Consider the following 139,190-nt stretch of genomic DNA (forward strand, 5'->3'; position numbering starts at 1 on the left):
TGGTTCCAAACGTATCCAAGATGGACAAAGCCTCATTACTTTCGGATGCAGTAGCCTACATCAAGGAACTAAGATCAAAAATCGATAAACTAGAGGCTCAACTCCTAGTACAATCTGAAAAATCCAAGTTGAACCCCATAAATGTTTTCGAAAACCAAACTACCAAATCCGCATTCGACAATACCATGAAACAATCCTCTACTTATTGGCCAAAGACAGTGGAAGTTGATGTGAAGATAGTAGGATCCGAAGCCATGATTCGGGTTCGAAGTCCAGATATCGATCATCCAGCTGCACGATTGATGGATGCACTTCGAGACCTAGAGCTACCAGTTCACCATGCCAGTGTATCAAACGTCAATGATCTTATGCTACAAGATGTTGTTGTCAGAGTCCCTACTGGAATATTCATAACCGACGAGATGCTTAGTACTGCAATCCTTCAGAGATGCACGTTGAATTAGGTAGCTAGCTAGGTAGCCCTGCAGTGAGATGCACTTTTTCTTTTTTTGCCTTCTTTTGTTTTTTTGTTTGATCAATGTTTCTTTCTTGTTTTATTCGTGCATTAGTTATTTAACATTTCCTATATATGTTCTACGTGTAGATAGGTTTCTATTACGACCTGCTTTTATCAGATTTCATCATTTCATTGGCTTTAAACAGCTTTGCTATATGCATGTTTCCTCACAAACACTAACATTGGGGCTTGAACAATGTGGAAACTGGCTACAATATAGAAATAATTACTAAACTTAGGAGCTAACTTGAATTTTAATTGTCGAAGTTAAGTTCCAAATAAAAATTTAACCACATAAGATAACATCAATTACACAGCCTGAAATCCAGGCCGCCATTAGACTGTGCTTGATGATGATCACTTAAATTAGTCTTATAAGTTCATATATGGTAAAAGCTTTATCCCTCAAACAATAAACCTTTTTAATAGGGAATTATAGGTTCTTTTGGAGATCGGCAGATTTAGGGTTTGAGATATATAGCATACAAGAAATAATCTCCCATTGAGTTAGTTTTGGGCTAAAACTATCAAGAAATTGCATGCTGAAGTTATTTGAGGGGATATTTCATGTGGGAATTACATAAAAATAACCAAATATCATTGAGGAACACAACTACGAAAGAAGAAGATAAACGATCTAGCTATTCTTTTTAGAGGAAATGAACAAAAAATAAAATCAAATAAACTAAAGTCAACTCTGTAATAGCCCGTTTTCAGTGAAATCGGAATAGTGATTTTGGGACCATAAATTCGAGTCTGGAAGAAAAATTATTTTGATATTATTTCATGGTTTGCATTAAAATTTAGATATCGTATGAAAATTTCATAAAGAAATTTTACCGGTTATATGTCTAATTGAATTCTAGTAGCTAAAGTTGAATTCTAGTAGCTAAAGGGATCAAGAAGCTATGGAATTCAATATTAGAATTCTAGTAGCTAAAGGGATCAAGAAGCTATGGAATTCAATATTTGAGGTCCTTATATGGCAAATAGACCATTAAGAGGAGTCAGTAGATAAGTATGATGATTCATTAATGGAAAACTAAATAAAAAAGGACAAAATTGGAAAGATGAAATAATAAAAGATGATAAACTAATTAAATATAAAAATATCATCATTTTATATCATCTTCCCCAAATAAACTTAATTGGCTCAATCAGGTGAGTATTCAAGTCTCGTTTTTAGTAATTTTCATGTTTCTAAGATCGTAATAGCTTAATCTAACTATCTCGGGGATTAATTTGTAAACTTATCAAAGTACTAGGGTTTTACCATGGACGAGTATGTATGAATTATGAAGTTTTAAGGTAGAAAATGAAAGGTTTTTGATAGATAAACAACTTTTGTAAAGAGAATTTTGATGAAATTGTGATTTAGGGACTAAATTGAAAAGATGTAAAATTCATGGAAAAATTCTAAATTTTATGAAATACATGAGCTGCTATTGTTACATGTAAAAATCAGTTAGGCTTGGAATAAGGATTAAATTGCATGAATTTCATTTTCCGAGCCTAGGGATGAAATCGTAATTAAATAAAAGTATAGGGGCAAAATGATAATTTTGTCAAAGATGTGAATTGAATTGAATTGAATATAAATTGATGTTAAATTCATTCATATAGATCCGGATAGACCAAATACGGAGTTAGAACGAGGAAAAGAGAAGGTATCAGATAAGTAGATTACAAATACACGAACAATTGTGAAGAGAAGTTTGTTTAAATAAATTGTATATTTTATATGTTTGAATTGAATGTTGTGTATGTGAATTGTGCAATTTTCATATATGAAAATCAATCACATATCCGACAAGTAGTAAGTCTTGTTTGAATAAATGAAATTCGATGGATACAGGGTTCTCGAATTGGTTGTGGTCTTGCATATGTTGCGAACACACTACAGCTCAAAAGAGCGTCCCGTTATTAGCTCTCATGAGCATCCCAATATTTGGCTCTCACGAGCTTTCCGTTATATAGTTCTTGTAAGCTTCTCAATAATAGCTCTTCAGAGCATCCCGATTGGTTGTGATCCTGCATGTGTTGCGGACACAACACAAATCTTATGAGCTTCCCGATATACAGCTCTCCAGAGCTTCCCGATTAAAGGTTCTTTCTTGAGCTTCCTCATTAATGGCTCTCCAGAGCTTCCCGATATTGGCTCGCTTGAACTTCCCGATTATGGCTCTTATAAGTTTCCCACTATATGGCTTGAAAGAGCTTCCCGTTTACATGTTTTCATGAGCATTCATGTATATGAATTGACAGATTACGGTTTTGTACACCTAGAGTGTACTACCTGTGTATCCATCGATATTTTCAATGAATCAAACGGAAATGTCCTGACATGAGAAAATATATGAGTTCAAAATGAATTAGTATCCGTATATACATGAAGTAAATGAAAATGATATATGAATACAAGAAGTGAAAATTTATGAACATGGAAACTTGGTATTGTTGAGCTCACACATGTTCCTTGACATTTATATGAATACATGTCTAACATGGTTGATGAGGATATGTGCTAGGGCTTTTGGCCATCTTGCTTGAGTATGCTTTATATGCTTACCTTAATTATGATTAAATGGTAAGTTAAATTTCATGTTATATGAACTTACAAAGCATTAAATGTTTACTCTGTTTTATAGTATTCGGAAGCTCGTAAAGGTTGGAAGTTGGTCGAAGCTACATCACACTATCCTTCGGCTAATTTCGGTATATGTAACGAACTAAATTTTGGTATAATGGCATGTATAGGTTGAATTGGGCCATTGATGGCAAATATGTGTTTTGGTTATAACTAGCCATTGGAATGGCTTGTGATAGATATGTTTTGATGTGTAAATATATGAGGCTATAACATGTTTTGTTTGGTGTGAGTTTAAATGGTTGGTAGATAGAAATCATGTAATGACCCGATAGTCACGGATGTCGAAAAGTACATTTTTGAGACTTCGTTACCGTAAATCAGACTCGTAAATATGAAGCTAGTTGTGTGGTTAATTAGGGTTTTGTTAGGTGAATTTGCATGAATTAAGAGAAGTTAGGTATAAGGACTAAATTGCATAAAGGGTGAAAGTTGAATTATAGATTAAAGAAAAATTAAAGGGACTAAATAAGTAATTATGCCATTGCTTATAAATGAGGCGGCATAAGATAGATATTTATAAAACTTAAAGTTAAAATATATATTATAATATTATAATATTATATCTTAATTATTAAGTGTATATATATTATATTATATATTATAATAAGTAAATATAATAAATAAATGAAATATAAAATAAATGAAAGAAAAGAATAGAAAAAAAGAACAAAGTATAAGGAAACAGAGAAGAAAAGAGAGAAAGAAAAGGAGAAAAATGAAGGTTTTCAATGGTTCATAGCTTAATTGGTAAGTCAATTTAGTCCATTTTCTTGTAATTTTATCTTTTAGAATCCTAGTATTAAATACTACTTAACCTATGTTGAAATTTTAGAAAATATTGAATTTTTAGATGTTATTCATTTTGAATAATTTAAGTATTTGGGATTAAATTGATAGAATTTTAAGTTAGAAATGAAAAGGATTGAATTATAAAATAAATTATAATTTTTGAGTATTAGGGACTAAATTGTAAAAATTCAAAATTTAGGTATTTGAGTGAAATTAGAGAGTTAAATTTAGTCTAAAGTGGAAATTGAATGAAAATATAGAATTAATTTTAAAGAAATAAAGTTAGTCTCGGTTTAGGGACTAAATTGGTATTTAGACAAAAGTTGAATAAAATTGAAATATTCAATGTGAAATTGTATTGTATTGATGAATTTTAATTGTACCGTAGCTAATGTTGTACCGAAACTTGAACTAAGAAAGGAAAAGATAAAGTCGAAGAAGAGTAGCTTAGAAATTCTGGTTTGTATTTCTATAATCCGAATTGAATTATTAATTGTTGTATTTTGATTTAAATGTTTATGGCAAGTAAATAAGGTAAGTGTTAGAATCTTTTATATTGAATTGAATGTATGTGAAATTGTGATTTATGCGATAATTGAGTATTGAATAATTGTGGCTTTAGAAAAGTGAATTGAAACCCTATTAATTGTATAGGGTTGAGTCGGATATAGATGGCATGCTATAGGATTGGAAGAGTTCAAGGATACTCCGACTTTGAGTCGATGAGACACTGGGTGTCAGATTATTACTTCAGATAAATTCAATGAGGTACTGGGTACCAATTTACTTCAGCATGGCCGATGAGACATTGGGTGTCAACTTATTGCTTCGAATTATCCGATGAGGCACTGGGTGCCAAACTGGTTTGTTTTGGTTGGATCTGTGTATCCGTTCGAGTCCATGTCAGGTTAATAAGGGTTATTGAATAAAATAGTGTTATGATTGATATTGAGTGGTGATTTGAAATATGGTTAGAGACACATGATTTTTGTATTTACGAATTGAATATGCATGAACAATATTGTTGTTTAAATGTTTTGTGTTCATATTGTGAAAAGCTATATGGGATAGCAAATGATAAAAATTGAATGTGTTATAAATACCTTATTTATGAATTGAATAATTGTATGACTATAGTTATTGTATGTTATATTATTTTACTTTTAAGCATTGAATTATAGAAATACCATTGAGTTTATGTAATGTTCAATTTTCAATAGTGTCAGAACAGTGATTTGAGATCACTAAATCCAATAAAAAGTTAGAAAAATTTATTAATTAATAATTATAAGTTAAGCGTGATTTTAGAAATATTTTTGAATTACTGAATTTTGTGATTTAAAAGAAATTATTAGGTAAATTGGGTTGAAAACGAGGTATCGAGACCTTGATATTACAAACTGAGCCGTAAATATTTTTATAAATATTTACGGAGTGTCATTAGGGTAGTATTAAAGTTTCGTTAAGAAATTTTAACGTTTCGATGGTTAATTAATTAAAAAGGATTAAATTGCAATAGGGATAAAAGTTTAATTAAAGATTAAAGAAAAGTTAAAAGGATCAAATAGACAATTATGCCTTTTTCTAAAGTTGAGGCGGCATAAGATAGAAAAAAAGAATAGAAACAGAATTGAAAAACGAAACAGAGAAGGAGAAAGGAGAAAGAAAAGAAAAAAAAATGAGATTTGGGGTTTTTGAGGTTCAAACTTAATTTGGTAAGTCAATTTAATCGCTTTTCTTATAATTTTTGAGTTTTTGGAATCCTAGAACAAAATACTACTTGATTTAAGTTGAAATTTTGAAAGTTAGTAAATTTTAGATGTTGTTCATGTTGAATTAATTGATGAATTAGGGGTTAAATTGATTTGTAAAATAAAACATAAGTTTTGAATTAATAGGGACTAAATTGAGAGAATTTCAAAATTAGAGATTTATGGTGAAAATATGAAATTAGTTTTGAGAATAAAAATTAGTCTCGGTTCAGGGACTAAATTGGAAATTAGGCAAATATTGAGTAAAAATTGAAATATTTAATGTGAGATTGAATGGTGTTGTATTGATGATTTTTACTTGTTTTAATTCCGTAGCAATCGTCGTACCGAAATTCTCGACTAAAAAGGGGAAAAATATAGTCGACGAGGAATATATTTACACATCTGTGCAATCATTAATTGTTGTATTTCTATAATCCGAATCTAATTATTAATTGTTGTATTTTTAATTAAATGTTATGGTAACTGATTGAGGTGAGAATTATTATTATTATTATTATTTACAATTGAAGTGGATTATCTTGATATGTGATGAAATTATATTGGTTGAATTAAAGTGGAATATATATTATGAATATATATGTGTAAATGTGAAATTGTGCAAATATGATAATTGAATTATTTTTGATATGTATAAAATTCAGCCTTAATGCCCAAGTAGATGGAATTTAGAACTACTGGGATATTAGTGGCATGCCATTAAGGAACTTTAGCGCCCTCTCTGATTATTAGCACGTTGGTGCTCTCTGATTACTAGCACGTCAATGCTCTCCGTTTAACACATCTGTGCTCTCTGTATAGCACTTTAGTGCTCTCTATTCATTAGTGCATAATAATGCACCTCTGTATTTGTTCCGTATATCCGGTGTATTCTATAAAATCTACTTTGGGCTAAGAATAAGAATATGAGATAGTAAACTGAAAATAGAACGTGAAATATGTTGTAAATACATGGAATACACGAATTATATACTCATAAATTGATTGTGGAATGGATAGTGCCATTGTTTAAATGACAAGTGAATAAATTATGGAAAGGTATTATATATAGTAAGTGATGAAAATTGAGTATTGTGTGATTTTAAATGTTCAATTGTGCTTAACATTTTATTATACATATTTTGTTGTTTTATTTTTAAATATTCAGATTATAGAAATACCACTGAGTTTTTACTCAGCATACGGTTTCGTTTTCCGTGCGCAGGTTAAATACTTAAGTTTGATCACTGATTCAGCATCCAACAACAATCCCAAACTCAAATATGGTGATGTTTATTTCTTTGTGTCGGCATGTACCTAGAGTGTCTAAATATTACTTATTTTATGGTTTGATTGTAAATGAAGTTATAAGATCTATTTTGGAGAGTTTATAATTTGGATTAAAATGATGCTTTGATGACTTGTTTTGATGATATAAAATGTTTGAGATTTCTTTCTGTTTGATCTGTAATCTCCAGTAATGCTCCGTAACCTGGTTCCGGCGAGGGATACGGGTTGGGGGTGTTACAGTTTATACTCAACGTATGGTTTGTTTTCCGTACGCAGGTTAGGTTAAAGTCAGATTGCCGATTCAACATCCATCAATGACCCCTAACTCAAAACGTGGTGATGTATATTTCTTTTTGTGTCGGCATGTACCTAGGATGTCTTATGCTTGTCATTTTGGGAAGTGAATGTAAATGATGTTATAAGATGACATTGGTTACTTATATACATGATTATATGTGTTAAGTTGAGGTTTAATATGGAATGTTTAAGTTGATGCATAAGTGACAGTGATATAGAAAAATTTGGGATGAAATTTGTATGAATTTAAAATTGGCTTAAATGGTGTTTTATATGATTGTTTTGATAATATATGTGAAGTACATATGAGGGTACATTGAGTAGGAAACTAGGATGATTGTTTTGACATGTTCTAAAGGTATTAAATCGTGTTTTAAAGTGATTGAATGATTGGTTTTTGAATTGCTTGGTGTTCAAGGTTGTAGGGAAGGGTAAACTTGATGTTTAAGGTTCATTTTGAGTCCTCACGGCCAGACACACGGGCGTGTGACTGGACCGTGTGAGACACACGGCTAACACATGGGTGTGTGTCCCCTGCACTTAGGAAAATTTTTGAAATTTTGCGAAAAATTCCTGGAGTACCCGATTTAGTCCCGATTTGTTTCTAACACATATTTTGAGCCTCGGGGGCTCATAAAAGGGACAATATGATTAAATTATGATGTGTATGCTAGATGATTATATAATGTTCATATTTGTTCTAAAAAGTCCTGTAATGCTCCGTAACCCTGTTCTAGCGACGGATAAGGGTTAGGGGGTGTTACAAATCATATTGGCATATTAATGATTAATTTGAGTTAGCATATTTGATAAAATATACATGTATGTGAATTTAATAAATTAGGTAAGTTTGTATAATTGGTTATATGAGGTATTATGTCATGCATAAGACTTGGTTTTTTGCTTGAATTAAATGTCTTGTATTGGCTTGTGAATGTATTTAAGTGTTAATGTAGGTGGAAAACAAGTTTGTGTAACACCCCTAACCCTTATCTATCGCTGGAACAGAGTGATGAAGCATTACCAGACTTTTCAGATCAAAAACAAATATCTCATATCATTTAACATACATAATAGAAACTATTCATAAATTATTCATATTGTCCCTTGTATGAGCCCTCGATGCCCAAAATACGCGTTAGAATTAAATTGAGACTAAACCGAAAACTCAGAGAATTTCTCCCAAAATTTCAAAATTTTCCTTAGCTGTAGGGGACACACGCCTGTGTGGTCAGGCTGTGTGGGCATTCAAAATAGGGGCACACGGTCGTGTCCCAGCCTGTGTCTAATTTAGTGTGCTTACTGACTTGGGTCACACGGCCAAGCCACACGCCTGTGTGCTAGGCCGTGTGTTGTGAAATTAAAGTGCAGGGGTCACACAACCAAACCACACACCCGTGTGTTAGGCCGTGTGCAAAAACCTGGGCATTCTGTTTCTCAATTTTAAAGATGTAGGGGACACACAGGCGAAACACACGCCCCTGTGTTAGGCCGTGTGTCACATACGGCTGAGACACACGCCCGTGTCTTTGCCCGTGTGGACAAAAATAGGTCATTTTAAGGCCACTTTTCTCATTCATTTTGATATCAACCTATACACAACATTTTAATACATCAATACATCCCAAACAAACAATCAACACAAGCCAAAATCATGTTTTAAGCATGACATAACATCATAAATACTCAAATACTTAAACTTACTTATTTAATCCATCTCATTAATTTATCAAAATCTACTACTAATTACATACATACAAGCATATATCATTCACAACCACATTTCAATTTATTTCACTTCCAAACCAAACCTATACATGCCATATGAATCATAATATACATTGCAAAAACTACCAGAGTGAGTTGGATAGTGTGGCTTGATGTGTTGATTCGATCTCCCGACCTCAGGTTAATCTACAATAACATTAAACAACATAAGTAAGCTTAATGAAGCTTAGTAAGTTTGATAGGTTAAACATAAATCTTACCGAACTTAATATAATAAATTAAATAGTAAATTAATCATGCACTCTCTCTGTCATACACAACATGAATCGACGAACACACTTCTTTCAAATCAATATCAATAATAAACAATAAATCTTTCAATTTCAATTACATAAGTCATTTATCAAATCTTACCGAATCGGAGAATGGCTTACGGATATGAGAACATCATTTTCAAAAGCCTGAAGGCTAAACAGAAGCACATAAGTGCTAAATAGAAACCCGTAAGGGTTGACCGGAAGCTCATAAGAACTGAACGAAAATCGATAAGGGTTAAACAGAAGCTCAAAAGAGCTGAACGGAAACCCATTAGGGTTGAACTGAAACTCATATGAGTTAAACAGAAGCTCGTGAGAGCGAAACAGAAAGTAAACATGAAATTTCGCAACAAATGCTGAACCTCGATTTACTTGGGTAATTTTTCGTTAAACCTTCCTTTGCTGATCGCCACACAACAATTGTACTCAATCATTCGTTCCATTTAAATCAGATATTCACTTCAAATTCATAATTTAACAATATTCCACTTTTCAACAATATACTAAATACATAATATCATACATCAATTCAATATAATTATTAAATTTTAACCATACGAACTTACCTATGTTAAATTGTAAGATTTGTAAAAGTTTAGGGACTATTTTGCTAATTTCTCTTTTCACGATTGTCTACGGGCTCTTGATCTAAAATATGAAATTATTTATTCATTAGCATATATTTCAGTTCCATTTCACTTCACAATTAATACCCTCAATTTTCAAAATTACACAATTACCTAACTTCTATAACTTTTTCAATTTAGTCCTTTACCAATTAGTCTATCAAATAAGCTAATTTTTCTCAAATGATAATTTCTATAAATATTCTACACTATTATATAGCCCTTGATATTCAGAATTTCTATACCAAACCCTAATATTTAACCTTTTTACAATTTGGTCCCAAAATCAATATCTATCAAAATCACTTTATAAAATCATCATACAACAAAATTAAAGCTCTAAATACATGTTAATTTGTCAAAATATTCAATACTCATCAGTGGTAACTTTCAAAATTACCAATAAAATCAAAAACTAAAGAAATGGCTAGTTGGACCTAATTGTAAAAGTCTTAAAAACACAAGAATTACAAGAAAAATGCAAGAATTAAACTTACATGGAGCTAAAATATAAAGCCAGCTTCTTAAGGGTTCTTAAATGGTGTTTTTAGGCTGAAGATTGATGAAGAATTACCTAGAAACTATTAAATCCCATTTTTAGCTATTTAATTTTATTTCATTTCCAATTTTACCCCTTAATCACCTAATTTCATTGTTTTTTTTTTCTTATGCCGCCTCAGCCTTCCCATGTGTGTCTAATTGACTTTTTTAGTCCTCCCTTATTTACCATTTAGGCTATTTAATCACTATTTCTTTGATTAGCAAGTTTTGCACCTTTTTCAATTTAGTCTTTTTTTTAATTAATTAACTATCAAAACATCAAAAATTTTCCAACGGAACTTTAATAATACCTTAATGACACTCCATAAATATTTATAAAAATATTTACGACTCGATTTACGAAATCGAAGTCTCGATACCTCGTTTTTTAATAACATATTTATATAATTAATGCAGTCAAATTTATTTGCAAAATAGCACATTAAATAAAAAAAGTTGTTATCGATTAATTTTGACAAGTATTCGACACATGTTAACCAAGAAATAAGGTTATAACTAAGGGTGATATTGTGATATATGTTAACCACAGGCATCTTTGTTTGTTTTACCGTTTAAGCTTTATTTTTAGTTAAATTACAACTCTTTCAATGATGGTATAAATTAAACTCGAGTATGGTTTAGTCACTAATTTTTATCAAAATTGGTCACATTCAAAACACTGATAAGTTCATAACGGTGATTGTTTCGAATATACTTGAAGAATGGGCTATCCCTTGCCAACCTGTATCCCTCTTTGGTTCATAATAATAAAGATTTTATATCTTTAATTAGTATTTTTTTATTTGATTTAATTGTACTAGACATCTTTAAATCATTATCTCATTCTAAATTTATCTTTCAATATTACATCCCTAAACTATCGATGTTATATTAATCATGTCCTCTCGTTATTAAAATCATTAAATGACGTGTCAAATCTTATGTAGCTAAATTTAAAATGGAAATAAATCATTATCGTATAAATAAAAACTAAAGATAAAGTAAAACTGGAAGAGAGAGAGAGAGAGAGCGAGAGAGCACGAATGACAGCTTTTGTAAAAGCTTTGAAATTTTCAAAATTAATATTTTCACAATATCCATTTTTTCTTAAAAAATTCATTTTAAATTATATCACATAAGATCTAATATGTCATTTAACAGTTAAATCAATGATCTTAGCAACAAAATAACCTAAGTGGCATAACTTCAATAGTTTTATTTAGGGACTAATTTAAAATGAGAGTCAAAATTTAGGGATGATTAGCGGAATTAACTCTTTCCATTCTATGAGAAACCTTTTCTTTTCTTTGGTCATTGTGATCGACTGCTGGTACTATTTTTTGGCTGGAAGAAAGAAATTAACGTTTTAGTTAGTAGTTTATTAAAAATAATAATTATATTTTTTTGATCAAATTTAATACTTGTTAAAAAGACTAAATTGAACTAATAAGAAAAATAATGGCCAAAATGAGAAACAAAACAAGAGATTAAGGGCTGAATTTGTGATTACGCCATCATTAAATTTAGATTGTCTTCCTGCACAATGGGCTTACGGGACCCAATTCCCAGAGTAAAAGAAAATAAAAATTGGATGGACTGACCCAATTCCCATGTGGCATCTTAATCGAACACTGTGGGGCTAGTAAAACATTCTCTCTCGCTTTTCATATTCCATTTAAGACTTAAAAAATATATTCTGTTGAGCTTAATGTTTATACAGCTGGCAATTGTTAGGTTGATATAATTCACCAACCTTAATAAGGCGTGGAGAAAAAGGCAGATTTAATTTTTAATCTACAAAATTTCTAAGTTAGCTAACATTTCTGCCAATAAACAGTTACCCATTTCAATGGTTTTTCTTCCCAAAAACTCCACTGCAGTCTCAAAGTCCTAACCAAATCAGGAAATTTTTCTTCCACCTTTCCTTAAATATCAGGTGAGAAATTTAGTAGGATGAAGTATTTGAAATCTTGTGTGTAATATCCACAAGGAAGAAGAGAAGTGACAAATTGGGCAATGATCATCAAATCTGTGTGAGGAATGAATTGGTTAAGACACACCACACCATACCATATCTCTTTATTTGCTTTACCCTCCTATGCTTCAATCTTTTAGTTTTTCACTGTCCAAATTTTATTATTTGCAATTACGGAATCATTATTTGTGTATGGCCAAATGGTTGGCTAAGGTCCCCCAAATTTCTGAAACAATGATTAATATTCCCTTGAATCTTTTTGAAAAACCATAAATTTATTGAGTTTTGGGTTATCAAAATCACCATTTTGCATGTAAGTTTATCAAGATTTAATTATATGGGTTTAAATATAATTACATGTGTTTGAGGATCAAATTGATAGAAGTTATAAATGTGGAGGGTTAAATTTATTGAATTATTTAGGATTACGATGAAATTGATATGACTTATAAATATTGAGGACTTCCATTAAGAATTTAACGAAGAGTGACCAAAATAAAACTGGTCTAATATTAATGACTAAATTGAAAATATTGATAGTTGGATGGCCAAAACAAAAATATACTAATAATTGAGTGACTAATTCTATAATTTACCCTTATGGGATAAAAATTCACCACTACATTAATAATTTGGTTGACTAAAAATGCAGAAGACTCAAGAAAAAAGTATTGAAGCTGAAACCAATCCATTAAGAGAATAGCAGGCAGAGGATGACACGAATGCGAAAAGTTGGACAGCCGACGAGTTCCCCATATATTTTGAGACACGACAGCGACCACCCCAACCATACATCTGCTTTATTTGTTCCTTTTATCCAATTTTATAAAACACCTTGTTGTTATAATAATGATATTAAAAATTCAATATTGTTAATTAAATTTTAGTTTTCACATAATAAATATAAGGAAAAAAAAGAGCCCAAAAATACAGAGACTATTAAACATATTCTTTAAAGATTTTGGATTGCATTTTAGTAAATTAATTCTTATACATTAGATGAGTGAGAAAAATAACCTTCAGTTAAATATGGTGTTTATGTATAAGGAATGATAATAGTTTTAACCCTCAATTTTTACACATTTATTCAATTTGACCCTACTCTTTTATTAATAAATAAATTTAAAAATTTAAAACTAATTAAGCTAAAAGATCGTAGCAAATTAAAATTTATTAAAAATCATAAAACCTATAAATAAAATTTTTATTGAAAAATAACAATACCGACTCAATTGATGTGAACAGGAAAAATAAAAATATTTATTATAATGATTTTCATGTCTTTCAATTAAAAATTAAATGGTTTAAACAACATTTTCAAAAGAAACTAGCATTGATCCCCGCTTTCGCTGGGGTTTAAATGGTAATATTATAATCATAAAATTAATATATTATAAATTTTAAATGGGATCCATCTCAAAATTATATACTAATTTTAATTTGATCCAATTCTAACAAATTATTAATAAAATTATTGATATAACATTATTTTATGTTTATATATTGCATACAAAAATAATTACATTTATCAAATATAAAAATAAATTGATATATTTATTTAAATATGTATGATTAAATCAAAATTAAAGGTTTATGTATACATTTGAACCTTAACAAAGTTTCATATGTATAATTGCACCAAATCAAAATCAGTATATCAAATTAGACGGTAAATCAAAATTCATATGTAATTTTTTTAAAAATTTTAAATAGTGTATAAATTTTATATTATTTTATTTAGAAAGAAATCCAAAGGATTTAATAAAAATTTTAATTGGGTATATTATTTATTTATAACAATTTAAAAAAATATATATTGGTCGGTGTTTACTAGGACACTATGTTTCATCTTATAGAACCATAGATATGGTTACAATTAATTAAGCAATTTCCACAACATGTACACACCAAACCATCTCACATTTGTCTTAAGCAATTAACATAGAACGAAAAAGGCTGCCAATCTCATGTCATCTTTACGCAAATTTCACTGATTTTTTTCTTCTTCTTTTTTTCGTGTTTTAATTTGGCCCATAAGCGAAAATAAATAAACATATAAATTCCAAACTAATTAAAAGGGCACTCTTTTAATGGCTTCTTGATGATCTATTCCAAATCTCCTCTAGTTCCCTAGCAAAGACCTTTTGTCTGCCGACAACAATGGTAATGTGGTCTTTGTTTTCGACAACCTTAACTCGAGCACGAGGGATTTTTCTTTGAACATTGAAGCTGCATTCGAGCGGGATTACTTCATCATCTTTGCCATGGAATATGTTGACATCGCACTTCATTCGGTCGCGAACAACGTCCAAGTAGCGGTCGAGTTTGGTGGAGGTGCCACAAATAATGTTGTGAAGTGTATGCCAGGCCGCGTTATGTGTGTGGCAGAAGAACCCTTCCATCAAGAATGTTCTCACCCTGAATAATAATAATAATTATTATTATTTTGATAACAAAAAGAGATGCATTAAACTTCAAGGGATATGGTAGATGAAGGTCAGTATCAAAAAGCATAGCGATAAAGGAAATTGATACTGGTGAATTTATTACTAGACATTGAAAAATTTTACGTGACTATACCAATTTTTATGATCTAAAATATCTTTCTTTTTCAAGGTTGTTCTTCTTAGACCCTTAGTTATTTTATACAAAATTATCAATAAAAAGAGAACATAATTTATATAACAATAGTTAACACAGGACCCAACTAAGTCCAATATAGAAATCTTATGTCAAGAATATAATTTATTTGGTAAAAGTGTAATACAATATAAATTTGATTGAAAAGAAAGTTATAGCTCTGTAGGAGTATTTAACAAAGGTTAATGCTTGTTTTTAGAGCCACAAGTAACACTAAACAGACAACTTGAAGTGGTTTTAAACCCAAAAACAAAAGCAGTTTCGACAAACACGCTTTTAGAAATAAGGGACAATTTTAATCTTTATAAAATATTTTATATAATATTTATATTGGGTATGTAATTACTTTCCCATTAAAATTGGTTATATTTTAATATTTAAAATATAGTTTATATATTCAATTTAATTTTATAAATAATAATAATTTATTGTTTTAAAACTTTTAAAATTATATTTCATATATTAAAATATTAACTACAAATTATAATAAATTATTTTTATATTCTTACTAAAATCTCATAATATTAACTAATTTGAACATTATTTAAATACATATTTGTTACTTTATGTCTAAAATGAACATTTTATTTCTCAATAGTAATACTAAAAATACTTTTCAAAAGAATATATATAGGTGAATATATATATTATAAGAAATCTATGGCTATATATAGGTGAATATATATATATATATATCATTCCTAAGAGAATATAAGAAATCTATGGCTATATATAGGTGAATATATATATTATAAGAAAAAATTAAATTAATTGTTCTATTATTAAATGAATCTCTGCATTATTAACAACAACAAAATAATACTAAATTTCAACTGAATTAACATTTAGAAAGATTTTTTAATTTTGATGATTGTGCCAAATTTCAACGGAAATACTTGGGGGGGGGGTACTTTCACATATATTTGAAAACAGAAAACAGAAGCCAAGGGTGGAAGTTGGACAGTCAAAGACGATAAAAAACATGAATTACCGTACGTACTTTATGGGGATAGTTGATTGTTGGTAGGGTTGACATGACTTAGACTTGAGGAGGTGTTAGGAATTATTAGGATTGACGAAATTAAAGCTTACCTGTTTCTGGTGACAAGTTTGGTAAGAAATTCCCATAGCCGGTGGTTCTTGCATATGACGAGGCAAATCGTCCGGCTGATGTGCTCGTACCAGCATGCCAATGATGTACAAAATGCCATCACCGGCCACACTCGTCGGGGCGCTAATTTTCTCATTACATATTGTGTTGCTGCTTCACCCTTTGGCACCAAAAAGTATGGCTGCCAACATTTTTCATGCATATTAATTGCCAACTCTTTTTTTTTTTTAACCTAAGATTGGTAAAAAGGGGAAAAGAAATTTACCGGTGTAAGTAGGGTTAAAGACTTGATGGAACCAGGGTGTTTTACAGCTAAAGCAAGGGCTAAGATACAGCCTAAAGAATGAGCCACAATGTGAAAAGATTTAACCTCGTATGCTTCCAGCACTGATTTTTCAATCATGCCCACATGTTCTCTTAAGGTGTAGAGTGAATCAGCTGGCTTTGGACTTCTCCCAAAACCCAAAAGATCAACCGCTAAGAACCTGTAAGTTGATTTAGCAGTGTCTGAAAAGTTGGGAAATAAAGTTTCCGTCCAAAATGCTGATGATGAAATGAAGCCATGGATGAATATCACATCTTCTCGTGCTTTATTATCTGACAAATCACAAATAATATCTTGAGAAAAAGTGAAAAAATTAATGGTAATATCATAATATGGTGAAATCATATATACCCTTTGGTCCCTGAGCCTTGACATAAAGTGTGTCTTTACTAGAAGATGTCCAAGAATTGCAAAATTTACAATCACAATCAGACCACGTAGGGATATGATGCAGTTGCCTACCGACCATCTTGCCTTGAAGCATTTCTACAATGATGGAGTTGATGGTAAATGTCGATCTCGTCGACCCTTTCTTTGTCTTGGCGGTGCCGTCTAACTTGAACTTCTTCAGCTCGTTAACGGTGAGTTTCGAGACCTCGGCCACTAACGAAGGGCGTGAATAAAGGGTATCCGATATGTCCTCCAGTTGCAACTTGCTTGAATTAAGGGAAACAATCTTGGATTCCCCTTGTTCGGAGACTAAGATCTTGCCGCTGCTAGTGATGGCCTCTTTAGCGGAGGAGCAATAACAAGGCCGCCACTCGGCTTCGATACAGAAATCGGCCACTTTGTAACCATAACATAAGATGAAATCAAGAAGGTCAAGAACAGAGAAGACAACGAAGCTCACAGCTTTATTCAAAACCCCTCCGATGAACTTTAAGACCGATCCCATTTTACACATTCCAGCCATTTTCAGAGAATCAAAAGTGTTGCAAGAACAATGTGAAGGCACTGATGGGGCTTTTGACAAGTAAAAATATTTGGGAAACAATTCAAAACTGTCTTAAAGCTGTAAACTCTTTCATCACTTCTTCTCTGTTTCACTCCTCCATCATATGCAAACTACACTGACATAAATAGGAAGCAAATGGCTGTATATATACGGGTTTTAGGTTAATCAATTTTCTGAAAATGGGTGCTGGAATACATTATACATATACAATAAAAAATAAACTAAAATAACCGTAAACACAAAACCATAGCACGACATAGTATTATCAATTTAAAATTTGATATAAATATATAATATTTTAAACACAAACCAATAATCACATGTAAGTCCACATTTTGTGTGATGAAATGGAAGCGTGTGGGAGAGCTTCTCTTAAAGGTTAATGATAGAGAAAGAGAGAAGAAAGGGTTGCCCAAATTTTGTTACAACAATTTGGCCAAGGAAGAAACTAAAAAAAAGGTGGGTGGTGGTTCAACCGAATGAAGGAAGAAATGTTACACTTCTTCTCACATTACCCTAAATTTAAAGATTTTTTTGTTTGAGTTTTAATTTGGTTGGTTTTGTCCGTAGTGCGAGAGAATATAAGTTTAAGTATGTTCAAGCGTGTTTTATCTTCTTATTTGAGAGTTGGGTTGGGATTATGGATAGTTCTAAGTAATGGTGAGCTTTTGATTGAATCAAGTGAAAAGTTTTCAACTCAATTTGAATTTTTTTTCAAATTGAGTCATCTGAAATACTATTCGAGTCGAGTTGTTAAATTTATTCGAGTTAAATTAAAATTTTCAACTTTTAGAATTAAATTAAGTTTTACTCACTCCTACTTTTAAGAATTGAATAAAAAATTATGTATTTATATATTATATATGTGTTTTTTTTGTATATAATAATGATAATAATCAAATATTGATTTCTAAAGTTAATTATTTAAACGACAATTTCGCTTTTTTACAACTTTTAAATATTGATTTATTTTCATTCCACGTTCCTTTTTGGATTTTAACTTTCAAATGTTAAATACAACTTTTAGAACTAAACGTAATCCTTTTCCTGTCTTTAAATATTAAAATTTTCTCTCGTACGTTGTTTTTCTTTCACTTTTTCAACTTTTAAATATTATCCCATGCTTTTATGCCAATTGAATCAATAAAACTTTAATTTTATTTAATTTAATAAATTTTTTTACGTATTTTAATTTTATGATGCAAATTTTATTGCCTTCATCAATTTTGTACTTGCTCTAATTTAAACTCCTAATTAAGTTGGGGATACGAGTCAACCCGACATCAACTCGGTTAAGAAAAATACTAAAACATCATTTTGTATTTAAAACATTCATCAATTCTTGAAGTCGCTTATTGAGTTGGTGTCACAAATTAACTTAACATCAACTCAGGATTGATAACAACACCAGATAAACAATTGTATTCATTTAGTATTCTTAATATGATGTATTTATGTGTTTAAATTTTATTTTATTCACAATTTAATTTATTTATTTTTCAATTTAATATCGTTCATATTTCATTTGTTGTTATTAATTAGTTTCAAACCATATGTTTCACTATTTATTATATGTTATATTTAAGCGCATATTCATATTTTAAATGTGTGATTTCCACGTAATGACAAGGCCACCTTAAATATTGTGTGATCAATTAACCCACAATAATTCAAAAAACTATTTTATAAAAGGAATAAATTGATTGCAGAAAAGATTGAATACAATTTATTTTATAAAATAAATATTTTTATATAAAATAAATTAATCTCTTTTCAACCCATTAAAATTTAAAATCCTTATTCTTTTATTTTCTTTAAACATTTTTCATTTTTCATTTAAAATTTTCTTATTCTCTTTCTAGAATTTCTACTCCATCTTTTAATACTTTTGAGTGAATCTCAATAATTTGGTAATAATTTTTTTTCGCGATTTATTAATTAATCGTTAAAAGTTAAGGTAGTGATTTTACTTGTGATAGCAAAATTGTTGATTGAATGATTTTAAAATATTAATTTTGTATTATGTTCCTAAAGTGTTAATTAGAAAATAAATTTTAGAGGGTAATTAATACAAATCTTTGAATAAATTAGGATTGAATGTCTTTATGTTCTTATATTTCTTGAATATTGATTAGAATTTTAATATTTTTGTTTGGATTATTGATATAGTGATTATTGCAAATCTTGCATTTGACTTATTATATTCTCTTGACACGAAAAACATTTGAGTGATTTTTAATTTTGTGAAACAAACTACATTTTATTTTTAATTATAGACAAAAATAGTATGCATACAATATTAATTACTTTTCATTAATGTAAAACTTTATGGTGAAGTTTTAACTTAAAAACAATTAAATTAAATTAAAGCCTTCTTTTTGTTCCTAATTATTGATTAGAATATTTAGTTTATTTTTTCCTGTTTTTAAATATTAATTTTTCGCTCTACTTTTTTTTATTTCACTTTTAGATATTATTATTTTCATACCACGGTTTTTTTTGGATTTCAACTTTCAAATATTAAATAAAAATTCTGCAACTAAACGTTTTTTTAGTGTAACAAGTACAATACAATCAAAGTAAAAATATAGGTCTGAGTAATTATAAGTATCAAATTATTACAAACAAACTGTTTAAGTAGTCATAATCCGAATCAAACTATTACATCGAAATGACTAATAACGATATAATCTAGACTAAACTCGACTAAAACCCACATATAATAATATAATTGCACATGATAAGATTCGAACATATAATTTTGCAACTAAACATATCGTTTGTATTATTTCACTCCATTTTATTTATTTCACATTTTTCAACTTTTAAATATATATATATATTTTCATACCACGTTTTTTTTTTGGATTTTAACTTTCAAATATTAAATAAAACAGTTGGTAATGACACCCCCGTATTTCTTTTATGGGAAGTAATTAAACGTATTCCTGTTCCAGTTTTTAAATATTAATTTGTCATTGTCCAAACCTCTCGTTTATTTCATGCTTTCTTCTCCACATGACTCTCATATTCCCTTTGGTAATGACACTCATCACCCTCCTCTTTAGGGCATACTAATCTTAACCTGTTTTTATTATTTTTACCCTTTTTAACCACCCCCCCCCCCAAAAAAAAAAAACTACAGTTTCCATTCTGATATATAGCAGAGCATGTAAATCACATGTCGGACAAGGTTGTAACAATGAAGATGAATCCTTCTAATAAAAAAAAAATTGCATTGTTTAGGACGGTAAGGATACATGCAAATACGATGCACGTGCAAGGATCATATTATACACCATTATTACTGACTAATTACTTAATTAACATGCCATGTTTGTCAATTTTATTTACAAAAATAGTTTTCTTTGCGGGGGGGATAGTGATTATGATGTTTGGGCAAACCGCAATGAGAGAAGACTTAATGAGCCTCTTTTGGCGGTGAGGGACTGTTTCGAAATTAACCTTTAATTTTGTTGTGTATCCGTAATGATATGGTTGATGTGTTGTCCCATATGGGCCTAAATTGATTTAATGATATTGATGCTGACTTGCAAATATAATAATAGGCGATTATACCTACAATTTGCGGCCAATTTAACAGACGACGACCTATTTGTGTGGACTACATCAAGATGTAAATGAGAAGAGGGGTGCAATTAAGAAGACCCAAAAAATGATCTTGTATAATGTGAAGGGTTTTTTCGAACTAAAAGCATTTATTAAAATGATATTTGGCAATTAATTTGCTTTTTTAGTTAGAACCAATGGACCATGTATCCATAATTCAATTCAAGATGCTTATCATGGTTTCATCATTAGTATCCTTGTCGAGTATTTGGGACGAGTGTGTGGTTAATTCAAATGGGTTGTGACAAATATTTTTGTTTACGAATTGTGGTTAAAAATTTTTTTATTAGAGTTTGTAATATACTTTTATTTGGTCTTTTTATTTATGTACTTTTTAAATTTTTAAAATTCCTAAACAATAATTGTTAAATTCATTAAACAAAGTTCTGTTATTTTCAAAATCCAATGCGCCAAATATATTACCATATATGTAATGTCATGTCAATTTATTATTTTAACATATTACTCACAAAAAATTTAGTTTATCAACTATCATTTATGTTAAGGTTGAAATTTCAAAATTCGAAAAGTATAGGGACTTAGAATGATTCAATTGGAGAAAATGAACTAAATCTGTAATTATGCGTATAGTACAATACTAATAATTCAATTTAACCAGACAAATTTAGCTGCTACTATTTGGGCCAAGACTAAAATTTTAAATTTTGAAAAGTACAGAGACTAAAATTGACCAAATAAAAGTAGAAGGACTAAATCTATAACTTTTGCAAAGCATAGAGGCTAATAGCAGAATTTAACTTTTTTAAAAAATTTATATATGAGCTAAATTCAAATAATCGAATTCATCAATTCAACAATTTATATACAATAAAAGAATTAACAAATTAAATTCACAACTACACTAAGTTTTCAATATTGAGATGAAATTCCAATAAATTAAAGTAGAAAGAATGATGAAAATTGAAATTAAAACCTAAATATTTGTATACATCGTAAAGACTAAAATACCGTGGTGGATTGAGATGAAGTATTATTCTAAATTGTGAAGTAAAAGTAACGCCATTGGTGCTTAATTTATAAGAAGAATATCTTGGATATTAGGAGCATAGGACTGATATCATCACAAAATGCCCCATTGACCAATTGATCTAGAAACAGGATAACTTGTGGAAGTGATTGAGGATGTCCCCAAATCTTATTCTTAATGCTTCTCAGTCTCACTACTCCTTTAAACGTTTCTATTTAATATATTATTAACTAGTGGCATTAGAAGGTATCATGTGGGCTAGAAATTAAAAAGTAAAGTAATATGAAGGGTTGTTTGCTTTCTACTTTTTGCCTTCTTTAATGTTTGAACCCTTCAATAAGTCATGGTTCCTTCCTCCTCTCTCCTATGTTTCCTTAACAATGGAAAATAGGTTATATGCTCAAATTAGAGAATTTGGAATAAATCGATCCTCTACTTTTATAATATCATGTTTTACTCCTAATATCATTAACTACTTTTTATGTTAAAAAAGTTGTTTTTTTTATGAAAAATCCATATAAGTATTTTAATCAGAATAATTAAACGTGCTAATGATTTGGATTAATTAATAATTTTATAAAAATAAATTAGACCAAGTTACATTAAATAAATCTCAAACTTGAGAATAATAAAGGAACCAAAACCACAATTTGACCAAAAAAGTATGTACCTTAAGTTTTCTTCAAACTTGCTTTCAATCATATGAAGGTTTTGTTTTTTCTTGGACCACAACCTAATCTGACACGACCAGTTCAAAATCTTACCTGCCCCTCAAGGAGCTTCTTCTTCAAGCAAAGATATATGTATGTGTAATAATATCAGCTGGTACAAATCATGCCAAGTAACATTGGAGGTTGAATGCAAAATGGAGAGTTTTGAGGTTATTTTAAAACCAATTTGCCTTGTAATACTAATAGTTCTGTGCTTGCATGCAATGCCAAGTTCATGTAATTTCACGTCTTTCGTGTTTGGGGATTCATTGGTAGATGCGGGAAACAACGATTATATATTCACCCTCTCCAAGGCTGATTCCCCTCCTTATGGCATCGATTTCACGCCTTCGGGTGGGCAACCTACCGGAAGATTTACCAATGGTCGAACAATAGCCGACATTGTAGGTAAATTCATTTTATCAATATTAATAATGCCATCTTCTCTATCTTTAACAAGTCTTACGAAATTCCTCCAATTTTTAACTGAAATTCGTCCTGTACAAGTTTGTTTTAGTTTGGGTCTAATTGCATATTTCTTCCCTCTACTTTAAGATAATTCCCTCTATTTTTATTTGTCAACTTGTGAGAATTCTTGAATTTTTAATTAAGTTCGTGGTATGAGTTTTACTAAGTTCATTATATTTCGAAGTTTAGTTCTGTTGAGGCCGGTCCCAGACCCTCAATGGAGGCATTATTTTTTAGTGTCTATGTTCGATTTTAATTCCAGGTTTTTGTCTCCCCACTTTGAGAAGAACCCAAAATGGTTCATGTGGTTTAGCAGGAACGTTTAATCCCAAAAAAAAGTGTTTGAGCATTTTGGCCTTAGTGGGAGTTAAACCTATACCTTTAAAAGGTCTTTGTGATCATGAGTAAGAATAATATCATATAAGGGCATGAATTTGAACCCAAGTGCTCCCATCAAACTTTGTAAAGCCCTTCGATATAGTAATTCAAATTTACTAACAACTAAACTAACTTCTCAGGTTTCATAAAATATGAAAACCAAATTATGATAATAAAAAAAAAAGAAAAAAAAAGAGAGAGATTGATTAGAGAATTATACTTGAGTCCGCTATGAAAGGCTTTGCTAAAATCAGTGGAAACACTGTGACTTTAGCTTTCTCAAGACGTTGGCTTTTATTAAAAGCATGTCAAGAGTTAGGCCTAGGATTGATATAAGACTTTAACCAAACTAGAATAGTTATTTTAATGTATACACAACGGTAAACATTAATTCGCTTTTCAAGTCTTTTATCTACATGCATTCCACTGTATGGGAATTTAATGTGTCAAAAGAACCACTGTTGAACTGTGAAAACTTCAAAAAGCCATTAATGTGAACTCAGAGCTATTTGGTAGAAGGGTTAAAAAAAAGGAATGTAGCACATGGCATGCATGCTACTATATGTATTTTCAATCCCTTTAAACTGTTGTTTTTGGATGATATATATGAATCAGGTCAATCTCTGGGAGCCAAATCGTTTCCACCACCTTACTTGGCACCAAACGCTGAAGCTCAGGCCATCCTCAGGGGAATAAATTATGCCTCTGGAGCTTCAGGAATTATGGATAAAACTGGATTTTTCTTTGTGAGTCCAATAATATATTCATTGTGTTTTTTTTTTTATAAGTAAAAAAAGAGAATTAATGTAAAGTATATGCAGATTGGAAGAATTCCACTTGGGGAACAAGTGAGTAATTTCGAACAAAATCGAATTTATATGGTGAATGCGATGGGTGAAAATTATACGAGAAAATTTTTAAGGAAGGCAATTTTTTCTCTCACAATTGGGTCTAATGATGTATTGAATTATATCCAACTATCTATACCATTTCTAAGACATGACAAGGTCTCGCCCTCAACATTCCTAGATTTCATGATCTCTAACTTGACACTTCAACTCGAGGTAATAACAATTTTTAACAATAAATATATTATTGTCACTTTTTCATATATCGAATTTGTATTGTGTAGCGATTGCATGAGATGGGAGCTAGGAAGTTTATTGTTGTTGGGGTTGGACCGCTCGGTTGCATACCATTTGTTCGAGCACTCAAGCTATTGGGGAGGGGACAATGCTCGAGTGCAGTGAATACATTGATTCAAGCCTATAATCACAGATTAAAAGAGCTTTTGAGTCGTTTAAATCAAGAGATGGGACCTGAAACCATCTTCGTGTTTGCAAACTCCTACGATGTTTTCATGGACATCATTGCTAACTATCATCAATACGGTTAGTAAGTCATAATTTTTATCATCTTGTACACAAAAACAGCGTATATTGATGTGCTGGGACATTTCTAGGCTTAGAGAACGCCAATGACCCATGTTGCGGTGGGTATTTTCCGCCATTCGTTTGCTTTAAGAGCAGCGACGCTAACACCTCAGCTTTGTGCGACGATCGATCCAAGTACGTGTTTTGGGATGCGTATCACCCCACCGAAGCTGCTAATCTTATCATTGCGAAACAATTGGTAGATGGGGATGAAAACGTTAGCTTCCCAATCAATATTCGCAAGCTTTACAACTACAATAATTCCTAGTGGCCTGCATGGTTGAGGAAAGGTTCACAATGTTGTGAAATGTATTTAATGCCAATCCCTTTGTTGAACTTTCCCAATTTGAAATTACACCATGTGCCGTAGCCAGCTATAATCAACTGTGATTCTCTTCAGTTTCAAAGGTGATTTACTAACTTTTAATGGAAATGAATTTGCAACAAGGAGCTATAGAGGCCATGGATGGGGTTCAATCTGCATGGGACGCTCTTGGTCTCGGGGTTGGGCTATTTATGGGTTCTTTAAAGCCTTTCTTGCTGTTGAATTAATTTGGGCTATCGGCCTACAAGTAAACCCAGGTTTAGAATCCAACAGTATGGGTTTTGTGTTAATGCTTTCGGGCCTACAAACCAGCCTAAAAGACATTACCACGGGTCCTTGAATTTTTAAAATTTTGAACCTAAATTATTTTTAAGAAATATAATCATCCAATCAATACATCATAATTTGAGATTCGAAATTCGAAGAAATAGGTTTTATATAACGAAAAATGTTTAGTTTCCATAATTCATGTGTCCATAATATAGTTTAGGGTAGTGAATTCTATGATATACGGTTTAAAATTGAAAAGGTTTAATATACCATTTGGTATTTAAATTTGATTTTTTTCAATATGGTACATGTGTTATTTTTCGATTCAATTTAGTACTTATATTTAAAAAAAATTATACATTTTGACACCCAAGGGTACTCATCTCTCTCACCTAACTTATTTTCCCTATGGTACCCATTGAACTTCTCCATTCATAGTCCATATTTCATTGTTTCTTACTCTCTTTTTTTGTTCTTTTCGAAAAGTTCAAGTCACCATTTCTTACAAATAAGTAAGAATGAATTTAGAAAAGAATATTATAATGCAATTCTATGTTGCTTTTCATGGATATAAAGAAGTTTTACGTCATTTTTCGTGACAAGAAATCTCAATATCTACTATTTTTGGCAAGAATATGCTCTTATGATTATTGATGTTAAGGGAAACATATTTAAGTCGAGTGATGCAGTTGAAGCCTTGAAAAGGTTTGAAAATTCAAGTGCTCTAATTCCTTCATCGTTTGTGAAAAATCTCTTTCATGTTGATGGATGTTATATAGATTCTCGAAACTCTCTCAAACATTTTGTTTTAGTTGTTGTTTATTTGATATATGGTTTTATCGTATGATTTATTATTCACGTAAAGTTTTCTGAAAATTGTAATTTATAACGAACTAATTTTTTTAAAATAATTTCATTATAAATTCTAATCATATATGTTCTTTTTAACATAATGTCTAGAATTACTCATAACCCCTTCTAACCCATAAATAGAAAGATAATACGCTTGAAAACGCTTAAACTTGCACCCTCATTTATTAGTAACAATTAAAATGACAAACCATTATACTTTATCTATGCCATCGAGGAGAGCCACAAATAAAATATTCGACACAAAGAATTGGGATGACCAACCAAACTCAACCAACTCATTGGAATATTTAAGGTTTTTTTTTTTTCCCCAGCATTAGAATATTTAAGTTTAATATATTAAAATATAAATAATCTTGATATATATATTTAAAAATTCAAAATTATTGCTCAACTTAATGGTTGAATATTTTATAGGGTAAACTATCACTCAACTATTAGTAAATTTCTGTTCTAGTCACTTAATTATGAAAAGTTATAAAACTATCACCCTAACTATTCAATTTTATCTTTTTTGTCACCAGTTAGCTAACTATGATAGATTTTAAAATTGACATAATAGCAACTTTAACCTTCAACATTTATATATTGTGACAATTTAATCTTGATTCTAAAAATCTAACCCTCAATAATTACACATTGTGTAATTTGATCTTTTTGCGTTTTGTTTTTCTTTATGACCATTTCACCTAAAAAGCTAAAAAACCAAAATTATTAGCTAAATTTGATTGAAAATATACAAAAAAAATAGAAACACCAAAAATCTTTTCTCATTCTTCTAAAATTAATCTTCAATGTCACCAAAAAAGCAAAATTGTAATAAATAAATAAATAAATTACACAATGTGTAAATGTTGAGGGTTAATTTTTTTAGAATCAATACTAAATTGACATAATTCATAAATGTTGATGGTTAAAGTTGTTATTGCGCTCATTTACAAGGTGTCACCGTTAGCTCATTGGTGACAAAAAAAATTGAATAACTGGGTGACTATTTTGTAATTTTTCATGGTTGAATAACTCAAAAAATTTACTAATAGTTGAATGACTATTGGTGCGATTTTTCTTATTATATATATGTATATGTATATGTATATTCGCGGACCAATTTGTATGTCAACATTTCAATTTCAAATTTTGGGTCTCTTTCAAGGAAAACAAAGGTTTAGTCTCCTTTTCGATAATGAATTAATATTAAGTAGCATTTGGTATAATGGAAAGTAGTCACTTTTTTTAGAATTTAATCAGTTAGAAAGTGATTCTAACATTTGGTATGTCAGGTTTTATTTACTTTCCTTATAATCTAACTTTCCTTTGGAGTTACTTTCCTATTAACATGACAATATGGTTCTCAGGATAAAATGTGAGAAAGTTACTTTCCCATAGGTAGAATTGTTCCATTTAAGTTGTGTAAGAATTGTAGGTTAGACCACCTGTGGTTTTACATTCCTATGATTTGATTATTTGTAGCTTTGCTCAGAGCAATACCTAGAACCAACTATTTTTATAATATTCCTATGGGTTAGTCTTTAACTAAGACAAAACGTGATTTCAAGTTTTTTTTTTTAATTTGTTCCAAAACAAGTTTTATATATCCATGACTTTATTTATGCTCGTTATATTTAGAAAATACATGCAATACAAATTTGAAATAATTTTGTTTTCAATTAAAATTAAAATTTAAAAATAATTTAAAATTATCAATTAGATTTTATTATTAAATATTTGTTAAGAAGAAAGTTTAATATGAAAATTAAATACATAAATATTTTATTTTATTTAATAAGGGTGAATTCAGTAAATTATAATTACTTTTCTAGTAAAGTACTTAGTGAGCCAAACATGATAATATAACTTTTCCGAGATTCTAATCAAATACCTTCAAATGTATATCAAAAGTTGTAAAATAATTTTCCCGACAATCACATTCTAGTGAATCACATTAGAATCATAACATGGGAAAGCACCAAATGATACCTAATTGTTTGAAATAAAAGAGTAAACTACATAAATGGTCACCTAACTATTAGAAAGTTTCTTGTTAGGTTACCCGACTTTAAAAAGTTACAAATGATCATTTGATTTATCGTTTTATTTTTTTTTAGTCCAAAACCGGTAAAATACTAATAGATTGTTGAGTTGATAGTTAACTTAATGACATGTATTGTAACGACCTGATAGTCAGGGGTGTCGAAAAGTATATTCCCAGGACTCCGTTTCTATAAATTGGACTCATAAATATTTTTAATAAATATTTAAAAAGTTAGTTGTGTAGTTAATTAGGTTTCGATTAAGCGAATTTACTTGAATTAAAAGCAATTAGGTATGATAACTAAATCGCATTTGAGTTAAAGGTTGAATTATAGATTAAAAATTAATTAAAGGGCCAATGTAGTAATTATACCTATACATATATAAATGTATAGTGGACGGCATATGTTATAAAAATATATTATAATATTAAGAAATCTTAATTATTAAGTAAATGTATATATGTATTATATAATAATAATAGTTAGTACAATAAAACAAAATAGGTATTAAAAGAAAGAATAAAGAAAAGAAATAGAAAGACATGCAAAATTAAGAAAGAAGAAAGAATCACGGCCTAAGGGATTCAAACTTTCAAAGTTCAATTAGTTAGTTAATTTAGTCATTTTTCTTGTAATTTTTATGTTTTTGGAATCCTGGTGTTAAGTACTACCCGACCCATGTCGAAATTTTAGCAATTATTAAGATTTTAAATGTTGCTAATGTTGAATAGTTTTAGTATTAGGGATTAAATTGATAATTTTTAAGCTAGAAATGAAAAAGGATTAAATTGTAGAATAAATTGTAAATTTTGAGTAATAGGGACTAAATTGTGAAAAAATCAAAATTTAGGGGTTTAAGTGAAAATACTGAATTAAATTTATTTTAAAGTGAATTTTGTATGAAAATATATGTAATGACCCAAAATTCACAAGTATCGGAAAAGTACATTATCGGCCTCTGTCTTAGTAAACCGAGTCAAAAAATATAATAATAATAATATTTGAAGTCATTATGAGTTTAGTTGAGTGCTTAATTAGGTATTAATTGGGTGAATTTAGTTAAATTAAGAGAAATTAGGAAATATGACTAAATTGAACTAGGGGTAAAAGTTGAATTATAGATTAATAAAAATAAAATGGATTAAAATGACAATTAAGCCATTAACAGGAAATGGGACAGTATAAGTGATAAAAATCTTAGATTTTTATGTTTTATATTATATTATATTATATTGTATTATACTATATAAATTAAATAGATGACAAATGAATGGTAAAGATGAAGACAAGTGTAATGGTAATAATTACATAGGTACACTTGTAATAAAAATAAATATATACTTAAATAGTAAGTAAAAGATTTTTTATATAATATATATTATTAATATTACTAGTTAAAATAAAAGAAATAAAGTAAAGTAAGTAAAATAAAAGACAAAGAAACAAAAGAAGAACAGAATAGGAACAGAGAAAGAGACGAAAACAGGGGAAGAAAAAGGAAAGAAAAGAAAAGGGAAATTGAGATTTTAAAGCTTCAGTTTAATTGGTAATCTAAATTTAGTCATTTTCTCTTCATTTTGATGTTTTAGAAGCTTTAAAACAAAGTTTTGTTGAAATCAAGTGGAGGTTATGGAAGTTCATAGGTTTTTGAACATGATTCATTTTGAACAAGTTGTTTAATTAGGGTTTAGTTGATAGAATTTCTAGTTAGAATAGATTAAAAGATTGATTTGTAAACTAAATTATAAATTTTACATAGTTAGGATTAAGTTATAAAAAGCCTTAAATTAGGGTTTAATTATGAATATTGAATAGTAGAGTTAAATATGGCAAGCCATTAAGTAGAAAAGAAGTATGAATTAAGTTAGAAAAATAAGTAAGCTTAGTTAGAATTAAATTAGGAATAAGTAGGAATTGAATAAATTTAATTAATATTTTTTTTTGCTGTAATTAATAGTGAAAATAATTATTATTTTCGTAGCTAACAAGGAAAACGAGGCATCGGCATCCAAAGGAAAAGAAAAGATCGTTGAGGAGTAAACGCGTATTCCGGGTTTGTATTACTATAACTTAAACTATTTACTAAATGCTGTATTGAAATATATGTGAATTGAAATAATAGATGTTTTGAATTGTTTGAGCATTTGAGATTGTTGTGGAAATGAATTCGAAATTGGAAAAGTAAAATAATACCCTATTAACTTATCGGACTAGATTGGATACAAATGGCATGCCATTGGATTTGTGATGTGATGATGAGATTTGTAGTTCGGCCGAGAAGATGATTATATTGTTATATGCTTCGGTTTATCCGAAGAGGCATTTAATGCCTTATTGGTGTGTTATGGAGGATTTAAATAATTTCGGGTGTGTTTAGGTTGGATATTCTGGTGTGTTTGGGTGGAATCCTCGTATCTGTCAGAGTCCGAGCCTTGTTAATAGGGTAAATAATTGAAATGGAAATTTAAAAATGAAATTGGTTGATTTGACACTATAGAAAAATACGAGAAAGAATGTAGGAGTTAAATTATAAATTGAATTAGTATGTAAATATATATATATATATATATATATATATATATAAATTTAAGATCTATGGAATGATATATGAATATGTATATTTAGTTTAAAGTGATTTATAAGATTATGGTCAATATTTGAAATTTTATTATTATTAAATAGTTTAATTTATAGTAATACCACTGAGTATGAAATACTCAACGTACGGTTGTTTCCGTGCGCAGGTTGTAGAAGTCAAGTACTGAACCAGCATCCAAAACCAGACCCGACTTCAGCAAATTTTGGTGATGTATATTTTCTTTTAGTAATGTGGCATGTACATAGGATGTGTATAAATGTTATAATGTTTTGAATATAAATAGTTAAAAATGTTAGTATTATAAGTCTAAGAATTTTAATGAAAGAAGTTTATCCATTCCAATTTAATTAGTACATTGATAAATTTAAATTGATATTAAGTTGATTGAGTTTGATTAGAAGGTATTTAGAATAGAAAATGAGAATATGAAATGAATTGGGTTGTTTATGTTTTGAATTTTGCAGGGGTTTTATGTAAAAATAAGCAGAAATGCTGCCGAAATTTTTATAAAAAAAATTCAATTAGTAAAATTTATATGAATGCTTGTATAATTTTAATATGTTGGTTATTTATGATATGTTTATTTGTAAATTGTTTGATATGTCCGGTAATGCCTCGTAACCCTGTGCTGGCGACGGTTTGGGGTTAGGGGGTGTTACAATATAGAATTAAATGTAAAGAATAAAAATTAGTCTCGGTTTAGGGACTAAATTGAAATTTAAGTAAATATTGAGTAAAAATTGAAATATTCAATATGAAATTGAATTGTGTTATATTGATGAATTTTAATTATTTTAATTCTGTAGCTAACGTCGTACCGGAATCCTCGACTAAAAAGGGGAAGGATAAAATCGACGTCGAATAGCTCGGAATCCACAGTTTGTATTTCTATAATCCGAACCTAGTTACTAATTGTTGTATTTTGATTTAATGCATGTGGTAAGTGGTTGAGATGAGTATTTGGCACTTTGATATTGAATTGAATTAAAGTTGATTAAATGGATTGAATTGGTATATATATTATGAATGTATTGATTATTTGAATTGAAATGAATATATATGTGTAAATGTGAAAATGTGAAAATATGATAATTGAATATGTGTAAATGTGAAAATGTGAAACTGTATCGGGCTGAGTCGGATATAAATGGCATGCCATAGGATAGGAAGAGTTTAGGGATTTCTTCGACTTCGAGTCGGTGAGGCACTAGGTACCAATTTACTTCGGTTTAATCGATGAGACAATGGGTGTCAATTTATATAGTGTTGGGCACAGTTACTACTTCAGATTTATTCGATGGGGCACTAGGTGCTAAACTGGTGTGTTGGTTGGATCCGTGTATCCGTCCGAGTCCGAGTCGTGTTAATAGGGGTAAATAAATAATAAAATTCTATAATTGATATTGAAATGACATGGTATGAGAAATGAAAGTGATATAATGAATTGAAAATGGAATGTGAAATATGTTGTAAACACATGGAATATATGAGTTATATACTCATGAATTGAATATGGAATGGATAATGCTATAGTTTAAATGAAATGTGGTTTGATATGTGAATAGCTATTTATATAGCAATTGTGTGAATTGGGACATTGTTAATCAAATGAAATATGATAGCATTTGTAAATTGAATGTACTATGAAATGATATGCTAATATGTATGAATTCAAAAGGTTGGCATATGATAGCTGTGGTCTTGGTCATTAATATGTGTTTATAATTAAATTGTGCATTTTGTATTCTCTTGTCTTTAAATGTTTGGAATATAGAAATATCACTGAGTTTTACTCAGCGTACGGTTTTGCTTTTCGTTCGCAGGTTAGGTACTTCACTTTTGATCGTTGATTCAACATCCAACAACGATCCAGAACTCAAATGTGGTGATGTTTATCTTTTGTGTCGGCATGTACCTAGGATGTCTAGTTGATAGTTATTTTGTAGATGGATTGTAAATGAGGTTATAAGTGTAATGTTGGTTTGGTATTTATGTAAACACGTGTTTGTGTTTGAAGCCATAGTATGGTATGGTGAATTGAAGCAATGCTTGATATGTGCATGTGAATTTAAGTTAATGTTTTAGGTAGATATGAGCTAGGCCAAATTGATGGGTTTTGGCATGTTTATAATTTTAATTTGAATGATGCATTGATGATATGTTTTGATGACATAACTGTGGTACCAATGAGGGTACATTAGTTAGGCACCTAGGATGATTGTTTTGGCATGTTTTGAAATGTTTGAAATGAATGATTAGATTACGATTACGTGGTAATACTCTAAAACCCTATTCCGGCGACTGATATGGGTTAGGGGTGTTAAATGTATATTTTTAACCCCTTATTTTTTCCCCATGTAATTTTCACGTCATTTTATAATTAATTAAAAAATGAAATTTAAACCCAAAACTTTAAAACTATATCGTTGGTTTCATCATATTTAATATTGTCACTTAAAAACAATACAAGTATACATTTAAAATAATATACAATAAATAATGAAATGTAACATTAAAACTAATAATAATAACACATATGTAAATGTACAAATTTAAAATAAAATAAAATAAGTTTAAATTGTGAGTAAAAGAAATTTAAATAGGTAAATACATTGATTAAGAATACTAAATGCACTCCAATTTTTATCATGATATTGTCATTTTTTTGAGTTGGTATTAAGTTGACTCATGGTACTAACTTATTTAAACACTTAGATAATAGTATATATATATATATACAAACAATGTAGATGAAGCAATTTGTGTAATAAAATTAAAATGTATAAAAACGTTAGAATAAAGCTTTAATTGAAGTAGTTAAAAATATCGTGAATCTTTGGTGACATGTGTTTAAATATCAATATTTGCATTCGTTTTGCTTAAAAAAATAAAATTACCCTCATAATAATATAACTTATTTAAACTATCTAAAGTTATTTTAGTAATTTTTATTGATTTGGTGTTGAGTTAACCCGTGATATTTCATTATTAGAATGAATTCATATAATTTATGTAAAATAAAATTATAATCTATTGGTGTAATCATAACTCAATATCTACCTACTTATTAAATTCCTAAAAAGTCTTTATTTTAACAAAGAAAAAATATAAATTTAAAAATACTTTTATCTTTTGTATTACATGTAGAAAAATACATGCTTACAACTTTACAACCATAATAATATTTAAAATTAATTATTAATAATTATTTTCACCCAGTATACTTTAATATATTTATTAATTTAAAACTCCCAAAACAAATAAAAAGAGTACGTATTTATCGTTAAATATACTCATTCAAATATTTAGAGTAAATTTCATTATTAAGCACTAAATTAGGAATAAGTTTTCGTTTTAGTCACTTAACTAAAAAAAGTTACAATTTGGTCATTGAACTATTTAAAAGTTTTTATTCAAGTCATTGGGCTATTAAAATCGATGTTATATGGCGTTCACTATTCACATTGTATGCATCAATCGAAAGTTTTCTTTCCATTTCTCATCTGTAGTTCATTATTCATGAAACAACTTTGGACATCACGAATCTACGAACCAAATTTTTTTTTTAAAAAATTCTCCAATCTTCGACACTGACCGTTAGATCAACTTGGATCTAAGGTATGTTCTTCTACTTATTGATGAATATTGATCCACTGTATCGATTGTCGAGTTGTTCCTTAGAGTTCACTTGTGGAAATTTAACAGCCTAATTATTTAGATAAAAACTTTTGAATAGTTTAGTGAATTGAATGAAAACTTTCGAATAGTTCAAAACTAAATTATAACTTTTTTAGTTAAATGACCAAAACAAAAATTTACCAATAATTTAGTGACTAATAGTGCAATTTACCCAAATATTTATTGAGAGTAAGGTAAAATGAAGGTGAAGATAAAAACAAAAACCCACCAATGCCCCAGCCGGAAGAACAAATAATAGATCTAGAGGCACCGACAAATTCCCAATTCTCCGATGGCGATGTCTCTCTATTTTGTTCTTCTTCTTTTCATGTCTTTTCTTGTTTCTTTTGGTTCTGCTGAGATCCGATTCACGGAGATCCGATCCGATGGCCGCCCCATAATTCCCTTCGACAAGTTCGGTTTCACCCACACAGGCCGTCTTGAGCTCAACGTCTCTCAGGTCGAGCTATCAGACTCGAACCGAAATCTTGACTTGTCTAAAGTCGGATTCTTCCTCTGCACACTCGACGCATGGATGCGCGTGCTCCAGCAACTCGAAGATGAGGAGGTCGCCTGCGTTCTCGATTCCGATCTCATTAAACTCGTCTCCAATTTTAAATCTCTCAACGGGCAATCCAGCTTCAACTTCCTTTATGAAGAAAAGGATGCCGATCAGTACACTCTCGTCTTCGCTAACTGCCTTAATCAAGTTAAAGTATCGATGAAAGTCCGATCAGCGATGTACAATCTCGACGGCAAGAAAAATCGCAGGGATTATCTCTCGGCGGGCGAAACGGTTCTCCCTAGGGTTTACTTCCTTTTGTCCCTCGTTTACTTCACTCTCGCTGGGGTTTGGATTTACGTGCTTTACAAAAAACGACTCACCGTTTTCGGAATCCATATCTTTATGCTTGCCGTGGTTATTTTGAAAGCGTTTAACCTGGTATGCGAAGCAGAGGATAAGTCTTATATTAAGCGCACAGGGAGTGCTCACGGTTGGGATGTATTGTTTTACATATTCAGTTTCTTGAAAGGGATAACGCTTTTCACGCTGATCGTTTTGATTGGTACTGGGTGGTCGTTTTTGAAGCCTTACTTGCAGGACAAGGAGAAGAAGGTTTTGATGATTGTGATTCCACTTCAAGTCGTTGCTAACATTGCCCAAGTTGTTATCGATGAAACTGGGCCTTTCAGTCAGGATTGGAACACATGGAAGCAAGTATTTTTGCTTGTTGATGTTATTTGTTGTTGCGCAGTGTTGTTCCCGATTGTTTGGTCTATTAAGAACTTGCGCGAGGCAGCTAAGACAGATGGGAAAGCCGCCGTGAATTTGATGAAGTTGACTCTGTTTAGGCAGTACTACATCGTAGTGATTTGTTATATTTACTTTACCCGTGTTGTGGTTTATGCCTTGGAGACGATTACTTCTTATAAGTATCTTTGGACCAGTGTAGTGGCTGGGGAGTTGGCCACACTTGCATTTTATGTGTTTACAGGGTTTAAATTCAAGCCAGAGGCTCATAACCCATACTTTGTGATCGATGATGAGGAGGAAGAAGCTGCAGCAGAGCAGCTGAAGCTTGAAGATGAGTTTGAATTGTGATAGTATTCATTGAGGAAAAGAAATGGAGAATGATTGAAGAAGGTTCAGGTTGTCAAACTGGGGCAATTGAGGTAGAAGCCTTATCATCTTAATGGGTACCATCGAAAAAAAAAAATTGTGATATTTGATGCTTGTTAGTACTTATTGTGCCCTTTTGATCTACTTTACCTTTTTTTTTATAAGTTGTTAGGATACTTAAACTTTGATGCTTGTTGTGAATTTAATAGCATATGTAACTACAAATACAAAACTTATGCCTTACTTTTTGTTAAATTCCTTGTTTCCTCATTCTGGGAATATGTTGTGAAACATTGTCATTTATATGTATCTAAAAGTTCTATTGTGCATGCATTTGCAGAGAACCAATAAGCATATGCTCATTTAACAAAGAGTAGTTGCTGTACTACTCCCCGGAATATATGTAGTGGTACATTTGTTTTAGGGCCTTTTATTACATATTTGAAGTGCCTGTAATATGTCAGACGTGGTTCTTCTGATATCTAGTCATAGCTCGACTGCTTTAATGAATCTGAGCTAGCTATCTACTGAATCTGAATTCCACGTTTTAACATTGCAATTTGCGTGTAGCTACTTGAAAACATTGATCCGTTTTAACGATGCTTATTTTCCAGCACTTTTCAGGCTGCAAGCCTTTTGTTAAAATCCGAATGGATATCTTTCGTCCAATTTGTGGCAATGCTGTTAAATCTAAGTTCTTTTCTTCTGTGAATATTTAGTTTTAGCATTAATTTTTGAGATTGTATTAGAATGATCCGAGTGAGATTGGTTCTCATGAAGTTGGAACAGTTGCCCCTGGAAGACATGATTGTATCCTTTGGTTAACATGAGAGGTTTCTTACCGCTAGGAGATCTATGGTTTTAGATTTTCTGCATTGGATTTTTATGGCATGTGTTTGATTTGTGAGGCATACTAGAAAAGAACCTGACCATCGATGATTAGTTGTTTGAAAGCTTGTTTTAGCTAACACTAGAATTTGAGGCAGGCATGTTCTCCTCCTTACTGAGAACTTGTTTAATTTCAGTCTTATTAGTTCAATGGCTTTTGTTTCGTCGTGAACCCTCTTATCTGATGGTTGCTTTCATGGCTCTACAAAATATCTGATCCTCCAAGAGGTGGTGATTATGTCGACAAAAAGTGTATGCCATGGAATGTTCTTTGGCTTGGGCTTGGGAAGATACGGTCTAAGTTTTAACAGATACCTCGTGACAAAATTGAAGTCAAAGGTCCACCAGTTAGCGGTGGTTGAGAAATTCGTATTGATTAGTTGAGATATGGGAGTTTATTGCTTGGAGTTTCTTTCTATTATTCCCTTCAATTTTCCTCTCACATATTTGTTTGTTGTTACAAAATCCATGGGTTGGATTGATTTTAGGTCAGATCAATTTAGATTTTGGATTTGGATCATTTTCGACTTTGAGTTGGTTTCGAGGTATTAGGGGTTTTAGTTGTTTGAGGTTGGTATTTTGGGGGGTTTGGGCTTTCGGCAATTTGAATCACGGTAGATTTTCAGATTATAATTCACAGATCATAGTAATAGAAAATTGAAGTATGGGCCATGTTCTTGAAATATATATTATAGGCGTATCAGAAGTTTGGGTGTGATCGAAAAGGCAAAATCATGCAAATCATCGGCAGTCTAACACTTGATAGATGAAATATTGAAAGTATTGATAAGCATGTAATCATTAAGGTTATGGGTTACAAACTTCCCTTTGTGACAAAGAACATACCCTGCAGTCTAAATTTCTTTCATAGGATCCATTCATTCATCTCACGTATGCTGACAATTTTTCTTTCGCTTAAGAAAAAAAATTGAGCAGCAAAAGCAAAAAAAAGGGAACAAAGAAAAAAGAGGACACTTTTACTTCACTTTAACCATATAGGAAATATGGTCCATTTTCATCTTTTTTCTTGCATCAGCAGTTGATTATGAACCACGAGAATTCAAGCAGAAAGATTGAAGTTGTGTTGGCACATGGGAAGTTTGTTAACCTGTCTCCTTTTGAGCCGCCCTTCACCAAAACCAAAAAGTATCCAATGATCCAAGTCGGTGATTACAGGGCTTGTGTGTATTCACTTACTAACCCAAACACCAGAAGAACTCTTATTTTTTGTCCATTCCCAAATGCATATAATTGTTCTTAAGGTTTTATGACTGACCCTGGATTTAACATTAAAGGGAGGGACAATACACGTGGAACCTGTAGGAATAAATACACCATTGCTTCCATTATGGCCTATAATGTGCTTAAAAGAACTTTGCAACCAAAATCTGATTAAAATAATCCTGCATCTTCTGCAATCCAATCATAGATAACCAGCAAAGCTCCCATTTGTAATGCTTGACTAATACAACATATTTTTGAAGAAAAGGTTTTTAAATCCCTGTTAGAGTTTATGCTGCTGTGAAGGAACTTTAATCGCATCATAAAATATGCATCTGGGGGCTGTTGTGGCTGAACAATTGCTCTAGGATATGTACTCGGTATTTTAGTTATCAAAATCAATATATGTAAATTACGACACTAATTCAGAGGTACATGAGGTCTAAGGTTCGATTGGAATTACTTATATTTCCAAAGATTAGATCAAAATGCCCCCACTAACATGTGGAGTGCCAGAGGAGTACATACTCCAAGCCAGAGAGGCCCTTACTCTTTCACAATGAGTTGAACATTTAGTGGTTTTTGTGTGGACCAGATGTGTTCATTATTACACTGGACGGTCTCCTCATATTAAAACTATAAATTTCTTTACAAATACACCCTAATTTCCCAATTTCCTCTCCACTTAGAATTATTGGTGTTTGATTGTTTTTAAGTTATTAATCTATGATATGATTACCGGACATGATTTGAATAAAACTATGAACGGTGTACCCATTTCAAAACATCTGTAGGGTATTTCTCTGACCAGTTCGCAGTGTATTAAAAGTCAGCGTACAAGCTGGAAACTTTGGCCATTTAACTACAGATCCCACTACTAGTTTTGGCATGCCATGAGAGTGGTAAAAAGGAAAACAGGGCAGATAAGAGATGTGGACCGATGGAAGTAAGATAATAAAGGCAAATGAAGACCACCACCTCTCCTTAGGACTAGTTTTTTTTAATTAAGATGAGATGCATGTGATATATATATATCCATCATTCACTTTTTCAATCCACATGATCTTCAAAGCTAAGTTCCAGAATAAATAAATGGGCCTACTCCCATTGCTTTCTTGACAGGGAAAATCCCCCACTCAAACAATAATAAAAGAGAGAGAAAAGAAAAAAAAAAAAAAGAGTTTGCTTTATTAAGAATGGAAGAAGATATGGAGATGATAATGATGATGATGATCAACAGCAGCAGCAGCCCTAATAATCAAAGCAATGAAGCTTCCACTAGCACTAGCTGGAAAGTATATGATAACCCTTTTTTTAATTCCCATCATCATCGTCAACAAGTATGGCAAAGTAGCAAGCATCTACATCATCATCAAGTGTGCTCACCTGTTTCAGCTCAAACCATCGTAGACCCTTTTTGGGATCTTACCTTGTTTGGTCCTTCTTCAACCATGGATTCTGAACTGGATATTGCTCGAGCCCAGATCATTGATTTACAAGCTGAGCTAGATTACGAGGTTAAAGCACGTAAAAAGGCAGAGTCCCTCAACAAGAAACTGGCTAAGGATCTTGCCGAAGAAAGAAGAGGAAGAGAAGCATTGGAGAGGGTATGTGATAAGCTTGCAAGAGAGATTTCATTAGATAAAGCAGAGATTGATCGAATGAGAAGGGATTTCGAGGAAGAAAGAAAGATGTTAAGAATGGCTGAAGTATTAAGGGAAGAAAGGGTTCAAATGAAGCTGGCCGAAGCCAAGTTTTTGTTCGCAGAAAAGCTATTAGAATTGGAAGAAACTAAACGAGCATTGCCGGCTGATAAAGAAGATAAACCACCAGCAGCATTCACAACCAATCTTTCTGGGAAATTTTCGAGGTTAGTTTTCAGTGAAAAAGCATCATCAACCTGTAACGATTCATCCATGGCAATTCAACGAAAAGCATCCCCAGAAACAGAGAATCCTCACATAAAACGAGGGATCAAAGGGTTCGTTGAATTTCCACGAGTGGTTCGAGCGATTGGATCAAAAAGTAAACATTGGGGTTCAAAGCTTGAATGTCAAAAGGCTCAGCTGAGGGTTCTACTTAAACAGAAGAGTCCCATTCGATCAAATAATCTTATCATGAGCTGAAGATATATTATCAGTTTTCTGCAAGTAATTTCACTTCTGGGTGTTTCTTTTCTGGATTAAATTTTGTTAATTTCTTTTTTCTTTCTTTCAAAACAGGGTGACTTAGTACCCATTACCCTCAAAGATCTTGGTCTTGTAAGATTATAAAAATGGGGGTAAATTAAATATATGATTTGGCTTTTGTAATTTACCGTAATGGTGTCAGAATGTATATGAAATTGTTGTGTTCATTAAAATTATAGGATTTGAAATTGGAAACCGGAAAATTTGTCGGTTGGAACAGATCTGAGTAAAGAAATTGTTGGAAAGACTACACAGAATTCATTGTATAAAGGTAAACAGCTAAAACCTCATTTCTTTTAAAAGTTAAATATGGTAGACATGTGCAGATGTTTGACAAAGATGAAAGTAATCAACCATTTTCTTGGAAAAAAGAAACCTTAGGTTAGGGAAGGGAAAATTCATGAATCTTTAGGTGATCACATGTGCATTCAAATTGGTATTTGATATAAAGTGAAAACTAGTTCACAAGTCACTTTGCAGTTCGTAGAAATAGCAATCTTGTACAGGTCTAGGGAGCCTTCAAGTAATCACCAACATCTCTGATCTATAGCATTGAATTTAGAGATAAATCTCTTACACATGCAATCAGGTTTGACTCCGTCTTACATTATCAATCGAAAGGCAATGCATAGCAAGAAATGTCGACCTCATCCTTCAAATTCCAACCTCCAACCTCACCCCCTTCATCCTCTCCTCTTACCTCTTCCTTCCCTTCTCCTTAACTCCACCACTCAAGCTTCACACATTTTTTTCCAATATCAACAAAATCAAAACAAGTAGTAAGGACTTCAATGTTCTTGAATAAAATTATAGATTGGAGTTTTGTAGATAAACAAAACAAGAGTTGTACATCCTAATTAAATATTCGATCTGGTTCAACTCCAAATTTAATCGAGTTGTGACTTTTAAAACATTGACAAAGTCAAGATTTTTTATTTATTTACCCTTTATTTTTCAAAAATAATTTTTTTTTTTACATAAAAGCCGAAGATAAAATGAGCATACAGTATACTTGTTTGTGCTGCCCGGTCTTGCAAGTTCTATTTAACTCGGGCAGATTTTAGATTATTTATTAATTAAATTCTTTTATAATGTCTAAATTACTTACAATCTTTTAATTTTAGAAAGGAAGATATTAAGCGTTTATTGTAACAACAACAATACAATTGAATTAAGATTCATTCGAGAAAATTATTATTTAAATTTAATATAAAATATATAAAATTATTTTTAATGATAAAACCAAATCAACCAATTTAAGTAAAGAAGATTTGGGTAAGAAAAAAAAAAATCATGTCGTGGATCAAATTCTAGCCAGAGACTAGTTTAGTGCATCCCGGTTTACATGTTAATTATCTTGCTAGTTTATTCTCGTTAAAAGTGTACATCTTAAATTACATTTTGATTTTTTTATTAAAGATTAGGTAAATCAATCTTCATACATTGATGGAGTAAAATGGTCTTCCCTTAATGGGTTAGTATTGCCCTCGATCGAGGTTTTATCTCTTAAATTTATAAAGAGCCTAAGTGCTTAAGATGATGGGTTCAACAGAGTGAGAGTGACGTATTAGGGATCTAAGTGGCACATGACCACCTATCAAACCTTTTGTTTTTTCCTATGGCCTTCCTTTATTTTGCAATCGGTTGCCTAGCTATCTGATAATCAACTATCGTCTCTTCCAGGGACAAAATCATAATTTTTTTTAGAGCGGTCAAATTTAAATTGTAATACTTTAAAGAGTTAAAAATATAATTTCATCATTGTATTAATGTAAAATATTACAAATTTTAAAGGATTAAACTATAAACTTTTTGTTTTGAGAGAGTACAGAATTTAATTTTAAATTTTAGGAGGGAATAAAATATAATTTTACTATAAATTAATTTTAAAACTTCACAAATACTCAAAAGATTAAATTTTATTTAATTTGAGAGGCCTACCCCCTCTAACTTCTCCCCTGACCCCTTCGTCAAAATCTCTCTTATTTTGATCTCTACTCTCTCGTTTCTTTTTGTTGACCTCCCATATTTCTCTTTATCCTCATGTTTCCCATTTTTCCTATTCTTTTAAGGTCTCTCTCTCTCAATTTAGGGGACGAATTTCCTCACCTTCTTTAGTGATACTAACCTAATTGAGAATTGATAATCTTCTCCCAAATATTAAAATTAAAAAAAAAAGAGTATAAATGTCTATTCACTTTAAAAAATAAAAAATTATCTCATATATCACTTAAGAATTTTTTTAGATTCTACGAGCGGGTTTAGGTGTAACTAGTGTTGTAATAGAGAATTTGAATTTATAACTAATTAATATGCGACGCTCTCGATCAGTTTATAAAATCTAAAAACCCCATCAATAATATATCAAATAATTACTCTTAATCATTAATCTATTTTTCTTTATTATGGTGTTAATTAACTTCTATTATTATTTTCACCATTCACCCACTTTTATGAGTGTGCCATTATTTTATATACAGCATGTGAACATTATGGTTAAAAGATTGAAGGTGATTGTGGTTAAAAATCATGGGTATTACTTTTGACCTTTTATAAGATTATATTAATGGAAAGGAGTTTATTGGTTTTCAAAAAAAAAGTCATTTTATTATTGAGATACTAATATTAGTGAAGCAAATTTTGGTAATCCTCCAATCCCCACCCTTTTCTTTTTACCAAAATTTTATCTTAAAATTTAGCAACTATAGTCATAACAAATCTATTGTAATCTTCATAAATTATCCAAATAAGGATACTTTCTTTGAACCAATATTGTACCACTATTAACTATTCATTAAATATATTACCGAAAAAGTATTCGGAAAAAATGACAATAATAAGATTTGAATCTTGGTTTTAGATGGCTTTTATCATTGTTCATTAAATATTATATTTTAAGTATCGGTCTACCATTAAATCTAAGCAGTGTTTTTGAAATTATTAAAGTGTTTAACCTTGCTGTAAAAATTATATATATATTTTTAGAAGATAAGATATCTATTTCAATATGATAGTGTAAAGTAGAATACATGTACTTATATAATATTCAAATTCACTAATATTATGCTATATGAAATATATAAACTTAAATTATAATTTTAATTGACTCGAATGTAAAATGTCATTATTTTCAGTGTACTTTATGATTACCATGATGACATATTATTATTTTGGTTTTAAAAATATTCAATTTAACCTATAGTAAAAATATAATAATAATAATTTATGGTAACTCTTTATTGATGTTATAATATATGATATTTTTTAAGTTATTAATATAAATTATTTGTAAAACTTAATTTAAATATAAAAATTATATTTATATTTTATAATTAAATAAATGAGGAGTAAATTTATAATGAGAATTTTAAAATGACTACCAAAATAGCTAAAATGTTTATAACTCAAAATGAAATATTTAATCTACCTCATTAAAATGAGTATAACACTCAACCTTTCTTCTTCTTTTTCTTTTCACCACGTAATAATACAAAAATATTGGGCTAATCTCTTACATTTAGGTTTAATTTAATTTATTGAAGCAATTCAGAATGGGATGAAATGTAAGAGATTAGGGTTATCAAGATTAAACAATTTGGGTATTTAATATTTTTTTCCTCTAAAAACTTTGGGTGTTTAGTATCCTATACTTTTTAGTAACTTTTTAGAGCTACATGTTCTCTAAATTTTTCCACGAAATAAACACAAATATTGAGAGAAAACAAATGTCAATTACTCAAATTTTTAATCCTCTTGTGAATTTGCTTCCAATTTTTTTCAAAATTAAATTAAATGTGACACTAAGAGATTGTCTTCTCCTTTTTCAACCCAAAACTTGTATTCTACGATAAAAAAATTAAAGATTTAAGTGTTGAAATAAATTAAATTTAAGGCTTAGATTTTATTCATTTTGATCTAAGAGTTAAAAATAATTGGATTCTCATCTTAAAAGTTCTCTACCTAAATTAAATTTATAATTTGATTCCCAAGCCAATATCTAAGGCTACGTTTAAATTGAAAAACACTTTTGATAAACAATGAAAATATGCTTGGGTAACTACTATATGGATTCGAAGTAGAGTACTAAATTTAATATTTGAAAATTGTTAAAAATATTAAATTATTTAAAGTTAAACCCCATTATTTTTATAATATTCTAAGGGTTATTGATAAAAGGCGGAATGGTCAAATATCTTTAATTTATATTTTTAAAAAATAGGAAGTAAATAAGATTTGCTTAAGATTCTAAATGTTAGCTATATTAAATTTTTATCAAAAGGAAGGAGATTTGTTTAATCATTGACATTTGAAGTTGGAAGCTTTAGTGAAGATTCATCAGGATCATTAAAGTACTAAAACATGTAGTTCCCGTAGCATCAAACAAACCCAGGAGAAGCAACTGGTATTATACATCTTTTCTTTTCTAAAAATCCACAAAAGAGACAAACAAGTGAGACAAAAGAGATTGATGAAAAGGAGGAGGCATTGACCCTTTCCTCGGTCATCCAACACTCATTTATCACATGAGGTTAAAATCTATTAAGGCACTGAATTTTTACAAAAAAAAAAAACTAGCACACACCTTGGTTTGTGTGAAACTATGCATTCAACTCGCAAATATTAATATCGGTAGGGTGGAATAGTAACAAATTTGAATGAAATTACCATCAAACATGAAAAATATAGTAAGACTTGGTTAGGTTGATGTGAAACAAAAAAATGAAGTGGTTGAAGAGGGCAGTTTAAAAAACTTATCTCAATCTGGATGTAATGTAAATGACATTAACATTATTTGTTTCTAAAAGAACACAATGTCAATAATTGCAAGAAGAACATAAATAGGATGGTAATAAAAATTATGGGTATAAAGAGAAGAGTAAACCAAGCAAAACTCTTGGTCCAAATTGAATGCATTGGTTTCTAAAAAAGATTATGAATATTTATAAGTGGATAGCACAAATTAGTTACGGCATCACATCAATGAAGGGGTTTGGTCCCCCCACACGCTCACACGAAACCCAACTGGACCCTAGCTCTTCCTTTCACGTCTCCCAATGCACACTCACGCCGTTAACTTTGACGGTTCATCTCAGTCAACTAAATCACTATTTGAAGTGGAGGGTTGTTTTGACTTCCAAGTGGAGAAATATTATTTTAGAAATTAGACACTAAAACTATTGTAATCTTATTACGGGTTTTCAGACTGTGTTAACGTTTGGGGGGGTGTGTCTGTGTCATGAGTGGGGGAGAGTGGAGTGAAGTGGGTTTTGTCTGTATTCCATAAGGGGTGCGAATGTTGGAAGCTAAGGAAGCAAAGCAAAACGCATGGCTGAAAATAGCGGCACCGCTACACCATAATATCTGTCAACTTTTCTTTTATATATTAGCAACAAACACAACTGGTTTTTGGCTTGAGATGCGTGAAGCGAAGAAAGAACAAAGGGGACTGATTTGCAGTTTCCTGTAACTTTTTTTTTTTTTTTTGGCTTGTTAAAAAGAGTGAAAGTAGTAGGTTAGGGGGGAGTTTAAGGTTTGTCTTGTCTTGTTCTGTTTTTCTTTTTAGATGGGAAAGGTGACATTTTGAAGACATGGATACCAGAAATAATGCTTTTGTAGGTACAGAGAAAGGGTTGGGAAGAACAGATGAGGGATGTGATGTTGGGTTAGGTTTGATGATGATGCAACAAGTTGAGGAGTCTTGTCCAAATAAGAGTTTCATGGCAATGCTTCCTCCTCACAATCATAATCACCTTTCATCATCATCATCTTCTTCTTGTTATGTTGAAGGGTTTGATGGAGGAGCTAGTGGTGGTGGGCCCCTTGTTTGTAACACAAGCAATCAGGAACCATGCAGGGGCGATATATACGATGTTGTCGGTGCTGCTTCTGCTTCTGTTTCTTCTGCTGCTGCTGCAGTTGTGTTAAAGTCTCTGCACCATCACTCTTTTTCCGCTGACCCTCCTTTTCCCCACCATTCCTCTGGTAAAAAAAAAAACTCTTCTTTGTTCTTTCTTCGTCCATTTTTTTGTTCTTCTAATTCTGTTTTATGAAGTAATTAAAAAGAGTATAACTTAATGCATGGTGTTCAAAATTTAATGAAAGTAGGAGAAATGGCAGCAGCGCCTGTGAATGCTAGAGTTCCTTTCACAGCAGCTCAGTGGCAAGAGCTGGAAAGACAGACCATGATTTACAAGTACATGATGGCTTCTGTCCCTGTCCCTGCTGAACTCCTTATCCCCCTCACCAAAAACCCTTCAAATGGTAAATCTTTTTATTCTTTTTTCTTCTTCTTTGTTTAGCTTTTTCTTTGCATTAATCATATATTTTTGTTGATATAGTAGCGATAAAGGGTTCTTTGGAATTGGGGTTTTCGAGCAATAGCTCGGATCCGGAGCCATGGAGGTGCAGAAGAACAGATGGGAAGAAATGGAGGTGCTCGAGAGACGTGGCGCCTGACCAAAAATACTGTGAGCGTCACTCTCATAAGTGCCGTCCCCGTTCAAGAAAGCCTGTGGAATTGCCAAACCACTCCAATATCAACATCAACAACAATGATCACAAATCACAAACACTTCACAACATGGCATCTGATGGCACCACCAACCAACCTCATCAAAACCCACATTTTACAAACCACCACGACCCTCATTTCTTCACATCTTCATTTGATCAATCCAGGTAAGCTCTCAACATTTAATAAATGCATGATGTGGATTTTGTTGTCTTATAATGTTTTGGCCCGTGAAGGTGCTTGGAATGGTTCATGAAAGGGGAAACCACCGTTCCTTTTGCTTCTAACCCCGAGTGGCAGCGGACAAATTATGGGGTCAGTTTACAAGCTCAGCATCATCTAAACGAGCAATTCACCCCCAGTTTAGCCTCTTTGGAAGGCTCCTTGAACCTAAACCAAACACATTCACAAGAAACAAGAGCCTTCATCGATGCATGGTCAATAGCAGAAAGAGAAGTGGTTGAATTGGAAGGAATTGGGAGCTGCAAACGCCCTGTTTCTTCAAACGAGAAGCTACCACTGTCATCACTTACATTATCAATGTCGGGTGGTGGGAACGAAAACACTCAAGAAGAAGACGACGAGAACAGTCATCACGAGATGCGTGGTACCTTGTCATGGATGGGTTCATCGCCTGGTGGACCACTGGCTGAAGCATTGTGCCTTGGCATCGCAACTAGTCAAACCACAAGTACAAGTAGCTGTAGCAAGAGCACATGAGACATGGTGGACGGCGGCTGGTTGGTAGCTAAAATTTTCTTCAACCTTGTGGATAAAAAAAAAAAAAAAACCTTTATTGCTATATTGGACGAAAGGGTTTTCTTTCTTTGAATGTTAGTGTTAAAATGATGGGGTTTTCATTTGGGTTTTTGGAGATAAGCCCAAAGGCCTAAGCTTTCTGGAATGGGTGAATACCCTTTGTTTCTTTTTCTTTTTGGTATCACATTTAGTAAGTAGAGTACTATTTCCATTAATTATCATCCATAAATGTTTTTCCTATGTCATGGGTGTCAGAATGAAAATTTGCTTCATGTTAACCTTTTCCTTAAGAAGAAGAAAAAGATAAACTTTTCATCAATCAAGTCATAAATCAAGTTGGCTAATTGGTGTTATTACTAGGATTGTACTCCTGTTAATAACCATTCCTTTTCCTACCATTCATCAATGTAATGTAATTGTTTATATATAAAATTTCTAAATCTAAATTCCATCTCTTTATTTAACCAAATAATTTGATTTTTGTATTTTATGTGAAATCGATCTAGTTGGTAATTACATCATATTTACTGTTAAACTATCGAATTTCATATTTAACAGTATCATTCAATTAAAGTATCTATAAAGTTTAAAATCCGAATTTTGATAAATTAAAGGCGTTAACTTCTTTATTTTCATAGAAGTGAAGGGTTAAATTCCAAGTTGATAAAGTCTTGACTTAATTGCAATTGTTACTATTGCAATAAATAGGAGGATGTAGATACGAATATATTTAAACACATTTTTTTCTCTAAATTAATGTTGATACGAACGCACTTAAACCTTCTCCCTCGTTTTGAAAAAAAAAACTACTAATAATATTAAGTTGCATTTGTTGGCACCAAATCTCAAATTTAAATATGAAGAATCTCTTCCATCTCTCTCTAAAAAAAAACTAAAAATTTGGTAAAGGATAGTCATGGTTAGTGGATTCTTGGTTTTAATAGGAGGTTGGGAAGCTACATGAGGTATCCTAGACGGCTTGATTGTTGTCCATAACAAGAAATGAGAGAAAATATTAATTCGATCAGATAGTTTGAAGGTTTTTCAGTCTATTAAAAAAGTATTCTCAAGGCCTTATTATTCAACAATTATTAGACATATTCTGTAGATTTTGGTGAGAATGGTGCAATGAAACTTTTATATGTTTCTAAGGAATAGAACACAAAAACTAATTGCATTGCAAAGTTAACTTTCGATAGAAATGAGGGTTTGAAACTGTTTGTAGAGAATCCGCTATGTTTTAAATAATTTAATGTGATTATTGTGTTGGGATTTGTTTAACACAAAAAAAAACTAAAAATTTAATGCAGAATCTGATAATGATACAATATTAAACTTTTTAAAAAAATTATGACTTAGTTTTTAATGATTTATCATCATTTAATTCATTAAAAAATTATCCAACCTTAAAAAGGGAAAAAAGGTAAACCTTTTCATGAAAAGGATGGAAAGTTTTTCTCCACAAAAACAGGGTTTTTGCATTTGGGCTTATATGATTAGGTGTTGGGAACAGAAAACAAAGGCATACAACTATTGGGCCAAATCTCATCTCAGAGTCTGAGATCATAAATTTTGTTAAATTCCATACAAAACATACCACCTTTCTAAGCCCAAATGATGCATTTTCAGATAAAAATAATGTACTAAGAATGAAAACCATACATGAATAATCTCCTTCATCTCAACCACCTTAGATCAGTAGTGGAACATGGAGAAATTTCACCCCCAAAACTTTCAGTATAATAAGATGAGTAAAGTGATTCTTTCTCCATCCCATAATGACCCTCAAATGCACTCTTGAAACTAGGGCTTCTCAAATTCTGGCTAAGGCTACTACACCCAATGCTAACAACATGATTTTCAGGTGCTGGATACGATAGTCTCTTCTTCACTAACGATCCACCTCGTTCTCTCTCTGGTGTCGATGGTCTTTGTCTCGGTGTACTCTGGGATCTTGCCTTAGCCTTCGCAGACTCTGTGGCTGCCATATAATTCGGCACCGTCGTGGCAGCTCCATTTACATACCGAGACATTCCGTTTGTGGTGCAATACGTGGAAGCTAAGCTAGGTGTGTTTGCTGCAGAGGTGTAGTATTTCTCTTCTTTCAAGCACCGAGGGCTAGCTGAACGTACTTGCAAAGGCTTTGTCTTGCAAGGAGAAGGTGTGGGTGGGAATTGGTTCAGAGACAAACTATGACGTCTTCTGATTGTTGGTGAAGAGTAGGATTGTAGCTTGTAACTATCTATTTCCACTGTTTTTATGGAGTCTCTTTTATCAGTTGATACCCGGTTGTTGTTATCCAATTGCTTTGTAGCCATCCACCGGTCAAGCCATTTTGTTCTTTCTTCAACCTCCTTTTCATCTTCAGCTGATGGGTTTCTTCTAGATCTCCATATCTTCAACATGTGTTTAAAATTATTAGTTCATAATTAAACATGCACTGGTACCAACATGAAATAGTAATAATAATTAAAAAAAGAACCTGGTTAGAGAAAGCATAAGCAAGTGCCTTTTCACGTTTCAATGCAGCTTCCTTCTTGGTTAGCAACAATGCTTCGATCTCTTCACTAGTTTGTGGTCTATCGTCCCATTCATCTGTTGTACAGCTCATGTCTCGGGACTGAGCATAAAATAAAACCATACACCAATAAATAAAAAAGAGAAAAAAAAAAGTTGATTAAGACTTACTTACAGCTACTTACCATGGACTTCCTCCTACGAATATCTTGAAGATATCTAGTCTCCCACAATGCATTGGTTTCATCAAACATAGACTTTCTTCTGTACCCTTCATGTGAAAGCCTTGCACGTTGTTGATCTAGCACTCGGTCTTGTACTCTAACCAAAGATTGCATGCATTTTAGTGCCAACTTTGCTTGCCTTCTGACATTGTGTCCTCTCACTAATGCTTGAAGCTTCACTAACCCTTTCAGTGCACGCAATGCTCTCCTTGCCTTAACAATCACAAAAAGGTTGTTAGATTGAGACCCGACAGTTTGTAGCAGATAATGACTAGTTTAATGATTAACTTCACTTACTAGGTAACCTCTGAAAGCTGTTTGAATGACAATAGCAGCATAGTGATAGTGTTCTCTAACATTGGCATAATTGGAAGGTCTAGAACTAAGCCTAACGATCTCAACAGCCGCTTGTGCTGTTGCCACAGCAGCTTCAGCTGCTGCAACGGCAATTGCGTGCCGTTGTTCTGCAAAATCCAATGCTGTTTCTGCTGCATTGTTCGCAGGTGGTGTAGCAGTACTTGTCGATGTTGTTGGTGTTGGTATCTTTGCTTCACACTGTTGGACATGATTGATATTACTACTACCCCTTCTAAACAGCCATCTTCTTTTCTCCCTCTTCTGCACAACCCCAAAAAAAGCCATGCACCCACCACCAACTCAATTAAATAAATTATACTACAAAAAATAAATGCAAGAGAATGATGAAGTTGTTAATTACTATATACTACCTTTTCATCCTCTTCCTGATGCCCACATTCTTCTCTCCTGCTACTCTTTTTCTCATAATCTTTACCTGGAGACCTAAAGGCCTTTTTCACCATTGACAACCAAGAGGTAGCAGTGTTCTTTCCCATGGTCAGGTCCAAGAAGAAGGAGAAAATGAAAGGGGATAGATAATTAAGAAGATGGGTATTTGTCCCAATCGATTCCTTCACAAATCATGAATATATTAAGTAAAGGAGAAAGCAAGAGAGAGAAAAAGAAGAGAAGATGATATTCATTTGTTGCAGAATCTAACAAGGTGGTACGACCTCCAATATATCTGCTAAGCGGTAGGTGTTTTCTAGTGGCATTGGGAGGGAAAAAAAAAAGAACTGATGAGGGTGGGGGGGAAAGTGTCAGACACTTTTGTCACAAATAACACTGTAAAATACTATCATATTATATGATAGAAGATGACATGAGAAAGGAGAGACTGGAGTGTTTTAATGTTGTTTTTGTTACATAAGAATCCAAAGTCACTTTGAAAATTGTTAAACCCTTTTCGATTGATGGGAGAGTGTGTGTGTATATTATTTGGGTTTCAAAAACCGAACTGACCAAATCTCATTGGCTTCACGTGTTTATCAGCAGCAAAAAAGACCAGTGATTCATTAGAAAAGATCAAGTGTTTTTTTGTTTGTTTTTTTTAATGTATAAAAATTCCTCGAAGACCACCAAAAAAACCACCCTTTGAAGTACCAACTTGAACAAAGGAAATCCCCTCTTTGAATGAGTTGGCTTCATTTCCATGGTGGACTGGTCAAACTTGGATTTTCTTGTCTAGTTTCCCGAATCGTTTCTTGTCTGAAAATACAAGTGTAAAAGGAAAGGACAAACTAATGAATTTTTTTTTTTTTTTGATTGGGGGTATTTTGTCTGGCCATGCATGAAAGAGTAAACTCATAATTGACGTTGGAGATTTTATGAAAGTTAAAAAAAAGTTGGTAATTTCCACGAGTAATTTTGTTCGCTTGTTTTTAAGAAGAAGAGGAAGGGGGGCCATGGTTTGTGATTAAAGGCTGTGGGTGGTGCAGTTGGGTGAGGTCTAGTCTCAAATCTAAAGTCCCCACTTGATATTTGTTTTGGCGGTGTCCTTAAATGTACTTAGAGTTGATGAGTTGAGTCACAATTATTGTCACATGCTTCGCTCAACTCCCGGGAATGGCAGTCAGGACAGCACTCATTTAGATGGGGGAGGCATTAAATCCTTCAATTTTTATATTCTATTTGGAGTAACGGTTAAATTGATAGTGGACGAATTCCCATATTATCAAAATTATCCTTCTTCAACCAATTATTTGTACTAATATTATATAAATCTATTTATATATTTTTGTTGTTATATCATGAATTTGGTTGATTGGATTTGAATTTAATTAAAACTAAAAAAAAAGTTAATTTTAAAATTTCCATGTACTGTCACTTTAAAAAATATTTATTTCCTTTTTAAAGATATTAATTATTTCAAAATCCATGACTCTTATTCTCAATAATGTCATTTATAAAGTTCGAAAATATAATGTAATTTACTATTACACCAAACGCTTGTTAGTAAATGTATAGAATTGTAACACCCTTAACTCGTATTCGTTGCCGAAACAAGATTATGGGGCATTACCGAAATACACAGATTAAATACAAACATTTCATATTATTTAACATTCATGCCAGTTAGTATTCATAAAGTCCCTTATATGAGCCTATGAGGCCCAAAACATACATTAGAAACAAGTCGAAACTAAACCGGGTACTCAGAATTTTTCGCGAATTTTAAAATTTTTTTCTAGTTACAAGAGACACACGTCAGTGTGGTCAGGCCGTGTGAGCCACACGGCCATGTGACACGCCTGTGTCCCAGGGCGTGTGGGCATTCGAAATAGGGCACACGGTCGTGTCCCAGCCCATGTAACTCTCTGACTTGGGTCACATGACCAAGTCACACGCCCGTGTGTAAGTGCAGGGTTCACATGGCCAAGCCACACGCCCATGTGCTAGGCCGTGTGATCAATTCTGAGCATTCTGTTTTGAATTTTTTTAAGATGCATGGGGACACATGGCCAAAACACAGCTAGGCTGTGTGTCACACACGGCTGAGACACACGCCCGTGTCTCTGCCCATGTGGACGAAATAAGGCCATTTCCAAGCCATATTTCTCACCCATTTGGTCTTCCACCTACACTACCATTTTAACACATTCAAAAGTCAGTCCAAAACATTTAAACTAACCAAAAATCAAGTTATAAACATGTTATATATCCTCATTTCTCATCATTCAAATTTACCATATTAATGAAAACATCTATTTGCTTACTTATACCAACCATACTATCTCATCTCATACATCAATATGCATATAACTTATCCATCACTCAACCACATCAAACACAACAAACAAGAAGAAGCCACATATATATATTTAACAAAAGTATGTCCAACTCAAACCATTCCAAAGGCTATTTATAACCAAAACACATATTTGCCATCAATGGCCTAATTGAACCTATACACCGAAATGAATCGAAGGATAGTATGATGATGCTTCGACCAGCTTCCAACCACTTCGAGCTTCCGAATTACTATAAAACAGGAAAAATAATACAGGGTAAGCATATTATGTCATATTATGCTTAGTAAGTTCGTATAACGGGAAATTAACTTACTAATCATTTAAATTAAAAGGAAGCTCACGAAGAGCCATATATCGGGACGCTCATAAGAGTTGTGGTGTGTTTACAACACATGCAAAATCACAACCAATCGGGATGCTCCGAAGAGCTATTGGCGGGAAGCTCGCAATAACCATATAACGGGAAGCTCAAGAGGGCTAATAATGGGACGCTCGTTTGAGCTATGGTGTGTCTGCAACATATGCAGGACCACAACCAATACGGGAAATCTTGTATCCATCGAATTTCATCTATTCAAACGGAAATTGACATTTATCAAGCTTGTCGAATATGTAATCAATTTCATATAAATAGCAATTACACAATTCACATATATAATATTCAATTCAAACATATAAATATAAACAATTTAATTACACGAACTTACCTTGACAATTGTTCGTGTACGTAAAATCTACTAATCCGACACTTTTTCTTTTCCACGATCTAACTTCTTATTTGAGTTATCCATATCTATACGAATGAATCTAACATCAATTTAATACAATTCATATTCAATTCAATCCAATTCACATCTTAGGAAAAATTACTATTTTGCCCCTATACTTTTGATTAATTACAATTTCATCTCTAGGCTCGGAAAATAAAATTCATGCAATTTAATCCTTATTCCAAGCCTAGACAATTTTTACATGCAACATTTGTAGCCCATGAAATTCATAAAATTCATAAATTTTATAACTTTCCAATTTAGTCCCTAAATCACAATTTCATCAAAATTAACTTTACAAAAGTTGTTTATCTATCAACAACCTTTCATTTTCTACCATAAATTTCATAATTCATGCATATTCATCCATGGAAAAACCCTAGTACTTTGATAACTTTGCAAATTAATCCCCGAGATAGCTACATTAAGCTATTACGATCTCGGAAACATAAAAATTACTAAAAACGGGACAAGATTACTTACCCAATTAAGCCAAGTAAGCTTGCTTGAGTTCTTCCCTCTTAGCTAGGGTTTCCATAAAAAAAATTTGGGGAAGATGATATTTTCATTATTTAATTACTTATCATCTTTTATTATTTTTACTTTCCAATTTAGTCATTTTCTTTTCTTAAATTTCTATGGATGAATCATCATACTTATCTACTAACTCTTCTTAATGGTCTATTTTCCATATAAGGACCTCAAATTTTGAATTCCATAGCTATTTGATACTTATAGCTACTAGAACTCAACTTCTACATTTTATGCAATTTGTTCATTTTTATCAATTAAACATGTAATCGGTAAAATTTTCTTAACAAAATTTTCATACGACTTTCTTATCATAATGCAGACCATGCGATAATATTAAAATAATTTTCCTTCCGAACTCGAATTTGTGGTCTTGAAACTACTGTTCTGATTTCACTGAAAACGAGCTATTACAAGAATATAAATTTTTATAAAAATATTAGTTTTAGTTTAGCGTTGGAGACGTAAAGTAAGGTAATCAGCATTGCATCGATGGATGCACCGTTTTTCTACTAAAATTGGTGCATATTAGTATTGATCTATTTTGGTGTACTGTTTCAAATTTAATGATATTTTTAAAAAAAAAATTTATTTAATACATGTAGATGAGAGTATTTACAAACATCAATTGAATGATATTAAATAATATTTAAATATAAAATATTCATGCATAAGCTGATCCAGAATGTTCTAATAAAAAGTTTTTATCATTTATTACCATTTCGGTTAAAAGTTATAAATTTATAATTTTTAATATTATTCATGCACCAATTGTGCATAATGTTTTGATCGATGCAACTGACATTGGGTGGAACAAGCCAATGCAATTAGTACGAACCGAAATTTTAACTGGTGCAAAAAAAAAAAAGGTTGGTTTCAATGCTTTATTGCTAAAATAGGGCACACTAACTGGAACCGATATGGAACCAACTATAATAATAAGATTAAAGCTCATTTGAAGTCCATATACACTAAAACTAAAGCGTATCGATGGTTTCGGCCTTTAGCCTATTAAAATGACCCACTCACTCAACTCATCACAAATCTTGAGAAATTCTAAGGCTGTAATGATAAAATACATTATACTTTTAAGATAAAAAATTGAATTTAAATTTTAGAAAATATTATTGAGAGAAATAATCACGAACCTCATAATGATTAATTTATATAGATTAAAATCATATATGAAATCTTTCTATCACTCCATATGTTGTTTAGGTAAATTGAGCTTAGAGTTTTAAGTAATTAATGAAAATAACGTCTATCTTTAAAAGATTATACATTTATATATATTTGGGTTAATATGTAAATTTGTCACTATAAGTAAAAATTGAGATTTATCACCATATTTCATTTTGATTGGTATTTGTTATTCGATTTTAATTTAAAATAATAAAAACAATAAGTTAATTAATATACTATTAAAGTTAAGCAAAACTGCTTAACTTATTTTTATGATATATGTATTTATATTTTCCATGTTTTTATTTCATTGAATAGAAATTCTAATTCATTTTATTAAAATTTAATATTATAAGTAAATTTATTGTTAACCATTAAAATAAAATATTTAAAATAATTCTTTTATTAAATTATATTTTTAAATCATCAAAATTAATATTGAGTGGTAAAAATCAAAGTTGATGGTAAATTTTAATAAAATTCAAAGACTTATAGTAAATTTCTTTCACGTGAGAGTTGAATGGTAAATCTACTCATATTTTTTAAAATATTAATGAAAACAACAAATTTCAATATTCACCTATAGTATGATGGTAAATTTACACTTTTAACCCTGTGTATTTTGATACATTAGAAAGTTTTCCTTCTCTATTAAAAAGGCTATCTATTAAGGGAAGCACACTGAAATCTGAATATGTCCAAAAAATATACAAAGATAAATAGAGTGGAACGACAAAATCCAAGCCTAGCCCAAAGAAAACCATAAGCTCATGAAATGGGAAAGAACATCCAAACCAACGAGGGTTTAGGGTCGCTGCCAACTGAACAATTTACGGTGGAGGCCAATTTTGAGTTGTACTAAACAGAAAATTTACCTTGAATATTATAAATTTTAAGGATCTAAAAGACAATTTTCCTAAATCAAGCGGGGATTAAGCCCCTACCTGTCCCCTAACTTGGTGCTGCCCTTCCACCAAGAAAGCCATTTCCACGACAAAACATCAAAAGTTGACATCACAGTTCCGTTATGTCCCGTCCGATCACGCAGAAGGTAGTAGGGTTAGTGCGAAATGTTAAAAGTCATCAATGTGACGGTCAAAATTTAATATGGTGGTTAAGTGATAAAAAAAAATATTATTTTAATATGTTATGGGCAATTACGTAGAAATCAAATGATTTTATTTAATTGTAAACTATTATAAAATGTTATATGAAAATGGTAAAATTTAAGTAATTTTTATTATTATTCTTTTAACAGATTTAATAAATATATTAAATTATGGTACATCTTGTAGGTGAAAATTTATGTAACAAATATATTTATAAAATAAATAAGATTTTAGTGTTTTATTTTTCTGGTACATAAATAAGATTTTGGTTGAAAGGGTAAAAATTAGGTAAAATATATCATTGTCATTAAATTATGAGTAAGCTTTTATTTTAGTTACTTAACTATACAAAGTTACAACTTAGTCACTAAAATTTTTAAAATTGTTTTTGGTCTCCTAATAATCAAGTGACACTTTTTAGTTGGTGTAATAATAATTTTAGTCCTCAAATTTTATATTTTACGTTAATTTAACCCTTGTTATAATAAAATTGTAAAAAACCCTCAAAGTAATTTAAAAATAAAATTTTTCTATATAAAAATTTTAGAAAATAAAATCTTAAAAATATTGTTGAAGAACTAATATATATATATATATGGAAATATATAAAATATCATTCAATAGAATCCAATAACAAATTAAAAACAAAACAAAAAGTTAAATTATTACATGCTTCCTCGGTGTTTTTAAAACCAAAATAGTAATATCTTCAAGTTCTCTACCCTTGAAGAATATCCAAAATTGATATTATAGAAACTTGTGAAATCGACTCTAATGTCATTTATCAATATAATTCTTTTATTATATTTTAAGACAAAACTAAAATATAGTTTTTTCTTCTTCTCTCTTGTAAGTTTGAAAACCAAAATTGATAGACACTCTGTTTTGTATATTTGCAACCATGAAATAACTTTTAAGAATGAATTTATCATATGTAACTACAAGTTTAAGATTACATAACTCGAGATTTGAACTTCAAACATGTTGGATCTAAGCAGCTTTTCATAATGTTGAAAAATATGGAAATCACGTATATAATAATAGTAATTACATGTTATTATTTACTATTATAAAAGATTAGTCAAAATTAAAAAGATATAATTTGATTAAGGTTTATTAGGCTTTAATTATTAAATATAGTATGGGTCAAATATGTCTAGATACTTTAGTAATTAATTTTAATTAGTGATGGACTGATTAGAAATTATGGTTAATGTGCAAACATTATATATATTAGGGTTACGATCCCCAAATTACATATACGTAACTTTTTTAATATCCCGCATTTAAAAAAGAGAGAGTGACTTTCTCTGAATTACTTGTGTGCTAATTTAGAAGATCAAAATCATAATAAAATAAAGGTATAATCTTACATTCTTTTAACCAAACACGTTAACCCTACATTCCAGCCAAATGAATAAAACCAGGTAATCTCATATTCTACTCGTAATTTTATATTCCTAAAATCCTATTACAAAACATAATCTAATATTTGGCGAACCAAACACTTCTGACACTAACCCATCAAGTATATTTTCTAGATTTTATATGAATTAAAATGATAAAAAAACTCAACTGAATTGAGAACCTATTCAATTAAAAATGTTGTAGATGTAAATACATATGAGTGTAGCTTAGTTATAACTAGCTAGTATAAGTATTGCACTTTATTTTAGCCGGTGAAGATATTCAATCACATTTGTTGGAGCCAATGATTGCATATACTGCCTTCTGGTTTTCCAATTTCCAGTTTTAGATTTTAAGCTTTAAATTTTATAAATAACTGTACGAATAATGAAAATGCTCATTCAATTTGGTTTTTAGCGTGTTGTATTTACTACTTCATTAATTACTACCATAAATTCTCACGAGATAAATAAAAAGTTTGGGCAAAGAAATTGGCTTTTCCAACTTAAGGATTGCAGATAAGCAATCAATGTCGATTCATGAAGTCAAAGAACTCCCTAAATTTAAACTTCTTTTGGGACCCTCTCTTCATAATTTTGTCTAATCGTTTTAGCATTACTTGCTCGCACTTAAATTCCATCGGTCTTAATTGGGTTAATCATTTCTTTGTCCCTAAACTTGCACCCAATTTTTACTTTCGTATTTAAACTATTCTTTTATTACTTTAATACCTCAAGTTTTTAACCGTCAAGTAAGGTACTTCAGTTGTTACTACTGTTAAAAAAAAAAATGTCAAGCACGTTATCCCAATTATAAAAAAAATGAGTGCGCCACGTCACCCAATTTTCTTTTTTTTTCCCCGTTAAAATAAATGCAAAATATCAGAAAATTATAAAAAACATAAAAATTTAACACCTTTTACACAATAAAATTTAAAAAAAATTACAAAGATTATAAAAGAGTTCTAAAATGATCTTTTACACAATATGTTTATGGTTGTCAAAACTCAAGAATTAAATTAAAATTGTACAAAATGTTTTGGGCTTTAACTTTACAGATTGTTTATGTTTATTTTTCAATCACTTTTAATTCTCATAATTTTCTTCAATTAACCTTATTCATTTGAGTTTAATTAATTTAAATGTAGACGCTTTTGAATTTGATTGATTTCAATATAAACCGTTGACTATTTTTTACATTTAGCAAATTATTTGCCTTTTGAATTACATTTAGCATTTACTTTTAAGGTAAACCTGAAATTGATTTAAACAAACTTTCAACTTCAATTATATATAAGAATAGTTTACTGTTATTTACTTTATAGAATTAAGATCATATTTTTTTTTAAATAAGTAACAAGCTTTGAGTAATGGTCTTTATGAGAAAATAAATTTAAAATAAAATTTCAAGGTTAATAAACATACTCTACATATATGCATGTTTATATTATTTTGTGTTTTTTCCTATATTTTTAATATTTTTCTTTTGAATTTTCAAATTTTTTTATATTTTATGTTTTCTAAAAGAAAATTATTTTTAATTATAGAAGAATATTATAAATTTTCTTAATTTTTAATTTTTTAGATTTTTCAAGTTTTTTTGTTATTTTCTTGAATTTTTCCTTTTTTGCACTTATTTAAAAAAATTAAAAAATTGAGTTATGTGGTGCGCTCCTAGCGTGCCATGTCATCTTTTTTATAAGGCAGTAACGGTTAGAGTAACATGCCTGACGTTTGGAAACTTCATGTATCAAACTGATAAAAAAAATTTATTTAGATACCAAAGTAATAATTGAGTGCAAGGTTTGAGGAAAATAGTACGTTAACCCGTTTTAATTTATTGGTGATGAAAATTTGGAAAAAAGAATTGTAAAAAACTAATGATTAGTCGATAAATGTATCATGGATGTCCTTGTACTAGGAGTCCAATTGTATTGTATCCTTCTATTCAAAAAATGAACAAATTAATCCTTGTATGTTAGATTAATAAGCAAACTGGTCCTTCTATTAAAAATCGGCCCATGTATGTTAGCATGAGATACACGTGGCATGCCAAGTGCAACTGTCTAATTATTTCGTTAATTACGGTAGTTTTTAACAGTAAAAATGGTGAAATTTTCAACAAAACTAAATAGTTTGATCTCAAATTTAACATACAGGGACTAATCTTTTTATTTATTGAGTAAAAAAAATAAAATGCCTTTCAACTCCTCATACAAGGACCTTTATAATACTTTTACCATAACTAATCTATTGGATATTATTTCACATAGTTTCTTTTCTCTAATATACAACTAATTAAGGAAATATACATTCATTTAAAGAAAATTGCAAAGAATATAACACACGTAGCGTATGTATTTCTTAGTAAGGAAAAAGGGAATACCATTTATGTCATTAAAAACCATTTAAAGTTGCCATTTATAGTGAAAAGATGGAGCAGCAAACTAATGATAATTGTAAATGCAAATGCTCCTAAATGATTTCGCAATAATTGTGATTAACTCTCACTACTAATCTCATTTATATTTTAAAAAATTAGATTAGGAGGGAGTGGCAACGACGTACCAAGTTAACCTTGTTGAAAGCATGTGACTAATTTGATATATTTATAGATATACACCTATATGTATGTATCCATGTTATAATGAACAAATGACGGTTTCCCTCTCAGCATCGATCATCAAGTGGATCAGTTTTAATGAAATTAGTCAGCATTTTATACCATATCATTATCTCATATATAAACTTTACGTATCTTATTTAAGTAGTGATTAAAATTTTGTTAGGCACTTGTTTGATACGGATTAAATCTTTAATATTGTATTAAATAAAAAGAATTTGTTAAATTCAAATTCATTATAAATGTTGTTTTTTATTATTTAATGAGTATTTTTAAAAATTTCAAAATGTAACACCCTACTAATTTAGCAGAAAAATTGTATTAATAATTACACTTGAATTTAAAAATCTAAAAATTATAATGATTGAATATATTCTTGATAAGCTATAGTACGCTGGGTGAGATAATATATGGTATCTTTCAAATCTAATAATCTTCCTTAAACCACCTGATACAATGTTTGACCAACACACTTCCCCAATGTAAATATTGTGATGCAACCAAGTGGATATAATTATTTGTGTTTTTTCTTTGGCGTGTGAGACCCATGAAACACATGTGCCCCAACCCCATAAAGTCACCACTAACCTATTAATTAATCAGTGTATTATCAGGATAGTTAACGAATCAAGGGAAAAAAAACATATTTAATCTCTATTCCCTGTAATAATAATCCTTCATATATGGTGAGATGATTGGTTTATTGATCCATAACATCGTTTTTTTTTTCTGAGTGTAACAACGCTTTCCCATCTCAGAGTTCTTCACCCTTTTTTATGCAAATACATACATATACATATATACATAGTCATACATACCTATATACTCGGCCAGTCCTTTTATATGATATTGACATTTAGTTTTATTATACCGATAGATGGCATAAAGGGTCTGATGTTGATGAGGGTGACGGTGACGACGACTTGGTCAAGCTCCATAGATCATTCTCGTCTCTGTATACGTTGGAGTTTTGATTTGATCTGAGCAAATTTAAGTGCGATAGTTGAACATCATCATCGTGACAAAGACTGAAAGCAGCATTAGGGTCATTAAAACACCATAGTTGCTTGCTAGTTTCTTGTTGACCATTTAGCTGGGATGCGACAAGTCGGTCCAAGGTGACCCAATCATTAACGCCATTGTTGGACTCACAAACACCAGCAGTGCCTCGTTGGTTGATCGAAGATGGTTCAGTTTCAGTCAGCATATCGTCGATGGAGTGGTAACAACAAGGCTTGATGAAGCTTCTATCTTGATCAAAGAGTGTTGGGCTTTCCAACCTGGGCAGATGCATGAACCTTTCATGTACCCCGTTGTTGGTGTTGGGGATATCAACGTTGTTGTTGCTCAATGAACCATTCTCCATCTTACAACAAGTCCTTCCCATATGAAAAAGAATTTGATCTAGAACCCCATCGTTGCATGAACCAAGCATCTTCCCCTTTGAATCCAGACAAGTTGAGGAAGAGCTTTTAGGACTTTCTAGGGTTTTCTGATAATTCTTCTTTCTAAATACACGACAAACCACCCAACCTTCTTCAGGCACTGAATCTCCAATGCCATTTGATGCCTGAACCCATTCAATAATTTCATATAAGCAAAAACAGATTCAACACAGAGGAATATTGCTCCAATATTACATACATGCATACTTACAGTAGCGTCAAGGGTACTAGTACTGTTATGATCGAGCCTGTACTCATGCATAATCCAATCAGATTTTTGTCCATGTGGAGCTCTTCCTTTATAAAAAACCAATGTCTTTCTCAATCCAATCCTTTTTAAACCGCTATAAATAATCTTATCACGCCCAGTTGCTTTCCAGAACCCGGCAGCCGTTGCACGATTAGTTCGGGTCCCCGTAGGATACTTTTTGTCCTTGTGGCTGAAGAAGTACCAATCATTCTGTGGGGTGGATCCTATTTTGCACTTCTCTGCATAATTAACCCACAAAGAAAATGAAAAAAATGGGTTTGTTTTGTTTTAATATGGTAATGGCAGTACTAATACAGTAATACTATACCTTGTATTTCCCATGGCTCAAGTTTGTTGAGATCAACTTCTCGAATAACATCAAGGTCTATCTTTTGGAAAGCCACTTTCTTTCTGAGATAATAGTGAAGAAGCTCCTCTTCTGTAGGATGAAATCTGAAACCAGGAGGGACCCGAAACTGCCCATTTATGGATAGATTCATATCTTCTGACATTGTATCTGATCTCTGCAATTTTCAGGAAAGAAAGGTGGGTATATATCCTTGCAGGTATATATATAATACAAAAAAGTCTTAGCAAAAATGAAATGAGCTAAGAGAAAGAGAACGAAGAAGAGTGATAACAAAGGCGAGAGAGAGAGAGAGGGTGTTTCGTAAAGGGTAATGCAGTCATGATAATTTATAATGGTGGTAGGGCAGGGCATAAATGGACCAAAAAATGCATGAAAAAGATAAAAGCATTGGTTTTCATGGCCCAGTGTGTACTTAAACGTGGGGTCTATGCGCTAGCGAAGAGCCAACCACCTAAAACTAGGGCTAAATTATGCTATTTGTCCCCGTACTATACATATGATGTTGATTTATTTCATTTCTTTTAATTTGGTTACTTTCAATTTTTGCATTTTTTAAATTTTAAAATTTTAGTCTAAACCAAATGCTAAATATTAAGTTCATTAAGCTTTGTTATTTTTAAAATTTGATACGACAAAAATATTATCATATATATAATATCATATCAACTTATTATTTTCACATGTTAGAGAACTTAAACTAAATATATAATTCTACGTATGATACAAGATTAATAGAGTCAAGACTAAGATATCAAAATTAAAAAAGCACATGAACTAAAATTGACTGAATCGAAAAGTATAGGATTAAATTTTAAAATTTGAAAACTATAACGACTAAAATTGATAATTGGAAATGTACAAATACTACAACTTAGACAAAGTAGAAGATCTAATCCCAAAATTTGACCTTAAAACTAGACACCCTTTTTAAGAGAAAACATAGAAAGAAAGAAATTAAAATGAGTCGAATAATGTAAAAGGGAAGTAGGTCCAGCTAGTAATGTAAACAATAAAAAAAGAAAAAAAAAGTGGGTCCATAAGAAAATATGCGACAGCCATCTCAAACGATGACCCTCGACCTTAATATGATCCATTTGAAATAAACCAGCACTTTTTCGATGATCACTCTTTTATTGTATAAATCATCACTCCTCAACGACAATTGAGCAGGTGCGGAAGACATAGATACTAATGGCGTAGTGGTGATGTATGCAGGCTTTTCATTGACGTAGGCTTTGCACTTTATTATCATCTATAAAATTACAATGACGTCGTGGAACAATGTATGTATGCATGTATGGTCCTATTGATGGATTAATATAGGTTTCGTTTGTAATCTAATAAATAATATTTGAAGGGCGTTATTTATGGTTTATCCTATCTACCTTATCTACATGTTAACTATGATGACATATTTGAAGAGACTATTCACTATTGCCTATATAGGCTATAGGCAATCCATCCAAACTGTCAATCAAGTGCATTTTATTGTTGGTTTATCTTTTACCTTGTTTTGATAATGGGAATCGTAGTACATATTGGGTTACAAGTCAAGAGGGAAGGGGGGGGGGGTGTCTAAGCCATAACCATATGATGATCGTTAATCGTCTTAAATTCTATGGCAGTAATCATGAAGTTTGTGTGGAAATTGACGGAGCAACCACTTTTTTATACTAACCTTAAAACTGGACATTTCATCTCTTTTTATCACCTTCCTGTAGTTGTAGGTCGGACAATATGATAATGTGGTTGAATTTTGAGATTATAATCTAAGCTTACACATTCTACTACATAACTATATTCCGTTTATATGAATATCCTTTTGTTTCGTGTGACGTCTATTCTGATGCCAGCGGCACGTTAACATTTATCTATTTATATAAATATTAATTTAGACTGAAACTCATAAATCAAGAAGGGGAGAATGAATAGGATTTGTTTGATTTTAAAACTATTTAATATTTTTAAAAGTCTTACTCTTAAATTTTTAAATTAAATATTAATTTTACTGACACGATGACAGTGACTGTCTTCGACTTAGTTGTTGGTCGCAATTTCTTTTACAATATTTTTTAAATTTTCTTTTATTTTTAATTTTTGTCTACACTGTCGTAATTTTTGTTTTGTCCCTATTTTTTTTCTAGAAGTAGTGGTGGTTTTAGTTTTTAGTTTCTAGTGGTGTTCTAGCCCATATATGAGATTTGTCAAGGGTGCCACCAGACTTATTGGGAAACTTTCTCATAAAGTTTTATCCTAATGGAGCACAGTAATCATGATGTTCAAAAAATTGGAATATGAGATGAGGAAGAGGAGGACAATAGGTTATTTGAGACTTGACATTTTGTGTATCTATGATGTGATAAGTCTTTTGGGGCTTTTGGCAACAGTTTATTGGTTCACCAAAGTTCATTCTTAGGGTAGTTTGATAATGGTGGGGCTAGGACGCGACTTTTAGCGGTTCAATTAAGGTGATGCAGTTTTGGTTTGCTTCTAAATTCTTCTAATGTTGTAGTTGTTGTTAATTTATCTTTCTCCTCTTTTGGGATTATTCTGCAGACATGGCACTTATGCATCAATTTGTACTGTCATATTTATTGTTTATGCTATGGTCATATCTTTATATTTTTATTGTTCATTGTTCTCATTAATAATAGTATTTTATTAAAAAAAAACATAGTTATTTTGCTTTACTAATGATAAGTTTAACTTCTCAATTATTTGTGATATTTCTCCTATTAAATTATGACATTTATGTTCTTAATTATATTATTTATACTTTTTTATTATAGATTTAGGGAATAATTTGAGAAAATGAGCTTAATGTTTATTTTTGGCAAGTCTTTGAGGTTTAGACTTTTAACACAGTGCAATTTCGGTATTTTGATCATGACTTGAGCTACAAACCTCCATTTTGGGCTCATAATATACTGATTCTAAGTGAAATGAAAGATCTAACTAAATTTATTTCACAACTCAAGCCCAAAAGCGTGAAAAAGTCACACAAAAACGGCTTGAAAGTTTGACGCAAGAATTCCTACTAAACCTAGAAAAACTATGCTTTATATTCAATGACACTTTTGTATTTTCTCCATTATACTATTTTTACACTATAAATTAACACTATTAGGGGGGCAGAGACATCTCCGCCCTCAAATTTATTTTGATTTTGCGTTTTATTTTCTTTATGGCTTACTAAATTCTTCTTTTCCAGTGAAGTAATATTTGAATTAGTTTGATTCTACAAGTTTGTGAGGTTGAATTGCTTCTAGTCTTTCTTTGCTCTTTAGTATTTGCATGTCTTCTAGTGTAGATACAATTGTTCAAGTTTGTTAAATATTAGGCCGGTATTTGATAGCTTAGAATAATTACTTTGTCAATTAGATAATTAGTTGATCAATTGATTTCTAATATTTATGTCGAGTGCATGATTATTTGTGCAACGTGGGAAATTTGATCTAACTTGATAGACTCTTATTGTACATTTGTTGGTTAGAATTGAGTCTATTTTGTTCTTAAGGCTGTTAAGAAATTAAATTCCTAAGCGATCAGTATAAGATTGTTTGTCAATAAGGGAAGTAATTAATGATGATTATATTGATTATTGAGAAGGTAAGAAGAGATTAAGTTACTAGGTCATCACTAGTAACTATAATCAATTTATTAAAAAATATTGAATTTCATCTTTACATCAATGATCAAACCTTTGTTTGTTTTTTCCCAAAATTTTAATTATTGCTTTCTTTGTCTTTGTTTTTTGTTTCCAAATCTTAATTTTAATTTTTAAAGTTTTTCTTAAAATAAAACCCATTCTTTATTTTATTTGTTTTAGTAGAGGAAATAACATTAATTTGAAATTTTAAAGATATTATTTTTGACGGCTTCGACCACGTACAACTAATTTGTTCTAATCCCTTTCTTGCTTTTGAAAAGGAAAATGCCATTTATTTATAGAAAAAATATTATATTAATAATAAATTAGTGGCACTTTATTGCAACCTAAACCCAAAGAAGAACATATAAAATAACTATTAATAATATTTTTTAATACCTGAATTTAGTGCTGTAATAAATTTTTATTATGAAATAATAATATTTATTTTTATTTTCAACTATAGAGTATGGTGTTGTAATAATATTTTTTTATTTTTCAGAATAATTATAATAATTCATATTTACTTTATTTCATTTTCGAGTCATTTGAGTTTGGGTATGATGATGCAATAAATTTTTTAAATTTTTTGGAATAATTATAATAATGATTATTTATTATATTCCATTTTTGGGGCCTTTGGGCTAGAGTCCGATGCTGTAATAATATTTTTATTATTTTTTAGAATAGCTATCATAATTAGTATATATTTTATTTCATTTCCGGAGTACTTGTGCCAGAGCCTGGTGCTGCAATATTATAATTATTATTTTTTGAAAATAGTTACAATAATTAGTATTTATTTTATTTCATTTTCGGGCAATTTGACTTGTGTCTGGTGGTGCAATATTTTTATTTTATTTTATGGAATAATTATAGTAATTATTTTATTTTATTTTATTTTCAGGGCATTTGGGTTTGAGTCAGTGAAGCAATAATATTTTTTAATTTTTTTGGAGTAATTATAACAATTAGAATTTATTTTATTTCATTTTCGACACTTACATTTAAGTACGAGGATTCAATAATTTTTATTTTTGGAATAATTATAATAAATATTTATTTTATTTAATTTCTAGGGCACTTGGGCTTGAGTTAGGTGGTGCAATAAATTTTGTTATTTTCTAGAATAATTATTATTTATTCTATTTCATTTTCGGGCACTTGAACTTGAGTTTGGTGTTGCAATAATTTTTCATTTTTCGAACAATTATTAGTTATTTTATTTCATTTCCAAACACTTAGGCTAGAGTCTCGTACTAAAATAAATTTTTTGAAATAACTATAATAACTATTATTTTATTTTATTTCATTTTCGTGTATTTGGGCTAGAGTCTAGTGTTAGAATAATATTTTTTATTTTCTGAAAGAATTATAATTATTATAATTATTTTATTTCATTTTCAGGGCATTAGGCTTGAGTTTGGTGATGCAATAAATATTTTTTTATTTTTGAAATAATTATAATAATTATTTATTTTATTTCATTTTTTGAATATTTGGGCTGCTACAATAATTTTTTATTTTCTTGAATAATTATAATTTATTTTATTTTATTTTTGTGCTTGAGTCTTAAATTAGTATGATTTATTTGACAAGGATTAATTTGCTAATATTAAAATTGAGAGTAGAATGAGGGCTTTTCACAGTTTTTGTAACATAATTTCAGTCGCAAATCCGCTAAGTCAGGGGTGAATGGGCTCGGGCCACTAATCGGAAAAGGGCTTGGATATTTTGAAGCCGAGCCGAAGAGAAAAGAATGAGAAAAAAAAGAGGCGGACGCCAAAAGATTTCATAGTTGTAGTTTTTTTCATATTTTTTTCCCTTTTAGTTCCGGTCCGTCCCTGCGCAAGGAACAAAGCCATTCTCGTCTACCCCTGCGAACGCCGAGAAAGTCCCTCAAACCATCGCATCAGCAAAGGGTTTTAATGTTTCCAGGTACTCATTCTTCAATTTCAACTCAATTTCGGCAAAAAAGGTAGCGCAAAAGATGTTAAATTAGCCCAACAGTTTTAGTTCAATGTGAATTGGGGGTGGTTAGGATAGGAATTTAGGATTTTTTTTTTTAGGTTAGGTCTTTTTGATTAATTTTTTCTAATTAGGGTTTAGGATAACAAGTATGAAAGGCCGGACGCAGCGGGCCGATACCCATGATGACTGGGGAGACGGTTCATGGACCGTGGACTGCATCTGCGGTGTCAATTTTGACGACGGTGAAGAGATGGTGAAGTGCGATGAGTGCGGCGTCTGGGTGCATACGCGCTGCTCCCGTTACACCAAGGGAGAAGAGTTGTTTGCCTGTGACAAGTGCAAGAACAAAAGCAACCGTAACGACAGCGAGGAAACGGAAGTGGCTCAGTTGTTGGTTGAACTGCCAACGAAAACAGTTAGGATAGAGAGTAGTTCTACCCGACGGCCCTTTAGGCTTTGGACTGATATCCCCATGGAAGAGCGTGTTCATGTTCAAGGGGTTCCAGGGGGGGAACCTGGTTTGTTTAGTGGGCTGTCTGGGGTTTTTACGCCTCAACTATGGAAGTGTACTGGGTATGTGCCTAAGAAGTTTAATTTCCAGTATAGGGAATTCCCTTGTTGGGATGAGAACAAAGATGATGATAACAAAAATGGTAAGCAGAATGAGTTTGAGAGTGGGAATCCTGCTGATAATGGTGCCGGAGTTCTGTTTTCTTTGTCTAAAGAGAGGGTGTTTAATGCTCCTATGCATCCAAAGAAGGATGTTTTAAATGAAGGGAAGAAGAGTGAGAGTGAAGATTTTGAGGGAAAGCATTGGCAGAATGGAGTAAGGAAAGATAGGGGTGTACTTCAGCCTGTTACGGCACCCTCCAGTAAGCAGAAAAAAGATGAGCCTGGGGTGTTCAAAGATAGGAGTACAAGAAAGAAGTCTAGAAGTTCTGCTGAGAAAGAGGCTTACGAGAAGAAGAGATCTGTACAGCCCCATAAAACAGGTTATTTAACTTTGCAATTGATTTAATGCTTTATAAATATGTGCAAATGGAGAGATTCAGTTATTATAATTATTATTATATCATGAGAAATTTAGTTATTTCTTCAATAACTCTTGTTTCATACCATTGGAATGAACGGTAATGGTGAGCCTCATCTTTACCAGAGTTGGCATATGCATGTTGACTCCAGATTCTTTCTGTTTTTGTTTGCATTCTTATTACTAGTGTTTAGACCCAGCTGTGATGCAAAACAATTGGAATTTTATGAAGACAGAGTTCCAAAGTCTTTCGCGACTGGTGTCCAGAGTGGAAAGAACAAAAATTTGAAGGACAGTGTGCATCAAGAACCAACTTCAGATGGTAATCTTGCATCGAACCATGCGGTTGAAAGACCCAAGAACAACTCAAGTGGAAAAGAGCATGCTTCAGAGGTCTCCACTTCTAGCATGTCTGGACATGATTCGATTAGAATTGATGGGAAGGAGGAGAAGGCTGATGATCAACTTCCTGCAGCTATTACAAGCACTCCAAAAACAGAAGATCTCGCTCAATTGCCATTAGTGAACAAATATACTGGGATAACTCCTATTAAAGAAGAGGTATCTTTGTTATGCTTTTCATTCATTGGTATCATGGACTGGATTTTGTTTCTTTTGTTATTTTGTCTAATATAATTGCCGATGGGCGCTTTTTAAAAAAATATATATATAGTGGAAGAAGTGCTATTAGTTGGTGTCGCTAGGACTGTCACAGCTCCACCATCTTTAATTTTCTAGAAGCAAGTGTCAGGTGATGTGAAATCAAAAGCAAGTCTCTGATGATGTTGTTAGGACCTTAAAAACTAGCATGTGCAGTTTGCATGCAATCCTCCATCTGCCTTTGTGTAGTAAAATATTAGAGGGCTATTTGACAAGTATTTCTGATATGCTTTTGGTTTCACTTGGCATTTTATATAACCTTCCATATTCTTGCAACAGGGTGGTGGTGTGGCAATTGACAAAGTAGATGGTGTTGTAGTAGAAGGTTCTACAAGAAGTCCTCAGGACCATCAGGTTGATGCTTTGGCTAGTACTGCCCTGAAAGTTCAGGGAAATAATATTCTTAAAGATTCTAATAGCGGCATCTCTTGCAGCTTTGATAAATCTGATATTGAGGTGAAAAGAGAAATGAATGATGATGATTCTAATGTTGTCTTAATTAATCAACGTTCTAATCCTGATGATACTAAAGACACAGAAATATCTTTTCATCAGACATCAGAAACCCCCCAAATGAATGATTTGGTTGGAGGATTTTCACATTCGTCTGACAGTAAGGCAAGAATCAATGAATCAGAAATTGTTGCTGATTGTCATTCTGATAAAGCAAATGAGTTGTCTGGCCATTGTTCGTTGCTAAAATGCGATTTGGAGGGTTCAGAAGTTTCTGAGACTCTGAAGAAAATTTCTCCAGAATCCAATCGTATTCCTAGATCTTCTGAAGAGTCTAAACCAAGTATAAATGTTCTGACCCCTGAAGAACAGTCTAACCAGCGTAAAATGACAGCATGCGTTGGAAAGTCATCTTCCACCTCATCAGCTTCCATATTTGCTGTATCATCTGTTCCTGATAGCTCTAAACCTACAGATTCTCAGAATAACTCAAAGCAACAAGTAATGCCTGACAACAATGTGAGCAGTAAGAAAGGTTACGCTACAAATGATGTGCCTAGGGATGGAGACAGACATGACTTATCACGTAAGGCAGTAAAAGAGCGACCAAAATCCTCTTATAGTTCTACGTCAAAAGTCCCACACCAAAGCAGGATTTCACATGCTTCCATTTCAAAAAGAAACATATCTGAGTCAAAAGATTCTGTGCCTTCCTCATCTTTAAAGGCATCTTTGATGCAGAATAGTTCAGTTACGTCAGTCTCTGGTGAGTCTGCCGGCTCACTGCAAAGTCAGTCTGCTTCTTTCATTCATCAAAACAAGACATCGGCTTCAGGTTTCCCACAGAAAGGTGAAAAGTCCAGTCAGTCAAGTTCCCAGCCAGCGTCTAAGTCTGCACATGCATCATCAGTACATCCCTTTGCAACATCAAATTCCACTACTCTAAGTGATGAAGAGGTGTGAGATCAAGTTCCATCTTCTAATAAGATTTATACCTTCTCTTTCTAATTTTTTATGAAAATTTCAGGAGTTTCCTTTGACAAGATTTTCTCCCTCTTCAATTTCAGCTTGCTTTGCTTTTGCATCAAGAACTTAATAGTTCTCCAAGAGTACCTCGTGTTCCACGTGTGCGGCAGGCTGGGAGCTTTCCTCAGCTGGCATCTGCAACTGCCACAAGCATGCTAATGAAACGCACATCTAGCTCGGGAGGAAAGGATCACAGTATGGTAATATGTCTACTTCATTATCTTACATTACTATTCCAACTTGTAATTCTTGTTTTAAGTGTTAGTTGCTTTGGTAAAAGAGGTTTAGGAGAAGATTCTGCTTTGATGAATGGTTCTTAATTGATACATTTGTAGGTCCCTAGAAGAAAAAACAAGGATGCATCTAAAGATGGGTCCCGTGGATCTCGTGAGCTTGATCATGATGCTAAAAGAACTGATAAAGTGCTATCTTCACATGATCAGAGACAAGATCTTGGTTCTACCATGGATGCTTCTGCTAAAAGGAATGACAAGAATGTACATGCCACACCCTCCACAGCCACAAACAGTGGCCCTTCTTCTTCAACTGAAGCTAATGAGCAAAATTTGTCATATGTACGTAGTTCACCTAGAAATTTATCTGATGATGACACAGGCACAGCTCGTGGTTCTGTACCTCGTACTTTACCTGGTAACCGCCTCTCCAAGCAAGTCTGGTTTACAAAGTTTTCTTGAATTGGGGGACCAATCTCATGTTTATTTGCATAGCATGTAATTAACCATTTATAATATTCTTCATATTTCAGGCTTGATAAATGACATTATGAGCAAAGGCAGGCGAATGACTTATGAAGAGCTTTGTAATGCAGTCCTGCCGGTATGTTGCTTCTCTCGTGCTGAGTGCCTACTGTCTGCTTTATGCCATCTTTCACTTCTGCTAGTTCTTGGAGGAAAAATATTGCTTCTCATTCATTTCTTTTCTGCTTTTATTCCAGCATTGGCCTAACTTGAGGAAACATAATGGAGAACGATATGCGTATTCTACTCATTCTCAAGCTGTTCTTGATTGCCTAAGAAATCGACAAGAATGGGCTCAGTTAGTTGATCGTGGCCCCAAGGTATGCACATAGGTTGTGGCTGAGCATCTTTTATTATTTTGTTTGTGCATTGTTTTCTGCTGAGAGAATAAAGGGTGCAATTTTGAGTTAGAAAATCCTTATGGGACCCAAAACCATAAAATCAGTCTGGTGTGGACTTTTCTCTGTGGTTAATAATCATAACTTGCTGCATGTCTTGCAATTTTGTCCTTGTGGATTGTCTTTGCTTTCTCCTTTTGGTTTAGCCAATGAAAACTGAGATGTTCTGAACAAAATGGAAAGAAAATATATGCCAACGCTGCCTTTTGGAAAGTTTGAACTATCAATGTGAAATCTAAAGTTTATTCATCTATTGGCATGACAATGGCATGGCTGTGAAGGGAGATGGGTTTTTGCTTCAACTCTTGTGATTATGAGGTTTGGTGTTCTGGTCTTTTATGCCAGCATTGTTAAGCACTTTCAGTGATAATATGGAAGCCAAAAGTTGTGTAAAAATTAAACAAAAACTAATAGAAAGAAAAGGGAGCAAAGACAAGGGGGAAGAATCATGGGGGCTTGTTTTTGTTTCAGATTTTCTATCCTGTACATACTAGAAATGGCGTGCGTTTGTTTTTGTTGTTCCTTCCATATACATAATTTTCACTGTTCTTGTAAGTTTTAAAGAATATTCTTATGGTTGGTTTTTTATTGAAGATCTAAATGACATTATTGTGTACCAGACTAATTCAAGTAAGAAAAGGCGCAAGGCAGATGCTGAAGATTCAGACGATAATGAATTCGGCAAGGGAAGAAGTACGAAAGAGGTAGAAAGCAAAAGCCTCGAGTCACAGAAAGAAGAGTTCCCCAAAGGCAAAAGGAAAGCGAGGAAGCGCAGGCGACTGGCTTTGCAAGGAAGAGGAATAAAAGATGTCCGCAGGAGAAGGAAAGTAGATTTCAGTGATGATGATGCCGGACCCTTCTCTAACTCAAGTGAGGAGAGCATGTTCAGTGACGATGAGATCCAAGGAAGCGGAGCTTGCCCAGTGGGAAGTGACGCCTCAGCAAGCTCTGATTAGATAGGGTCCATGTAACTTAAAAGCCTATAGAGTCATGGTTTTCAACTGATTTTCCAAGATGAAGAAATGGACTCTTCGGCATTAAACATTTGGATAGTGCTCTTCTGTTTCTCATCTCCTATCTGCAGATCACGAAATGATTCTCGTATTGTATTTGTATCCAGTGACCATCTTTTGTGCAGCAATGGGTTCATGCCAGATCAACAGTTCACTATTCGCCTTCTTCCATAGTCAGATGCTTGGTCTGCTCACCTGTAGTTCCTGCCGGTTTGTCTATGGGTGTGATTGATATGTAGTCCTAGTCCTAGTTCTGTACATGGATATTTTTGGTAGTATTATGTTAGAGGCTGCCACAAGTTTTAGCACAAGTTCCAACAGCATTGGCTCCTTTTAATTATTATTTCCTTTATAACAAGTATAACTTGCCGTCAGATTTGATCATTCCTTCTTTAATATAATGAACAAAACACCAAATATTTCTAAATCATTTGTGATTTAATAATCTTTGGTCTTACTTTTGGAGTTGAACAAATTTTTTATTCTTTGTACACTGCAATTTTGAAACATTATTCGATCGGTTAATAAGAGTATATATCCCGAGATGTGGGAGATGAATTTATATTTATAAAAGCAAATAATAATAACTCAAAAAGAGAGAAATCGAAGTCTTATGTTAATTTTCTTTTCGGCCAATCAAGTTTTATGCTAATTTAGATATATTCTTTTTATTATATTGAAAAATAGAAAAAAGGAAAAGAATGGTCATTTTCTATAATTAGCAAGTGGAGTATTTGGGGATTTTCTTACCTTTCTCTTTACTTTGTTAAAACAAGAAGTTAAAGTATATGATTTGGGTTAAATATAATAATCTAATCTTCACAGGTGAAAGGAAAACAAAAACAAGAGAGAAGCAAAAGAAATAAAAAGAAATATAAAATAGAGTTTTTCAATCTATTATGATTTGGGTAATATCCCGTTTTATTGTTGAAGCCTATAAAAAGGTGAGTGACTCAGGAAAAGACAAGATCGTTGAAAAGACGGTAAGTTTAAGTTGGCTGCCTTTTGTCCAATTAACTCCATTTCTCCTCCCCCAATAATCCCTCTCTCATTTCCCGATCTGCTTTAGCTTTAGGGTTCTCCACAATATTCAATTTTCCCTTCTTTTTTTAAAGAAAGAAAGATATACTTTGTTTTCTAATTTTCTTACATTTATTCGTCGACGAACGAGCGATTTATCTGTGCTTTGATTCTGATCTCTCTAGGTGATACAAATCTGCTTGATTTTTGGATTGGAGATTTAATTGTTGTAATTTTCTTTTTGGTTTAAAATGAATTTGTGATTTGGTTGATGTTTAGGGTGGTAATTCATCGATCATGACGATTCCAGATTCGGGATGCGTGATGGAGAACGGAGCGAGTTGCTTGCCGTGCACGCCCGAAGAAGAGAAAAAGATCGTTACTGATTTAAGAAACGAATCCGAACGTAATTTGAAAGAAGGCAACTTGTATTTCGTTATTTCTAGCAGGTTCGTTTTAGAGGATTTTCGACCTTTTCTTTTCTTTTTCCTGGTTCCTATCTGGAACTTGAAGAAATGATTTGATTTTTTTATTAAACTTAATTACCTGTTTTTTTAGTCATTGTATATTAATTAATTGTATGATTCAGCTTTTTTTCTCTTCATTTTCTGGCAGCTGGTTTCGAAAGTGGGAGAGGTATGTTGGAATAGACGGTGATGAAAATTTGATTGGGAACCAATCTTCTGATTCTCGGCATATCAATGGAGCTTCTTCGGTCGTGGCAGAAAGGCCTGGCCCTATAGATAACTCTGACATTGTTGAGAATGGAAGTGATAGCGATGGCAAGGGAAATGACATACAGCTTCGGAGAATGTTAATTGAAGGGCAGGATTATGTTTTGGTACCACAAGGAGTTTGGGAAAAGCTTCACGGATGGTAATGCTTCACCTCTTCCAATTTTTTTTACTAATATACATACTCTGGTTATAAATTTTCAAGTTACCAAACAGCGTGAAGATCTATAGCCTTTTAATGAGTTATTAGCCTTTTTAACTGGTACCTGTTTGATGCTTATTCACGTTAATTGAAATGGACAGACATACAAAGGATATGTGCATGCATTATCTGCCACTGTAATTGATTGATATTTTCTTCCTGGTTAAAGCAGTATATGCTACTGACTTGATTATATACCATACACCTGAATGTACCTATCTTTGCTTTACTTATTTGAGAAGATATCTTGTAAAATTTGCTTTTTATTTTAACATATAGGTATAAAGGAGGTCCAGAATTGCCTAGAAAGATGATTTTGCAGGGTGTTTATCATAAAAAGTTTGATGTGGAGGTTTACCCCCTTTGTCTTAAGTTGGTAGATTCCAGGGATGAAAGTCAGTCAACTATATGGTTAAGCAGAAAGGTATGGCTTTCTTTTGCATAAATTGGTGGTTTGTCCATTCCTTTGTTGCCTTGGTCTGGCCAAATGGAGGATAATAGTGATAAAGTATCTTGTTTAAACAGGTTTTAGTATTGACATCTGTCCATTGTAAGTTTTGATGTCTAGGACAAAACTGGAAATCCTTCCATTTCAAATCAATTGTTAAAATGATCTGGAAAAGCCTTCTGGCTTCTTAAGTCTTATTTTTTTAATGTCCTTGAAATTATGCAATTTTGTTTTAGTTAGGCCATGCAGGTTCTAACGCCCTTTTTTCCTCACTTCTATTCTTTTGGTTGGATATAATGTTTAGGCTTCTTTAACTGAGCTTTTCCAGAAGGTCTGTGCACTTAAAGGAATAGAGCAGGATAAGGTGAGCAAATTGTTTTTTTTTTTTTTTTGATAATGTCTTCCGAATAAAATTGTTTGCTTACATGTTTTGGTTATATTACTAGGTTCGCATTTGGGATTACTTCAACAAGAGAAAGTATGCACAGTTGTATGTTTCAAACAAAACCCTAGAAGAATCAAACTTGCAGATGGATCAAGATGTGAGCATCCTTCTGTTTTCCCTTCTTGTTTTGCTTCCTAATTGTTCTCCGTTTACCTGTATGTTTGCTGAAACATTACAGATTCTTCTGGAGCTAGTTGATGGACATCAATCGTCAAAAATTGGCATGGATTCTACAGGAAATGACCTAGCTTTGGTTTCCTTGGAACCTTCAAGATCACCCTTGACAATTGCTGGGGGCCCAACCTTGTCCAATGGTCACTCAGGTTACAGATCAAATCTGTATCCAGGAAGTTCCTTAGGCTCAGGATTAACAGATATGGATGATGGTTTTGATGCATGTAACTCTGCTAGAAAAGGAGAGAAGGGGGGCTTGGCTGGATTGCAGAATCTAGGAAATACTTGTTTTATGAATAGTGCTCTTCAATGTTTAGTGCACACGCCCCCTCTTGTTGAGTATTTCTTGAAAGATTGCAGAGCTGAGATCAACACAGACAATCCTTTGGGAATGCATGTAAGTGTGCTTCTATCAATCAATTTCTTTTGTAGTTTAATGTGAATTATGGTTTGGACAATTTTGATACCTATTCTTGGGCACTCCACAAAGTCTCTAACATAAGTTTACTTGTGCAGGGAGAGCTTGCTCTTGCATTCGGTGACTTGTTGCGAAAATTATGGTCCTCAGGGCGAACTGCTATAGCTCCACGTGTATTTAAGGGGAAACTTGCTCGGTTTGCACCCCAGTTTAGTGGTTACAACCAGCACGATTCTCAAGTAAGTATTTTCTGATGTTTGAATATTTTGTTCTTCTGCAATGTTGGGAATTTAGTAGTATAGAGTAGTGGGAATTATATGCTAGAGTCTGTTTAGGGTTTACCATCTCTGTTACATTGAGAAGACACCGGTACGGGTGCAATATATGTGTTGGACATGACTTGGAGCTTTCCAAGTCGGCTTTTTCATGTTTTGGCTTTATTTTGTTGCAATCAAAAGAAGCAGCAGCAAAATAGATGAAGGGGGCTGACTTGTTGTAAGAGAAGAAGAATGGTGCATGCTTAGAAAAAGGAAGAAAAATGAGAAGTTAAGCGCATTAGGGTAGTGAATGCTTAAAGGATCCTAAGTTTTAATTTTTAACTTCTAACTATTCCAAGGCTTAGCATGGAGTATATATATTTTGCATTATACTTTAAATGCAATTTAAGAGTGACTTATGAATGTTGGTTGAATGGTATCTATATGTAACTTTTCAGGGTTACATTTTTTTTATCATATTTATGTTTTGTTTTCCCTAATGATGGAGTGTCCTTTCTTTAGGAACTTCTGGCTTTCTTACTAGATGGGTTGCATGAAGACTTGAATAGGGTCAAACAAAAACCTTATATTGAAATGAAGGACTCTGATGGTCGTCCTGATGAGGAAGTTGCAGCTGAGTGTTGGAAAAATCATAAGGCGCGGAATGACTCAGTAATTGTGGATGTTTGCCAAGTGAGATATTTCTTGTTTTGCCTGAATTCTTAGATTTAGAGTTGCATATAGTAGTCTTATTTAAAGTTATGTAGGAGAGTTAATAGTGGTATCGGGGTTTTTCTTGGGAGATATAATTACTATCTACAATTTGTTGCCAGTGCCATTCTAAGCAGTTTATGATCGATTACTTTTTCTTTTTGAGACAAATTAGAAGGGCCTTTTTTTATGTATCTGTCATTATATAGCTTTTCCCATTCTTTAATATTAGGTTATATCTCAGATTTAGGTGCCTAATGCTTTTATTGTTCCGTGTTTAATATATCCCATGCTTATGTAGTTGTTTTCATTCATCTAGCATGTCAATGATACATGACTTCAAGTTTCTGTGCGTAGCAATTAGGCTGATTTTCCACTTTGTTACTAACAATTGGAATATTGTTAATAATGCCCCTGCTTCTCAGGGTCAATACAAGTCTACACTGGTTTGCCCAGTTTGCAGCAAAATTTCTATCACCTTTGACCCCTTCATGTATCTATCATTGCCACTACCTTCAACTATCACTAGGACAATGACAGTGACAGTTTTTTATGGTGATGGAAGTCGTCTACCAATGCCATTTACGGTTTCTGTGCTGAAAAATGGTTTCTGCAAAGATCTCCTTTTGGCATTAGGTACTGCATGTGGTCTGAAGAGTGATGAAAGCCTTATGCTTGCAGAGGTAAACATATGTTGAATTGATTCTTAATTTATTTCTAGCTGTTTAAATTATACATTCTCTTGATTGGCTGAAGTAGTAAACCTTCAATATCAGGTGTATGAAAACAAGATTTACCGATATTTGGAGATGCCTTTGGAGCCATTGTCTTCGATAAAGGATGATGAGCATATTGTGGCATTCCGGTTTCAAAAGAAAGAGATAGGGAAAACTAGGCTAGTAATTTTTCATCGATGGCAGGAAAAGTAAGTTTATTTATTTGTCTCTCTAGCTATTGAAACTTCCCCAAGCAGATTGTATTCTTTCAATCTGATTTACTACATGCAGTATTTTGATATTTTAGAATATTAAGGGTCCATCGTTTCTCTATCATTGCAATTGTCTACTGATTATATATTATTATCTTTTTATTATTATTTCTCAAGTAGTGTTTATATCTGTCTACACGGTTCATCCATTGACTGTGCACACCATGTGGAATGTATTTGTTTAAGAAAATCTGTGGAAGGGTTCATGACTTTTACAGTGCACTAGGCATTGAGGAATGGACTGTTGTGGTTCGTATTTTTCCTTCAAGTATTTGGGGGGCAGCTGAAAGTTGTCTCATACCAATCTGTAATAAGCTGAGAGAGAAAAGGAGGGGGAGTATATTTCTTTTATGTTTTGGCGCTTGTTTTTTACTTTGAGGGATATGAATATGTTGAATAAGCTGGTATTCTTCTTTGCCTCTTTTCTGTCTTTGCTTAAGATTTTGAACCAATATATTGGACTTTCCAGGGCAGAGCTTTTTGGAACTCCACTGGTTACTTATTTGGTGGCGGACCAATCCAGTGGAGCAGATATTGAAGCCGCTGTTTCTAAAGTATTGTCACCTTTCAAAAAAATTTCTTCAGCTAAGGCTCATGTTGGTAAGGAAAATGGCATTCTCTTGGATGGGCTTGATGAAGAATGCAGCTGTTCTGATGCTCAGTCAGTTGAGAATGCAGAACTTGAGGGTACTTCGTGCACAGACTTGTCAATTCCACTCCGTCTGACCGATGATAGGGTTATGAACTTCAATGCTTTTAAGAAGGATACCCTCTTTGAATCAGGGAAGATCATAGGAAAGCTCTTAAGGGTTGTACTAGATTGGACTGACAAAGAACAAGAGTTATATGATTCCAGCTACTTGAAGGACATTCCCGAGGTTTATAAAGCAGGGCTTGCAGCAAAAAAGACCCAGCAAGAAGCCATTTCTCTATCTTCATGTTTAGATGCTTTCTTGATTGAAGAACCCCTAGGGCCTGATGACATGTGGTAAGTGCTTAAAGCTTGTTCAAATGGATTTCAGATGATAATGTTGCAGTCTCACATTACTGTAACCAGTACCGACCTTAATATGTTATGTCTTAAATTATTAATGCAGGTATTGTCCTCGTTGCAAGGAACACAGGCAAGCTATAAAGAAGTTGGACTTGTGGATGCTACCTGAGATTATTGTTTTTCATTTGAAACGCTTCACTTATGGCAGATACCTAAAGAACAAGATTGACACATTTGTGAATTTCCCAATTCACGATCTTGATTTGAGCAAATATGTCATGAGCAAAGATGGTCAATCTTATTTATATGAGCTATATGCCATCAGCAACCATTATGGTGGTCTAGGTGGTGGCCACTACACTGCCTATGCTAAGGTAAACTGATAATCTAGCTGATTAGTGTTTTATTTGAATTTACGACATTTGTATATCTAATGATTATATTTGAGGCTTTGGTGTTTCCACTTCTCCAGTTGATTGACGAGAATAGATGGTATCATTTCGATGATAGTCACGTCTCTGCAGTCAACGAATCCGACATCAAGACATCAGCTGCTTATCTCTTGTTCTATAAGAGAGTTAGATCTGAATCCAAAGTGGAGGCAGGAGAGGCATCACATAGTCATTCCATCTCTTAAAGACCCCGATGAGTGCAATCTCCAATACTATTGCCTTATCGAGCTGCCTCCAATCAAGGATAGACAGCCGGCCTCACCTGCAACAACCACTGTTATACTACGATGATTTTTACTTGTCTGAGCAGAAGCTGAGCGAACCCTCAATGTTATAAAAGATACGATAGGTGAGCCTAACTCGGAAACAACTCACAACGAAGCAGCGGCGCAATTCAAAGGTAGGGGCAACTATTATTATTAGTTCTATTAAATTTTTTTAATTAAATTTTTTTGAAGGAAATTTTGGGCAGAGAGTACTAGGTCTGCTTGCTTATATAGTTCTTAATTTGTACTATGAGCGAGTAAGAGTAGCCAATACCCGTCTATAAGTATTTATTTAATCTTTGAAGCCTTTAACGAAGCCATTTAATTATTATTAATTTTTAGGGATGCCTATAAATCTTGAAAGATTGCCCTTTACAGTATTGCTCTTAGTGGCCCTCTTTTTCTTGTCAGTCTTGAGAATTTTGGACTTGTAGAAGAAGAAAATAAAAAGTAGAGTTATCTAGAATCTTATTCTTAATGAAACCACTCTCTACCAACTGATGATAAATTCATTACTTTTATTTTAATCACTTTAATATTATTATTCTGATGTATGGAATCAAATTCTAAATACGTAAATAAGAAAACCCTGAATGACAGTACATCCTGTAAAACTATAACCAAAAGGAAGAATGAAACCATAATCTATACTAGTAATCAAAAACAGCCTGCAGTCCCTCTCTCTCAATCACCAAACCTAACATCCCTGCAAAAGACCAAAAGTAAAGTGAAGAAAAGATGCTACTTGAGTGCCAACTAAAACGGATCAAAAGCCAACCAAAATCATGTTGTCAAATACCCACCCACCCACCATCACCCAATTTTGATTTTTCGGGCCGACATTGAAGACAAAGTTTGATGATATTCCCTATAAACCACTGTTGGCGTACAATCAAAGAAAAAGAATTTTACCTTTCTCTAACAACCAAGTTGATGCCGTTCATTCCCCCTTTTCCCCTTAATATCTGATAAAAAGACCTTTCGAAAGCTTTGAATTACTACACCAACGTTTTAATCAACAACAGTGACGCCATCATCAACGCATGTCCCACGAACTTACGTCTTCCCTGTTATCAATCAAACCACAAATTCAAGAAAAAAACCCAGTAAATCTCATCATGCCACTGTTTGTCATTGTCAATAGGCAAAAAGAATCCAATGAATCTCGTAAATCTTAATTATATAAAACAGAAAGAAAAAAAAAACCCACAATTAAAAGCGGGGATTTTTAACAGTAAAAACGTGAAAAAGCTCTTACCGTCGCTGAAGAAATAGACAAATAACCAGTTGATGAACTCGTCGGAGAAAACGGCATCGTCACCCCATTCCCGATACTTCCACTGCCGGTATTGTTATTAGTAACACCAAGAGCATAGGCCGGTGTTCCATCAGGCTTAAATAACCCATAATTCCTCTCTGAAGTTGGACCTGGTTTCATATTCTCATTAAACAAAGCAAAAACATATATATTAAGATCCGAATCCGGTCTCAATGGAGTCCCTGCGTTTTGAGACATCAATTTAATCAAATTCCCATTGTATTTCTTTGCATTATCGGGTGTAGCCCCAGCTTCGTCTTCATCTCCCTTTGTTGGCCACCCTGTTTCTGATATATGAACTGGGAGTTTCTTGTAACCCAACGAAGCTAAAGCTGAGTAAACGGCATCGATTTGAGCGTATAACATGTTGTCGTAGTGTAAATTCGTTGTTGGATCGATTATCCCTTGGTTTGGTTGAAACAGAACAAAATCCAACGAAACTTGCTTCGGGTTTCCTTTATAAGCAAAGAACGGATACGCATTGATCAAAAAAGGTGACCCTGTTTTTTGATGAAAGCTCAATGTTTGGCTCAAAATATCGACTAAATCCTCACGGAAAGCTCCGGCTGACGGCGGAAAAGAGGTTTGTAGTATGCCTAAAGAATGCGCTGTGGTTACTGTCACCTGTTTGTCGAGCCCGAGGTTTACAAGTGCCGTATGAACGCTTTGCATGGCCGGGACGAGGTTATCGGAAAGATTAGTGTCGTTGAAAGTGAGAACCTCGTTTCCGACAAAGATACAGGTGATTTTCGTGTCCGGTAAATGGGCTTGCACGTTTTGTTTAACCCAATCTTGAGCATTGTTCGGGTCTCTCATCTTCTCCAAGTCCCCGTTGCCTAATCCGATCATGAATTCAACGCCGGAGTTGGCGAATGCGCCGAGCACTCTCGGATCTGCATCGTAAAGTTTAACTTTGGTGACCCCAATAGATTTCACGAGCGGCACTACGTTTTCAGGGGAAGGAAGATTGTCTGCTATTTGCCCGTAATTGATCCCAATCGAATTAACCATAATTGGAAGCAAATAAACTGCAAATTCGAAAACCCAAAACGAGAAAAAAAATCAGCAAGATCCAAGTAGATAATAAAAAAAACCAACCAAAGAAAGTAAACCCACTACCTGAAATCGAAAGAATAATCGAAGCATAGCTAAAAATTCTCATCAACTCCATGAAAACAGAGCAGAAACTAGTAAAGAGTGACGAGTGTGTAAGTAAAAGCTGTGAATTAGTCACCAAAAGCGTTTGAAGATTACAAGACAACGAAATAATAATAATAAAAAGTTTTTTTGAAGTGTTCTTTGCTTATAAGCTATGAAATTAGAACGACAACTATAATGGAGCTGGTGGGAAAAAAAAAAGTTGATAAGGGCAATGATTGAATGAGAATTCTCGCACTGTTTTCTCAATAAGTGTTTTATGTCCACACGCCGTTGTTGAAACCAAACAAAAATAAAAACAAAGAACAGAACAGAACGGAAAAGGGGTATAAGATCTTTTCTGTTAAGCTATAGGTGGGCATATGATGGATGCTTACAAATAAATTTAATGGAGGTAGAGGCGGTGAATTATATTGTTCCACTATTTTGGTTTAGATTTTTTTTTTCACGAACCGAGATATATGTAAAGTCAGATATTTCTTTTCTCAAAAGATTTGATTGATTATTTATGAATGAACGATCATTGTTTTATTGAATTTTTGTTTCGTATGATATCTTCTTTTTTTTTTTTTTTTTTGTAGCTTCAACATCACTTCTCCCTCAATTTCCACATGGGTCGGCCTTCTACTTTAAGGTTTAGGGTTTATCAAGAAACTTCTTTTTCAAGTATAAATTATGGTTTTAAGTAGCTGGTTGAAAATCATTTTTTAAGTATTAAACAAAAACAAAAACATTGAATTATATTAATTTAAAACAAATTAAATTCGTAATGATTAGTTTTAAAATAGTAAAAAATTTATTATTCGTTTTTGTATTATGGGTATGTTGTTAATTTAATTTTTATATTATAATTTTGTCAATTTAAACCGTCTCGACTCAAATGGTAGTGTTAGGTAAAATTCTACTATTAGTTATTATTCTCCAATTTAATCTTATACGTTACAAGTTCAGTCTTAATTCAAAATAGTTACTAAGACAACATGTATTTTTGTGAAAATAGCACTCTAAAATAACGTTATATATATAATATTTATGTTTTGTCACCAGTGGTGGAGAGCGTAGTGGAGACTAGGGGGTATGGTTCCCCTAAAATGATAAATTTTTAATTTAGGCTCTTTATAATTTATAAAATTTTAAATTAGTAATGATAAAGTTACATTTTAACTTCTAAAATGATAAAAATTTGATTTAACCCTTTAAAAATTATAAAGATATAGGCTATTAAAATAGTGAAATTATATTTTACTATCATAAAATAAACAATTTAATTCTTGCCCTCAAAAAATTATAATAACATGTATTAACTTAATAAATTTTCTTAGCAAAAAAAGAGTTTATAAATTTAATAACTACAATCCGAATCAGGATTAAAATTCAAAAAATATAAAACTCAAAAACCAAAGTAAAATATAAGGTCTAAAGCCACAATTTTCGTGTAGAATAAGGACTAATAACAAAATTTTGACCTATAAGAGATATATCTTTGCATAATATGTTACAAGTTGTTTTCAAGCTATTAAGTTATAAGTTTGAATCATTATTTATAAAATATTAAAAATTATAACTACATAATTATCTTAAATCATGTATGTATAGATGAATTCTAATTTAAATTTCGCTTGTATAATTATACCAAATTAAAATTTATTTATAAATTTGATGTTTATTTGTGTAAACAATAATTTGGTAAAATACAAATCATTTTATGTAGGATCCAATCCAAATAAATACGATTAAAGGGCAATAAAAGTCTAATGGCACCACAAACAAACTAACTTTATTTGCTCTCAGACATAATAATTTATAAAAACATACATATTCAGTGAAAATGGCTTCACCATTTTAGTCTTTGTGAAACTTTCACTAACACCCTGTTAGCTACTTAATATTATTTCTCTCTTTATACAAAAATCTCCCAACTTTTCACCCTCAACCATACCATTGAGTGCTTTATATCAGTCAATGCTAATGGCAGCCCCAAAACTTGACACAGCTACTGGTTTGCATTTGCTTGCTTTAAGAACAATTCCATATCGAAACATTTTATTTAGACTCCGAAGGGCAGTTCATGGGGTGGCAACATTTTCCTTGGCAAGTGGAGCAATCTCCTCGCCTTCGTTACCGGGTTCACTGCCAGCAACCTCCAGGCTCAACAACAACTTCTCCCACAGCTTTGATGGTCCCTGCATTGATCAACAAATTTCCCATTGTGTTCATTCTTCCTAAAGCTACAAATTAAGGTCACTGTCAGGTTCTTACGTGTTCAGCAAGGGACTAACTAACCTTCCATGAAAGGTCTTGTGCCATACAGTTTTGGATCATTTCGTTCATGGTTGGAGTGCCATATGTTGCAAGAGCTTTCCTGACAGTCTTTGCCACCTTATCCAAATCACTTGGATCCACTGCATCACACTGCAACACAATAACCCATAGAGATTAATGGCCCTTCTCATAAGCCTTGCCACAAAAGTAATCTTTTTTTTTTTTAAATACTTACTTCAACATTGAAAGCTCCCATTTGAAACCCTGTGAATCCTTCCTTGACGGTGTCGACGAGTCCACCGGTTGAGGCAACTATTGGCACCTGTACCACAGAGCAAATAGTGTGTATGAGGTTTATAGATTCACTGCTTATGCAAATCCTTGAAACCGAATCAATTGGTCAAAAGCATTTACGGTTCCATATCGCATAGCATGCAACTGGATCAGACCGCACGGTTCGAATCGACTGGGGATCAAAATGAAATCAGAACCAGCAATTATCTTATGAGCCAATGGGACATTGAAATTGGCTATTCCTCTAGCTTTGTCAGGGTATTGTGTCTCTAAATTCTCAATCTGTTCCTCCATGGCCATTTTGCCCGTTCCCTGAAAGAAAAGATGTCACTGTTGATACCGCACTAATCAAGGCAACACTAACTACTGCGACAACATAAAAATTTGACACTAACAAGGATTACAATCTGACAATTTTCTCTGATGAATCTCGGGATCGCTTCTGCCAAAACATCTGAACCTTTCTGCTCTTCTAACCTACCGATGAAGCCAACCACCGGAACGTTCCTGTCACAATGCAAGCCCATTTCTGCTTGAAGAGATTCCTTTAGTATAGGCTTTGCATCCATTACCTGCAATGAAAACTTATTATGGAACATGACTTTTAATACTCCACAAACAATAGATGAATTGGAAGTAATTCAAAGCACATACAGTTGAAGCATCATATTGGACATTGATGTGTTGGTCAGTGGCAGGGTTCCACTCCTGAACATCCATGCCATTCACAATGCCGGTGATGCCGGTTTTACGGATGATGTTATCAAGTTCAACGCCTTTATCTTCACCTGATATAAGCTCCTGGGCGTAGTATGGGCTTACAGTCAAGACCTTATCTGATTCTAGAATTCCAGCCTTCATCCAATTAATTTTCCTTCCCTTGATAGGCTTGGGATACCTAACGACCAAAACAATATCCAGCATAGATTTCCACGCAAGTGCAACAAGAAAAAAAAAAAAGAATATACATGAGCAGCATCAATGGTTTCGTACCCATCGAAGAAGTCAAACGAACTCTTGAACCGATCAGGCAGATTAAGAACAGAGAAATCCGAAAACGGAAATCTTCCCTGATAGGCTATGTTGTGGATGCAAAATGCAACCTGCCCATATTTTATCAAACACAAGGTAAAGTTTCAAGCTTTTCTGCATGATGAATCAAACAAAGGCCATCAAGGCATCAAACCATACCTTGGCATTCATGTAGATGCCCCTTGACTGGTACATGCTTTTCAAATAACATGGTAGAAGACCAGTGTGCCAATCATTGGCAATAAAAATAACATCTTCCCCTGCAGCAGATGGTAAAACCCTAAACTCTTTAACTTTTATTAAACAAGTGTTGAAAAACTTACAGAGGGAGAGAGTCCTCCATACCATATGGTCCTGAGAAATATCTGTTGCTATTTAAATTCAGAACCTTGGGTGCTTCCATAGCAGCCTGCAAATAGTGAAAACAGTGACATTACAGTGATAAAATCATAAGCTACAGTTTAACATTGTACAATTTATACCTGGCATAACAAGCTAAACCGCAATTGATTGTCTTTGTAGTCCACACCTGCATTAGGGCCATAGATTTTTGATCCAGTTTTGCCCCAAACCTTCTCGAGGAACATTGGGTGATCAACAAACACACGATCAACTCCACGTTTGTAACAATGGAAGAATCGAGCGGTCTCGATTTTGTCACCAACTTTTACCTGGAAATTAAGAGCTGATCCTCAAGAATATAATCCAAAGATGGTTCACTTTAGTTGAATTTAACAGAATAAAATAAACCTTACTTCAACTAATACACTGGTGTCCCATGCATCCATGTACTGATCATATCGAGGAGACACTGTCATAACACGATGTCCATTGGCCTTCACAAATGTTCAACACAGGCATTTATTAGTATCCCATCAAAATTAAGCTAAAACCATACAATACTTACCGCCATTGCAGGCGGAAGTCCACCAAGGACGTCGCCAAGCCCACCAGTTTTGCTCCATGGACCACACTCAGCTCCCACAAACACTAAGTTCAACCCTTTGCCGCAAATAATTTTGCCCCAAGGCCTGGGGTTTTCCTGTTTCACAGCTTGTCGGGCAACAGCCTTTGCATTGGTTCTCATCTGCAACCTGTCTAGCATGTTCAAAAACCTTAGACCATTGTGAGTCATAGCAGCTTGGTTCTTCATGCAAATCAAATTGGCGGCCTTAGTGTCTGCTCCATGGCTGTTGACTTGACAAACTGTAGAAACAAGGTGAGAGGCTGTCACTGTGGCCATTGCAAGAAGCTGAGACCAAAATGAAGATGATAATGAAAGTAAAAACAATTTTAACCCCCAAAATCCAAAACAACACAACTTGATTCAACAACAAAAGAAGAACCAAGCATTATAAATTTTTTATATAGCATTAAAAACGTAACAAACAAGTTCGAAAATGTCTCGAAAGTCAAAAAATAGTATAGGATGATCAAAGAAGCAGAAACATATGCAAGTGGTTCACTGAATCTCTCAAAATCAGTTAAAAGAAAAGAAAATCTGAAGTTAGGGTTCACTTCAGATTTCACGCCGAGGATCAGCTAATTTGGACTGATTACACCACTGACCCTTACAAAAAGGCGTGGCATTACGAGAACAGTTGAGCCACCTTCAACAGTCCAAGTGCATCATCATCAACATCAGCTTCTTAAATGAATATGTTGCAAAATTTTGCCATTCTTCCCTCTTAAAAGGGTCCAAAAAAGTTTCTTCTTAAATGAAAATGTTGGTTTCGCCGAGATTTTTTAAGTTTAGTACTTGGCATATAATTTTTTTAAAATTAATTAATCATAATCTACGTAATGTACTCGAGTTATGCACTGCAGGGTGCCAACTTATTTTTCTGCTTTTTAGTGTACACCAATTCAATAATATAATAATAAATTTATTAAAAAAACAAAAAAACAAAACAAAACCTTTCACTCCATCCACATGAATGAAACGAAATAATATGTTACTATAACAAAATCAATAATATATTAAACAATCTTACATCCAAATAATTATAATCAAAATTAATTGTCACAAAACATGACTAAATTGATAATAAAATAAATTTTAACAAAATAAATATAAACTAAGAAAAACACATTGTTTATAGAACTTAAGTCACAAAACTGCAAGACCGCAACTATACTATTAAGTTAAAGCTTAATCAATAAAAACTATAGTTTAAATATATATATATATATAATGTCTGCTTCTACTTATAAATCTATAAAAATTGTACTCAAACACGTTTAAATTTATGTTTTTTATTATAACAATATCCACTAATCTTGAATGAAAAAACAACAAATAAATTGTTGAAGGTTCCGTAGAATAATATTATTGGGCATGAAATAGGGATTCTAGACCCACTGCAGATATCAGTCTCTCATCACATAATTGGACTACCATGTTTTACCTAACCCAAAATAAATAAATAAAAGCAGTCACATTTTGTGGTTTGCTGGTTTCACATCTCTTTCCGATGCCAATGGCTTTTACCTAACTAAATATATTTTGTATATAAATCGTAGCTAATGGCTTATGTTAGTTTTCACCATAAAACAAACTGTCCCCAAAATGGTTTAGAATTTGTGCCTTTGCACTAAAGAGAAGAAAACATGCGTCTTAAAAAATAAAGTACAGTGGAGGTTGATTTATGGGGTATTTCCTAATGGGTTAATATTGGTAAAAAAGATGACGGTAAGAAAAATGGTTTTAGAAACAAGCAGTTTGACGACTAATAAATAATATGAAAACCGGGTCTTATTATCTTTTTATATCTGCCTGATACATTTCTTCAAATTCCACCTCATGATTTTAGAATGGTTTTCTACTTTTACCAAAAACGAAGAGCCTATCACGGGTATATCTTAATGTCATTTCGGAATATCTCTTTGTCACGTGGCACCTGCCCAGCACTTGAATTTATTGTATCTTGCTATTTTTGGCTATTGAGTATATTTTGATTATTTTATGTATGTTGTGTGTATATATGTATATTTAAAATTTTATTCCCTCTAGTTTAATTTTGCGCAAATTGATTTCTTTAAAATAATAAAATAATTTAAATCGTGTTTATTCTATGTTTTATTAATATAGTAATAAATTTAACTTTTGACATTTATTGTTGATCTTGATTCTAAAATTTTAACAAAATTAATCTTCATTGGATATCAATAAATTCAGAATTAAAATTAAATTGATAAAATTTATAAATGTGAGGACTAGATTTATTAATTTTTTAAATTGGAACTAATTTGATAAGATATGTAAATAATGAAAGCTATTAAGATATAAATATTAAAATTAATATGATTTTATTAATAGAAACCAATTTACTAATAATTGAAATTGGAAAGGCACACTGCTCTTTAATTTTAATGTTTGGTCCGCTTTATAATTATTTTTCTACTTTTTCTTTAAAAACAAAATAAACCCCCACTACCGAAAGGAATGGTTGATTCAATGTGACGTGGCAGTTGTGGAATGAAGCAAGAATCGCAACATTGGTGGTTTTGTCCCTATGCTATGTTTCAAATGAAGTTATCGATTGACGTTCATAAATGAAAGTAGGAAATAATGTGCTATTTTATGATTTTAACTTCTTTTTTGTATTATAAATGTTTTAATTTATAACGTATAACTTTTTAAAATTTTGCGGGAAAAAGTTGTTTCGACTTTGCCACTTTGATATACGTTTTCAATTTTAAAATAGATCAACAGCTACCCATTACAATTTACCGACAATAACATTTATAATTCATCCAACCATGTACATTATATAATATCATATAGAAATCCTAAACGCACATCCTCAAATTTAAAAGCATTTCTTTTCCTTGTAACGTTTTTATGATTATAGGAAAGTTACTTACAAGTTATTGAAAGGTATTGTTTAAAATATTAAAAATTTATTGTTTGATTCATTAAATATTTTAATGATAATCCTTATTAAATAAAAATAATATTTATGTATTTAATATTTATAATAAACTTTATTATTGACAAATATTTGGATTAAATATTTAACAATAAATTTCAATTGATAGTTTTAAATTATTTTATTTTTATTTGAAAGTAAAATTATTTCAAATTTATCTTGCATGTATTTTTAAATATAATAATACATATAAAATCATGGATATGTATAACTTGTTTAGATAAATAAATAAAATACTTGAAATCATGTTTTGTTTTAGCTAAAATCTAATCCATAGAAATATAAAAAAATAGTTGATTGTTCTAAACAAAACTACAAATAATTAAATTATAAGACCATAACTTGGAACAATTCTATCTATAATTTTAAAAAATATTCCATGAAAAATACAAGTGCTAACTTAAATTTATAACTGAAAAAATATTTACTTGCAAATAATCCCAGTTAAAATAACAGAAAAATAAAGTAACAAAAAAGGTAATAACTTTTTTTATATATATTTATTAATAAATTAATCCCTAAACCAAAACATATAATAGTTTTAATTTTATCTTAATATTTTTAACTTTCCATTATAAAATAATTTTCCCCTTTTATCATATATTTGTGAAAAATTACTCATAATAAAAATTAAATTCATAAAGTAAATAAAATTTCGCATACCAAACAGAATCATTTTTCAACTAATTAAAATTTCGAAAACATATGTATTATACCAAACGCTACTATTGCAGATAGGAATACAAATTACAAAGTCGACAACTCATAATTTCAATATTTAATGTGTAACCTTTAGATTTATTTCCATTATTAATTCCATTAAACTATAAAGCTGAATTTTGATTATAAAATAATTTATTTAAAAAATACAGGAAATCAATAGGCCCTAAGGTATTGGAAATTCTAATTTCGACATCAAAATCAATCAGAATTCACAAAGAGTACGAAAACGACATGAAATTATAAAACAAAACCACAAAAACGGCACTCTAATATCCCACATCATATTCAAATATATAACAATTAAATTAAGAATAATTTTTTGGGAATGGGTTAGCGCGATTTTTCGAAAAATGAAAAACGGAACGAAAGTACGGCGTTTTTTTATGTGTCTAATCTCTCTTTTATCTGTGAGCTGTGACCAACGTCTCTATGAACCTTAAGCCATCAAACCGTGGCGCGAATTTCTCCCTTTCTGACGCCGTACGATTCCTCGACGCACTGTTCTGTGACTCCTACATAATCAATTGTTCCATGTTAAGATCAAGAACTAAATATTTAATTTAAAATTAAAGCAAATGAATCGTGCTCCTAAAGTGAAATTAAATGAGCAAATCTAGATCCAGAAGCAAGGCACTCGAATTAATAGATTTAAGCAGCCAAAATTTCCAGTAAAATATCTACTAAATTAAAGAAAAAATAAACTTGAACAAAAAATAGAAAAGAAAAATCACGCATTAGACATTGGAAACGGGAATCAGTAAAATATGTAGCAAATTTCAAACGAGAATAAGCATTTAGGCCAAATTTCTAATTTCTGTATGAAAAAAATGCTCTAATTAAAAGGGGGGGGGGGGAATAAACCTGGTTGGAGGAGGTTGGAGAAAAAGAAACATGTTGGACTCCAGCGGATGAAGACGAAGTGAGAGCCACCGTAGACGCAACGAGCACGGTAGCAACAAGAGGTCCAGATCCCTTCATTTTCCCGGTTTTTTTCTATATCTGCGATCGAAACTCAGATAAAGAGTTGTTTTTTTGGAAGCTCCAATGACGAATGGGTGAAATCCGACGAACTTCGCCGGTTCCCGACCACCTGCTTTCCCTTTTTTTTCTCTTCCCTTTTGTGAATTCATATTAACTTTCTTTATGGACTGAGGCCCTTTATATTTTTCTGAAATTGCCACAACGTCCCAGCTTCTTCAATTAACGGAATTTAATTTTACTCTTAGGTCCGATATTATTTTCTTTAAAAAAAAAAAAAGAAAAATCAAAGTTGTGTAGCTTTCTCTGCCACGTCGAGTATACGGCACCCTCAAATCTTCTTAACCAATAGGGAAGGAGCGCGTGTACTTAAGTATTGCCAGCTTGGCATGCGGAAAGTGACGGCAGCCGTTGGATGATTTAAAAAAGGACGGTGGCCTATACGTCTCTCCTAGTCTACCTTTGCTTTAAATTTTAATTAATTTATATTTATAAAAGAGAGGTGCGTTGATTGTAGCGAAAGGTACTGGAATCGAGCAGGCTCGTGTTTTTGAAAATAGGTGGTTGTTGTTTGCTTAAGCTCGATACCGTCCGTGTCTGACTCAGTCAGTCAGTGAGTCAGTCAGTCCATCCCCTCTCACCCCTGCCTAGTGCTCCGTGTAGACCGCTCCTTTAATTAACTATGATTTTATTGGATATATTTATGGTTAAATTCTTCTATTAGTCCCTGTACTTTGCAATATTTAGTCCCTATACTTTTATTTGATCAATTTTAGTCTTGTACTTTTTGAATTGATCAATTTTAGTCCCTGTACTTTTCAAAATTTTAAATTTTAGTCCTAACCCAAATAGTAGAAATTAAATATGTTTGGTTAAATTTAATTACTAGTCTTGTAATATTTATACAGTTGTAAATTTAGTTCATTTTCTCCAATTGGATCATTCTAAGTCCCTATACTTTTAGAAATTTGAAATTTCAGTCTTAAAATAAATAAAAGTCATTAATCCATTAATTGGATTTTTAGTGAGTAATATGTGGAAATAATAAGCAAACATGACATTACAGATGATAATATATTTGATGTATCATATTTTGGAAATAGCAAAATTTTACTTAATGAATTTAACTACTATTGTTTGGCAAGAACTGAAATTTTAGAATTTAAAAAGTACATGGGCTAAAATGATCAAATAAAAGTATAGAGATTGAATCCATAACTTTCGCTAAATACGAGACTAATAATGAATTTAACCTTTTATCTCCAATCTTTCTCAATTTGGATAATGCGTGAATTAATATCTCTCAAAAAATAGAGCAATTTATTCCATGTTAATTTTAAAATGAGCAAATAAAGATAAATCACAACAATTGATGTTTCTCGTCAATTGTAAATAATTTCGATTTATATATTAAAGCCTTCAATATTTTATATATTCTATCATTTTGATCTTAATTTTAAAAGAATAATCTAGAAAAATATATAATAGACAAAAAAGTGTAAACTTTGAAAATATATTAATATTAAATTAAAGGAGAGTAAATTATGCTAAATTTTTTTTAAACGCAATAGAAAAAATTAGAAAATTTATTGCTGCCTCAGAAATGCAATTATTGTAAGCTAAAAATATTTGTAGTAAGGCCAGGTTTGGATCATATAGATCCATATTTGAATAAGAATTCCAATTCAGCAGTTGCGGTTGAAAGGGTGGTCTCCGCGGCGTGCCTTGATTCTGCACGGAATATGGACCAATTGACATGTTGTATATGGACTTACAAATATTCTAAGTCATTAGCCAAGAACTTTGGCCGTATGAGATTATATTGTAATAATTGGGATGGAGCTTTCTAAGTATCTTCCTTGAAGGAGTCACCATTGTTTCTTAATTATTATTATTATTATTATTATTATTATTATTATTATTATTATTATTATTATTATTATTATATCTATTAATCAACTTTTAGAGGTTTAATTTTAATTTAATCATCAAAGATTTGGCTTAGAATATATGATGATCTTACAAATATAATATGCGGTCTCCATATATTTCTTACTTTAGTTGTTTATTATTTTAAGGGTAAACTATATTATTAATTATTAAATTATGGATAATTTTTGTTATGATCACTTACTTTAAAAAAATTACAATTTAGTTATTAAATTATTTAAAATTTTTTATTTAAATAATTTGGTTGTTAAGCTTTTTTCTTTTAAAGTTCGTCAACGAGCTTCAAACGACAATTTGATGATTTTAAGAATTGGTACTTGAGCTTGACACTTTTTTTTAATGTGGTATATATGTTTTTTTTGGTCGATGTGGTACTTGTATTTGACAAATGTTAAATATTTTGGTACCCAAAAGTAACGATGTTAACATTTTAGTGTTTGGTTCGGGTTTTAGGTTTAGTTTGATGAAAATTAATTGTTAATATTATTAGGTTTGAATTTTTCATGATTTTGTTAATTGTCAATTTATTTACTTTTACGTCTAATTTGCCAAGTATAATTCGATAAATAGAGGCGAATCTAGAGGGGAGCTGGCATGAGCCCCGGCCCCCCTAAAATGAAAAATTATTATTTAGGCCTTCTAATTTTTTTAAAAATTTTAAATTAGTAAAAGTAAAATTACACTTTGACCCCCTAAAATTATAAAAATTCGATTTAATCTTTTAAAAATTATAAAAATATAGACGATAAAAAACTAAAATTTCATTCGGCCCCCTTAAAAAATTATTCTGGCTTCATCTCTGTTGATAGATGTGATTTAATTGGGTTTATGGTTAATTTAATGAAAGTTAATTGCTAATGTTATTAGCTAATTATGAATTGTCATCAAATTAACTCTAAAATCCAAATTAACGACTAAAAATAACATTATTATCTTTAGATATCCAAATATATAACTTTTATCAAATACGTATACCACGGTAAAAAACCACAAATGTTACATTAAAAAATGAGAAAACTCAAGTTTATCATAAACAAATGTAAATATATATATGTATATATAAACGATTTTATTTATTTTCATATAAAAGATTGTTACATTCTAAAAGTAGGAAATTAAAGGATAGGTGTTAGATTCTAAGATGTCACGTGACCTATATACATTTAAGACATTGTGCATCTATCGTATAACTTTTAAGACATTACTGTTGGCACACAGTTTTTGAGATCAAAAGCTGTTTCTCTATGATAAAAGTCAAAATATTCTATTTTATTTATTTCAAATATTATGTTTTAGTAATTTATGTTTTTATTTTATTATACAACAGTTACTCTTCCGTTAAAAAATGTTACCTCCTGAATGACAGTCCAACATAACAGTTAAAATAAGTTTTAAATGCCAACATGAATGTCCAACCAAGTAAATTAATTAATTTTTTAATCAAATAAATTTAATTAATTGAATTTTCTAAATTAATTAAAAGAAAATGTTAATTTGGTTTTTCGAAATAATCAATACTAATGCATCAAATTAATCCTTGAACTGGAAAAGAAAAATTATTGATCTCCTTTTTCTTGATCTCCTTTTTCTTTTAGTTTTCGTTTTCATTTTAACTGAAAAAGCCATTCATTTTCATAGTCATCTTTGTTGAATCGAAATAATAGAAATCAAATTGAGTGCTCTATCAATCTGTTGGATTTTTTATTCAAAATGGAATAACAAAGAATCGATTCAATGAAGGGTCTAGGCATGAATTACAATAAGTGATGATTTTTTTATTTTTTACTTAGATTTTGGATTCAGATATTATGTTTTTTTTTTTTGTGTAATATGATCCATCTTTTCATTTTTTTTATTTGTGTATTGTAGGCAACCGCAATAACAAACATGTATAGAGGTTGGTGTATGCATTTCTTCTGCTTCTTCTTCTCTGTTGTTTTGCTATTCTCTTCTCTTTTTTTATGGTAACAAAAAAACTCAACTATTACTTCTTTTTAAACCGAAAAATTTTGAGTTTTAGGGTAAAATTTTGTATTCTATTTTTAGAAAAAAAATTAACTTTTCTCATCCACATTGGCATTTAAAATCCATTTTAATTATCACGTCAGACTGTTGTTTGATAGATAACAGGTCTTAACGGCAAAGTGATTATTTCGTAATAGAACGATACCTTAAGTGACTAAAACGTAACAATTCAAACATAAGAAACTAAAATGTGACCTGAAACAAACAAAAGTGACTATTTTAGAATTTCCCTATTAAGTGGGTGAAATATTAGGGTTGTGTTGGTTTTGACAAATCAAATTAAGAGAAGGTGCAAGTTGACTTTGCAACGAATTGATTAGTTAAATTATGGTAATTATTTCGCGAAAGAATCTAAACAAAACTTGAGATCACCAATTAGATTAAGATAAAATCAGAGGGTAGAGATATTATAGTGCAGCGGTCAAAAAACAATATGGTTTTGCTTTAATTAATGAAATTAGCACCGTAGAATTTGGGACAATACACTAATCAAGGAAATGAAAAATGTTTTCTCAATAATACTTTTAAAAAGATTCCTAAATACAGAAATTCTTCAAACAAAATTTAGTGGCATTAGATTAATTAAAAGTGCCATAAAGAAAGACCTTTACAGCAAAAAGATAATTTAGGCGAAGACGAAAGGGTCCCTTAAATTTTATCAAAATTTTGACAATTAAGATTTGATGGCTCAATTTTTTATATACTTTTTTAAATTTTACTATTTGTAAAATATTTATTTTGGAATTATAAATTTTGTGTCTAAACCTCATTTTCATTCATTAATATTAGTTTAATTTTTCTATTTTTAATTAATCAAATAATTTTTGTTTTTTACATGTTTATATCAGTTTAAGGAGGAAATGTTAGATGTTATTTTGAATAATTTGAGTATAGTCAAATGTTGTTTAGGTGTATCTGATTAGTTCCTATTTTCTAGGGATTTAGTATCAGTTTTGTTGCTATTTTCTTGTGATTTTCAGTTGTACTTCACTTATATAAAGACTTGATTAATCGTTGAATAAATATGAGTTTACAGTTTATATATTTGGATTCGCTTGGACTAAATCTAATAATTTTGTTAAAAAATCTAAAAACAATCTGTTAATATATGTTTTTTTCAGTTGTTGTTAATACTAATATTAAATAAATTGATCTTTCTAAAAAAACAGGACTATTTAATTCGTATTCATTTTGAAAATGAGTAAGTAAGAACAATTAATTGCAACAATTAATGCTTTCCATCAATTGTACATAACATTTATTGATATACAAATAAATTAAGCTATCAATATTTATATATTCTTTAATTTAATCCTGATTCTAAAAAAAACTATCTAAAAATGTATAAAATTTAAAGCTCTTATCACACACCGGTTGACACAGATTACACCGTGTTATCTTCAAATATATATAAATACATAAATAGACATAATGTATAAACTTTGAGGGTTAAATTTGTTATTATACCAAACTAAAATATGTAAAATTGTCAAAAATAATTAATGTTGTGATTAATTATAGTTAGATGCTTATTTTCGAAATCTAACAAAAATTAAATTATTTTTAAAAAATTTATAGAGACTAATTTGCTCGAGACAGCAGAGGTTTTTCTACCTTGTATAACGCAATATATATAATTTGAATGGGTTGCTTGCTGGCTTGTTGCAAATTAAAGTGATGGCCTTGAATGATGGGTTTTGAACTTCCCTGCTCATTTAAAGTAGTTTAATTTGTACTAAGCTCAATTTGAGATTCATTCGGAGTCGATCAAATGGCCGGATTATCCACTTTTGTTTGTTCATTAATTTTCCATTACCTAAAAGTTTTTCAAAATAGATTTTTTTAGGCAAGGATTTTAATTCCTAACATTATTTCAAGGGTTATTTTTTTTCCTTAAAATTTACCTAATGAAGACTGATCTAGAATTCATTATAAAGTTTCAAGCTTGAAGCTTTGGAAAACTGTACATGTCGGTTCCCTCCGAATTGTAAATTTGGTGATCAATCAGCATCAAACAGTCCTCTCAAAGGGCTCACAAATTTTGAGAGATGAGTTATCTTGTCAAAGATGTAACCATGAACCCATGAACTACGAACTATCTGTGCCATATGGCGACTTCTAACAACCCTTTCTGGGTCCGACCAAGCAACAGCTTCAAATGACAAGCCGATATCAGTCCACCACTCGTAGATGGTAAGGATAACATTGTAGCATATACCAGGATGTGCTGTTTAAATAGTTCTCATCTAACCTTCTAATGCTTCAAACAGTGTGAAACAATGGGGGACCGCTTTCGGTGAATGATAAATGAGAATATGTGCGTTAATTAATTTAATCCTGTACCAACTGTCCCGGAGACAATATGATAGGCAAAAATCAGGGCAGATGGTGCTTTGATTGATGCAACATACACAAATATATTACTAACCAGGTTAGTGACAGTGTGTTTTAGAAGCTTGTATGCCATATGGCATCGTCGCCCTCCCCGCATCGCTGATGTACTTCCTGCATTCTCTCCACGGACTTGCAAATGCCGCTGCAGCTCCAATCAAAAGATGCACCACATGGATTCCCTGCTTGAGCTTTCCACTCGCAATCTATCGAACAAATGTAAGACATTGTCATGAAAAGATCGTTTCCATGCACAACTAAAATCTGGCACACTACTATGAAGATTCAACCCTTACCCAAGAGAGTACCACAGCAGAGGCTTCGTTCGTCGATATGCTCGACATCAAGACCAATAAACCAAGAACCTAAAGAGACGTCTTCGTTTGCATATCTATGAAGTATGTGCCTATAAAGTAAACAAAACATATAGTTAAAAAAACATCATGTAATAGAATAGCATAGCAAAAAAAAAAAAAAAAAATTACCGATTGACGGAGATGTAGGTTGCCAAGTCTTTGGACACTGCATATATTTGTCCGGTTGCATGCCTGAAGTATTTGTTTCCCTCCTCACCAAATTTCCAATATTCTGGCTCATGGTATTTGACCCCTCTATAGAGGTAAGCACGGTTAGATGAAAAGAAGCAAATACGACAATTAAAAAAAGAAAACTAAAAATATTTAATCCTTACTTCTGTGCTAGAACAGGTCCAGATTTCATGCAACCGATATAAACACGGGGTTTTGATCTGTGACGGGCCAATGTAGAACCCACCATACCTGTAGTATAGTCCATATCAATATGGTAACCCTGCTACAGGTCTGTTCAAGAAAAAAATGTTGTACTGAAAACTTAGAGCCGGATCACTAACCCAGATTTACATGTACATCATCATCAACTTTAATATAAAAGTCTGCATCCCACTTAGCGACGGCTGTGGAAAAGTATATTTGGGTTTTCGATGATAATTCATGGTAACCTTCTATGTGATTCTGCCCAAACAAAAAGTAAAAGATGAGATTCCGTGTAAGCTTCTAAATTCTTTAAAATTATAAATATCGAGCTCTTCACTTTGTCATGTTTTTGTACACTAAGATTAGAGAAAATAACTCATTAACTTGACCCAATGCAAGAAAGCATGAGCATACCAGGCGCAGAAAATCCTTGTATTGCTCCTCTTCAGCTTCGATCCCTCGATCCAAAATACCACCCGGGGTTGCACTGAGAACCGAATGTACATGTTCAATAAGAATATCATTCAAGAAAGCTAAGTAGCACATAAAAGTTGAATGCTTCGAATTGTCCGTTTGAACTTACCTGTGTCCTATGACAAATCGCATTATAATTCCCTTCTCTTTCTCCAACCTCTTTAATTCCTCCCCTGAGAACAATAAACCTCGAAAAATAAATAATTTACTAGATCCCAGCGAGTGTCTAATAGAATGCCAAAACAGTACTGAATCAAACCTTGAGGCATCCAAGTTTCCCTGATTGAGTCCCTTCTTTTCCTACTGCTGAATGCTGTTATAATTCCCATAACAAAGAAAAGTTTCGGGCGTTCCTTCAAGTTCTCGATTCCAGGTTTTGTAACCATCGGAGATCCTTCATTACTATCTCCCTTGGCAGCTCTAGCAGCAGCTAGCTGCACCTCCAATGAGGAGATTGTTTTGTCTAATGTCCTGACAGTACGTATCGTGCGAACACTCTTTTTAAGTTCTAAACAAATTTTAGACACCAAAGGCTAACTTGGGGCAATTAGTCTAAAAGACATAGAAACTTACATAATTACATCATGAGTTTGTGAAACTCGAGAAAGAATATCACCTGCCTCGACAGAAGTATCCTGTTGTAAATAAAACATAATCTCATCAAGATTATTTGTATGCTATATAAGCTTTATGACAACTTTATACTCTATAAACTTGCCTTATCACAATTAACCAAGGGATGAACTTCCTTTCTCCCATGTGTCAGTACAGAAGAAGCCTCATTGATTTTGACAGGATCGGAACTAGTCCACAATCTGTAGAAAAATGAAAAACCCATGCACCACTAGTTAATGCACGCTTACATATAATACTACCACTCAAAAAAACAGGCAACAACATACAGAAAGACCCTTTTTACATAAAGTGATAACTCATAGATGCCTTAACATCAGAAAACTATTTAATGGCCGTGTTTATAGGCGATGTCCCGACTTACCCCTAAACAGTTTTTTTTTTTTTTTTCAGGGATCTCTTGCACTTAGCTGCTACCAGCTTATAGCTTTTGATACAGAGCATAAAATCAACTTCCGAAAAACCAGCTTTTAAGTACAAAGTACAAATTCGTCATACATCACAAGTTATAAAACCAAATTCAATGAGATTAATCTCTTTTCTCACAGTCATGCATTACTAAATCTGCTACTAGAAGAGAACCAGCATAGCAAGTAAGACCCCGCCCCCCCGGGCCCAAATCCTGGACACTGACAGATCTAGCAAACCTAAGACCTAAATCTATCCATACAGAGGCATTTTGCTTGACACCTTTGCAACAAATTAACAAGATCCTTCAACATAAAACATAAAGGAGCAAAAACAACCCAGAAATGAAACAATAGTTAACGCTTCTAATTTTACTTTTTAAAGCTTACGACTTTGTCATTCAAAACAAGATCTCGATCATTCAAATTCCACTAAGAGAGAGAAAAAAGAACAGAACCTGTTGATAACAAGCACACCCAAGAAGAAGCTAGCAATGCAAAAGAAAGAAACCCATCTGGTAGAAACTCCATTGGCAGTCTTGTGAGTTCTACTCAAACCCATTGCAGGAAAAAAAAAAAACCCTAAAGAGCTTCAGCCTTAAGGAAGCTTCCTCTTTTTTCTTCCTTTTTTTTCTCAGAACTTTTTCAGTGTCAGAGACAAGAACCCATCAAGAGATAAAAAGAGAAAATCCTTAACGGCAACAGGTAATAACGACAAAACATTCATGGAACCAAAACATATAGGAATTCAATTGGATTTATGTTCATATTTGGCAGCAATGGAGATGTAATATCAGCTGGCTTCTAAATCATGTTATTTGTTAAGCTTATATTATATGCTCCTTTTCATTGTTTTCTTTATAATAAATATTTTTTAAAAAGTCAGGACAACTCTTTATCTTCCTACAATACCCTTTCATTCCCTTTCCTCTCGTCTTTTTCAAGCCCTTTTTTTTCTTTCCATTTTAGATAATTATCCACTAATATTTTTATTTAAGTTCAAATTATCGACAAAACCTTCGAAATCAATTTTTTTTTTCATTCAAATTTGTTGGTTATTGAATATTATTCCCAGGTGCCAATAACTTTCTTCAACCTGTAATTTAAAAATTCTCAGGTAAAAATTGTGGATCAGCTTTGACAATTTTGCATTTAAATGTTGATAACTGCAAAACCTTCAAATACTGGTTCAGGTATACCCACCCAAATATATCAAATTTGCTTGTTGCAATCAATTTTTATTGGAAGCAATATCCGGTAAAATTACATCTTTAGTCTCTCTTAATTTTAATATTGATAAATTACTCCATTTCAAAAAAATTCGAAACAATTTAATCTTCGTTAATTTTACATAATTTTAATTGATATGTTAACAAATTTAGTTCTATCTATCTATATATATATTCTTCAATCTAAAGTTTTTATATTCTGGTTTTTCGATTTGTTTTAGATATTTTAATTTGTTTTATATTTTTCAAATCATTTTTAGAATCATGACCAAATTGATGAAATATATAAATATTAAAGGTTTAATTTCATATTATATTGATCAAAGTTATATACAAGTTACTGAAAATATTAATCGTTGTAATTAATTATCCTTAATTGCTCATTTTAAAATTAATGATTAAATTACTTCTATTTGAAAGGGACCAATTTATCAATATTTAAATTGTGAGGGACAGAAGAGATGTTTTTACCAGCAATATTCTAATGCAATTTGATTTTTTATTGTGGGGACTTTGGTTAGCCAATCACATACCTTATTTATTTCCGGTAAGCTAAACTAATTGACGATGTCAATTTAAATTTTAGGGGCTCGATGTATTCGTCCACTAATGTTTCCATGTGAAGAAACAACATCAAAATATTGGTTTTTATTCTAACAAGCAATCAACGAAGAAAATTATATTTAGTTATTGTATTTGGAATCATATGACGATTATTAGTTGATGTTTACGTTTTAATATTTTATTTATTTTTGTTAATGTCAAATCAATTATTTAATTTTTATTAAAAATGTTTTTTTGTTTAAAATAATGATTGTTAAAGTTTTCTTTAGCAGAAGGTATTTAATTTTGTTCCAAAAAAAAAAAAAAGGGGGATACGGAAGAAAAGAGGGATAGTTTGGTCCAAACAAGACAAAAGTGAAACTTGGTTGCCTTACTGTAGCATAACTTTATTGGAAAAATTTAAGACAAAACATATTATAATAGGTTCTACTTTTTGTTTAAGAATTTAGAGTAGGTTTAATGGTTTTATTATTTAATTATTAAAATTGAAAAATTATAAGAATGGTTATTTAATTATTTGATTTTTTATTCGGTTATTAAATTATTAATGAGAAAATAATTTGGTAGTTTTAAAATTAGCATAATAACAACTTTAAGTCTTAATATTTATATATTGTGTAATTCTAAAAATTTAATTTTAGCATTTTCACATTGTGTAATATAGTCCTAGTTTTGTAGTTTTACTTTTATTTGTAACATAAATGGTTAATTTTAGAAAATTAAAAGATGAAAATTATTATATTGGATTGTTGGGTTTTTATTTTATTTTTTGTATATTTTTGTTTTTTAAACTTTTTAGGTGATAGGGTCACAAAGTAAAATAAAATTGAAAAAAAGATGAATTACATAATGTATAAAAGTTAAGTTAATTTTTAGAATCAAGACTAAATTAACATAATGTATAAATAGAGGATTAAAGTTGCTATTTTTTAATATTAAAGGTTAATTTTGTAAACAGAAAAATTATTGTATAAACTCTTCCCACCTCCTAGCCTATGGGGTACGGGCACTACATCATTTATTTTTCCATATGATATTTGCACATAAACATAATATTTCAAAGTCACCAATTGAATTACTTTTTCAACCAAATGCAGAAACTATTTCTAAATACAGTATAACCTGGAGTTTATGAAAAAAAAATAGAACAACTTTTATGAAAACAATGGAGAAACCTAGAAATGAAATCCAAAAGGAAGCTTTTTTTTTACACGATCTCATAAAAAAAAAGTGAATTTTGATTTCTTGGATTTAAAATTGAAAATGAAAAAAAAAAAACTTGTATAGCGACGTAGAGAAATCCAAACGGAACTAAATTCTTTTTACATTATCTGAAATTGTCGACTCTTAGGAGTTTACTTTTCAATTTTTTTTCCATTGTTGAGTTTGATTCTTGATCATACAAAAATGGTTGTTTTTGTTTGGGTTTTTTTTTTTTTTTATCTTTATCAAAATTTTCCGATCTTGATCCAAGAACTTTGACATTTTTTGTCAAATATTTAAAAAAATACATATAATTATTACCTTTCGTTTGGATTTGTTTTTATAAAAGTTAGGATTTTACTAATTCTTTTAGCCGAGTTTCTATAAAAAAAATCCATTTTTAATCAACAGCAAAATGGTGTTATTCACCATTTGCTTGAATGATATTCAAAATGGTTTCTCCATTTAGTTGGTAATGGATGCAATATATATTTATTGCAATCAGGTCTTTTGAGGGGAAAAAGTTAATTGGAGTTTATATTGACATGAAAAATAAATGATGTGGATTAATTTTATTAGTTAGGGCTCATGTTTTTACATGGTTGGGAAAGTTTATACAATAATTTTTCCATTCAACGATCGGAAAAAAAACTGAATAATTGAATGGTCATTTTATACCTTTTATAATTGAGTAATTAGAAAAAAAAACCTTATCAATAGTTGTGTGACTATAACTGTAATTTACACAATGTTTATTTTAGTCTAATTTAGATATGATGTTGTAAAATAAAAAATATATAATATTTAAAGAATGTTTAAATTCAAATATGTAACTTAGGTTATAATAAAATATTAAAACAAAATATTATGTAATTAATATTTTAAAAAATAAAATCCATTAATGAGAAAAAAAATATTAAGACAACAAGCAGACTGATGATACGGACAAACTAAAACCCGAGCCAACAAGCTCACTTGATACATCTGAACCTATCATCTGCACTCTCCAACCATATTATCTTCAGTCACAAACATTCTCATTAAAAGAAACAATGGGAAAGTCATCTCATTTCATATGATTTGCATATAACAAAGTTGCTCGAGCCAAGGAATAAGCCTCCTTGTTGGCATATTGACGAGTCCAATAGAAGGACAGGCACTGAAACAAATTCTTCATCATTAAACAATCACGTAAAAACACACTTAGTTCAGAAAAATCAGATGATGGGCGTAACAAAGCCGAAATTATAAGCAATCGATTCGACTCAACTATAACATTATTGAAGGCGAAATATTTTAACAATGACAAGGCTTCCCTAATGGAAAAAGCTTTGGCATGGAAGGACTAAAACAAGCATAAATAAAAACTAGAAAAACTTTTAAGCACACAACCCTTAGAGTCTTGAACTACGGCCGCATACCCTGTAACCCCCTCTTGCTCGAAACAGGCAGAAACAACATTACATTTTAGCAGGCCACTATTATAGTAAACGTCGATAATGGCGGTAGAATGATCGCAAAGCAATAAGAAGAGAAAAATAAGAATATCTTGACTACATCTATTTAAGGGTTAGAAAACTTATTCTAACCAAAGTCAACTAGAAGAAGTATAGTTCTATACGAACTTAACTTGTGCGGTATGATTCGTACCGCGGGGGCTTTGCCCACATACCCGTAATAGCAACCCCAATCCTCTTCAACAAGTATTGGGATTCAAGGCACACAATCCCTAACAACCACCTTCCAAAGGTGCCCAACCAGCCCTTCCCCAACCACAAGTTACTCTGTCCCAGTCACCACTTGCATCAACCGTGGTAAACACCCCCATTAACTGCCACCAACGAGTCCAAAAAGCATCAGCAACCCAAACGATTGATGTCGCGACCACATCTTCCCCTTTCCAAACAAAATAATTACGATTAGATCATATAATCCAACATAACACAAATACACGTTGTAGAGATTTAGAAGTTGCCAAATTAAGAAGCTTGCAAAATATACGAGTCATTGTTGACTGATCGAAATGAAAAACCAGCAGCACTCCAAACAACTTGCGCATTGGAAAAAGTAGCAAAACAGGATCCATACTCTCGACTTCACTACATCAGCTACATGAGAGAGATAGTGAAATACCCTTCTCATTCAAACGAACCACTGTTAGTAAAAATCACCTCAGACAACTCTAAGCAAAGTCCTTAACCTTTAAAGGAATCTCACATCGTCATAGCTTTGCCCGTTCTCGGCCAATAATAGCCGATCCAAACACATTAAGAGCAACACAGTATGTCGACGTCGCACTATGTTATGATATGAAAAATATAAATTTAAATCATAATCGACATCTTTATTTTCACTAGTCTTTATTATTAGCATGATGTGATGCTATTATATTTTAGTATTAACAAATATTTGGCTTAAATTACAATACAAATGTAATAAAATGATTTGTAGCAACTCATTATTGATATTATGATATGTGATATATAAAATTCATTTATAAATATTTGATACATTGGTAGTATTTTTCTTATTATTCCATAAACAATTTAAAAAATTATCATATATATTTTAATAGACTCTTATAGGATACTTGTCAACCTTCTAACTCAACTTGTAAAGTCTAAAACTCCACTAAAATATATCAAATAATTTCTCAAATTTAAAATACATTTTAGGTATTTAATATAGATTATTTATAAAGTTAATTAGAATCTTTAAATCGTATTTAAAATTTATGGTTAGAAAAATTTATAATGTTTTTAACTTTTTTATCCAACTTGAGAAATTATTTGTTTAACCTAAACTTTACTTCAATTGATATGAATTATTATTTAAATTTAATTTGAGTGGATTTATAAATTAATTTTATTATTTTAAAAAAAAGTTTAAAAGTACTTTTATTAAATGAATATTCAAACTGAGCTAATAAGGCTAAAAGAAAAAAAAGTAAAGGGACATTATGGTCCATTAAAGACAGCGTGACAACTCCAGAATAAGGGCGGTGGCACTGAACATGCGCCTCTCCCTCATGAAAAAAAACAGCGAAATTTTAGACGACAAGACGTGATCAAATCTAATCATTTAATGGGTTCGATATTTTCTTTTTTTTTATTTTCTCAATTAATTGGTTCAATGAATCAATTTTCGTGCTAAATAATATTGTAACATACGATGTTTTGCCTCACTGGCTTTCTCTCTTTCCTTTTTTTTTGGGTCGAGCCTCACTGTCTTACTTTATTACTTTCTGAAAATTATTATTATCTCCATAAATATTAAAAACATCTGTTCTCACTTTACATTGCCTTCATTTAATTTTAAATAGTTTTTATACAAAGTAAAATGTTAATTTTATATAATAAAGTAAAATGCGACGGTTTGATATACATTCTTTAGAAAAATTAGAATTTTTTATTTCTAAATTTGATAACTAAATATATTTTCGTACTTATATTTTTTATTCACTTTCATATTTAAACTTGATATCTTTCATTTTGACCCTTCACTTAAAAATATAAAAGTTTGATGATGTGTCACTTTAAGGCCACATCATCATTTAAAATTTTATAATTTTTTAATTTTTAAAGTGATGATGCGGTTGAACAAGTCAAACCACTTGTTTTTTATTCAACCGGTTTAATCAAATTATCAAAGAATGACTCTGGTTATCAAATGATTGAACAACCAGGACCAATTTACTTACGATATCTAGTTGGCATTCATAAAAAAAGTATCTAATGAGTTATGAGTTCAATACATCTTGTTTAGCAGAAAGTCGGATATTCCTTGCTCATTATCAGCTAATCACTTATTCACAAACTTTACATGGGGCTAATAGTTTTCATTTTCCGTATCATGAAAAACCCTTTTCGCTCCACTTAGCCCTATCTCCCTCTAGGGGTATTTTAGTGATAGGTTTTATAGGAACCGGGCGATCCTATTTGGTAAAATACCTAGTGACAAACTTCTACGTTCCTTTCAATACAGTATTTCTGAACAAGTTCCTGAATAACAAGCTTAAAGGTTTTCTTATTGATGATATCGATATTAATGTTAGTGACACTATTGATCGTGACCTTGATACGGAATTGAAGATCGCTAGACGAATAATAATTAAGAATTCATAAAAGTTTAAAAGAAATTATTAAATTGGTTCAACTTGTTTAACGGTCAATTTTGTTCTAAAATTTTACCATTTTCAAACAAGTTAATTTGTTGAAAACATTATATAAATCAATTTTTAATTTTTGATCACGGATACTTCAATTGGTTAATCACCGATACTTCTAAATATTCCACTAAAAATTATTTATTACGTTCTTCATTTTTTTTTAAAAAGAAATTGTTAGGTTCATTATTTGATTATGGAAGTTTAAGTTTTTGCTTACAATTTAGATGACATAAATTTAAAAAGACTTGGAATCTAAAGGGTCCATCATAGAATGAGATGAGGCCCATGAAGTAGGATAGGCCACCCTACAATTGATGAGTTGAGACTAGAGATCCTCCACATGTCCATAACATGGCCCATCAAAAGTTGATCCTATGTCGAATTGAAAATAATTAAAACATTTTTTTTTCAGTTTCAACATGCCTGTCCGATTCAATTCTCGAGTCACTTTAAAAATCCCACAAGAATTAATCCATTCCGTGGACGAAGATAATAAATTTAAAAAAAAATCAAATAATTTGCAATAAAAAATAAATGAAATGCTTTTTTAATAAATAAAAATTTAATTTATTAAAAACAAGAGTTGACGGTTGACTTCTTGAATTAATGTTTGCATAAATTTTTTCAATTTGTAGTTGAAAGTTGTATTTATTTATTAAAAAGTGGTTTTATAATATATTTTCATGTTTTGTTGTTGAGCTTTCTCTACACCAAATTCATATCGGACCCAGATTGAAAACTATACCCTAATGATCATTGGGGTTGTCAAATATCATCAAACAATCATCAGCATACCTTGATGTACTATTGCAGGATAATAATTTGACTTTGTAATTTTTAATTATTTATTCCCATTCTTAGATATACATTTCGTTCAGTCTTTGTCATCATAATTCGGGAGTAACAACAGTTGTTTGCAACTTGTTATTATATATACATATATATGCTTCAGCTGATGTCAGATGTCATTTGGTTGTTTTCCATTAATTTCAATACTATTTTCTTTATTTAAGGTTCGAATTTAAAAAAATATAAAAAAATATAGGTTAATAAAAAAATTTGCATTTGATGTTTTAACATTTTCTTGTCACAAGACACAAACTTGATAGATTCGAAAAATTCTTAAATAAGTTTCTTCGAGGATGCCACCATCTTAATCCCTGTCTTTCACACCAGAGCCAAATTTTAGTTCATGAATGGGGTTAAAGTGGTGATGAAATCAGCCCTTTTCTTTATGTCTGAACTTTCGGCACATATAAAAATAAGTCAAATAATATTTTATAGTCTGCTGGAAACAGGACATGCTACAGAAATGTTGATTGTCCAATTCCAATGTCAAAACAATGAGGCCAAAGCACCCACCTTTCAAAAGTGCCTTTTGGTGAAGATGACTTGGGAATCTCTACACGTGTTTCTTTCTGTAACAATTTTAATTCAGGTTTATTACCAAGTAAACCAATGTTGTGCTGTTGCCTTCATCTAAAAGTGCGTACACAACACTTTCTCTAATGTCAATGAAGTCTAAATTCTCCTTCCCATTGCCCCCATGTCCCATCCTGTATGTATATATATATTTATTAAGTAATGGAGAAGTTAAACAGCAGCGTAACGTTTGACTTTCTATTGGTTTCCCAGTTCCCACAACCTTAAGTTGCCATTTTTCAACCCTTTGCAAGCATAAAACAGCCATTTATATATATTACACCCATAATCTAGTTCCTACGATCCATATATGTGCTGGATGAATAAACAGTATGGGATCAAATCCATTGCCATCCTTTGTTATTGTTTTAATTCTCTTGGTTCTTAATGGCCAAGGACCGATGACTGCAAAAGTTGAAGCCAAAAGCACTGTATGTATATTTTTCCCTTACTGCTCTTTTTTCTTTTTAAATTCGAACAAGTGCTTCAAATTCTACTTTTATTCAAACAGGTTCACATCGTTTACCTTGGAGAAAGGCAACATGATGATCCGAAGCGGGTTACGGATTCTCATCATGACTTGCTTGCTACGTTGGTAGGGAGGTATATACTATATAGCAATAAAATTATGTGTTTAATTAGTTATAAGTTAATCATGAATCTTAGTCTTGTAAGGGTATCATGGTGATGCAGTAAGGAGGTAGCCTCAGATTTGATGGTTTACAGTTACAGACATGGCTTCTCCGGCTTTGCAGCCAAGCTTACAGAGTCACAGGCAAAAAAACTCTCAGGTACTTGTTAATGATTAGTTGAAGTGGTACAAAGTTAAATGATTTGCTCTTGTTTTCTTCATTATATGCAAATGTTTGCTTTTAGAGTTGCCTGGTGTTGTTCGAGTAATACCGAATAGCCTTCACAGACTGCAAACAACTAGGAGTTGGGATTTCCTTGGCTTGTCTTCTCATTATCCTAATCATGTTCTTCAAAACAGCAAGATGGGTGATGGAGTAATCATTGGTGTCTTTGATACTGGTTTGTACTCGCAATTCTTCCGTGTCTCCGTTTCGTAGACATGTAAATGAATTAAGGAACTCAGTGAGTTTTTGTTAGCAAAACAGGAATATGGCCAGAGTCTAAAGCGTTTAGTGACGAAGGGCTTGGACCGATCCCATCTCATTGGAAGGGAGTGTGTAAATCTGGGGACCAGTTCAATGCAGCAACTCACTGCAATAGGAAAATCATTGGAGCTCGTTGGTTCATCGATGGATTTCTTGCTGAGTACGGACAGCCATTGAACACATCTGATGATCCTGAGTTCTTGTCACCGAGAGATGCTAATGGACATGGAACGCATACATCTAGCACAGCAAGTGGTGCTTATGTAAGAAATGTTAGCTATAGAGGACTTCTTTCCGGGACAGTAAGAGGCGGTGCGCCGCGTGCTCGGCTGGCCATATATAAAGTCTGTTGGAATGTGCTTGGTGGACAATGTGCATCAGCTGATATTTTGAAAGCTTTTGATGAAGCAATACATGATGGAGTTGATGTTTTATCACTTTCAATTGGGTATTCATTACCTTTATTTTCAGATGTCGATGAACGAGATGGGATTGCTACAGGCTCTTTCCATGCCGTTGCTCGGGGCATCACGGTTGTCTGTGGAGCTGCAAATGAAGGACCTTCAGCTCAAACAGTGCAGAACACAGCACCATGGATATTAACCGTTGCAGCAAGTACCATGGATCGAGCTTTGCCTACACCCATAATGCTTGGGAACAATAAAACCTTCTTGGTATTAACTCTGTGATTATGTTGGCTATTGAATGACTCAAACTTGATTCATAGACTGCTGATGCATATGATTTGATTTGTGTAACACACATACAGGGTCGAGCCATTTTCACAGGAAAGGAGAAGGGATTTACCGGCTTGACATACCCAGAGGGCACGGGGCTCGACCCTACTTCTGCAGGGTAACTATTTATCTAAGACTATGAGTTTAAATTTAGAAGATACCAAACAAAGAACTTATCTCAGTCGGTTAACTATATTGCCTTGCAGAGCATGCCAATCTCTTTCACTTAATTCAACATTGGTAGCTGGAAAAGTGGTACTTTGCTTTGCCTCAGTCACCAGTAGAGTTTCCGTAAGACTTGCTGCGGCAACTGTACAAGAAGCAGGAGGGATTGGGCTGATTATTGCTAAAAATCCAAGTGATGCCTTGATTGAATGCAGGGATGACTTCCCATGCATTGAAGTTGACTACGAAATCGGCACCCGAATACTCTATTACATTCGATCCACAAAGTACTATTCTAGTTACTCTCCTAGACTCCTTTGATATCCTTGGTCCGATCATGATTCTCAAATTTTATTCAAAACAGGTCCCCCACAGTGAAATTAGGCCATTCAAAAACACTTGTAGGCAAGCCTGTATCAGCAAAGGTGGCCTTTTTCTCATCAAGAGGCCCTAGCTCCATTGCATCAGAAATTCTCAAGGTAGATTTATCCTCGTAATTCGAGTGTACTTGTACGAGATATCTCGAGATCATCTTGCTAAATTTCCTCTGGATGCAGCCAGACATAACTGCACCTGGAGTGAATATACTAGCTGCAACTTCTCAGCTGGATCAGTGGATGGATGGTGGATATGCCATACACTCAGGCACTTCAATGGCTACTCCTCATGTTTCAGGCATTGTGGCACTTCTCAAAGCAATACACCCTGATTGGTCTCCTGCAGCTATTAAATCTGCATTAGTCACAACCGGTATTGCCATTACTGAATCTTTTCATTGCTTTTCCTTCATGAAATGTAGGTGATTTAATTCACTTATCGATTTCAATTCACATATTGCAGCAAGAACAAAGGATGCATCAGGTTTCCCACTCTTTGCTGAGGGATCACCTAAAAAACTGGCTAATCCATTTGATTTTGGAGGTGGCATTGTAAACCCCAATGGAGCAGCAGATCCTGGCCTAGTATATGACATGGGGTTATCGGACTACATTCATTACCTTTGTGCCATGGGGTATAATAACTCCGCCATCAGTCGACTTACAGGGCAATCTACAGCGTGTCCAGCTGAAAAGCCTTCCTTTCTAGATGTGAATCTACCATCCATAACCATTTCAAGTCTAAGAAGTTCAGTAACTCTTACAAGAACTGTGACAAATGTGGGGTCCCCTAATTCAATTTATAGAGCTGATATTGAGCCTCCAACCGGCATGACTGTAACAGTAAAGCCTCACATCTTGGTCTTCAACTCTAGAACCAAGAAGATCTCCTTCAATGTTACAGTGTGTGCAACAAAACAGGTGAATACAGGGTATTTCTTTGGGAGCCTGACTTGGAGAAATGAACAAAATGCTGTGAGAATTCCATTGTCAGTAAAAACTGAGATTTTGGAGTCTTATGCTGATGATAATTAATTGTTACCTTGCAGTCCAACATTGCATTTTGTAAACTAAATTTCAAGAAACTTATGTGGTCTAAATCAGATTGCATTTATTTATATGAGATGTTAAAAGAGTCTCTTCATTGGATGAGATTGTGCAAGTCCATCATTGGCCACAACCAGCAAGAAAGAATAGTATTTATTCATATTATTATTTCATACAGATTAACATTCTAAGAGATTGATAACAATGGAAGTGTAAGTAACGTAATTTTATTTGAAATTGCTAACTGTTCTTTTCTATGCTGCTGCTGTTTTGCAAATTTCCCGTAATCAGAACCTCACATGTTTTTGCAGAACTCCAAGACTGAAAAACCATAGACACAGCATGTCACTCGAAAACGAGAAAAGCCTGCATCCTTCGCCACTTTCTCGAATTCTTTTTCTGTCCTTTCCTTTGCGCTTTCGTTCATGGTTGTCGACAACAATTCAAACGGATACACACTTTTACATAAGAGGTTGGCATCAGGGCCTTCAGGGATTACTGTTTGCACTGCTATCACTTTTCCCCTCGCCGGTAATGCTTCGTAGCAGTTCCTAAGTACCTCCACGCATTGCTTGTCCTCAAAATGATGGAGTACCCACTGCATTTTTTTCCCACATCAAAGAAGTGAATGTTAATCAATAAATCCTTGAGATGCTAAAAGTAAAAATCAACTAACAGGAAAGAAAGAGATTGTATATCAAGCTTAACCTTGGTGAAAATGGCGTCTCCTTTTGGTACACTCTTGAAAACATCTCCAGCCACATTCTCAATTCCTGTAACACAATTAAACTTGTGAATGTCAAACATACAAAACAATTTACAACTCCATCACTCAAATATAAAGCTTGTATAATGATCATACCAGGATAGGAGGGTGACTTGTCAATAACATGTGGCAGATCGAAGTTAATACCCTTAATGGTAGGGTACTTGGAAACAATACTGTGGAGAATAAAACCATTGCCGCCGCCTACATCTACCAATGAATTCAAGCCATCAAAACCTCGGTAACTTTTCAACATCTCTTCCACGAACAGCTTGTTGTAATCCATCATAGCGGCCTTGAAGATGTTTCCAAACCTTGGATCTTTTTTCATATACTCACTGGTTTTTACTCCATGTGCCTTGTTAAATGGACTCCCCCCTTCTAAGACTGCATCTTTCAAGTGGTACCTGTTTTGATTTCCAAAGAAAAGTTTAAGCAATAATGAAAGAGGAGGGAAAATTGGAGGCAATATGCATTTGTCCAAGTGTTTTACCAGGAATCCATAGTGACTTTGTCCTGATACAAGTCTAACATAGGCGACAAAGATCCTCCACTTGGGCTTGTAATGAAGTATTTGGCAACAGTTGCCAAACCATAGAGCCTGTCAACCTGGCCATCTGCTTGGTTTGTTACAAGAGAGTAAGTGAGGATGGAGTGGGTAGCTAGAAGGCGGAGGATTCGATCAAGGACCAAAGGGGCTTTTGGATTAGTCTGAGATGGAAGTTGGGATGCAATCTGGGAAGGTGACAGCAGCGCACTAGGACCAGCTCTTTGTATAATCTCAAACACACCAAGTTCAATAGCTGCTTTCAACACCATGGGCACCACCGATGAGCTAACCAGTTGCATGGCATATTGCTGGGCTTGTTTGTCTTCTTCATCGGTCCATGTTGTCGTTTGTTGGGTTTCTTTAAAATTCATGGGGTATTATGTCTTGAATTCGAACAGTACAAAGGGTAAGAAAATGGCAGCTGAAGTTGAAGATCACCGTAACTGAAGTTGTGACCCTTGTGCGTCTATTTTCAGTTTAAATATTTGCATTACAGAGGAAGATTCAACCTTGGCAGACTTGATTAGTATAACTTTGCCATAAAAAAGATCAATATCATCCAAGAAGAAATGATGAAATTTTGGTTGTGAGATAATATAAAAATAATCTTCCGCTGTCCAAATGTCAAGGCCAAATTATCAGTTCAAGGCCACGTTTCAGGGGGCTGCTGGACTTTTCTCTACCTTTTGTCAAGGAGCTCCATCTAGACAGACTTTTATCAGGACTTGTCGCTCATAATTCTTCAAATTTATCAACTTTTAATCTAATAAAATATTTTGCTTTCACATGTATTTTTTGTCGCGCAATTGTCGGGAGGTAATATTACAATATTTCGTATAAGAAAGTGCTAACTAAATCACAACGAAATTACATTGATAGCACTTAATTAGGAATATAATGATAATTTCAAAATTATCTCATGAAACAAAATATTTTATTAAATTTAACATTTTCAATGATACTTATTATGAACAAAAGTTAATTTATTATTAATAAACACGTAATTTAATCTATTTATTTTAAAATTAATATATAATTAAATTTTAAATATTCAAGTTCATCATTGGCCACAACCACCAATGAAGAATCTTATTTATTCATACAGATCAACACCCTTAAGAGATTTCTAACTATCTTTTTCTATGATGCTTCTGTTTTGCAAATTTGCCTTCACCAAGCAAATTGGTCAATCAAATCTCACATCCTTTTGTAGAACTCCATGACTGAGAAACCATAGGCACAGCATGCCACTCGAAAACCAGAGAAGCCTGCTCCCTTCCCCAAGCTCTCCAATTCTTTTTCTGTCCTTTCCTTTCCACTTTCATTGATGCTCATGGAGTACACATCAAACTGATACACGCTTTTACATGAGGGACTGGCATCAGGGATTTCAGGGATGACCGTATCCACTGCTATCACTTTCCCGTTCACCGGTAATGCTTCATAGCAGTTCTTGAGTAATTCCAGACATTGCTTGTCCTCCAAGCAATGGATTATCCACTGCATTTTTTCCCCATCAAAGATCTGGTGTTAGTAACTTAATAGTTCCTTTGATTGCTAATAGTGACATAATTTACAGAGCTTTTTAGTTATGTAAGTGAAGGAGAAAAGATCATTGCCAAGGGAGTGATGGGGTATTCAGGACTTTCTGTTCTCAAATTCACAAGATGATTATTATTTATTAGCTCAGAAAGGAGATTATATGAAGCCTAACCTTCATGAAAATGGCGTCTCCTTTTGGTACACTCTTGAACATATCTCCGGCCACATTCTCAATTCCTACAGCAAAATTAAACTTATGAATGCCAATGCCAATTCCAAGTATATAAATCTGGACTTATGAATTGTTAATTTTAATAGTGATAATTACTTTTAGTAAGCTTGTATAATGATCGTACCAGGATTGGAGGGTGACTTGTCAATAACCTGAGGCAGATCGAAGTTAATACCCTTGATGGTAGGGTATTTGGAAACAATACTGTGGAGAATAAAACCGTTGCCGCCACCTACGTCTACCAATGAATTCAAGCCATCAAAACCATGGTAGCTTTTCAACATCTCTTCCACGAACAACTTGTTGTAATCAACCATAGAGGTCTTGAAGATGTCTCCAAACCTCGCATCTTTGCTCATATACTCACTGACCTCTACTCCATGTGCCTTGTTAAATTGACTCCCCCCTTCTAGGACTGCATCTTTCAGGTGGTACCTGTTTTGATTTCACAAAGAAAAGTTTAAGCAATAATGATAGAGGCGGGAAAATGGAGGCAATATGCATTTCTCCAAGTGTTTTACCAGGAATCCATGAAGACTTTCTCCTGAAACACGTCTAACAAAGGAGACAAAGATCCTCCACTCGAGCTTGTAATGAAGTATTTGGCAACAGGTGCTAAACCATACAGCCTGTGGCCATCCTGTAGCTTGTAGGTGAGGATGGAGTGGGTAGCTAGAAGGCGGAGGATTCGATCAAGGACCAAAGCGGCTTTTGGATTAGTTTGAGATGGAAGTTGGGATGCAATCTGGGAAGGTGACAGCAGTGCACGAGGACCAGCTCCTTGTATGATCTCAAACACACCAAGTTCAATAGCTGCTTTCAACACCATGGGCACCACCGATGAGCTAACCAGTTGCATGGCATACTGCTGGGTTTGTTTGTCTTCTTCGTCGGTCCATGTTCTCCCCTGTTGGCTTTCTTTAAAACTCATGGTGTTTTGTCTTGAATTAGAACGGTGCAATGGTTAATGGCAGTTGAAGATCTTCTGTAAGACTCTAACCGACGTTGAGACCCTTGTGCATCTATATTTTTCAGTGTAAATGTTTACCGGCAGAGGGGAATCTGGGTGCCTGCCCTAAAATAAAAAATTACTATTGAAGCCATTTAGAAATTTTTAAAATTTTAATTTAATAAAAATAAAATTATACTTTAATCCTTTAAAATTATAAAAATTTAATTTAATCTTTTAAAAATTATAAAAATTTATAATATTAAAATTTTATTTCCAACCCTAAATTTTTTTTCTATTTCGCCCTGTTTACCGGACGAAGATTCAACCATGGCAGACTTGATTTGTAAAACTTAACCATAAAAAAGTCTAATATCATCCAGGAAGAAATGATGTTGTGAGATAATATACAAAATAGCCCTCCGTCGTTCAAATTTCATTGTCAAACAGTCAATTCAATGCCACGTTCTGGGTGGCTGCTAGACTTTTCTATAGCTTTTGTTAAGTAGCTTCATCTGACTTTTATCCGTAATTATAGCGAATTTTGAGTTAATTAAATAGAGTTTTATTTTGAGATAAATTAAATAAGTAATTTGAGTTTTGAATTTGATTTGAGTTAAGTTTTATCATTTGAAAAATTTAAATAATTTAAATAAATTAAATAAGAGATTGATGTAAATATCATTTTAGTTTCATCAATTTGAAAAATAAGCAATTGGTCTCTCTCATTAAAAATTAAAAAAATTAAAATAATTTTAAAATTCCAAATATTTATGAAAATTCCAAATTTATATTTTTAAAATTTTATAAAATTATAAAATAATTCTAAAAGAAAGTTAAAATTTTAAAATTTTCTAAAATAATAATTTTGGAATTTAAATAAGTTAATTCGAGTTTATCCTTTTTTTCTTATTTTGTTTTGAAAAAGTTTTCAAATATATATGGTTTTAAATTTATGTGTTCTAACATGGAATTAGTTATCTTGTAATAATATTTTAATTGATTTATTTAATTTTTTAATTTATCTCGAACAATTTCATTCGAATTGACTCGACTTGAATTTCAATTTTCACTCCTTTCGAATCCAAAAAAATTCAAATCAAATTAGCATGATAAAATAAGACTCGTCAACACAATTAACTTAAATTTTTTTACTCGATTCGATCAAATGCTCATCCCTATGCGAAATTATAATTTCTCTATCAAATTTTGAAAATGTGATGGCAAAACAAAGTGTAAATTTAGGCTTTTTTACTGTATAATGCAAATAAAAAAATTAAATACTGAAATGGTATGCTAATACCATTATTTATCAAAATGGTATATTTGAAATAGTAACAAGGAGTGGAGGAAGAGAGATAGGTGACACCTATAATTTTTCTGACACACTCATTGAATCATCATTACAAAATAATGTGTTTAAAAAAAGTTATTTTTTAAGGGTATAGGGGGAAATATGTCCCTTGTTACTGTTTCAAACATACCATTTTGATAAATAATGATATTGACGTACCATTTCAGTATTTATTTTTTTAACTTGCATTATGAGCGGCAATTTTAACTTTTTCTTGAATTTTAGATTCTGTTAAAACATTAGCAGCTAACAGATAAGAATTTTTAAGAAAAAAAAGGGGTGTGGAGGAAGGGGAGCAGCAAAGAGACGCTTGGAAATAGGCAGAGAAGAATGTCTGTTTCTCGTACAATTTTTTTGCTAACTTTGAGTTACAATTAGTGCTTGAGACCTGTTAGTGTATTCAACTTTAGACGAACACTGCAAAATTCACCGAACTGCTCTGATGCATTATAATTTGTTGTTATATGGTGTTACAAGGATCATTGTAACATTTGAAACATTGTCACGCTTAACCTCTGTTCAACCAAATCTCACATGATTTTGTAGAACTCCATGACCGAAAAACCATAGGCACAACACGCCACTCGAAAACGAGAAAAGCCTGCTCCCTCTGCCAAGTTCTCAGATTCTTTTTCTGTCCTTTCCTTTCCGGTTTCATTCATGCCCATCGAGAGAAAGTCAAACTGATACACGCTTTTATGTAAGGGGTTGGCATCAGGGCTTTCAGGGATTACCGCATCCACTACTATCACTTTCCCATTCACCGGTAATGCTTCATAGCAGTTCTTAAGTAACATCAGGCATTGCTTGTCGTCCAAATGCTCGAGTATCCACTGCAATCAAATAAAGGGTTTTAGTCATAATTCCTTGGTCAGCCAAATGTAACATCAAGTAAATAAATGATATATATATGGAGCCTAACCTTCATAAAAATGGCGTCTCCTTTTGGTACACTCTTGAACATATTTCCAGCCACATGCTCAATTCCTACGATACAATTTCATGTATGAATGGAAATGGCAAACATAAAGAACAATTTTGTAGTGATATTACTTACCAGGATAGGAGGGTGACTTGTCAATAACCTGTGGCAGATCAAAGTTAATACCCTTAATAGTAGGGTACTTGGAAACGATCTTGTGGAGAATAAAACCGTTGCCGCCACCTACGTCTACCAATACATTCAAGCCATCGAAACCTTGGTAGCTTTTCAACATCTCTTCTACAAACAGCTTGTTGTAATCTATAAAAGAGGTCTTGAAGATGTCTTCAAACCTCGCATCTGTGCTTATATACTCAACGGCGCTCATTCCATGTGCCTTGTTAAATGGATTCGCCCCTTCTAGGACTGCATCTTTCAGGTGGTACCTGTTTTGATTTCACAAAGAAAAACTTAAGCAGTAATGGAAAAAAAGGGGGGATGGATGCAATAGCCGTTTTTCAATGTGTTTTACCAGGAATCTATAGTGACTTTGTGTTGATACAAGTCTAACCAAGGAGACAAAGATCCTCCACCCCGGCTTCTAATGAAGTATTTGGCAACAGGTGCCAAACCATAGAGCCTGTCAACCTGGCCGTCCTGGTGGTTAGTTACAAGAGAGAAAGTGAGGATGGAGTGGCTAGCTAGAAGCCGGAGGAGCCGGTCAAGGAACAGAGGGGCTTTTGGATTACCCTGAGAGGGTAGTTGGGATGCAATCTGAGAAGGAGACAGCAACGCACCAGGACCAGCCCTTTGTATAATCTCAAACACACCAAGTTCAATAGATGCTTTCAACACCATGGGCACCACCGATGAACTAACCAGTTGCATGGCATACTGTTGGGCATGTTTGTCTTCATCATCGGTCCATGTTTTCCCCTGTTGGCCTTCTTTAAAATTCATGGTGTCTTATGAATTTGAAAAGAACAAGGGTGAGAAAATGGTAGTCGAAGATCTTCTCTAAAGACTAAGTGAAGTTGATACCCTCCTACATCTATTTTCGGTTCAAATATTTGCCTAGAAGAAAATGACTCAACCATGGCTGATTCGACATGATGGAATTTTGGTTTGGTATAACATAAAATAAACTTCCCTTGTCACAAATTCAATGCCAAATTGTCAACTCAAGGCCACGTTCTGGGTGACTGCTTGACTTTTCTCTTGGTTATTGTCAAGGAGGAGCTGCATCTAGACAGACTTTTATCATGACTTTTAGCTAATAAAATCTTGGCATAATAGTAAAAAATACCCTCAAGTTTATGGGTTTTTGGGTTTGAGCTCTTCACCTTTTTTTTAGATTGATACCTTCAATGTTATGATTTTTTCAAAAATTAACCCAATTTTAACGGTAAATATGAGTTGACCGTCAATCAAACCACAAGTCAACGAAATAACCTATGTGGCGTGTCACATAAACACGAGGTCATAGATGACGCCATCTATAAAAACAAAATTCTTTACCAAAATTCTTTTTTTTTCATTTTGTTTCCATCTTTGTTCTTCTGCTCTTTCTCTCTTCACCTCTAGTTGTTGTCACTGTTGTGTCTAACCATCGATCGATCAGATTTTCATATCAACTTATTTATTATAGTGTTTGAGAGAGAAAATTTAGAACCATAGTTTTCTAATCTTTTTTTCCTCTCTTTTTTTTATGTAGATCTAGCAGTATCTAAGTTGATTTTCTTTTGTTTTCGTTTTGGGTTCTCTTGAGAAGGCAAAACGAGAGAGAGGAAGCTTTGTTAAGCATTGTTTTCTCTTTGTTGGAAGTTTCAGTTACGTTTTGGAAGAGTTAAAGGAGGCTAATTAGTGAATTTATATAGACAAAGTTTGATTTGGCTTTGGTATTTCCATGGATTGGATTGTAGAAGAGCAAGCTATACTCACAAATGGGTTCCAACAGTGAGTCCTCCTTTTGCTTTTTTCCTGCAGACTTTGACACAATGGCAATGTCGGAGATTTGGGGACCGTAATTGTGAAATCCGATCACGGATGTAACGCTCGCAGTCAATCATCGTATTCGTTTAAGCCTTCGCCTGATGAGGGCTAGGAGAGATGGACTAGACGTTTATGGATGATGAGGAGGATAAAGATGGAGAAAGTTCTATAACATGTGGTAAGATTGACGGTGAAGAGTGAGAGGGAAGAGTGCGATAGTGGGGGTTAGAACGTGTGGAGAGAAAGGGAAACGGAGAGAGCTTCTTGGAGTTGGAGATGAGCAAACTGTGAGGAAAAGAAAGAAAGAAATGAGAGAAAGGATAAGCATCTTGAAAATTGGTCAGATATCTTTGACACATCATCTACCTAGGATTGACTAATGGTCAACTCACGTTTCCCCAATAAAATTGAGCTGATTTCTGAAAAAATTATAACGTTGGAAGGTGTCAATCCAAAAAAAAGAAAGTTAAGGGTTCAAACCCAAAAAACCCATAAACATTGACAATTACGTCTAAAATCTTCAAACCTATTGATTTTTAATCTAATAAATAATTTGCTTTCACACTTTCAGATTTGTCTTTCAAGCTTCTGCACTGTTGTAACTTCTAAGGTATATAGCTCGATAGCAAAGCTGTGTCATTCATCATGGCCAGCGGCTGCACTCAAGGAAGTCCATCACCTTATTTCGTCTTTGTCAAAGGGTGGCCTCAAAAGATTCTTATACTAAGGCAGCGGAGATGGTAACCCGGCTCCAGTCCTGCTTGAGCTAATCGTTAAACCAACAAGGCACAAATAGAGAGGTCAACGGTTTGATCATATCATCACATAGGCTCTATATTGCTAACAGATCCAATAATCACAATTCGCAGGACGAAAACAAGAGATGATAAGGAAAAGGAACAACTTAAGGAACATATAATAAGCAAAGAACATTAACCATGTAACATCTCACGGAGGTTTCTGGGCAAATACAAATTCAGAAATATTTTATGCAAAGTTATAATCTCCCAAGTCAAATTTAGAAAACGTAATAACAAAAAACAATGTTGCAAATCTCACTCGTCCTTGAATTTGAGATTTCCGTTTCCAAACTTTAGCAGCTAGCTAACATATTCTTCAAAAACAACAGTCCGGGTTTAAGAATTTCAGCGCGATGTGAAAAGAGCTCTGCCAACAATACCGGTGGCCTCGATGTAACGATCCACACATCTAGAGATGCAACTACTTTCACTTCCACTAAGACTTGATCCTGGCTTTGAGATACACTTTTCAAAGCACTTCCCCCTCACAGTCTGTATGACCAAAAATAATATATGCATTTAGCCCCAAATAATGCTTAGAAAGCATGATGAAAATCATGTGATGCTGTAATCAAATAACCAACATTGCATTCATATTCTCAGAAAGCTGACATTTTATAGCAACAGCCAAGATTGCATTATGTTAATAAGAAGAAACTAAAGAATTTGAATTGGGTACAAATATCTAAGCATAGAGATAAACATACAAACAAGCTATGATAAACAAACTTTCTAGAGATCAAGTTAATCAGTGATAACCTTAGTCAACAAGCTTCTACCAAGCATGCTTTTGTGACAAACAAAAATGAACTATTGAGACATACTAAGTCAAATGGGGTCGATGGGTTTAAGCCACTTAATAGAAACCTTAGGATCGTGGCTGCTCTTCTGGGTTTCAATGCAACCTAAACATTAGATAACTATGGAAAAAAAGAACTTGTAAATTCAAGATTTTGATAGTTTACATAAAGATGCGAAAACCCCAGGAACGGAATTAAGATAGAGGAAAGAGAGGGCAACCTCGAGGAACTCTTGGGCATAAGCCTGGGCAAGTTGAGCCTTCATCTGGTCCATGAATTCATCTGTTGAAATTTGGGGAGATCCTGTTCCGCTTGAACCTGTTGAAAAAGAATCCATCTTTCCCCCTGTATTTAGCTCTGTCTTTCTCTCTCAGCCTTCAAAGCAGATCATACAACTGAGAGTCTGAGAAAATACACTAAACCCTAACCATATAATAGAAGAGCGATAGGAGAAAGAAGACGCTAAACCCCTCCACTTAAGGGATTGGGTTAGACCCATTTAGCCCAGGACGATATTCAATTCACTTTGGATTTAAAAGAGGCTCCTTTGTCGTAACGGGCTTATAGATTTGTGCTGAAGTTAAATTGGGTTTAGGCTTTACCGCTTTAGTTAACCACTTCAAATCCCTAAATTTCTCAATTTATAATAATATAATCCCTTCAAAAAGAAAATAATAAATTATTTATTCATTAGAGAGATAAAAGATAAAATTTTGTTATTAGCCCATGTACTATGCATAACTTACAGACTTAGTCCATGTATTTCAATTTGGTTATTTTTAACCCTTGCATTTTTTGAAATTTGAAATTTCATTCTTGATCAAACCATAACCGTTAAATTCATCACCTTAAATCCTATTTCTTTTCAAATTCTTATGCAACAAACATATCATTGCACGTGTATGTAAATTTTTTATTTCCACATAATATTTAGGGGAGTGCAATTCTCGGTTAAAACCGAGAAAACTAACTAAATCGAATCAATCGGTTTCAGTTTGTGCGATTTGGGCGATTTTTTGGTTATGGGTTCAATTTCTTTAGTTGTTTCAATCAATTATCGGTTTTTGAATTTTCAAACTCACCCAACTAAAAAACTAACTTAATTTAATATATTTTAAATATTTTAAAATATATTTATAATTTATAAAGTAAATATATATCATTCAAAACCAATAGCTAAAGTTGGTTTGATTACGTCGATTTTTGAGCTCTAATTCAACCAGATTGAATTTCGTAGGTTATAGTCGGTTAAATCGGTTTAATTAAAAAAAGATAGAATCAATCTAAAAAATCAAATGCTCTCCCCTCTAAGAAAATACCTCGACATTTTAATTAATAGATTTAACAAATATCATTTCAATCAAGACTAAAAATTTGTAATTCGAAAAATATAATTAAACACTAATAATTTTTTTTAAAGTAATTGCATCATATAGTTAAACACTAAATTTTATTTTTATTTTAAAAGAAAATTGGATATCAGAGGGTTTAATATCATTTTAATTATTAATCTTCCACATAAAAGTTTTAATCATTCACTTAAATCTGTGGATTTAAAAGTGTATTGTAAACCAACCATGCTCGTAATGATAAAAGATAGAATTAATACTTCCAACTTTTTAATATCTAAAATTATTAATGAGCTAAATATTTGATTTATAATGGAAATCCCTCATTTGCATAAAATAATAAATATATTACATGAGTGAAATTTGAATATGATTCTAACCCATACACTCAATAGTGTCATTTATTTTTCTTCACTACGTAAAGCACAAATGCAGCGAATATATCAGTTATCCGGTACAGACAAAAATCCTCAAATTCCGGGGAAAATAGAAAACCTCAAAACTCCCGAAATGCATGGCCCCAAAATGTAAGGACTACAAAAATTAATACATGAAGCAATTTTCTATTATAAATATTACTATTACTCATTAATTATAAAACTAATATCCTCAATGGCAGTTCAATTTCCGGAAGAATAGCTTTTCTCACCTCTTCTTGTTTTTCTTCCTTCCTTTTACTTGTTTCTCTAAATTTCTAAGCCTCTGATTGATGGTCGAGATGAAGATGATGTTATTTGGTTCGCAACTTCTGTTGGTTCAATGGGCAACGAGGTAGACTGCTGTGATGCGGTTTTGGCTTGTTTGAGAGCCGTATACAGATCGATAGAAGGCCGTGGTGCAGTAACGACTGGTTGCTTCGGTATTTCGGGGACGCCTAAAGCCTTCTTCACTCCAGGAACCTTAAGCACTGAAAAAACAAACTATGGTAAATGATATATAGTCATATTCAGAAATCTCGGAAAAGCAAATCAAATGATAGCATGAAATTTACGGACTCACCTAATCCATATCCAAGGGAAAATAAATTCGATGTGATCCAATAACAAAATATGGCCTGTCGAATAAATGAGATGCAAATGATCATCATTAATTAAATATTCAGAGCAATTAAATCTCCAGAGAAAGTTGTTTTCTGTCAATCTCGCATTGCGCCCAAAGTTTCTAGACTTCTAGGAGTTACATAGAGCTCATCAACGGCAGCATTTGCCAAAACCAGCAAAAATAGTGCACTAGCTTGTTATAGTAGGCAATGCGAACATACTATACAAGCTTGTTAAGGGAAACCGTTATAGACAGGCCCAGATGACCTATTCGAGTAGGAAAAATATTACTACTATTGAGAGCTGATGGCAGACACAAGAATGTGCAGAAGCCAGCAAAGGAAGTGTACCTTTGGGAAACTCATCGTAAAAGGAACTGTAAGAACAGCAAAGACCCTAGAAACATTTTTTATAGTTGCAGCAGCAGGATTCCCTTGCATGTTACACTGAGGATATAAAGCATTTAATCAAAACCGATCCAACGATCGAAGGGTGTTTCAACATGTTGCCCGATGCCTTAAGGTATTAACAAAACAGTTAGCTCTGTCATGACCGGAAAGATGTATAAACTATCTGGAGTAGAGAGATCTGTAAACCAATATGCTCCACCGGATTTAAATGATTCCATTTTCTCAGCCATTGTTGAAATCTTCAGGGGAAAAAGACAGGTCATCAGATATAATTCTAAATGCCCTATATGCAATTCTAAGACCAAACCAGTAATATTGAAGGAATCAATGTTGCTATCTTACAGCCATGAAAAAGCTGACGAAGATGGGACCCTGAATAAATGGAGTAAATGGAGTCACGCCATATCTGTAATTATTTAAGACAAACAACGAAATTGTCAGGTTAAAAAAGAAACAGTTCGAGAAAGACATTTAAGTGAACGACTATATCAAGCACATTTCTGATCATCCAAAAAACTAGAAAATACTACCAAATGAATTATCATCTAAAACAACTGAAGTCTAATATACATGTGCTTCTAACCTCAATATATATAGAATAAATCCATTTAGCATCCTCCAAGACAGATATTAAAGGAGATGCTAACATTAACAACCTACCATGACTTCAGACAAAGACGGAAAACTGGAGTTTGGCTGTTACTGAAAGGGATAAGAGCACTATAAATAAATAAATTAAAGACACATTTAAATCAATGTGAAGCTCCCAGCACCTTTTACATCAATGAAATATCAAAGTGGAATCGCATTTAAACCAGGGCCCTTGTTGACCAAAATTACCAGGCTTTTGTGGAGATTGAGGCTCGTTAGAAGGATGAGTCTTACGGTCATCATCATGGAAAATGTAGGCAAACGATGGTCGATACCGTCTAGCTATTAGGGATACCGTCTAGCTATTAGGGTTGCTCTACCGGAAAGGCTACGGCTAAAGGCCATTGATACGAAGAATAAAAATTCCTCTAATCAAACGAAAATAAGAATAAAAATAATATAAAATTTTAGCCCAGGACGATATTCATTTTACGTTGGATTCAAAAGAGGCTACTTTGTTGTAATGGGCTTATAGATTTGTGCTCTAGTTAGATTGGGTTTAGGCTTTACTGCTATATTCAACCACTTCAAATCCGTAAATTTTACAGTTTATAAAGATATAAGAAAATAATATAATAAATTTGAAATAAAATATTTGTCTTTTTTTTATAAAATAAAACATTTATTTATTTTTTTAAATCTTACTTTTGCGTTTGATGATTTAGTCTAACTGTAATTACTCAAATGTTGATTTCCACCTTATTCAAAAGATTTTACCATGTCAAAGAAATTCACTTACTAGAAACACCTCGATAGGCAATTGCTTCGTTTCAAACACGTCTAAATTAACCTAACTTCTAACAAATGAAAATTTTTGACTAATTTATATAGTGAAAGCAACACAAAGCCAAAAGAAAATTTTAAGAACAAAATAGGTTCTCTATTTATAGTTGAGCTCCCCAAATCTAATAGTCTAGCTAACTGTACATCAATAGACGAGATGAAGCCTATCCCTAAGGGATTTATAAGATTACATAATCAAATCAAATCTTATCAGATATGATTCCCTAAATTTTCTAACATTAGTTTCCTATTTATTAAAGTAGCTGCTTTATTGGGCCACCTAGGCTTCAAATAGACAAGTTTCTTTAACAATTCTTTAAATCGGGTCAGCTCTCGTGGGTCTAATGATTCTTATCTAATCGATAGACCTCCATAGGATACATTTTGTGTGATAATCACGAGCTTTGCACATTGACCCGTGACACTTCGTCTTACTTTACATGATTATCAACACTTATCTCTTACATGTTCTGCACATGAATTTTGTTTTCGTCTGATCACGTTAAAATCCATTTAAAATAATATATGAAGACAATACATTTTATAACTTTCGAACGTATCAAATGTCCACCAACAACTCAATAGTTCTCTTATTTAATGGGATAGTTGACTTCATGGGATCCAAATGAAAGAAATCATAAAGACAGTACTCCATCGACCTAGAGACAACATACATGCAGAAATTACAATTGTTATTATAGCTAATTTTCACTTGTATAAAAAGAAAATTGTAATTATACCTTTTTCTTTAAAGAAAATCCCACCTGTGCAAAATCCAATTTATTATATAGCCATATTTTTTTAAGAAAAAATCACACGTGAGTGTACATTCCCTATAAATATTCCTAATGCAAAAGTCTATGAAAAAGCGTGTGGGGTTTTCAAGCCGAAGTGCTTTCTTATGTTTTTACGAGTACGTTACGATAATATTATTCTTCGATTACCTTTCTTAGTTTCTAATAGTAAAATCATATTTTTATTATTATATATAGCTTTATCATCTTTCCATATATTAATATACATTGAACATAAAAATGAAATATAAACTCTGTATAAATTGTTATTTTTAGCTGATGGAAATTAATTACGTACAAAGAAGGCAAATGTATCCACATGGATACATATATAGATATATGGTCTAATTATGTTCACTACTTTAATTTTATGAAATTATTTTTTTATTAATAATTGAAATTCAATAAATAACATGACAAAAATTTGTCAAATACATTTCTAAAATAAATAAATTTAATTACTTAATCAATTTAAAATCACATTGAAGCTGAACCCTATGTGATGATTAATGGTGTTCATCACCCCAAGTGTGGCCTGAGTTCGAGTCGTGCCCTGTTATTATAATTCACCAAAAAAATCACATAAAAGCTATACAAATAAAATAGAAATTGACTTTTACCCTTTTTCTCTAAAACAATTTTGAAGGATGTTACAATTCCATATTTAGAATAAAAAAACCTCACAATTCCAAACTTTTTAATTTTTTAAAAATTCCATATAATCCAATTTAACCTAATTTCTTTAATGCATTATAAATTGGACTTAAATTATCATATTAAAAGAAGAGAAAGACTAAATTTAACATAATTAAATGCCTATGAACATTAATCCTAGAAATATCTAACTTGAAGTTCACGGGGAGCATATATTGTAATTAATTTATGGTGTCATAATTAATTTTGGTCACTACTGTCCCCTTCCCTCCCACTTAGCAGAAATGAGGACGGCAAGCTGTCCACATGATTCACGAACTACATATATTCGCTAGCAGCGTAAAAGTTGAGACAAAAGATAAACCACATGTGATTACTTAACTCGCACATACATAGATAAACAGATAGAAAGTAACAGACAAAGGAATTAAATTGCTGTAAGATAATGCTAATGCATGCAGGCAAGCAGCAGCATATCCCCCTCCTGAGGGCTTATCATTGTCTCTTTCAATATAATTGAGCAAAAACGCCTTCAATGTCAAAGATGATCTTATATCTAGGCCCCAATACAATCCAAGTTATCCAATCGTCAATTGATCAGGAGAGGAACCCCCTGGGATACTTTTTTTCTTACACGTCACTTTATATGTATACAGAAGCCGACAGTTGAAGCATGAAAACAAGACATAACAGCCGCCAACTGGACGGTAGGGAGGCCACAATGGTCCAGTTGAGATTGGAAGGTGTGGTGGTCCTGTAACTATACACTTCTATTACAGAAACATATGGACTGAGATGTATCTACTCAATCTACTATATATCTTCATTTTTCTTTTTTGTTTTTTGTTGGGTTTTCTTCTCTCTCACCCACCAAATGCTTTTTACCAGAACTAAATGAAAATGTATATAATTAAGCAGTCCGTGTATATATATATATATAATAAAAACTATAACACAAAATATAAATACAATGCAGAGGCTGTTTCACCTTTTTGGTTTCCTGGCATTCACATTCCCCATCTCTCTCTATGCAGTGTGCAACCACGCTATAATATGGTCCTAACTCATTAAGTGTTATAACATCTACCCTTTCAACCTTTCTTTTATATTTATATATATATATGACATCATATATTTGCTGTCAACCGAGCCTACGATGCAATGTCAAAAAACTTTCGTCGATAATGGCAAAGAGCAAGGAGTACTGAAAGTCGATAGCGACCCTTTTTCTTTTTCCGTGAGCCCAACCTAAAGCCTCACGTCTCTCATTGATGTCTCTGCTACTTAGCTACTGTTACAAGCAAGAGCATCCAACCCAACTGAATATTTCAACACAAATCTTTTATTGCTTTACTGATTATTCGTTTTGACTGTAGATGACAATATTGTACTCTTTGGGGACGCTTTATATTTGGTAGATTGAAATTGAAGTCGTGTAATAATATAATACCTAATAATTTGTTTAAAAGTTGTGGACTGGATGTAGATGGAAAGTTCCTCCTATCTTTAACTGGGATATATATGGCGCGGTGTGAACAGAATTAGGAAAAAAATTTGTGATGTGATTAAAACTATAATTTAACTCAATTATTTGACCTCCACATTAATTAAATCACCCAAAAAAACGTGTCACAGCCCACAGTTATAAGATCTATCTACAATATTATTATTAATCTTACTTTATATTTCCTTACTGCATAGAAAAAGCCTATTAACATAATTAACTCTCTCTTTTTTTCTTTTTCAAATATATGTAGCTAATAATAATCATAAAATGTCTTCTCTCCATGTCCATTAATATATCTAGTCTAGTTGATAAAAATATGTCATTGCTTGCTGTGAAGAGAGCAAAAGGTTGAGCATTAATTAGGTCTAAATTTGAGAGATTTCGACATCAAGTGGACCTAAATTTTGGGGATTTCTTGTTGGTTCCTCCCCCCTCCCTCTTATTACACTATCTTCTTTCCTAATGTTGTAATTAATTAGAACAGATAAGAACAAATTTTGGTCAATGTAATAACACAAGAGTAGCAAATTACTTGAACTTGAGCTTAAAATAATGGTCTAAACATGTATAGCAAGTTGGCCGAAACATTTGGCTTAATTATTTTCTAGGAAGTTGCTGCTTATAATATGCCTTCCAACTGTTTTATTTCGCTCGGGTTTGAGTACTAGAAATGATATCATGAAGGAGATATAATCATAAAATTTGAAAAAATTAATTTTCGTGAACCGTAAAATAAATATGAATGATACATTAATCGTATAAAAAAATTATTTTATTTAGGTTATTTTAAAATATATTTATATTTGACATGTATTGGAGAATAAAAGTTTGAAATAGTATTTTCAAATATATGTAAGATTAAACGTACTTGTATAAAATATATAGTAGGGATACATCTCAAAATAACACATGAATTTTGATTTTGAGCAAATTTATACATGATATTTTAAATTTATTTGATTTAATTTTCATAAACAACTAACATCATTATCAATACAACACTGTTTTATGTTGATATATTACAACACGAATAATTATACTTATCCAATATAAAAATAAATAAATGTATTCATTTATTTAAATGTGTACAATTGAATTAAAATTAAAGTTTTATGTAGATATTTAAACCAATATCAAAGTTTAATGCTTATAATTTCATAAAATTAAAGTTCATATCGACTTTGATATTTATCCCTATATAGTATTTGCATATATTTGACAAATTTAACCTCTAATATTTACTCAATTTTTCACTTCGACTCTAATTGATTTTTTCATTAACATAGATAGTGAAAGTGGTTATAAAAAGATAATGCCAAAATGAGTTTATCAATATCAATTTGATATCCTCCAACCCGAAAAGCCTTATTAGTTGTGTTGTATTATTAATCATAAGTTGATTTCAGCATGATTGGAGAGCTTTGTTTAGAGGTAATACATAAAATATGCTACTACTAAATATATATATATTAGTATTTACAAGGCTGGGTGGCTCCAAAACATACACACAAGTGGGTGGTGGAAATTAGGGCAAGGGAGCTCATTTGGCCCATTGTTTTTATTTATTTATTTTTTATTTTATTGTTGTTGTAAGTCAACAATTCCCAGCATTTTGATTCGTTCAATTTTCAATAAAATTATTTAAATATCTCCAACGTCACCCTAATCAGGTGAGGTGACGAAACCATCCTCTTGAAACCAATGAAGCATTAATATATAGATTTATTTGTTTTAAGAGAAAACAACAATGTCGTGTGTTAATAATTTATAAATACGGCATTCTCCCAAAGTTTCGAAATTGGGTCTTATTACCTCTATCCAATAACAAGACCGACAGATCCATGTATTATTGGGTATTTGTGTATCACAAAATTTAATATATTTTATCTTTAATTTAAACGAATAATAAATTAAGGTAATGAGCTCATGTTGGCTAAAACAAAATAACAAATATATGTACCATGTTCCATGTGTTCAGTTAAAAAATAATTCGTTTTTGTAAATATCTTTTTTGTCGTTGCTTACAATTTATCAGTGCAGCAGCCCTCGCTTTAACTTTTATTTTCTGAACAAATTATGCCGTTGATGTGATGTTGGTACATAATTTTATCAAGTTTTGTTACCTGTGATTATATCTATTTGTTTCACAAGCAATCATTAGCTTTTGAAATTAAAAAGTTCAGTATATGATGAAAACGTTAATGTATTTCCTCGTATATACTTTTTATTGGTGTTAGAGATTCTTTATGTGTGCATCTGGAAACCCAAATTTAAAATATAATTTTTTGTTTAAAAATTATATATAATAAATAATAAAACGTATCTTTTTAAATTAATTAATAATAATTAGATTAAATTATTTATTATGGTGTTGTTATCAAATTTGAGTAGGTGACTCAATCAAATATATTATTAATAAAGGTAATAAAATGTGTATAATAAAATTAAAATATATAAAAGAAAAGCTTTAGTTGGACGGTGAATTAAAAGTTTTATGGATGTAATCGGTGTGGGTTCAAGTAAAAAGACTAAAATACCATTGAATAATATTATTTATTTTAATTACGGAAGGGCATTCTCATAACTTCCTAACCGAGTTAGTGACCTAATTGAGGGTGACACCGATTCAGTTTGGAACTTAAATAATAGTATAAATAATAATTTTAGTCCTCAAATTTTATACATTCAATTTGGTTTTGATTTGACAAATTTAGCTCCCAAATTTACATATTATTTCAACATTTACACGGAATACATAAACATAAATGGCTAAATTAATTGTTATCATACCAATCAAAATTATATTTAATTGATTGAAAATGTTAATGTCGTGATTAATTGTCCTTTTTTGTTTATTTTCAAAGTTAATAAGAATTTAAATTATTCTATTTTTTTAAAAGCATCAATTCACCAACCTAATTTTTTCTAACATAATCACCCACGGAAAACATTCCTCAAATGTTTGAGTTATTACAGTTTTAATACAAACACCGACACTGTTCCATTGCCCGTGCCTCTTGATATAGTTGAATCAAATAGGTAATTTTGATTCGATAAAGTTAAATCTCTCTCACACACAAAAAGATCCAATACGAAATTGAGTTTCATCATATATCAACGATATATATATTGGGTGTAATAAAGGGGCGGGGGGGGGGATTACTTAATGTCTAACAATTTAGGAATGATAAAGATGTTGCACTAAAATGGAAGTGGTACCAATATGTGTACATCAATGTAAACCATCCACCAGCTTTAATCGATGTACATTTAATTCATTCACATCATAATTTCCCAATGCATGGTATGGTGGCCTTTGTTTTATGTGTTGAGGAAGCAAAGAAGCGGCAGGAAAGTGTGGGTGGCTGGACCAGTTATGGCCTTTGCCTGTGCAGTGTGCACCCCCTGGACCAGATCGGTCGACTTCTCACTCCAGACCTTCTAAATTAAAACCCACACATAATGACACAAGTGTTAGATGTGAAGATATATAATTTAAGTTATTGTTACTTGAATTTTTTTCTTTTATCACATGTTGATTTTAAATTTAGACCGTATTTAACATAGTCCCTCTATTAATGAAGGATAAAGTTGATTTTTTTTTAAATGGAATATTAATTTTTTTAAAAACTTTAAATCTTAAACAGGATTGACAAAACAAAAAATAAAAAGCGTGGCGAATAGATGGGTCCCTTGAGGACCGCAGGTGCTGCATTCTCTGGGGAAAAAAAGCATATATTTAATTTATAAAAATATATATATGTCTCTCTCTTTTTTTCCTTTTCTTTTTTTTTTTTTGCATTTTATTTATTTATACTTGATTTTCAGAGACCGGAGATTGAAGAGAAAAGTCTATAAATATCCTTTTTTCCTTCTTCTTCTGGTTGGCCACCACACCCCTGTGGATCAAATTGAATGACTTTTTCAAGTCAAAACCCTAGTCCCGGTTCTAGTTGGACAATTTACCAACAATTCATACATAGAATCCAACTTGAAAATTTAAAATCCTTAAACCTTCAATCTTATCATCAAATTAAGATGTCATTGGTAATTAAAAAAATATTTTTAGATTAATAATTTGATGTGTTGTCCACATTAACATATTTATTTAAAAAATAAAGGATAGAATAGAATAGAATTATATACTCTGAGTGCATAACAGATTAATCAGTAATGATATAATTTATTTAGTGAGTAACAGATATATTAAAATTGCCAAAATTGCTTATTCCCTTCTTCGAATCCTATGAAGAGAGAGGGTGCTAGTTAGCACGTAGGTGCCCACAGAAGTAAGTTATATTGTTGGAGTAAATTAATGAGAAAACAAAGTTATTACTACCCCTACTAGCATTAAACAGTTAATGCAAATAATCTTAAGATTTTTGGAGCAAAAGGAATCAAGAAAGAGACAAACATTATCAACTACAAAATCACAACAACTAAGAAAGAAATGGACCAACATTAATATAAATATTGGTTCTTTTTTTAAAAAAAAATTAAAAAAATTAAAAGATAGAATTGAACTAAATATATATGAAGCTCGTGCTCTCAAAAACAGCTGGCTTTATAGAGTAATATATCTTACAATATATATATATATATAAATTAATATGCATACCACCCAGGATTATGACAGTGACAAGCTCACATGAAACCAACCAGATAAGACATGGGTCCCTCATTTCTAAACAAATAATATAATAATGATATGGAGAGAAATTAAGGTTTCATTTTGTTTAAGAAAATGACTTTTTTTTAATAAAAAATAATATTTTTATGTATTTATGTTTGTTTTATAAAAATTAATTTGGCTAACATGACTGATCAATAAAAATAATAAGGTATATATATATTTTTTAAAAACCATCTTCACATTAAAAAAAGGAAAAAGAAAAAGAATAAATATAAAAAGAAGTTGTTAAAGGCCAGATAGAGCTGCTTGCCAAGATCTGGTAAGTTGAGTTTGACTGGATTTGTGCCTTATGCTTTTTTTTAGGCTCCATATTTTGTTTTCTTAAAAATGATTTTTCTTTTTTATATTTAAGTGACTAAATAAAACCATTTTATTTTATTTTCAATAAATAAGATTTATTTTGTTTATTACCAAACTATTGTAACTATTTTGGCACAGAATTTTAAATATTTAATAAGAAAATATTATACTAATATTGATTATAATTTTTCATTGTTTATTGAAAATAATATAATATACTAATTAAAAAATATTTGTCTAAAATTATGTAAATTAAAAATCATAAGACATAACTTGAAATATTTATTATTTTGAAAAAGATTTAAAAGGTTTTTAATTAATAATTAAAATAATATTTCAAGTCAAGTAAATGTTAAATCCTGATCTAAAAATATTCATATGAGACACTATAAAGTGAGAATATATTAAGAAAAAAAAGAGAAAAGAAAATTAAAAAGAAGGAAATATACTACACTTGCCTAACCGGTGAAGGTTCGAGGAGGTGCAACCTTTGGAAATATATTAACACCTTTCTTTTTATCTAACCATTAATCTCATCCTTTCATTTTATGAAAATTCTGAAATTAGACTCTCTATTTTAATTTATTAAAGTTCAGTCTTAATACTTTATGAAAATTTAAAATTATCCAATTGGATAACATTGTATGCCTTGTCCTTAAATTGCTAACCTGTTGACAAACGGAGTAATTTTACATTTTTCATAAAGTATGACAGATGAAATAGAAGAATTAAATTTATATTTTTAAAAAAATTAGAATAGAGGGATGAAATTGGTAATTTAACTTATTCTTTTATTTCTCTTTCACTCTCTTCTTTCAAGGTCAACAAGATGCTGAAGTTGCAATATCTCTGTGTTGAAAACGTCTAGGAGGGGTTTCATTTGTTGCTCAACTCTAGTTTTCGTGTTGGGGTCTCTCGTTCCTCCATGAACAAAGCACCGACCTTTTTTTCTCACTGTACTTGATAGAAAGGTGAGAGATATTATTAGCTTCTTCAGCTAAAGCCAAATCACAAAACACACACGGCAAGTGAGAGAGACAACCCTTCGTTCTTCCCCTCTCCTTTCGAACAGTGTTTCAACCCTAGCAAGTCCGAGAAAAATAGTAGTAAAAGCATGACACAGTTTATGGTGTTCTTTGTTTGTCGGTTTGTTTGATTTTCTTCCTTCCTTTTTTGTTAGGTTTCTTTGGGTTTGATTTTTCTTTGCCTCACCTTCATTGTCTAGATCCCTCCATAAAAGGTTAGAATTGGTCATGGATTTTGAGTCCAAAGAAGAACAGATGGGTAGTAAAGGTAAGCTTCCTTTTTCGCACTCTTCCTCTTCTTCTAATTCATCTTCTTCACAGTATAAAACCCAGTTGGGTCCTTTCGGTATCAACAACACCCGATGGGAGCCTCATCACCAGCAAATGAGTCCCAACTGGTTAGGCAACAGGTACGAACCCGAAGAAGATAAAGAAGCAACAACCACCACCACTACCGTCCCGGCAGTAGCAACAGCAAGTGAAGGTAACTCTACACGCGTAGACTCAGATTCAACGCTTGAGCTTAGGAGTAGTGCAAGTGGGAACATCGAGAAAGAACACATGTTCGACAAAGTGGTCACCCCAAGCGACGTGGGGAAACTCAACCGGCTTGTTATCCCAAAACAACACGCTGAGAAGTATTTCCCATTGGATTCTTCCACGAGCGACAAAGGTCTTCTGCTGAATTTCGAGGATAGAAATGGAAAGCCCTGGAGATTCAGGTACTCTTATTGGAATAGTAGCCAAAGCTATGTTATGACCAAAGGGTGGAGCCGTTTTGTTAAGGATAAGAAACTCGATGCTGGGGATATAGTTTCTTTTCAGAGAGGAGTCGGTGAGTTGGGGAAAGATCGTCTTTTTATTGATTGGAGGCGGAGGCCTGATGCACCAGACCCGCAGGTTTCTTTTCTACATCACCATTTCCCTTTGCACCGCTCGATCCCATGGAATCCATTGCTAATGCGACCGCCACCAACAGGAAGGGATCACTTGCACTTGTCGCAGATAAACCCTCTTAGCCGAAATACATACTACGGAGGTGGAAGCAATTTGGTGAATCCTGGTGGTACGATGGGGTCGGTGTTTTATTTGAGATCAGCAGTGGTTTCGACAGCTCCACAAATGGGAATGGGAATGATGGAGTGGCAACAGCACGGTGGAGTTGTAAAACCAGTTGCGTTCGATTCAGTACCTGTGGTCCAAGGCCAGGCAGCAGCCAAGAGGTTAAGGCTTTTTGGGGTGAACATGGATTGCCCCATATCGGAATCCGATGAGTACGACGTGATATCTACAACCACCATAGCAAACGCCACAATGGCAGCATCGCAGACACGGCCTTCTTCAACATCGTCTCAGCATCCTCTTCAATTAAGGCTCTACAATGGAACCCCACTTCCCCCTACTGACTTCCTTAACCCCAACAAAGGGAAGGCTTCCATGTCCTTGGATTTGGATATCTGACACATAACAAATCGATTCCACTTTCAATTACATTTTGCCACAATCAACACCACCACCAACAAAATGGCTGAATTGCAATGCTAGCTAGCTGCTAATAGGCTTTTTTTTCTTTTCTTTGTTAAATTTACCACTTTCTTGATTCTTATATGAGGGAGAAAACCCACCCAGCTGCTCAAACATACAATGCTGCTTTATCATCGTATCCTTATAATCAATACTGAATAAAAAGGGATATTGAGTGGGAAAAACAAAATAGTCAGATCTCAATGTTTACAGCTTAATTTAATACAGAAGGGGATTCATAACAACCATAACCCAAAGAGTCTTTTTGCCCTTATGTATAAAATATATATAAAAGCATAATACACATAGATAATATGCCATATTGTAGGGCCTGGTGTCGACTGAATGTACCACCCATCCCATTGTTTGTCATTGAATTAGATCCCAAGTAGTAGTATCTTTTATTCCCTTTGGCTCTCAACTGCATCTCTTTCGTTAATAAACAACCTTCCTTTACTACATCCCAGTAACTGAGCAGCAGAGTGTTAGCTTAGCCATCTGATGTAATGTAACCCGAAGTCTTTTT

At 32.3% G+C, this 139,190-nt stretch overlaps 20 protein-coding genes and 1 pseudogene across 29 annotated transcripts in view; 9 read left to right on the forward strand and 12 right to left on the reverse strand.

The window, feature by feature from the left end:
- Positions 1-660, forward strand: part of LOC105765352 (transcription factor MYC2) — a 1,812-nt gene extending 1,152 nt beyond the window's left edge. Inside the window, exon 1 of the mRNA XM_012584391.2 lies at positions 1-660. This exon is cut by the window's left edge and continues 1,152 nt beyond it. Within this exon, the coding sequence (XP_012439845.1) occupies positions 1-464 (464 nt within the window). The 3' untranslated portion in view covers positions 465-660.
- A 13,646-nt stretch (positions 661-14,306) lies between these two features.
- On the reverse strand, positions 14,307-17,962 carry LOC105765353 (probable lysophospholipase BODYGUARD 3). The gene is made up of 4 exons (XM_012584392.2): positions 16,908-17,962; positions 16,497-16,828; positions 16,213-16,412; positions 14,307-14,898 (listed from the first exon to the last, which is right to left on the reverse strand). Exons 1-4 carry the CDS (start codon positions 17,467-17,469, stop codon positions 14,568-14,570), a joined length of 1,425 nt encoding a protein of 474 aa, XP_012439846.1. The 5' UTR covers positions 17,470-17,962; the 3' UTR covers positions 14,307-14,567.
- Positions 17,963-22,942: 4,980 nt separating this feature from the next.
- Positions 22,943-25,525, forward strand: LOC105762542 (GDSL esterase/lipase At5g41890). The gene is made up of 5 exons (XM_012580300.2): positions 22,943-23,247; positions 24,301-24,431; positions 24,507-24,749; positions 24,818-25,076; positions 25,148-25,525. The coding sequence occupies exons 1-5, from the start codon at positions 22,995-22,997 to the stop codon at positions 25,384-25,386; spliced, it is 1,125 nt and encodes a 374-aa protein (XP_012435754.2). The 5' UTR covers positions 22,943-22,994; the 3' UTR covers positions 25,387-25,525.
- Positions 25,526-35,115: 9,590 nt separating this feature from the next.
- LOC105765354 (protein CANDIDATE G-PROTEIN COUPLED RECEPTOR 7) lies at positions 35,116-36,847 on the forward strand. Its single transcript, XM_012584393.2, has one exon. It carries the CDS (start codon positions 35,186-35,188, stop codon positions 36,494-36,496), a length of 1,311 nt encoding a protein of 436 aa, XP_012439847.1. The 5' UTR covers positions 35,116-35,185; the 3' UTR covers positions 36,497-36,847.
- Positions 36,848-39,699: 2,852 nt separating this feature from the next.
- Positions 39,700-40,985, forward strand: LOC105765355 (protein BRANCHLESS TRICHOME). Its single transcript, XM_012584394.2, has one exon. It carries the CDS (start codon positions 39,820-39,822, stop codon positions 40,747-40,749), a length of 930 nt encoding a protein of 309 aa, XP_012439848.1. The 5' UTR covers positions 39,700-39,819; the 3' UTR covers positions 40,750-40,985.
- A 5,124-nt stretch (positions 40,986-46,109) lies between these two features.
- On the forward strand, positions 46,110-48,360 carry LOC105765356 (growth-regulating factor 8). Of its 4 annotated transcripts, none has more exons than XM_012584397.2 (4): positions 46,110-46,794; positions 46,915-47,073; positions 47,154-47,490; positions 47,560-48,360. In XM_012584397.2, the coding sequence occupies exons 1-4, from the start codon at positions 46,401-46,403 to the stop codon at positions 48,041-48,043; spliced, it is 1,374 nt and encodes a 457-aa protein (XP_012439851.1). In that variant the 5' UTR covers positions 46,110-46,400; the 3' UTR covers positions 48,044-48,360. The 4 variants fall into 4 exon arrangements, with proteins under 4 accessions (XP_012439851.1, XP_012439852.1, XP_012439849.1 ...); XM_012584398.2 differs by having other exon boundaries at positions 46,114-46,794; positions 46,918-47,073; XM_012584395.2 differs by having other exon boundaries at positions 46,115-46,794; positions 47,151-47,490.
- Positions 48,361-49,530: 1,170 nt separating this feature from the next.
- Positions 49,531-51,959, reverse strand: LOC105765357 (protein IQ-DOMAIN 18). Its single transcript, XM_012584399.2, has 5 exons — positions 51,552-51,959; positions 51,121-51,441; positions 50,785-51,036; positions 50,565-50,702; positions 49,531-50,478 (listed from the first exon to the last, which is right to left on the reverse strand). Exons 1-5 carry the CDS (start codon positions 51,675-51,677, stop codon positions 49,759-49,761), a joined length of 1,557 nt encoding a protein of 518 aa, XP_012439853.1. The 5' UTR covers positions 51,678-51,959; the 3' UTR covers positions 49,531-49,758.
- Positions 51,960-62,211: 10,252 nt separating this feature from the next.
- Positions 62,212-63,903, reverse strand: LOC105765358 (NAC domain-containing protein 43). The gene is made up of 3 exons (XM_012584400.2): positions 63,578-63,903; positions 63,211-63,488; positions 62,212-63,124 (listed from the first exon to the last, which is right to left on the reverse strand). The coding sequence occupies exons 1-3, from the start codon at positions 63,759-63,761 to the stop codon at positions 62,420-62,422; spliced, it is 1,167 nt and encodes a 388-aa protein (XP_012439854.1). The 5' UTR covers positions 63,762-63,903; the 3' UTR covers positions 62,212-62,419.
- Positions 63,904-69,049: 5,146 nt separating this feature from the next.
- On the forward strand, positions 69,050-74,951 carry LOC105765359 (uncharacterized). Of its 2 annotated transcripts, none has more exons than XM_012584401.2 (9): positions 69,050-69,206; positions 69,371-70,231; positions 70,457-70,830; positions 71,209-72,339; positions 72,450-72,608; positions 72,744-73,059; positions 73,175-73,245; positions 73,364-73,486; positions 74,185-74,951. In XM_012584401.2, exons 1-9 carry the CDS (start codon positions 69,197-69,199, stop codon positions 74,518-74,520), a joined length of 3,381 nt encoding a protein of 1,126 aa, XP_012439855.1. In that variant the 5' UTR covers positions 69,050-69,196; the 3' UTR covers positions 74,521-74,951. The 2 variants fall into 2 exon arrangements, with proteins under 2 accessions (XP_012439855.1, XP_012439856.1); XM_012584402.2 differs by having other exon boundaries at positions 69,083-69,206; positions 69,378-70,231.
- Positions 74,952-75,428: 477 nt separating this feature from the next.
- On the forward strand, positions 75,429-84,932 carry LOC105765360 (ubiquitin carboxyl-terminal hydrolase 9). 3 transcript variants are annotated; one of them, XR_008192039.1, is made up of 15 exons: positions 75,429-75,560; positions 75,877-76,046; positions 76,213-76,473; positions 76,813-76,957; positions 77,286-77,345; positions 77,428-77,523; positions 77,605-77,997; positions 78,117-78,257; positions 78,798-78,968; positions 79,412-79,669; positions 79,763-79,911; positions 80,444-80,962; positions 81,072-81,342; positions 81,441-81,820; positions 84,744-84,932. XR_008192039.1 is itself a non-coding variant. In XM_012584404.2 (14 exons), exons 1-14 carry the CDS (start codon positions 75,477-75,479, stop codon positions 81,603-81,605), a joined length of 2,883 nt encoding a protein of 960 aa, XP_012439858.1. In that variant the 5' UTR covers positions 75,429-75,476; the 3' UTR covers positions 81,606-82,169. The 3 variants fall into 3 exon arrangements, 2 of the variants coding, with proteins under 2 accessions (XP_012439858.1, XP_012439859.1); XM_012584404.2 differs by lacking the exon at positions 84,744-84,932 and having other exon boundaries at positions 81,441-82,169; XM_012584405.2 differs by lacking the exons at positions 75,429-75,560; positions 84,744-84,932 and adding an exon at positions 75,567-75,782 and having other exon boundaries at positions 81,441-82,169.
- LOC105765361 (glucan endo-1,3-beta-glucosidase 11) lies at positions 82,185-84,575 on the reverse strand. Its single transcript, XM_052625705.1, has 4 exons — positions 84,124-84,575; positions 82,945-84,032; positions 82,599-82,753; positions 82,185-82,392 (listed from the first exon to the last, which is right to left on the reverse strand). Exons 1-3 carry the CDS (start codon positions 84,173-84,175, stop codon positions 82,685-82,687), a joined length of 1,209 nt encoding a protein of 402 aa, XP_052481665.1. The 5' UTR covers positions 84,176-84,575; the 3' UTR covers positions 82,185-82,392; positions 82,599-82,684.
- A 1,248-nt stretch (positions 84,933-86,180) lies between the features above and the next one.
- LOC105765362 (granule-bound starch synthase 1, chloroplastic/amyloplastic) lies at positions 86,181-89,455 on the reverse strand. 3 transcript variants are annotated; one of them, XM_012584408.2, is made up of 13 exons: positions 89,320-89,455; positions 88,658-88,956; positions 88,506-88,586; positions 88,233-88,421; positions 88,096-88,159; positions 87,910-88,010; positions 87,712-87,821; positions 87,373-87,616; positions 87,114-87,290; positions 86,839-87,030; positions 86,660-86,746; positions 86,446-86,574; positions 86,181-86,345 (listed from the first exon to the last, which is right to left on the reverse strand). In XM_012584408.2, exons 2-13 carry the CDS (start codon positions 88,901-88,903, stop codon positions 86,229-86,231), a joined length of 1,737 nt encoding a protein of 578 aa, XP_012439862.1. In that variant the 5' UTR covers positions 88,904-88,956; positions 89,320-89,455; the 3' UTR covers positions 86,181-86,228. The 3 variants fall into 3 exon arrangements, with proteins under 3 accessions (XP_012439862.1, XP_012439863.1, XP_012439861.1); XM_012584409.2 differs by having other exon boundaries at positions 89,269-89,438; XM_012584407.2 differs by lacking the exon at positions 89,320-89,455 and having other exon boundaries at positions 88,658-89,248.
- A 3,119-nt stretch (positions 89,456-92,574) lies between these two features.
- Positions 92,575-93,546, reverse strand: LOC105765364 (uncharacterized). Its single transcript, XM_012584411.2, has 2 exons — positions 93,267-93,546; positions 92,575-92,917 (listed from the first exon to the last, which is right to left on the reverse strand). The coding sequence occupies exons 1-2, from the start codon at positions 93,381-93,383 to the stop codon at positions 92,807-92,809; spliced, it is 228 nt and encodes a 75-aa protein (XP_012439865.1). The 5' UTR covers positions 93,384-93,546; the 3' UTR covers positions 92,575-92,806.
- Positions 93,547-99,655: 6,109 nt separating this feature from the next.
- LOC105765363 (beta-1,6-galactosyltransferase GALT31A) lies at positions 99,656-102,820 on the reverse strand. The gene is made up of 12 exons (XM_052625853.1): positions 102,456-102,820; positions 101,676-101,772; positions 101,531-101,592; positions 101,217-101,428; positions 101,067-101,130; positions 100,898-100,970; positions 100,621-100,741; positions 100,441-100,528; positions 100,235-100,360; positions 100,046-100,155; positions 99,787-99,955; positions 99,656-99,704 (listed from the first exon to the last, which is right to left on the reverse strand). Exons 1-11 carry the CDS (start codon positions 102,557-102,559, stop codon positions 99,807-99,809), a joined length of 1,206 nt encoding a protein of 401 aa, XP_052481813.1. The 5' UTR covers positions 102,560-102,820; the 3' UTR covers positions 99,656-99,704; positions 99,787-99,806.
- A 7,933-nt stretch (positions 102,821-110,753) lies between these two features.
- On the forward strand, positions 110,754-114,129 carry LOC105765365 (subtilisin-like protease SBT3.8). The gene is made up of 10 exons (XM_012584412.2): positions 110,754-111,014; positions 111,095-111,186; positions 111,277-111,374; positions 111,460-111,615; positions 111,702-112,375; positions 112,471-112,556; positions 112,645-112,890; positions 112,968-113,082; positions 113,161-113,353; positions 113,444-114,129. The coding sequence occupies exons 1-10, from the start codon at positions 110,916-110,918 to the stop codon at positions 114,013-114,015; spliced, it is 2,331 nt and encodes a 776-aa protein (XP_012439866.1). The 5' UTR covers positions 110,754-110,915; the 3' UTR covers positions 114,016-114,129.
- A 21-nt stretch (positions 114,130-114,150) lies between these two features.
- Positions 114,151-115,930, reverse strand: LOC105765367 (caffeic acid 3-O-methyltransferase). The gene is made up of 4 exons (XM_012584415.2): positions 115,287-115,930; positions 114,890-115,200; positions 114,736-114,800; positions 114,151-114,625 (listed from the first exon to the last, which is right to left on the reverse strand). Exons 1-4 carry the CDS (start codon positions 115,712-115,714, stop codon positions 114,323-114,325), a joined length of 1,107 nt encoding a protein of 368 aa, XP_012439869.1. The 5' UTR covers positions 115,715-115,930; the 3' UTR covers positions 114,151-114,322.
- Positions 115,931-116,347: 417 nt separating this feature from the next.
- LOC105765368 (caffeic acid 3-O-methyltransferase 1-like) lies at positions 116,348-118,407 on the reverse strand. The gene is made up of 4 exons (XM_012584416.2): positions 117,639-118,407; positions 117,242-117,552; positions 117,058-117,122; positions 116,348-116,843 (listed from the first exon to the last, which is right to left on the reverse strand). The coding sequence occupies exons 1-4, from the start codon at positions 118,046-118,048 to the stop codon at positions 116,541-116,543; spliced, it is 1,089 nt and encodes a 362-aa protein (XP_012439870.1). The 5' UTR covers positions 118,049-118,407; the 3' UTR covers positions 116,348-116,540.
- A 1,438-nt stretch (positions 118,408-119,845) lies between these two features.
- On the reverse strand, positions 119,846-121,852 carry LOC105765366 (caffeic acid 3-O-methyltransferase). The gene is made up of 4 exons (XM_012584414.2): positions 120,875-121,852; positions 120,478-120,788; positions 120,343-120,407; positions 119,846-120,253 (listed from the first exon to the last, which is right to left on the reverse strand). Exons 1-4 carry the CDS (start codon positions 121,300-121,302, stop codon positions 119,951-119,953), a joined length of 1,107 nt encoding a protein of 368 aa, XP_012439868.1. The 5' UTR covers positions 121,303-121,852; the 3' UTR covers positions 119,846-119,950.
- Positions 121,853-123,221: 1,369 nt separating this feature from the next.
- LOC105765369 (mitochondrial import inner membrane translocase subunit Tim13) lies at positions 123,222-124,386 on the reverse strand. The gene is made up of 2 exons (XM_012584417.2): positions 124,155-124,386; positions 123,222-123,626 (listed from the first exon to the last, which is right to left on the reverse strand). The coding sequence occupies exons 1-2, from the start codon at positions 124,269-124,271 to the stop codon at positions 123,480-123,482; spliced, it is 264 nt and encodes an 87-aa protein (XP_012439871.1). The 5' UTR covers positions 124,272-124,386; the 3' UTR covers positions 123,222-123,479.
- Positions 124,387-125,669: 1,283 nt separating this feature from the next.
- Positions 125,670-127,262, reverse strand: LOC105765370 (mitochondrial inner membrane protein OXA1-like; annotated as a pseudogene).
- A 9,662-nt stretch (positions 127,263-136,924) lies between these two features.
- LOC105765371 (B3 domain-containing transcription factor NGA1) overlaps positions 136,925-139,190 on the forward strand; it is a 2,404-nt gene continuing 138 nt past the window's right edge. Inside the window, exons 1-2 of one of the 2 annotated variants that reach the window (XM_012584419.2) lie at positions 136,925-137,086; positions 137,341-139,190. The exon at positions 137,341-139,190 is cut by the window's right edge and continues 138 nt beyond it. In XM_012584419.2, coding sequence (XP_012439873.1) covers positions 137,369-138,601 — 1,233 coding nt within the window. In that variant the 5' untranslated portion in view covers positions 136,925-137,086; positions 137,341-137,368 and the 3' untranslated portion in view covers positions 138,602-139,190. Of the gene's footprint in view, positions 137,087-137,295 lie in introns of both variants that reach the window. The other variant, XM_012584418.2, reaches the window with a different exon arrangement.

Source organism: Gossypium raimondii, chromosome 12 (genome assembly GCF_025698545.1).
Source record: "Gossypium raimondii isolate GPD5lz chromosome 12, ASM2569854v1, whole genome shotgun sequence".
Taxonomy (NCBI): Eukaryota; Viridiplantae; Streptophyta; class Magnoliopsida; order Malvales; family Malvaceae; genus Gossypium; species Gossypium raimondii.

What these genes read in the sequence shown, in the direction of transcription:
- LOC105765353 (XM_012584392.2), bottom strand. Translation starts at nt 17,469, where the DNA reads ATGGCTGGAATGTGTAAAATGGGATCGGTCTTAAAGTTCATCGGAGGG. An exon ending in CAAGGCTCAGGGACCAAAGG is followed by an intron (nt 16,829 to 16,907) that starts GTATATATGATT and finishes GTGATTTGTCAG; the next exon opens with ATAATAAAGCACGAGAAGAT. An exon ending in AAACTTGTCACCAGAAACAG is followed by an intron (nt 14,899 to 16,212) that starts GTAAGCTTTAAT and finishes ATTATTATTCAG; the next exon opens with GGTGAGAACATTCTTGATGG.
- LOC105762542 (XM_012580300.2), top strand. Translation starts at nt 22,995, where the DNA reads ATGGAGAGTTTTGAGGTTATTTTAAAACCAATTTGCCTTGTAATACTA. An exon ending in ACTTGACACTTCAACTCGAG is followed by an intron (nt 24,750 to 24,817) that starts GTAATAACAATT and finishes TGTATTGTGTAG; the next exon opens with CGATTGCATGAGATGGGAGC. An exon ending in TGCTAACTATCATCAATACG is followed by an intron (nt 25,077 to 25,147) that starts GTTAGTAAGTCA and finishes GGACATTTCTAG; the next exon opens with GCTTAGAGAACGCCAATGAC.
- LOC105765354 (XM_012584393.2), top strand. Translation starts at nt 35,186, where the DNA reads ATGGCGATGTCTCTCTATTTTGTTCTTCTTCTTTTCATGTCTTTTCTT.
- LOC105765355 (XM_012584394.2), top strand. Translation starts at nt 39,820, where the DNA reads ATGGAAGAAGATATGGAGATGATAATGATGATGATGATCAACAGCAGC.
- LOC105765356 (XM_012584395.2), top strand. Translation starts at nt 46,401, where the DNA reads ATGGATACCAGAAATAATGCTTTTGTAGGTACAGAGAAAGGGTTGGGA. An exon ending in TTTTCCCCACCATTCCTCTG is followed by an intron (nt 46,795 to 46,914) that starts GTAAAAAAAAAA and finishes ATTTAATGAAAG; the next exon opens with TAGGAGAAATGGCAGCAGCG. An exon ending in CACCAAAAACCCTTCAAATG is followed by an intron (nt 47,074 to 47,150) that starts GTAAATCTTTTT and finishes TTGTTGATATAG; the next exon opens with TAGCGATAAAGGGTTCTTTG.
- LOC105765357 (XM_012584399.2), bottom strand. Translation starts at nt 51,677, where the DNA reads ATGGGAAAGAACACTGCTACCTCTTGGTTGTCAATGGTGAAAAAGGCC. An exon ending in ATCAGGAAGAGGATGAAAAG is followed by an intron (nt 51,442 to 51,551) that starts GTAGTATATAGT and finishes GGGGTTGTGCAG; the next exon opens with AAGAGGGAGAAAAGAAGATG. An exon ending in CTTATGCTTTCTCTAACCAG is followed by an intron (nt 50,479 to 50,564) that starts GTTCTTTTTTTA and finishes CACATGTTGAAG; the next exon opens with ATATGGAGATCTAGAAGAAA.
- LOC105765358 (XM_012584400.2), bottom strand. Translation starts at nt 63,761, where the DNA reads ATGTCAGAAGATATGAATCTATCCATAAATGGGCAGTTTCGGGTCCCT. An exon ending in TGAGCCATGGGAAATACAAG is followed by an intron (nt 63,489 to 63,577) that starts GTATAGTATTAC and finishes TTAATTATGCAG; the next exon opens with AGAAGTGCAAAATAGGATCC. An exon ending in CTAGTACCCTTGACGCTACT is followed by an intron (nt 63,125 to 63,210) that starts GTAAGTATGCAT and finishes GAATGGGTTCAG; the next exon opens with GCATCAAATGGCATTGGAGA.
- LOC105765359 (XM_012584401.2), top strand. An exon ending in TGTACAGCCCCATAAAACAG is followed by an intron (nt 70,232 to 70,456) that starts GTTATTTAACTT and finishes TCTTATTACTAG; the next exon opens with TGTTTAGACCCAGCTGTGAT. An exon ending in TAACTCCTATTAAAGAAGAG is followed by an intron (nt 70,831 to 71,208) that starts GTATCTTTGTTA and finishes TTCTTGCAACAG; the next exon opens with GGTGGTGGTGTGGCAATTGA.
- LOC105765360 (XM_012584404.2), top strand. Translation starts at nt 75,477, where the DNA reads ATGATTTGGGTAATATCCCGTTTTATTGTTGAAGCCTATAAAAAGGTG. An exon ending in TAATTGTGGATGTTTGCCAA is followed by an intron (nt 78,969 to 79,411) that starts GTGAGATATTTC and finishes CCTGCTTCTCAG; the next exon opens with GGTCAATACAAGTCTACACT. An exon ending in AAAGCCTTATGCTTGCAGAG is followed by an intron (nt 79,670 to 79,762) that starts GTAAACATATGT and finishes CTTCAATATCAG; the next exon opens with GTGTATGAAAACAAGATTTA.
- LOC105765361 (XM_052625705.1), bottom strand. Translation starts at nt 84,175, where the DNA reads ATGGAGTTGATGAGAATTTTTAGCTATGCTTCGATTATTCTTTCGATT. An exon ending in GATTATTCTTTCGATTTCAG is followed by an intron (nt 84,033 to 84,123) that starts GTAGTGGGTTTA and finishes TCGAATTTGCAG; the next exon opens with TTTATTTGCTTCCAATTATG. An exon ending in TGTCTATTTCTTCAGCGACG is followed by an intron (nt 82,754 to 82,944) that starts GTAAGAGCTTTT and finishes GATTGATAACAG; the next exon opens with GGAAGACGTAAGTTCGTGGG.
- LOC105765362 (XM_012584407.2), bottom strand. Translation starts at nt 88,993, where the DNA reads ATGGCCACAGTGACAGCCTCTCACCTTGTTTCTACAGTTTGTCAAGTC. An exon ending in GGTTTAGCTTGTTATGCCAG is followed by an intron (nt 88,160 to 88,232) that starts GTATAAATTGTA and finishes CACTATTTGCAG; the next exon opens with GCTGCTATGGAAGCACCCAA. An exon ending in ATGCTATGCGATATGGAACC is followed by an intron (nt 86,747 to 86,838) that starts GTAAATGCTTTT and finishes TCTGTGGTACAG; the next exon opens with GTGCCAATAGTTGCCTCAAC.
- LOC105765364 (XM_012584411.2), bottom strand. Translation starts at nt 93,383, where the DNA reads ATGAAGGGATCTGGACCTCTTGTTGCTACCGTGCTCGTTGCGTCTACG. An exon ending in CTCCAACCTCCTCCAACCAG is followed by an intron (nt 92,918 to 93,266) that starts GTTTATTCCCCC and finishes TTGATTATGTAG; the next exon opens with GAGTCACAGAACAGTGCGTC.
- LOC105765363 (XM_052625853.1), bottom strand. Translation starts at nt 102,559, where the DNA reads ATGGGTTTGAGTAGAACTCACAAGACTGCCAATGGAGTTTCTACCAGA. An exon ending in ACAAGGATTTTCTGCGCCTG is followed by an intron (nt 100,742 to 100,897) that starts GTATGCTCATGC and finishes TTGTTTGGGCAG; the next exon opens with AATCACATAGAAGGTTACCA. An exon ending in GGACCTGTTCTAGCACAGAA is followed by an intron (nt 100,361 to 100,440) that starts GTAAGGATTAAA and finishes TTACCTCTATAG; the next exon opens with AGGGGTCAAATACCATGAGC.
- LOC105765365 (XM_012584412.2), top strand. Translation starts at nt 110,916, where the DNA reads ATGGGATCAAATCCATTGCCATCCTTTGTTATTGTTTTAATTCTCTTG. An exon ending in TATTACATTCGATCCACAAA is followed by an intron (nt 112,891 to 112,967) that starts GTACTATTCTAG and finishes TATTCAAAACAG; the next exon opens with GTCCCCCACAGTGAAATTAG. An exon ending in ATCTGCATTAGTCACAACCG is followed by an intron (nt 113,354 to 113,443) that starts GTATTGCCATTA and finishes CACATATTGCAG; the next exon opens with CAAGAACAAAGGATGCATCA.
- LOC105765367 (XM_012584415.2), bottom strand. Translation starts at nt 115,714, where the DNA reads ATGAATTTTAAAGAAACCCAACAAACGACAACATGGACCGATGAAGAA. An exon ending in AAAGTCACTATGGATTCCTG is followed by an intron (nt 115,201 to 115,286) that starts GTAAAACACTTG and finishes AAATCAAAACAG; the next exon opens with GTACCACTTGAAAGATGCAG. An exon ending in GAGACGCCATTTTCACCAAG is followed by an intron (nt 114,626 to 114,735) that starts GTTAAGCTTGAT and finishes AAAAAAATGCAG; the next exon opens with TGGGTACTCCATCATTTTGA.
- LOC105765368 (XM_012584416.2), bottom strand. Translation starts at nt 118,048, where the DNA reads ATGAGTTTTAAAGAAAGCCAACAGGGGAGAACATGGACCGACGAAGAA. An exon ending in CAAGTCACCCTCCAATCCTG is followed by an intron (nt 117,123 to 117,241) that starts GTACGATCATTA and finishes ATTTTGCTGTAG; the next exon opens with GAATTGAGAATGTGGCCGGA. An exon ending in GAGACGCCATTTTCATGAAG is followed by an intron (nt 116,844 to 117,057) that starts GTTAGGCTTCAT and finishes GAAAAAATGCAG; the next exon opens with TGGATAATCCATTGCTTGGA.
- LOC105765366 (XM_012584414.2), bottom strand. Translation starts at nt 121,302, where the DNA reads ATGAATTTTAAAGAAGGCCAACAGGGGAAAACATGGACCGATGATGAA. An exon ending in AAAGTCACTATAGATTCCTG is followed by an intron (nt 120,789 to 120,874) that starts GTAAAACACATT and finishes AAATCAAAACAG; the next exon opens with GTACCACCTGAAAGATGCAG. An exon ending in GAGACGCCATTTTTATGAAG is followed by an intron (nt 120,254 to 120,342) that starts GTTAGGCTCCAT and finishes ATTTGATTGCAG; the next exon opens with TGGATACTCGAGCATTTGGA.
- LOC105765369 (XM_012584417.2), bottom strand. Translation starts at nt 124,271, where the DNA reads ATGGATTCTTTTTCAACAGGTTCAAGCGGAACAGGATCTCCCCAAATT. An exon ending in ATGCCCAAGAGTTCCTCGAG is followed by an intron (nt 123,627 to 124,154) that starts GTTGCCCTCTCT and finishes TTGGTCATACAG; the next exon opens with ACTGTGAGGGGGAAGTGCTT.